The sequence below is a fragment of the Rhyacophila brunnea genome, unplaced genomic scaffold (assembly GCF_057557595.1).
Source record: "Rhyacophila brunnea isolate RB1 unplaced genomic scaffold, BYU_Rbru_1.0 scaffold_3, whole genome shotgun sequence".
Taxonomy (NCBI): Eukaryota; Metazoa; Arthropoda; class Insecta; order Trichoptera; family Rhyacophilidae; genus Rhyacophila; species Rhyacophila brunnea.
The window spans coordinates 6,996,094-7,140,272 of record NW_028232965.1 but is presented as its reverse complement, the minus strand read 5'-3'; the positions used below and the strand labels follow the sequence as shown (position 1 = coordinate 7,140,272).

At 32.0% G+C, this 144,179-nt stretch overlaps 1 protein-coding gene across 1 annotated transcript; it reads right to left on the bottom strand.

Annotated features, from left to right (window-relative positions):
• Positions 1 to 59,831: 59,831 nt before the first annotated feature.
• lin-28 (protein lin-28 homolog) lies at positions 59,832 to 134,397 on the bottom strand. The gene is made up of 5 exons (XM_085952462.1): positions 134,301 to 134,397; positions 68,025 to 68,149; positions 65,917 to 66,089; positions 62,710 to 62,830; positions 59,832 to 59,939 (listed from the first exon to the last, which is right to left on the bottom strand). Exons 1-5 carry the CDS (start codon positions 134,395 to 134,397, stop codon positions 59,832 to 59,834), a joined length of 624 nt encoding a protein of 207 aa, XP_085808588.1.
• Between the last annotated feature and the right edge of the window lie 9,782 nt (positions 134,398 to 144,179).

The following is a 144,179-nucleotide window of genomic DNA, read 5'->3' as shown; positions in this document are numbered from 1 at the left end:
GGAATCGACTCCCATGCACTGATAAAATCATAAAGAAACTGGTTGATTAGGTTATTTTACAGAAAACGTCTATCAGTCCTTGCGATGCAACCAATACTGTTACATATTTAAATACTATTTATTGATCATCATCATTTCTGTCAATTTGCGAATCTTGGCTTCCTCCAAAAACTTTCTAGACGATCTAGCGCTGACAATTTTAAGTTATTGTAGCCGAGCGCCCTTAATCCCCCCCCCCCCCCCGAAAGAAATAAAGCATTGCCGCCAATAATAAGGCTGTTATTAATATAATATGAATGCACTATCGAGAAATGGAATGCATTTTGTTTTGCAAATAATTATTTTCACTGCAAAAATGCTGATCATGACCAGCACTCTTCTGCAGATAACCAGACTTCATATGGATCAAGTTAATATAGGTATATGCCACAGTTTCCAACGATGGTAGTTGTTGAGTGAACTTAGCATCCACATGGGTATGAGACAGGGCTGCATTCAACCAACTCAGAGTTACATGGTTATCTCCTCTGCATTATATGAGAACCAAATGCTGGTCATTCATCGCGTGCGTGCTGCATATATTCCTATATGAATTTCTGTCTAGTAAAGGCTCAAGGTTATCGATTTTAGAATGTTGAAAATTGTTGTGTACACTGGTACAACCGCAATATAAAAATCTGAACAGACTCATCAATCCTTGATGACGAATGTGATCATGCAGAAGCTATTCATGTGTTGGGAAAATGATGCTGCCCTATTTATAGTGGTCTTGTCTTGTAACGCGAGTAGTGCTGTACGGACATTAGACCTCGGGAAATGACAAGATTTTTTTGTAATAGGTAGACATTCTGACTTCAAACGCTCATTGAAAAATAAAATGTGCATTTGCCAGACTCACAATATTATAAGCCAACGCCATAGTAGACGTTAAGAATTACTAGATAAAAAAATGAGATATTACCGCTCAATGGGGCAATACTAAAAATATGAATTTGTAGCAAAACCTCACCCTTCTTTATATATTATTAGTATGATCAACTATGGCATGTTATTACTCGGTTGGTAGAGCGCTTATCTCTAAAACAATATGATTAGCTTTGATCCTACGTTTATCAAACATTTGATGTTGTTTTTCAATGTATGTTTGATCCAGAGCAAGGAAACAGTCAGCCAAGAATGGCTAATAAACAATTCTCGTCCTGTAATTATAACCATTTTATGAAAGCTCATATTGTTATGATCAGCTTAGCAGTAAAAAATATAATTATTTTTGATTGTCATAGATAATTTGGAATATAAAATATAATGTCTATAGAAGCGGAGGAATTGTAAATTGATAAATTTAATATACTTTCACCATTTCCAGTCAAAAGCTTAAAGTTTTAATATACCTACTTTAATTTGCTCAATTATTAAAAAAATATAAATAAATATGTCTTCCTATTTAAAATGTTTTATAAATATTAGGTACTTTAAATACTAAATAATTCACCTTAAAATACAATATTTATTTATCTCTAATGTAAAGTCATAAAACGGGTGATATAGAAGAACAATATTATTAATTTAACATTAAACATGCGCAGATGCGATTTATCCTAGTACGCAGAAATTAGGCGGGAAACTGTGATTATTATTATGATTGCTATTGTGGACTGCATAAAAAATAATGCATCGCCTTCTCTCGCTCAGCGCCCTATCGATTACGTCTATAATTTTTTGCCAAAACTGTATTACATTATGCTTATAGTATTACATTAAATGTATTAATACAAGTACTGTTAAAGATAATATAAATATAAAGTACATACTCGTATTTGAGAAAATAATTACTGATAAAAGACACATTAATTCGAGCTTTTAGTTACCTTCTAAAAAGTCACTAATAATTAATTAACTAAATTTTTATACATGCATTATCAACATTTGTAGGTACTCTATAAGAAATATATGAACATAGTTTAAAGCAAATTAGTCTAATAATAACCAAAGTACACACTCAGTTACTATGTAATATTCATTTACACCTGACTTTGTAACAGAGGTAAGAAAATAGAAAATTCTCCACCGTGGTGGATGGAATGAAACTTGGGAAAAGAATCACAGAACTCTCCAAGTAGTAATGTTACTTGAGATCTGCACCTTAACTATCTCTCTCTTTCTTCCTGTTCGGGTTGTATTCTTCGTTTATCGGAGATAAATTTTCCTTTGCAATTCTTTTACGTAACGTAATTTGAAATACTAGCTAAAAGTTTAGAGCCAATTTTATTGCAAGCATTTCTAGCAACACAATAATTTTACCATTGGTGTCCTGGAAATATAATGCAAATGGAAAATGCACAATTTCTATGATCTAAATTATTTTTATTAATTATTATGAGTACGGTAATGTATATGATGTGTATGTATTTGTTTAGATACAATCTTATAACGCTAATACAAATACCTCCTAACCGTAAACCTAATTAAATTAAATTGTACAGGAAGAAAAAAACATTTTCTCTTATACTTAATGCTTGGGTGATACTTTCGGTAGCATTTTTTTTTTAAATATTTAGATAGATGATAAATTTATGATCTGTTAATCAGAAAATATTAAAAACACTATCACATAAAAATGCAAGTTAGATATAGGCAGTTTACAATCGATAAATCTCGTGATTTTTAAAATTTTTTTTAAATACAAACAAAAAATAACGGGAATTTTAATGACTGCACTCTAGTAGACTGTGGTATAGGCGCGCACACAGATGTTTGTGGGAGGTCCTTTTAAAAAAATGTCCACAATATTTTTTATCAATTTTTAAGGGGGCGGGGTTAACAAAATCAATCAGGTGCCACTGACTTGACTGAAAAAAATAGTGTTTCGCATATGTCATCCGCATTGCCTAGTTTTTTAGAGACGCCACATCGTAATATTAAAGTAAACATTGGACGCCCCAGATAATTGCACCAATTCATGAGTGTCATAGTTTTTTAAGTGGTCATTGGTCTTGCGTGTTGTAGAATGCTTATAGAAGTGGGGCGAACCCGCTGAGAAAGCTGTTTTATAGTCTCATCATTCATCTGGGTCACGATCTTCAGTCATGAGATCCAGACTAAGAAGAAGGACAGCTAGTATGCGATTTACCTAAATAATTTGTATTTTTTCTGTTTATAGGGGATCCAGCCCCGTAACCTTCCCCCCCTCGTTGTGTACGCGCCGCGACTACTGTGGAATTGTGTAGGTATATTTTAAACGTTTTTAGAATATATTCAGGAATTCTTTGAAAACAAATATCTTGTTCTAAAACAGTGATATTAGTAGTATTTTTTGCAAAAAACATAATATACTTCTCTGAAATAATCAATAAAAGCCATTTGTTTTAATCATTTTATATTTAGTATTTAACTATTATAATGTACCTACTTAACTATTTCGTATAAACGACAGCTTTATTATTATTTTGATTATTTTTTTTTTAATTGCACTACATTCCGATAGTATTGATTTTTTCATAGTGAAAGGCGTAAATATGTAATAAAAAATAAAATAAAATAGTTAAATGTAAATATAACTACTTATTATTAGTTAGCCAATATTGATGATATATATATTTATTCATATTTCATAGGTATGCTTAATAAAATATGACTGTTTTACAACATTACGCAGTGTTTGTATGCATTATAATATTATGAATACTATTTTTAGCGAATCAAAAGCTTTGCTTTCTTCCATGGTACGCCCTTGAGCATATTTGACCTGAAAGCAAAGGCTAATGAAAAACGGATACAATTAGGCTAAAGCAATTTTCACATAAAGCCGCGGAGCCGTTCAACTTGGTGGAATTTAAAAAGTCGTGACACACCTCGTTTTGCCGTGGCTAAGGTAGAGAAAAACCTTTAAAAGCACATTACCGGGAAGGTAAGTAACCAGTGATAACATGACTATGATACGCATAGTAATTTAGACACAATACAAAACAGTGATTACTAAATAAAAAATATATAAGAAAAGAAAATACAGTACGTAAATACTTAAAAAAAAATACTTTAAAAAACGAATTAAACTCTGTGTACTGTTTCTTATTTATTTGTTTTGGGTTTGAATAAAACATACATTAAAAAATAAAATATATTTTTCTCTAGAAATCCAATTCGAACCCGAACAGATTGTGTTGGAAACCGGTGGTTTCATCAATTACGATGACTATTAATTTTGATCAGAAATATAAACTGTGTACCACAATGCTCACGTACGATTATTCATAGAGAATTTAGATTGTGGATTTATATAAATGATATCTATGAGTATTGTGTGATTTGATAGCCATTAGCTCAACGTATATTTTGTGGGCATATTAAACTCATCAACCATGGGAAAACAAATGAAACATAGGAAGGCATAGAATAATATATTAGTGAAAAATCGATGGAATTGGAAAACAAATACCTCTAATCGGATATGAAAAGCTGATAATATATAATTCCAATAATTAAAATTTCGTGATAACTACCTGTATCCAAACTGAAAAGAATACACGATTATCATCTGCTAAGAATGTCTTTCCTATTAACTTATATGTAATAAGTATATAATATTGTTAGTAAAGTAAAATATTATCATGTTTGCTTTAAATCAGAGCATATGGATCTCCAATTAATAGTTAATTAAAAGGATTAACATTAATAATTTTAATAAAACACATTTTTTTGTACTGAAACCACTTTTTTATATTTAAATATATATACATGCATTACTACCATGAATTGACAGTCAATACAATTAAAGAAAGTAATATTAATAATTTCTTTAATTGTGTTAACTGTCAATTCCTGGTAGAAATACATCGTATTAATAATTAAATTTAATATATTTATTATTATATATACCGGTTTTATCCGCATCAAACAGGCATTTTCAACTGATGTAAAATAAAAATTGTGTTTTATTAAAATTATTAATAGTACCTAATATTAATAGTTTTTTTAATCTTGTTAACATTATCATTAGTCATTTCATAAAGCTCTTTATCACATTTTAAAAAAAACAACGTGTATTTTTTCCGAACCCGTGGCACCCATCAACTACGTCACTGCAATGCTTCATGTAATGGAATTTTTTTTTTAAATTAAAACAAAAATTGATAGTGATCACTATTTAATTACATAAAGAAGAAAACGAAAATGTAGAATGAAACAGACAGCCATCTCAAAAGCCAATATGTAATTTTCATCCAGTTAATGACATTTGAACTCATACATATGTTTGTAAGCACAACCTACTAACGTTTGCTCTACTTGGGCTACACAAATAGTCTTAAGCCTATGTTGACGTTTTTATCTATGATATAATTTAATTCATTTTTTTACCGAACAAAAACTCATCATTTCAGAGATAATAATAATAAGATGCATAATTACTTTAGAATACCTCGGAAACATAAATATTAAAAACACAATTATAAAATATTTGAACCAAATGGATCTTGAACCCATAACCGTCGCAATTCTGACACAGTCGTTTTATGATAGTTGTGGTTTCAAGTTTCAATCGGTAATTTTTTTTTGATAATAATATGTATGTTTCTTTCAAATTTCCGATAACTAGCACATAGAACTTTAAATCTTTTGATTGTGAAAAATTAGTTTAATTTTTTAAAAAGGTAATGTATAACCTAAAATAATATTTTAACGCAGTACTAATTATAATACAACTTCGAACAATAACCAGGTTTTATTATTTCTTAAATACTGTGCTGGTTACCGAACATTACCCATAGAAACAATTTAGACTTTTTATTTTACAAAAACTATTTTATTTATTTTGTATACTCCGGGTTCTCAACATAACATCTGGACTGAGCTAGTCACCAGAACCCCGGATGTGTCAAGTGGCGCCCAGAATATATTATAAGTACAACTCATAATAAATTGCATATGTTTTTAATTAAGTAGGTATCTACCGTCTTGAAAATTAAATCTGAAGGAAAAATAACAATTATTATCAATCAGACGATTGCCGGAATAGTATAATTGGCAACGTGCACGCCTGTCACCCCGTTAATATTTCTAGAGTTAAATTTAAATCGCTGCTGATATTTTATTTTTCGGTTTTCGAATCAAAATCTAACGAAAATTTTAGATATATTGCTACCTACTTGTAATTTTGTTCGTATTTCATTAATATTATAATACTAAGTGATAACGAAATCTTTTATATCCAAGGTCACTATGAAGCCGTAGTAGCTTGTTCAATGAATTATGTGTATGGAAATGAAACTATTCAGTAGTGTCGATCAATTACGAAAAAAATGTCGGTCATTCCCAGCTGTTAGCCTCGTGAATATGAACTTCCTGTCCGTGAATAATTGACTAGAACGTTAATTGCATTCTGAAAAATTAAACCAGACATATGGTGTGGCCGCGATAATATGATATTACATAAGAGATGACGTAATTAATTACCTGCAAAATAATGTAATACTTTATAGAAAAGGACAAAGAGTTTGTGTAATATTTTTGTACTGCCTACAACAAGTTTTGAAGATTTCAGTTAGTTTTGTTGAATAAATCAGGGTAAACGCTACCAATGGTAAACCATGGTAGCCATATTAGCATGCCTTATTAACATTCAAGGAACAACACGGTGACCTGTTTTGGCAATGATTATAGAGTTATGATCTTTTCTATATTGATTATTATAGTATAAATGTATAATAATTGTAGTATTTTTTTGGGGTAGATGAAGGTGGAACGAATTACATCGGTACAAGGATGAAAATAGTATTTTAATAAACTTGGGAACATGGTAATTATTATCGTGAGGTAACGATGTACTAGTGACTTCAATATGATCAAGATATTACTATGTCGAGTGAAGGACTCGTGACGTGACAATAGTAGTCCGTCTCATGACGGACCCGATGAGTTGAGTGAGGATTCGTAGGTTTTCCTTGTTATTTATAGTAACGCAGTACATTAGAATAGATATCTGTCGTCGTTACCAATCAAAATAAACACTACTAATCTAGTTATGATTGAGAAAACGCTGTCAATTATCATTGCTCTAATGAATGTTTTGTTTTAACAACAAAACCTACATTTTAAAGCGTGTCATTCGTTCAATGCAGAGTAGTATTATTGCTACATAAAAAATAATTATTAAACAAGAACATTTTATGTAAAATCCTTCACAAATATAGTTTTTTTGTATGTTTGGCGAAAATTATAGTATTTTACATTTTTCGAGGAATCAAAATTATAATATTGTACTATGCTTATAATAGGTGCGTATATGAACACTCTATTTGGATTTTTTATGTTCATTTAAATATTCAAAAAATCAGTAGTCCTTTGTGCAAAAAAACTTATTTTACGCTTATGTTATGCTGACGCAAAACTAAGTTCAGCCCTGGAAAATAGGTCTCAGAGTAAAAAATTGTGTAGGTAATATTTTCTCGGTCTGCTGCAAAACTATAAGAGCAATGCATGCGTTGCATAGTTAGTTGCATAATAAGAGGCACTGGATTAAGAGAAATTACGAAACCCTGTGTTTTACCCCCTTTTTAAGGAAGGTTGCATTATGGGTCATGTTGGAATATTTATATTACGTTACAACTGATTCGATTGTATACACAAAAATATACATCGTCGGAAAATTTTCACTTACGAAATATAAGAGGATTATTATTCGTATTGGTATATTTTATATGTATTGGTTATCACTATCAAAAAAGTTAAAAAAAAAAAAAAAAACATTGGTATGGAGAAGTTAAGCTTGAACCACCTGGCTTTTTCTAAATGTTGATGCAATTTATTGTATTAATGTGATGAAGGCATATATTCGTTGGCGGATTTTGGGAAAATAAATATAATAAAAAGCAACGTGTTAGCGAAGAATGTTATGGGAAAAAAGTAACAAGGACATACCATCTAGCCTCTCATCATAGCCAAGGCGAAGAAGCGATCTTGGACCAGGCTTATATACATACTATGGATACATCAAGAGAGTCAATCTTTCAGCGTGCTGGAAGTTAGCTAAATACCACGTAAAATACGGCTGAGCTATGAAGTACTGGCATATCCTGGGAAGACTGGCGATCACACAAATTTTCTAAGATGTCGCGAGATGTCCATATATACTCTGACTGATAAAACATATGAAATTGACTCAGTCACAGTATTTGAACCCGCGACTCATGAAACAAGTAGCGAGTGCTTAATCCCTATGTAAAACCGTACTTCCTTATTGTTACTTCATGTAAATTACATTTCGCCGTATCACAATTCACCGTGATCTGTGGTATCGAAAAGCGATGGCCGTATAGTATTGGCAACAAAAAATGACCCGTCGTTATTGGAATATTTGAGATAGTAATGCTCCAATGTTATTAGATTCAATAGAAATATGAATTTGATTTTGATTATTATCAAAACGCTGCCACTTGATACGGATGACCATCTACTTGCTAACCTACTTCTGGATCATTCAGAATTTTATATTAATATATACAATATGATTTATATATAATTTACTTACATACCTATTTTTATTTGTTTTCCCTTTTATTCCAGTGATTTTTATTACTTATTTTTAAATTGTTTTATTAAGAATTGAATTTGATCTCAATACCTACTATACCGTCATCTATTTCCGATAAAATAGCTAAAGGGCAACTGCATACGTACACATTTTCCGGACACGATTTCTTATTGATCGTTGGTGTAAAATATATTACATATTTTGTAGTTTGTAAAAATACTAGCACCTGAAAATACTAACACCTTGTTTACTTAAAAAAAAAATCGAAAATGTTTTTTTGACATGTGTGAATAATTGAAAAAAATGTGTGCCTAATCTGACCCAAAAAAAACTCTTCATAATATTATAATACAAAGCGTGCCCAGCTCCAGGTTTCTCTATCGCAAAATGTACATAATATTTTTTTCTGTTTTCACTTAAATTAACATTCATTATATTTCCATGGTAAGCATATTATGACATTATTATAACAATTTTTTTTCAAGTTAACTTTATATTTAACGATAGTTAAGTCAACAAGTTAGTTTTATTAATACTAGTTTATGCAGGTACATTCTGATTGATTAAAACGTAAAATTCACTTTCCAAAATATATATGTAATCCAAAAAATCATAAGTAATTGAATCTTTATGACAAACGGCCCAACGGCAAACACGCGCGTCAATATCATTTTACTCCCTATTTTAATTATAGTTTGTCAATTTATGGCTACGGCTGTATGTTGTAACTTAACCACTGGGGAATGACAAAAGAAATGGCGTATTTCAAAAAAACACTACCTTATTCTTAGGTCAATAATTATTATAAAGCAATCATTATTCGTAAGATGTTTATCACACTTGATTGGTCAAAGACATATCTTATAATAAGTATATTTAGAATCATCTTCAAATGTGTTAATCTTGCCGATTTTTTGAATAATAAAATGCCTAATTCTTGTCAAATTTGGGATCACAGAGATTATCAATATATTTTTTTATCGTGAATATTTTACAAAAATTATCTCGTAATAAATTATACTAATGGTTTTATAAATGCGTTTAAAAATTAATAAATGTAAAAAATCTTAAGGGGGGACATGCTCGTCGAAGGTCAAAATTGAGTTTTTATTGTATTTTCAAACCATGATCCTGGACACTCCTTAAACGTTGTAGATAATCTATTTATATAATTTTAAAGCCTTATTATCCTTTATAGTTATTTTAAATATTTGATGACTGCATGAAGTATTTTTGTTACATAAAATAGTATTCTTTTAAACCTCTCGCTCTAATGTTTTAAAATATAGTCATATTTCGGTACAGAACTGTGCAGTGGTGTTAGGATTTTTTACATTTATTAATTTTTAAACGCATTTATAAAACCATTAGTATAATTTATTACGAGATAATTTTTGTAAAATATTCACGATAAAAAATTATTTTGATAATCTCTGTGATCCCAAATTTGACAAGAATTAGGCATTTTATTATTCAAAAAATCGGCAAGATTAACACATTTGAAGATGATTCTAAAGATACTTATTATAAGCTATGTCTTTGACCATCCAAGTGTGATAAAAATCTTATGAATAATGATTGCTTTATAATAATTATTGACCTAAGAATAAGGTAGTGTTTTTTTGAAATACGCCATTTCTTTTGTCATTCCCTAGTAGTTAAGCTACAACATACGGCCGTAGCCATAAAATGACAAACTATAATTAAAGTAGGGAGTAAAATGATGTTAACGCGCGTGTTTGAACATGTACCTAACCGATTTTTTTTAAATTTTTTTTTAAACGGTACATGTTCAAACACGCGCGTTAACATAATTTTACTCCCTACTTCAATTATAGTTTGTCAATTTATGGCTACGGCCGTATGTTGTAGCCTAACTACTGGGGAATGACAAAAGAAATGGCGTATTTCAAAAAAACACTACCTTATTATTAGGTCAATAATTATTATAAAGCAATCATTATTCATAAGATGTTTATCACACTTGAATGGTCAAAGACATAGCTTATAATAAATATCTTAAGAATCAGCTTGAAATGTGTTAATCTTGCCGATTTTTTGAATAATAAAATGCCTAATTCTTGTCAAATTCGGGATCACAGAGATTATCAATATAATTTTTTATCGTGAATATTTTACAAAAATTATCTCGTAATAAATTATGCTAATGGTTTTATAAATGCGTTTAAAAATTAATACATGTAAAAAATTTTAACACCACTGCACAGTTATGTACCGAAATATGACTATATTCTAAAACATTAGAGCGAGAGGTTTAAAAGAATACTATTTTATGTAACAAAAATACTTTATGCAGTCATCAAATGTTTAAAATAACTATAAAGGATAATAAGGCTTCAAAATTATATAAATAGATTATCTACAACGTTTAAGGAGTGTCCAGGATCATGGTTTGAAAATACAATAAAAACTCAATTTTGACCTTCGACGAGCATGTCCCCCCTTAACACCACTGCACAGTTATGTACCGAAATATGACTATATTCTAAAACATTAGAGCGAGAGGTTTAAAAGAATACTATTTTATGTAACAAAAATACTTTATGCAGTCATCAAATGTTTAAAATAACTATAAAGGATAATAAGGCTTCAAAATTATATAAATAGATTATCTACAACGTTTAAGGAGTGTCCTGGATCATGGTTTGAAAATACAATAAAAACTCAATTTTGACCTACGACGAGCATGTCCCCCCTTAAAGATTCTACGGATAAGGTATGTACGCATAGTGGGAGAATTAGTATGATGAAGTCTATGAACGATAGATCCTACCACTGAGCAAAAAACATAAGTGAAACGGCAAATAATTTTCAACACTATGTGGAACGAAATTTTGACCGCGTTGCCATTCGGAGAGGGATAGTCGACCTGTTCGCATGTCAATTTCTTTTGTGCTGGAGTCGGATGAATATATTCTTAAATCGTGTAAAGATGACTAAAAAACGTTCCGCATGTAGTTTAAAAAGAAAACATGTCAATGAATATACTATTATTATTACGAATATAATACGTTAAAGTGCCCACCACCACCCGTCATATATGCACAACCGTGGATATGCACGGCCGCTTTCCATGACGCTTTAAACGTGTCTGAAAGAAGTGATTTTAAGTGCTCATTCCATCCCGAGACGGAGCCACACGGGACTGATGCTGCAACCATGCACCGTAGTGCTTAAAGAAGAAAGTTAAGAAAGAAAATGTTTGTTTTTGGACTAGCTCTGCTGTCCGCTGACGTTAAGCGCTTTGTATACCCTCATACTGAGTGTCACGAATTGTAATGGATGAGTCTACAGAAGAGTCGGGACTATCCCGCTCCCCATACGACGCTGCAAATTTCTCAAATGCCGCAAAGTTGGCCTCGGTTGCTACCAGATCTCCATGACTAATTGGGCCCGTGTGAGGACGACCCTGGCAAACAGCTCCGCTCGTTCGAATTCCATAAGCGGGCAATCCCAGAGGATGTGTTCAACATCTTGGTGGTCATGCCCGCAGGTACAAACCGGCCCATCTACTATCAAGCCAAACTCGTGGAGTCTGGCGGCGAAGTTGCCATGGCCGGTGAGGAACTGGCTAATCCAGTGCGAAGGTTGGAGTCTTCTAGTTTGGTGCCTGCAGAATACGTCTGGAAAAAAACGGTAAGTGCGCCGCCCCTTGGGGGAGGCGGTCCACCTCGCCTGCCATGCCGCAAATGCGGTCTAAACATAACATAAAAAGGACACATGTTAAATTTTTATGACAAATTATATTTCGTTCGGCTCGCGTCATTTACACTCGCGATCCGCAATCCGCGCATCGCCTAGTCACGATCTTTTTAGACCATGCCTCAGCTGAGGTATAGCCTTAATATACGCTCCTTGATCCAGTGTACCCAATGGCTTGAACGAATAGCCATTGGTCGTGTTTTTTTTTTACTTTTTAGGTTTACATATTAGGACTCAATATAATCTCACAATTATTTATAACTATTCAAAATATTATTAATTGAAAAGCTTGATAAAAGCCCTTGTATATTGTGGTGTTCTGTTGTGACAGTATTTATAGAATTCTATCAAAAATCAATTTTGTCATACAACTACAGGTGCTATCAGTAAGTCAATATGGAAACATATTGATACCCCTTGGTTGTGTTAGCATTTACGCCCCTCTTCTACTTAACTTCTCAGTTCTAAGTACTAGTATAGCGCCCGCAACGGGTGATTAGTATAATGTCCGCTTTTGATACCGTGAATTCGAATTCCGTGATTGGCAAATTGGTCACTATGTGATCCAAAACATAAACGTAATAGATTGAAAAATGTCTAAAAACCATACGAACGATACAACAGTTATATACATAATAATAATTATGCAGCATACATACTTTGAAAATAAATCAAAAGAAATTTTGACGCCGCTTAGAAATTAAAGTTTAAAATCAAATTGGAAATTAAAATAAATTGGTAAAGCATATTGCGGGTTCGTGTCCCGCCTGTCACCTATGTTTTGTTCAAGATTTTTTCTAATATATGTTGTTTCTAATTTATTTTTGTTTAATAAAGAATTTTTTATTTTTTAATCTTGTAAACTATTCGTTCAATAAGTAATAATGTAATTTGAGATTTAAGATATTCCGACAAACTTTAATAATGTCTATTATTCAGTGCACAATTAAAAGTAGGTGATTTTTTTTCAGTTCAGTTTTAGTGCACACATTAAAGACATTTTTCTTTCTCACCCGTTTTGATTATTTGAAATGTTCAATTGCAGAAAAATATACACTCTAAAAATAATATCGTTTATATAATATATAGTTTTTAAAAACCTCAGAAACTGACATAGAAAATTAACAGAGAAAGGGGTGGGCCAAATTTCTCCTAAATAATATATTTTTATAATAATAATTTTATAATATAATAGCGCATCTATTAGGGTCTCGTTTTTGCCTCTACTGAAAAATGAAGGTTGGGTGCATTGAGTGGTTAAGTTTTATGTTTATAAAAACAAATTAATTTCAAGAAATCATATAACATAGTATGTAACGAGAATCAAAATTAATAGGTTGATAAAAAGTCATTTTATTTTTAGATAATGTGAAGTCAATTTTCCAAGTTTCTCGAGCTTCAAGTATAATTCGAATAATATGTACAACAGAGTCATAGGTCATAGTCCATACAACTGCTGGAAGGGTGTTTCTCAATTAAGTAGCTTGTTTCACTGCTTTTTGTAAACAATGTATAGAAACGGGGGGTGGGTATTTTTCAGCGCTTAGAATATCAAACAATGCACATTGTACGGTGGATATACGCTACACATTTTATATTGTACAACACACAATGAACCTTCGAGAGAAAATGCCTTCAAAATATATTTAAGATTTTTTTAAATAACTATCACCTAGGTACTATATAATTATTTAAAAATAGAACTTTTAAACTATACATAATCTTGAAAATCCTTTGAAACATACCTACTATAAAAATATAGAAAAAAAGTTGGGCCGAGCTTGATTCGAACATCTTTTATGCATGAGTCAGGGATGGATCAGTAACTTCACGGCTAAGTCTTGCTTGTGCACCACTGGGCTAAGAGCACTCGTCTGGGCAGTAAAAGATTTAAATTCAAATCCCACTCGTTCTAATTTTTTAGGATGTATGTTTCCGAGGCTTTTTTAATTTTGTATTTTTAATAATAGATAGTAATCTAACATTTTTTTAAATCTGGTCTAAAAATATATTAAATAATGATATTAATTCAATTTTATTGTTAATAATTAATTAATTCAAATAATTCAATAAAACGAAATTTTGTTTTTACTAATTGATTTTCAAATGCAAATAATACGTTAATTACAAAATTAATTAAAAGGGCCCGTAAGCATTGAATTTTATTTACAATAAAAGCTTTAGAAACGTATGTATGTATTAAAAGTCAAAAATCTCTTGGAGCGAGTGGTATTTCAACACACGTCTTTCGCTTGCTGGATGAGGGGTCTTACCACTAAGCAACCGACTCCATTACTAAACTCGAGAAGCTTACCAAATAATTATTACGCTCTTTGAAGTATTGTCGACGTCCATCATTACGAATACTTCACCACAATACTGTATATCAAATTGATTGCGCACTTTCTATTAGCTATTAGTTTTTATTTATTAAATACTGAATATTCACGACCTTTATATATTACTTGGTGCAAGATTTTTTCAAGAGATAGTTCTTATATGTTTCTGAAACTTTTTCAAATTATGTATGTGCATAATACACCACTCTGTCTAGATGGGTTGGTATGGTTTTTTTCTATCTGAGTTTTCCTTTCCATATTCAAAGGTGTCTTGCTTCAACGCGCAGAAGTTACGTCTTGCACCCTTATATATTAACTAGGTAAAAAATATGCTCCGTTCTCTGTGGATGCCGTATGGATGAGATTTGATTAGTTGGCTATCTTTGATAGTGGTATCTCTAGTCTAGATCTTTCAAAGTATATATATTGACATCAGACATCAGTATACCCCATTGAGGTGATAAACAACCTTTTTCACCACAGATGAAATTATTAATCAGAATTTAAATACAGCTCTCTTCCATTTGTCATAGCCTATGCTTTGGTTTCAAACACACCTTGAAAAAAAACATGTGAATTTTTCAGACTCGGGCTTCGAACCCGAGACCTTCGACTTTATAAGCTGACACTTTACCACTTAGCCATCGAAGGAGCTAAACTGAAATTTCCAAAATGAAAAATGTTTTTTCTACGAAACCTACTTTCAAAAGTTGTATAATTCTATTTCCTTCTTTTGTATGTCGCTTCTAAAAATGTGACACTCTTAATCGATGAATGACTATAACGACTGAACGACACTGCTAATTAATTATTCAGGAGTGGCATGATTTTAATATTTATTATACATCGGCTTGGTGAACATTGCACATTGTATTCAAACTCTTTGATATTTACGTACCTACATTTTCAAACACTTAATAATATTGAACATACATAACTTGAAAATACCTCAGATACCCACTGGAAAAAATCATATTTGAAAAAAATACGAAACTAGACGGGATTTGAACCCATATAACTACTGGCATCGCGCCAACTGTGCATTGACCAATTATGCTACGAGCCTCCTATCTAATTACGACAATTTAAACTAGTAGGTCATACATAAAATGCTTATCAAATTGTTTTCTTATTGACTATCGGTTTTTTTTTATTGCATCAAGGAATATTAATTAATTACCTTAGTTACTAACCGACGCCCGACTCTCGCCAAATATTTTAGTTATAACGTCTACTTGAACTTGTTAACAATTTTTAATAAACCATTTCTTTATTTAACGAATAATTCACAAGAATTTGAGAATGTAACATCCCATAAATCAACATACATTTCTATGTATGTTCGTTATGTATGTTCAATATATGGAATGTTACATTCTCAAAATCTTGTTAATTATCATTCGTTGAATAAATATATGGTTTATTATACTTAATAATATGTTTTTATACAAATATCCAAGTGTTTTTATTCTCCGACGCGGACGGAAAACATTATTCAAATAGAGATAGATATTCTTGATCTTAACTAGAATTGAAATTATTTAAATATAAACAAAAAATTGGCAGTATTTAAAGGAGTAACTTCTAAACAAAACTATAATGGTATAAGTCAAGTAATAGATTAGTACCAAGCAGATAGGATAATATTGGTAAGTATCTATACTAAATCAACCATTCTAATCGCACTTTGAGCGGGATGCAAGCGCCGAGTTGCGATTGCATCGTTACCTTTGACCGTTGACTCGAGTTCCCAAAACATCGGTGCGGTCAAACCGGCTGACATTTGGCAGTAGGGCGTGGCACGCGGCAAAATTCGCAACCCCCGCCGAACAAGTTTCGCCCGAGATGTGTACACAAGAGCGGGACAATCTCCGGGAGAGACTTATTAATGCTCGTGGCGGGGGGATAGGGAGGAATCTCACGTGTTCGGGAATATAAATTTCTCATTTCGAAATCGGAACGGAATTTTTCACACTTTTCATTCTTGCGAATTTGTTATAAACGCGGAAGTGTGAACACTGAAAGTATTGTTTTTCTCGAAATTCGCAGTAGAACTTTTAAAAACTATTTTCGAATAGTAAGTGAAGATACTAGTACATAATAATAATATACATAGGTAATGTTTACTGCCAAACGAATATGTTAACAAATATGGTAACTGGTATTATTTAAAATTAATCAAAATACGTACCTCGTACTAATTCAATTAAATTTAATAATAATCAGGATTAAAATAAGGATGGGAAATATTTTCACATTATAAATCGGCAAGTTAGCTGTAACCTAAAGACCGTATTCAAGGAAATTCAATTAAATGCGCTTATAATCTAAAAGTACCTACAACGTCCTCACTTAGAAAATGAAAAGATTGAAATCATGCAATTGATTGTCTGTATTAATAAAAATGTTTATACGAGGTTTTCTCATAACTAATGACACTGAAATCATAATATTACGCGTTCATTGCATGCTAATAATTTTGACGTAATAAGATTGTTTCATGAAAAATATTTTTTAATTAAACTTACTTAAATGACTTTTTTGAAATTTAATCTTATTAAAATTGTCACCATAGCCGAAAAAATATATGTTACACTAATAGTTGGCTAATTATTATTAAAAAAAAACTCCAGTGCATTAATTATGGGTTTGAAATCTACAAATAATAAAGTTTTTTTGTATGATATAAAAATAATAAGTCTATTATCGTGTATAAATTATTCAAAGAACACATCCTGTTGATCATATTGGGGTTATTTTTTGTTTAATGTCATTGGTTCGATTATTGACATACATATTATATTTACATGTAGCCATAATACATGCATTCACATTTTTCTATACAAAGTCATTAAAATATTGAATATTCTGGAATCTATTAATATGTTTATTCATTGAATGAATGAATGCCGTTTGCAGTCATAATTACATTAGACTGAAGGTATGTAGCCCAATCATGGTTTATATATAGATAATATGATATAAACATACATAATATATAGATATGAATGAATTAAATCAATATGCTCTTTCCTCTTGGGACTTATCGTATGGTTTCGTACAGTACAGTATCGTATCGTACAGTTTGAGCTAAGTGCAATTTTGACATGCTAAGTGAATACTATAGATTCTATAGATTTGGTCGATTTGGAACATCGTTCGGTGATAAAATGTTTCACCAAGGAAAATTCTAAAGAGATCCATGAACAAATAGCAGTAATTTATGCGAGACTTAAGTATAGTACAATAAAGTCCATCGAATACCCTTACATTGAACAAACCGTGTAAATAATATCAGAAAAATTGAGTAAGAAACTAGAAGGTTTAATTTTGGCAGACAGCCAACTAAAGGTTTCTCGAATATCTAAAAAAAAAAACAGATAAATTTTGTAAAAAAAAATATATAAAATATTAGACATGTCTAAGGTCAATGTGAGATAGGTCCCACAGATACTGATATCATTTCAAAACGATTCCGTGCACCAATACTACCAGGTAAACTTGCATGTGTTTGGTAAGAACTGTCATGTTTCGTCATCTTTGGTAACTGAATATAAGACATGGGTACATCATATAGAATTTGAGTACAAAAAATGTAGTAGAAAAACAACACTTCTTTCTCAATTCACAAAAAGTTCAAAGTAGAAAAATCCGCCGCCGAAATAATAGTAATATTGGACTCTAGAGTTCAAAACACACAAGATAATCATAACAGGAGAAAGCTATACTAGCAAGGAGAAAATGCGTGGAAACCTCACGGTAAGCGAAACGATTCACGCACGATACGATGATGTAAGTTCCTGCAGCTAAATAAACCAATCTTACAGTCATACTCTGGCTCTCTCTAATTATGTCCTGTTTCATGGATTTATGTCCAGTTAATATTTTTTTTAATCAATTGGTATTTATAGTATCTTATAAGATTATTTTGAAATGAGGTTAACGTTAAAGTGAATAGTTGGAAGAATAACCATTTCAAAAATAAAATTAAAAAAATATTTTGATTCATTACTATTTTCTAACTGAGCTAAGTTAAAATACGTATAGTACATATTTTTTTCAAGTGCCATATCCGTGACCGGATGTCGGTGATGATGGTTATCAATAATTGAATTGATTGAAATATTATCAGTGATATCCCAAAATAAAGTGTTGCCTTTAGAATAATTATTAAAATGTCACTCTCTTTAGTTTAAAATTATACAATTACAATTAGTATAAAATTCAACATCCAATGTATTATAATTCTCTTATCATTGATTTTAGATTGGAAAACTGCAATAAAAATATTTAAACTTCTAACACGGATAATCATGTTTTAATTTGCTCCACCGGATATCACTGGTCATTACTAGGGATTGCAATACCGGTATTCAATTATTTGTCGATATCGAAATACCGGTTTCAAAAATCAAAAATACCGGTATTTGTATTGTTTTCGAAAATAAATTTAATATTATTTTTTCATTACAAATACTACTTATTTAATTATATTATACTACATTAAATTTAGTGTATAAGATTAATGCTGCCAATACGAAAATATATTGCCTGAAACGAACAAAAGTTAAACAATAATAAAACAAATTCCCTCAAATATTCGCGATGAATTAACATATTTCGAAAAGAAAACATTCATGCCAAATATTTCCTATTATGCTAAAACTATTGATCCAACGTTGACAGTGCATCCAATAAAGTTGAATTTGAGAGAGATTTTCTTGTGAAAATATTATGATCTATATAATATTATATTTATAAAGGTCAACATAATAAATGTAGGTAAGTGGGTACCCTAGGTTGCTATAAAATATTATTTTAAATATATTTTAATATGTACCTAACTAAAATTATTGAGGTATATCTTTTTCTATAATATGTTACCGGTAGTCAGTAAGAAATACCGAAATACCTGTATTGATATAGAATATAGATATTCATCCGGTACTGGAATCCCTAGTCATCATCATTATCCCGATAAAAATACTTTATCGTTATAAATTTTGTTTGACGGTTATCACAGTTATTTGTTATCATATTATGTTGTCGAGTGGTCACCTCTTCATCTTTTCTCGACGTCTCGATCTTGTCGCAGAGGCCGACGACGGTCAAAAATATAATATGAATATTCTTGCAGTTTCTTGATGTTGCAAAGAAATATTTCTCTTGTAATTTCCATTAGTAAAATAAAATTCTCAGTACATAACATATTTACGTTAACTACATGTTAATATTATTAACGCCTAGTAGTGTCAAAATGTTACCCTGTAAATCAACACATAATATAATATAATCTCGAAACTACACCACTCATATTATCCATGATAGATACATACTATGTACCTATCATATATCATAATACTATTATGAGTGATGTAGTTGCGAGATAATATTATTATATTATAGTATGTGTCTATCATTTTTGTTAATACATGTATAATTTATTATCGATTTCTTTTCAAATCGTGTTTCTAATCTGAATCCATAATACGATAAATTCAAGTTCGATTCCCGCCCAACACGATTTTGTAATAATTATGTTTCTGAGGTGTTTCCAAATTATGTAATTTATTATACGTTGAATAAAAAATATTTTATTAAATTATTAATTAATACATCAGCGATTTCGCTAGCTACGTACTTATATTAATTTATGTATTATATAATTAGCTAAATATTGATTGACGGATAGTAGTTATTGCTTTTAAAATCCGGCAAGCAGCATTATAATATATATTATTTATTTTTCATAAACTCTATATGGAGTGGTGTGGAGTTTGGGTCATGTTTCTATTATTATAAATTATTATTTAAATCATCAGCTCATAACTTTGGTAATAATATGAATAGAGCATTAAATTTAATAATGCTATTCAAAATCCATGAAATCATGATACGAATATAGAACACATTTTATATTTGTACACATATAAATTTTATTGTAAGACAAAATTTGAGTTTAGTTTTCAATGGAAAAAATATTTTCAACTATATAATGAAAATTTAATTTACCGGATTCATTGGTAAATTTATTAAATTTTATGGTGAGATATCATTAATACATACTTGATATATTATCTAAATAAATCGGTCATTCGTTTATATTAATAAGCTATTTCTTATTCAATGAATAATAATATACAATATTTAAACATTTTTATTTATTTTTTAATTTCAAAAATATATAATTTGGAACACTTCAGAATTGCACATGGATTATGGGTTCAAGTTCCATTCTTAATTTTTATTTTGTATGTATGTTTCTGCGAGATCCATATTATGTATAATGTTTACTAATTAATTATAAAAAAAAAATCAAAAAAATACAGACAAAATTTTGCTAATACGAGATTAATATTTTCCAATTCGAAAAGTCGATATTATCCTAAATACATTATTCAGCTCCTCAATGAAGCAGTGTTAAGCATATTATGTTTCCAATCGGCATTTAACGGGTTCGAATCCCGTTATTGTTTTATATGAATAGGTGTGTGTCAAATGTGTTAAACAATTGACTTACAACCAATCCTTTCAAAATAAAGTATTTTTGTAATTATCTTCACACTGAAGACACAATGTTTTTTTGCAAAAAAACCTTATAATAGTATCAATATTTACGTAGATATTAAGTTATTTTAATTGTAAATAATTTTGTTAATATAGAAATGTTATTAAAGTAGATCATTCTCAATGAAAAAATCCAAAATATTCTTAAAAATTTAAAGCATCTATAAATTTAATAGGCAATTAATATAAACAAAACATTGTCGAGAAAAAACATTGAGAAAGACTCCGCAGAAAGTGTCAGCTCGAGTTTGTTTATTAAAACCATTCATATTAAATACCCAAACGGCCGTAAAAAACAAGCGCGGGAAGAAAAAATAATACGAAACCTGTGGGACATTTCAGATAATTTACGAGACTATATCTAATCTCCGTAAAATAAAGATCTTCATAATCTCTTTTAAAGAAATTCCTGCACAAATCGTTAGAAAGTGTTTGGGAGATTCGCTAGGAGTGCTGCGGTAGACGCGCGGGCAGCGCCAGCGGAGAAAAACTCAACTACATTTCGGTCCCGGGAAAGCGGTTCTGCCGACGTGAGCGCCAGAGAGGGACGGGACATCTAAGACGAGACGAGTGGGAGTGGGAGGGAGACAGGGTGGGAGAGGGTGGTGCATCGCGCAAGAAGGGGCGTTGCAGCTGTTCGATATTTGAATTCGAAATTATTTTCGGCGCAGAGGAATTGGGACAGACACACAGCCGGCATGCCGCCATATAAACAAGAGATGAAAAATGACAGCTCGTTATATCCACCAATTTGACATTAATTTTTTTTCTTGTACATTATTATGATTTTGGGCATCATTAGAATGCCAAATTTTGATAATATTATTCATTTACACTGCGATAAAATTATATATTAATACGAGTATTATTAGTATAAAAAAGTTATAAAAATGCATTTAGTTTAACTATACTGATTCTTATAACATATTTCCTAGTATAACAAATTACACCTATAAATATAAATAACTTTATAAAACATGTGATTTACCTATACATAACGTAATCTTAATATATCTTAATATGATAACATAAATTATTAAAATCAATAATATATCGATAAAGGAATTATTCATTTTCACCCCTACCACTATTAATCAAAAATAATCCGTTTTTCAAAAAATATTTGTTTTCGGTTAGGTACATGTTCAATCGTGTTAACGCGCGTTAACATGATCTTACCCTCTACTTCATTTATCGTTTGTCAATTTATGGCTACGGCCGTATGTTGTAGCTTAACCACTGGGAAATGCCAATAGAAATGACGTAGTTAAAAAAAATATTACCTTATTCTTAGGTCAATAATTATTATAAAGCAAACATTATTTGTAGGATGTTTATCACATTTAAATGGTCAAAGACATAGCTTATGATCAATATCTTTAGAATTATCTTCAAATGTGTTAATCGTGCCCATTTTTTTAATAATGAAATGCCTAATTCTTGTCAAATTTGGGATCAAAAAGATTATAAAATATATTTTATCATAAATATGTCACTATATAATGTTAACATTAATTTTACTGATGGTTTTGTAAATGCGCTTAAAAATTAATAAATGTAAAAAATCTTAACACCACTGCACATGGACATACTGAAATATGACTATATTCTAAAACATTAGAGCGAGAGGTTTAAAAGAATACTATTTTATGTAATAAAAATACTTTATGCAGCCATCAAATATTTAAAATAAATATAATGGATAATAAGGCTTCAAAATTATATAAATATATTATCTACAACGTTTAAGGAATATCCAGGGTTATGCTTTGAAAATACCATATAAGCTCTATTTTGACCTGCGCTGAGCATGTGGGCCGTTGTGAATTCTTTTTTTTTGTTCACATACTGCATCCATAAGTAAATCAATATTCATAAATGGTTACATCGATAGATTAAATTGATTACTTAATATAAATAGCAATTAAACCACTTAATGATTCCAATAACGAAAAGTTTTTTTTCGGTTTATTTAAATTTTATACTTATAATATAAGAAAGGAGTGCAAGCAAGAATTGTAGAGGATCATTAAAATATAATATCCGTTGCATTCGCTTGAGGTGGCGATCCTTATCGATGATAATAACCGCAAGAGAGAAAAATGTGCGATTTTTTTCTTAATTTTTCATTCGCTGTTTTACAACTCGGTGGGTAAAAGATTGAAATTAATTTTATTCCACGCTCGGCAATTTTTCATACAGCGATGAATATCTCAACGTGCTATCTTACCATTAGTGCACGGCTTGGCTTACGCTTTTGGCAACACCAGCGTTATTATCTGCTCTACCTACTATCTGCCTTAAAACGTTGCATTAAATCTGCGCCTTTTGACCTATAACTAACTCTTCCTCCTTGCCCTAAAATGCATTCCGTGCAAAAGAGAGACAATTGATCACCAAAACATTTTTTGAATAACCTACTAATTCTATATTACCAATGGTTACTATCTGCTTATAATCTTTGAATATTATATTGACTATATATATAAATAATTACAAGATAAAAAGAACTTTTTATATACAACGTTTTTAAATTTTCTTTTGAATCATATAAACTTGACTTGCTAGCTTAAACGATAAAAAAAATTGTAACTGATTAATAACGCATAACGTCGATGAAACTAGAAAATTGTGTAACTCCGTTTTAATCGAAAACTGACTTTGAATGCCATCTAGTGGCCGTTGATAATATCTCTCCATCTTGCAAATTTTGTAATTCCAGAAAAATTGTAACATTGTTAAATCATGGAGGATTTCACTCCAAAACCATATATTTGTATAGGAAACCATAATGTTTTTTGTCTCTCCTGTAAAGTAGTGTTTTTGGAGTTACACAATTTTCTAGTTTCAATGACAAAAGGACTGCTATTTTTATACAATTCTAAATATCCCATAATTACAAGATAAAAAGAACTTTTTATATACAACGTTTTTAAATTTTCTGTTGAACCATATAAACTTACTTGACTAGCTTAAACAATCAAAAAAAATTGTACTTGATAGATATAATACTGAAATGTCATTTTGACATTCTTATTGATTTCCATAGTTCCACACGTATATATTATTAATTTAGTTGCTAGGACCCCAGACCCTAGCAACCAATAATAGTGGATTGGATTACAGATTTCTTCCGAAATAACTTTTCATACAAAATTAACTTAAAATGAATTAAATTCTACTGAAAGATGGCTAAAAGTATTTTAAAAATGCATTGGCATCGTGTTCTGATATATTCTAAAAGTTTCAAATGTCTAGCTAGTCGGGAAGTTAGTTAAAAAACGATTGCAAGATTTGTACCAGAGAAACAACCACCGAACAAATAAGAATACGAGCTAAGAAAAGCGTTGTAATAATAAAATAGAGAAAGATAAAATAAAAAAGTGCGGCATCTTTATAAAACCTACAATCTATTATTATATAATAGTATATACACCATGGCCTTGGGACCCGGGCTCAAACGGGACCCGGCGTGACCAGATAAATGATATAAACACACGTCTTAATTTTGCTCTAACAGTAAAAAAAAGTCGCCTGTGGTGCTTTTTTACTTTGGGGTTACTACCTTTTTAAATTATATGATTGTGCGGTGCAATTTTTGGTTGAAGTGTGTTGATACTCGACAACTCCATAATTCGATGTGTTAAAATCTCTAAAAAAATATACTGAATATTATTTGACCATTTGGAAAACGCCACTGTAGAGTGTCAAATTGCCTTTAACCTTAGCGATAGGTAGGGGAACCGCTTCAGGATGTACACACACTAATCCTTCTGTGATATTTGTAATCCGATGTATTATTTTGGTTGTGGTAATCATTTAAACTAAAGAATCCAAGTTTAATTTTGAATAGAGCTCAAAATATGACATAAGGTAAAAAAATATCAATAAAGTTGTCCGTTTACAGGGAGGCTAGAGCCATGATAGCGGTGGAAATCAACTGAAAATCAGTCGGCCACTAGCTGTTAAAATAACGGCCATCTCCATCGTGCCTATCCCGAATTGATTTTCAAAATGTAACTAACCGATTTTACCACTGTGATTTAATTCCTCCGTCTGCCCTTTGCCGACGTAATGTATATAAATGTAACAAAAAATGTATTCATAGTATTTAAAACACAATGTAAACTCGTTTGTTTGAAGCACAATTATTTTTGTAGTGTGATTTTGGATTCGGGACGTTTGTAACCGATAACTTTTCGATTATAATTCAAAAAATACCCAGTACTTTATTCAAACTATATACTCGTATTTATATTCAGTCATTAGCTTTGAGCCATTTGGTCAAGCTTTATTATGGAAATTGCCCATATTACAAATAAATTATTCTTCATGATATAATGTTAAGCAACCATTTCTCTAAGCTCAAACAATCGGCTCGAAAGTTTTGTTCTTTATTAAATGTGTTTTTTATTAATATTTTTTTTACTATTTAGATTGTGATTTTTATTAATGTATTATCATAAATAAATTGCTATTTCCTAGTTTTTACTAATTTAATAAAGAATATTATCTATCACTTGGCATTCATGACACATAGTATACATTATTTAATACAACTCGTATTTTTCTTATATGGTAAGATATGTTAGTATACCGTCGCTATAGGATTTGTTTCCCGAATAGACCAAATGTCAATTTTTCAGGAGACGAAAAACAAATTTCATTGTCTTATATTGAAATATCAGTAGATGTATCAATCATTCTTTCTACACTGTATGATTGCAACATCATCTAAGAATAGATTCCAAGAATAATATACTGGTATAAATCAGTAAATGCACAGAAAATGCGTTTTATTTACAAGTACTCGTTGTGGATATTCGGGAAATTTTTAGCGCTCTCTCAGAATAATGGATATTCGGGACAAAACATGGACGTTCGGGACTTAAGACCGTAGCGTATTGCTGCACGGCCCACGGATTACTGAGTGGTTAAAAAGAACGCACCTCAAATGTTATATTTATTTACACGATAATTGGTAATGATTACTTTTACTATTTAAATACCTAATGATCGTAATAACCCAAGTTCGTAGGTAATAATAACATGCGGCATTCGCTTTTTTCGGTTTTTTTCGTAATAAGTAATAAAATAGTTTTTAATAATCTTTTTTTTTTATTCAACCAATAATTCACAAGATTTAAGAATGTACCATTCTAATTATTGAACATACATAATTTTGAAAATCACTTCTGAGAAAATATATTAAAACCAATAGAAAAAATCTTTTTGAAAAAAGTAAGACACCCGGCAGGAATCGTCCCTGCATCTCCTGGGTTTACGACCAAGTCCACGAATTATCCACTATGCTACGAGGTGACATACTTATGACGACAAACTTTAACTATTGGCCTGTTAATACCTGCTCATCAGTATTCTTCAAAATCATGCGACTATTGGCGATCGGTTTTTGTTTATTAAATAAAAGTAGGTATCTACTACTTCAATTACTAACCGACGTCACGGATTTCTCCAATATTTTATGATGGTACTTACTCGTACTTGCTAACAATTTTATATTAATTCTTTTTCAAAAAAAAAAAAAAAAACTATGTATATATATCTGTATATTATTATACCTATATATTTCTATAATTAACAATTAAACTTATTACAAACCACCAAATAAATATTATATATTTACTATTGGAATGACAACACAAAATAATAGCATCTATAAATTAATTACCATTGGCTGCTAATATTAGGTAGGTACCAATATCCTAAGTATATAATATTCACCAAATAAATAGTTACTAACATACATATTAAATTAAATTAACTATCAGCGCATTCAAAAATAAATCATAGCATCGCCTTTATTTTCATAGAAATACCTAGATTAAAAGTAAAATAAAGACAAACAATGTTTGATTAATAATAATTTGAAATAATAATTATTTTTTACGTCATAGTAGTTGCCGGGTCATACTGTAGAATTCATATAACCGTTGGGATTTTGTGTCATTTATCAAAACAAAATGCAGTTATTTAGGTTAAAATACTCACTTCCATAACTTTACTATAAGTTCAGGGCAAACTGGTGATGTATCAGCTATAAACGATCTCTTCAAATTAGATGAATTCACTATTAAAACAATAGTAACTTTAAAAACAATATCAATAAGACGAAATTTGAAAGAGGATTCCAGACGGCCGAAAAATATGAAAGTGGGCGTGATTGTTTTAGAGCTAGACAGCGTGAATGTGGGAGCGAGATGCACGGCGTCAGCGCGGTTTGATTGGCTAAAAGTCATATTCGGGAAATAAAAACTCAGCCAGAGATTTATTTCGACCGAAATTAACTTGGATATTCAAGTACGAATAGTTGGACATTCGGGAGAACAACACGGAGTAATTGTAACTTAACATGGCGTATTCGGGTTTTTCAAAAAAATATCTCTGTTCCTAGATAAAAAAATATTTTTTTTATAAATGATTTCGGTAGAGTTCGATAAAAGAAATTGAACTGCATTAAAATGTCGATTTCGACAAAAATGGATATTCGGGAAACAAATCCTATAGCGACGATACTGGAATCATTCTATGGGTATCATATTGGGTATCATATGTATGGCAAAAACGCTTCCCAGTTGAATTATTTGCTAAAATGTCTGTTTCACTGCTAGTGATTTTCGCACCCAAAGTCTCACTGTAAAATGTTTCCAGCATTATATAGTAGTACCTAGTGATCAACTGGAAAAGGATAGTAAAGGACTGGGCAGAGTGGAGGATACTATTTGAGATGGCCAAAGTCTAATCGGAACTTTAATGTCGATTATACGTAACAAAATTTACAGTTTTAGTTATGTAATTTTTATAATCTGGAAATGCCAATTGCCGAATCTCTTAAATGTATTGAAAAAAAAAATATTTTATTTAAGTAAATGGCACGTGTCATTATTGTCATGAAACGCGGGAAATGGGAGGACTTCATTGGGTAAAACATGTCTCAAGGAGTCACCAAACCAACTTAAATATTCCTCTCCTTATAAGAAAATAGAGGTTAGGGATACCTAAACTATGGTGTTTGAATGGTGTGGAAACAGTCACAGCTTACTAAATGAAAGGAGCTTGTCGTATATAGACCATGTCCGATCCTAATAAGATCATATGTGACCAGAGTGGAGGTTTGTATTAACAGATTTTTATTTTACTAGAAATGGATTGCAGCCACATGCTCAACCTAGTAGGTCCATACTCATACACAAATTGAAAAACGATATGTGTACTTGCCAGACCCAGGATTAGAACCTGGGACCCACGACGCTATTGGACGACGCTTAAGCCGCGCGGCCGTCGTGGGTGCTCGTAGATAGAGCGAGGTAAAAAAGGTTTCGGATATAATCAAGACAAATATTATTGTAGTGTAAAATTATACATGACAAATACCCACAGCAATATGAGAAAAATATAACGAGATTTTCCCTAAAATGAGTCAAAAAATAATAGCTTGGCCAAAACCCCAGAGTTTTGGTATCGAAAGGTATTACCAGGAATTTGGCGTGGAGGTATATTAATACCCTTTACTCGACTCATACACATATCGAGAGCGTCATTCGAAAAGCTTTCCCAAATGTCGTCACGCTCGATTGCGCAAGCGGAAACTTGGATATTACAGCGTTATTATGTGCGTTAATGGAGTTTTGAAATAGCTTAAATGACAGGTGCTACTACCCCAGGATGGCAAAACTTACTTAAAGTATGTGCTAAGAAGATTCTTTCTAGGTCACCCAATACATGTTCAACATTATTTTCATCATTTAACATCAAATTGATTTAACTACTATACTTCTTGAACATACATAATTTTGAAAACACTTCTGAGAAAATATATTATAACGAATAGAAAAAATCTCCCCGCAGGAATAGAACCTTTATCTCTCAGGTATCACGCCCACGTACATTGACCACAATGCTAACAGAGCCATACTTAATTACGACACATTTTAACTAATTGTTTTTATTACTCACTGACGCGCTTTCTATAATTAGTCAATTTTAATAATTGTTCAATAATTAGAATGTTACATTCTTAAATCTTGTGGATTGAATTGAATAAAAAAATAGCTAATTAAAAAATACTATACTTCTGTTATAAAATAATTAAACTTAACTCAGTATAAAATTAAGTGATTATGCAATATAATAGTGCCTGTATACGTGCATGGATTTACTATCTCGATAATAACTATTTACATGTAAAAGTGTTGACTGTCTCGTCAATCTCATTCTTCAAGAGTAAGCGAGATGCGATGTTGTAATTGTATGGTGCTATTTAACAGGGCGTGAAAATCGTCAAAATGAGTCTCTGCGCGGTGTATTTTGCTTTTTTCCAACAAGTTCGCCATTATCATTCTACTGCGTAGGCGCAGATCTAAAAAAGCCAAACTGCCGCATGAAATATTATAATACAATAAAATCAAAAACTAGTTGAAAACAAAAGAATCCACACATGTAAATAAATAGGTAACTTGATTTCTCTGTAATCTCTTTAATTTAAAGTTATCGTTTTTAAATTTCTGAATTCAGAATCAAAACCATATATTATATTACCCTCATATCACAAAAGTTTCCTATATTGTTTTAGACACGTTTATTAAACGTTGTTACCCCCAGTCCATAAACGCATCAAGACGTGCCCTAGTTTGACCCTACCATCATCAAATAAGTAAATCATTTACGAATTACGGTTTGCCCAATGCCACTTTAATCACCTTAATTCATAAACAATCGCAAATTCATTACCCAACTATCTATTCAATCAATTAATTTTACCACGAGAGTGATAGTACTAGCGAGGATCGCGCTAGTACGCCTGTTTTATCAATAATAAAGGTCAGTGCCTGGAATCCATGTATAACCTCTCCCACCACAGCATCGAAATCATACCTTTCCTACTACAGTCTACTAAAACGCACCGCCATAAAAATAGCTACCAAATGTTGATTATTAAACTTTTTATTCTTTGATTAATTCACAAGTTTTACGAATGTAACATTCATTAATGAATATGCATACATAATTCATAATTGTAGAGCATATTGGTTGCAATCCAATGGATGCCAATTCAAATGTCGCCCGGCACCAATATTTATTCAAAATGTATTTGAATAAATTGAATTATGTAAATTTAACATAGATTTATATTACTATAGAAATAAAATAAAAAACACAAAATTTATAATATGTTATTACTAACCAAATATATTTCAATTTTCATAATAAATGAAAAATGTGTTTGAAAAATTTTCTGTTTTTATTATTATTATTGATATTCATTAATATTTTCGGTTGGACTGGTGAATGCAAATCATAAAGTATTTTATCATAATATTATAAAAGCATCAAACTGATCATTTTATACCTACAATGATTTCACATTACTGAGTCAATTAAGTACATAATGGCTCAAATGTATGGCATTAGAAAGCTTTGAAGTTTGATGACGTGCATATCAAAAAGCTAATACTATTACCTGGGCAGGTATGATTGATTGAGCCTTATTATATACTAATATAACCTCAAGCATTAAATCGAAAATGACATACTGTCAACTATTGTAATCATTACTTTTCTATATGATATTGAAGAGTTCCGCCTGCGGCGCTATATCACCACCCGCATTATTTCCATGGCATTGGATTTAATTCATAAACGATCAGGTGAATAATCGTAGGTTTATGAAAAGGAAAAAATATACTCATAAAAACCCCTTCTTTACTATGTTCTGCATAAAGGCTTTGGTTTAATATGTGAGCTATTCAAATACAAACTCAATGCTCTCCTGTAAGCATTTTATTCTATTCAATGTGTATTGAAAAACGAAATAAATGTTCAACCCAGTTTCATCAATAATTATTAAATATTATAAAGCTTTATTATAAGTTAGCAAGGATTTCTAAATTAAAACGAATTTCATTTATAATTAAATTGCAAGCTTAATACTTTTATTATAATTAATAAGATAATCGCGTAAACTGCCTGTAAAGTCGCCCAGTGTAATCATCGAATAAGCTAATAAGCAGGTTGTAAATACTCTACCGAGAAAAGTTGAAAGCCGGTCAACTTTACACGCTACACGCCGGCGTGTGGGCCTACTGCGTCTGCGCAGTAGAGCGCAGTACCAACCTCCCTGTAAAAAAACGAACTACGTTCTGTCAAAATAGTCACTGGCTTGTGGCTTCTCAGCGAATGGAAAGTTTTGTGTGTAATCATCAAATCGCAGTAGCTGAATCGCCCGCTTTTAAATTCGCCAATAAACAGCTCGTAAAGAAGCTCAATGTAATTGAGGCTTTAGCCGATCACAGCGATATATAAAAACCCCTTTTCCACAAAGCTTACTTTATATTAGGTCAAAAATATAGAATGCTAAAAGATTGGATTTAATCGATAGATACAATTATAAAAAAATAACCATGTTTAAGATACATTTTAAGTGTAAAACAATTCTAACCATAACGATAATTTTTCTTTACTCATTGCATCAGTGTCGACAACGTGTATCATGTATATTTTAATTGTGAATTTATCAAAAAAAAAAACAAAATTTAATATAATATTTAGTCGACACTTACTACATGCACACAGAAATCTATGACGATGACGTATTAATGATGCATGGTCAATGGCAGCGACTACAGAAAACTCTGAATAATAACGGAATATTTAAATGGTTGCCATTAATTATCTCGGAAATCTCGACATCTATGTTTTGTTCTTTTTTTATTTACTGACAAGAAGGAATCTTGCCCCGTCGTATTTGGAGCTGTTGACCGCCTTTAACCTCAAATTAATACAATTTATTGTCGCATGTATACCGGATTTCAAATTTCCCGGTAAACGGAAAATATGCAAAAATCAATTGACAGTTTAAACCACAGAATCTCAAACTTATTTCCACCACCACCCACTTTGAGATTTAAAAAAATCTAGTGCCCCCATATACCATCTGTTGCGTATCTTAAAAACAGTTATTTCAAATATAATTTTTAAACATGCATTATTATATGGATATGATAGATAGGGTGTGACCCATATCTTAATTCTGAGATCAAAGAATGTTTCAATGAGAGGAAATAACAGTAATACTCAATCATATTTAGAAGTATTTTTATTAACATTAAAAAAAGGCTTTGAATTTTAAACTTATCTAATGTGAAGGATGAATCTGATGCATTTCGACAAGTTTGTTAATATCAGGCTCAAATTCACTTAAAAACAGCCGTAAGTAACTTGCAGCCAATTTCTCTTTTTAGTTAGCAACGTTGCTACAGCACTAAATCCACGTTCACAGAAATACGACGATGGGAATGCTATCAGAAATCATTGACCAACCGACCATAACCCAGGGTACAGTTGAGAGATTTTCGCATCTCAAGTGGTGTCGTGTCTAGATTCCGTCGGATTTTTATAGATATAATATGTCTTCCATCGCCTCTCTAGATTTCCTTAACGCCCCCTTATTTTTTTTAGCCTTCTATTGCCCCCCCTGAAAGCCTTCAGCGCCCACAAGGGGGCGTTATCGCCCACTTTGAGAAAGACTGGTTTAAACAGAAATATTACGATAATACAAATTGCCCGAGTGAAGTTAATACAAATTACGCAAATAAAATTACATCGTTGTCATCTAAAATACAGTTACGATTATCCAGCGGGCGTAGACCCAGATTTCACCGTAGCGATTCGATCGTAGAGGTCGTAGAGCTATGAAATCTGATGTAATATGTACAGCTAGCCACCTCGCGCTAGTAGCTGTTAGCATGTTAACAATTTTGTTCCCGGGTGCATTCAGCTGGGGATGTGTGGGTGTTTGTTGGCATGTGATATTGAGATTAACGTCACACATTTCATCAAATGTGTTTACGTAGTTTGCTATTTGTTTTATGTATGTACACATTTTCCGAGTTATTAATTTTGTTAATCACTTTAATGGCATTGTTAAGATATTTTATTAATTAAAATAAAATACATCTAAGTTAATTATTTTTTTTGACCATGTCCGACCCTAAAGGATCATATGGATCTCCACAGAGTGGAGGTTTGTATTAACAGATTTTTGTTTTTACGAGAAATGGATATTTCTCAACCTAATCAGAGTCATACTCTGACTCCAACACACAAATTTAAAAACAATATGTGTATTTTCCACACCCAGGATTCGAACATGGGACCCATGACATTATAAGCCGACGCGTTGTTAAAGTTAATGGCCCCACCAAACCACCTTCACCCCACATCACACCCGGTCTTAATCAGGTGTACCACGGGAGCCTACTTTTGGATGTGAAGCATTTTTTATGACTGGTTATGTCTTAGGAGCAGTTATCCAAGACTGAGGTCGCCATGAACTCAAATGTGCTTTGACTGAATTTATATGACTTTAACTTAAGAGTACCCATGGGGAAAAGGAACATAAAATATACAAAATTCCCGAGCAATCTAAGTGAATAGATTTTCTCGTTGGCAATATGACGCCGCAATTTTTCTAAATGTAATAACATTGGTATTTGTGGCGACCAGGTCGGACGGTCCGATGGGTCCGACAGTTTGTTGAATCGACGTGAGAAACTCTTTCTTTTCAGCCACTTGGAGATGTTGAACGGGTAACAAGACCAAGCTCATAAAGCCTGCCAACAAAAACCACCATTTCCAATCAATTATTAACTAGTATAATGATCCGGAGTCAAACCGATTGGCCATTTTATATTTGTAAAAAACATAAATGTGTCCCTGAAATAATAAATAATACTAAAGTACGTAACTCGTATAAATTATTCATAGTTATTCGGTTAGGTTTCGACTAATTAGATGGAAACTATTAATCATATTATGATTAGAAACGAAACCGGCGATTTCACAAAATATATGCTGAATATTTTTTCTTCAGATGGATGGGACAAAGATTGGTTTGCTCGAGAACGGTGGATTATGTGCTTTTTAATAAATTTTTCACTCGATTGCGCAAACAACCAATTTTTGTAAAAAGACTACCTTTTCCCTATAGAAGCTCACATACTCCGTATTACAGTCTAAAATGATAATTTACACATACTTATATAGCTCATTTGACGTCATTATATTTAACATATTATACCTAACAGTCAATTTTAGCTAATTTTTTAAATTATTTCCGGTGATTTTTAAAATGCTGACTGAGCTAGTGGGGCAGGTTTCAACTAACACTTTTCAATAACATATTATCGCCACGCTGTACTTACTTGTGATATCCCCTACGGATCAAGGGTGGATATTCCCTTGGCCGGCTTCACTGAATATGCGTATTTGGATCGTTGTTTTATTACCAGGTAACAAACAAAAATTGCTGGCTACCAATCCTCAAAAAACGTATCTTGAGATATATATTTGTTGTGATTGCCTTATTTTTCGAATCGTTACAATACTAATTTAGTATCTAAGGTTTATTTTTCGTGGGGAGATTGATTATTTGTTATGTATTTTATATATTGGTTGTACTTAATTGAAATAATAAAATAGTTTAATAGAATATATGACGTCATCATTTTATTATTAATTAGTATTTTTTTGTTCTTAGTATTTAAATATAATACACGTTTGCTGTAACAGTCGTTGATTTTGGATTGAACGTAGTTTTTATGTCTGTACTTATTATTTATTTTTAAATTGTGATGTGTCGATTTCTGTAAATAAAAAAACACCCGAAACATTAATAATGAACATGGATATCAAAATAATGACAGTGTAATGAAGAAATTTAAGTAAAAAAGCACAGATGAAATGGCAATATGGTAGGTAATAATAACATGTTTACATAGAATAGTAATAAACTATGATGTCGACCTCTAGTATTATAACATAAATATAATTATGAATCGGTCAAAAGTCTCCTAGGCATGCATAATCGAGTAATTATTATTTGATGTTTTATAGTATAAAGGGATTTCAGCCCCTTTGATGGATAGTAATAAATAATGTATGAGACTTGAAGCGAGATGATTTCTTCGTTTTCTAAGCGATCGAAGCTAATCAAAAGAAACATCTTCGGATACAATGAGCGATCTAAGTTCTAGACATTTTCTACCACTGCCAATGGTTGACTTACCGCCACAAAAGAACGACGCCCAAAATAACTTGTCGCCTAACTCACAATTAACCACGACATCTATTTTTAAAACCAATTAACGTACAAATAAATAATTCTATCATATACAGGTGTATTAGAACTGTCAAAGTTTGCTATTTTGATTTAAATCATGTTTTTATTAAGTGCTACGCTGGCTTATTAACAAATAAATTATTCATGTTAATTTTATTTTAACATTACATTTCAACACTTTTTACGTCGTTCGACTCACAAAATGTATTATTTATGTGCAAATACTATCTTTAAAAGTTGTATAATGTAGCAAAATCTATTTAATTAAAAAAAATTAAACAGTATTACTGCTATATTTTAAATTAAGCTGACACATTCGAAATGATTTTAATCAAGATATATAATGTATTATACAGAAAATAATTACGAATTTTTCAAAAATATTCCAGTGTCATCAAAATCTACATAAGAATATTTCTAAAACAACAGATTTTTTGCATTATTATAACTTTCGATTTTAAATGAAAATAATATTTTCCATATTAAAAAAAGTATTATAATTATTATGGAATGTTTTTTTGTTCTATTTATCAAGCTTACATTATTGTTTCATATGCGTAATAGAAAATGGTGTAATCAAAAAATATTCAACATTTATGTATGTAGAAACTAGTTTGAAAAGTTTTTGAATATTGTATAATAAAATTGAGTTTCATAATTAATTGAAAAGTTTCATAAAGTCATTTGATAAAGACTTTTTATGATATTGAAACTATTGAGTAGTAGCAGTTTTGAATTCATTATGAACACTTTCAAACTTCTCGCCGACAGTGTATGCACATACATAATAAACACCCACACATACACACGTCGTTATAAAAAAAACTAATTTACTTTTAAATTATTTTTTTATATTTTTCTGATGAATAACTACGAGAGAATCGACATATACATTATATTGTGCGTTACAAAATTTCGACGAGATTTGTATCGCTTCCATAAACCCTTCACTTTTGACAGTCCACCGACCAAATTCACAGGTCATCATTTGACATAGTGGCGGTCATTTTTATAGACAAGCGACACGATAACTTTTTCATTAGAGGGCAACCTTCAAGGTAGGTGTTTATGACGCTAGTTAGGCAACTGTGTGACAGATGAACGAATCAGATAAAAACGGAAGAGCAACGGTCCCGCTCGACTCGCTACACGGAACTGATGTGAAAAGAGGGCGCGGAGGGGCTTTCCTCAAACGTAGATTTCATACGCCTGAAACCTTTACGTCCAAACCAAAAAACAACCCGTCTATACTACCCACAATACCACTTAACGCGATCGAATTCAACAATAAAACGATCTGAACTGAAACTTGAAACGGTATTACGTGTGCTCGCCGCGAGTTGTACAACTCGACTGGTTGAGTTTTTTCCTGATAAGCGGTAGTTTTTGCCCTGAAGAGTGGGAGGGAGCTGGGGGATGACGAAGGCTTACTCGCCCGAAGTAGGGAGAGGGATGGAGTGCGGGAGGCTATGTAAAGCCAGCGATCGCGGCCCAGTTGGGCTCCTGACGTCGGGAAATGGGAATGTGATCTTACTTCTCACTATTTTCTTTCGCATTTTATGGACGTTCTCGCACCAGATCACACATAAGGAGGATACATTATATGCTTCGTCTGTCTTTTCCCACGAGGTGTTTCTCTATGCGTTTTATAACATTTAAAAGGTTATAAGGAAACACACACAGTTAATTCTATACATATATTATACAGTTTATGCTATTATAATCCCGGAAAGAATTTTCAATTACGGGATTCCCATTTTTTAAACCCAGTAATTCTGGAATTATTAGACAAAATAAGTTTAAAAAAATATATATATTAGATATTAACAATATGAATAATGACATTTATGTATTGGCGTTTAATTAGTAACAACGTTTTTCAATATTGCGTATTTCAGATAATATAATACCGTTACCAGATTAATGGACAAATTCTACTACATATCGATATTCTAGTTCTATAGGGAAACAACAATCAAAATGTCAAGGTTTTGAGTTTCTAATAGCATTCGATATAGAAACATTTTTTTCTTTATAATAAACTGTAAAATATCATTGAGCAATGTTTAGTTCATTTGTACTAAATAAAAAATAAGCACGTTTAATTCAAAAATCAAGGCTTTAACATTGAATTGAGAATTTACTTAACTTAGTACAAGGTATTTTCAGTTATTTCCCTATATAACTAAGGTACCGAATTATTATATACAATTTTTATTTATAAACCAACTACATTCTTACAATAATTACACTGTTTGTCAAAAAATCGTTGAAAAACTAATCCCGAAATCACAGGATTAAAATATTGTTAATTCCAGATTTTCTTCTTTATATACGATTTACTTACGATTAATTTCCAATACAAAAATTCATACAATTTGCTTTGGATAGATAATTTTTCTAGTTATTTGATAATAATAATCATATTCTTCATATTCATAACTCTTCATATTCTTAACTTTTCATATCTGAATGTAACAAGCTGTAATGAATAGAACGGCGAAAGATAATCAAAATCAAGACTAGTTTAATATTACATTCTCAAGTGATGATGGAATATGGAAAAATCAGTCGAGATATCATAAATTATCTTGTTGGACTCTTGGGTACCAACGTTATTGAAATGAATACATCCTGAAAGGTACTGGTCAATTTTCTCTCTAAAATTGTATTGCATGTTTGTGTAAAAATCTGTGTGTGAACTGCACTTTTCTCATAAATTATTAGTTGAATGTGTCATATCCGTTATTTGAGATAATTTTGGCTATATTTTCCTATAGAACCTCGTATACCGGAAATTTTTCCTTCAATCAGCATTTCTCGGGATGTCGTATCGTATAGGCAAAGTATGCCAACTTTCTAGTTTTAGATTATTATTTTGTTCTCCCTTTTTTCATCCTTGATATCAGTTCGATATTCGTAACTTTGTCATTCTAGCTAATACGGAATATTTTTGAGCATTATTTTGTAAGTATCCACACCACGGTGGTTCTATGTGTCAACTAGAGTCCAATATAATAAGTAAGCATATATTATAATGAAACGCATTCTCGCAAGGGTACTTTATTTGCTTCACAGGTTTAGTTATGTATATTTATATTTTCATACTAAAAACAGACTAATTGGTTTAAGTTTTGTGCTGTTCTATTTGAGTCAATTTACGTCCCGCGTTTCGCCGTTTGGCATCTTCAAGCACTAATGGTAAATGCACGCTGACACAGAATATAGTTAATTCTCATTTGTATATCAAATTAATAAATTAAAAATCGTGGAAATACTATGTATTGTAAGTATAGAATCTTAAGTGTTGTAAATTTTGAAGTGATTAAAAATGTCGTATGTCAAGCCTATTAAAATGCGATTCCTCATAAACAATGGAACTTGGATATACATTAACTATTGGTGACTGTGGAATAGTGCCTGAAGATGCCAAAAGGTGAGACCCGGATCGCAAAAATGATGTAAATAAAATAGTATTAAACTTAAATCAATTAGAATTTAAATTCAAATAAGTTCTCTATTTTTTTTCAAAAAAATAGCCATTCAGCTATAGTCAATTTTTTATAGCATGTCACTTGCCGAAACCAATGTTCTATCTCTGGTTCATGAAGACAACATAGATAATAAAATACTATAGGTTCCTTTAATTAATGTAGAACTTATTTTTTTGTCCATAAAATATTATAAGTAGGTAGGTATATAATATTCTGTAGAGGGAAAGAGACAATGATGTTCGTGTTCACGAAGTGACTACCTTAGTGACTTAAATGGCTAACAGCCTTTTCTCGTAAATATCACTGGCGAAGGGTGGAGGTAGGCTATTAAGATCCGCCATAAATAGTGCACACTAAACTTTATCAAGCATACGTATTTGTTTTCATTTAAATAATACTACAATAATTTACAGGATAGTGTTGGTTAGTTTTTTAAATTCAATTAAACCTGCGAAACCAAGCCATGATAGACAATAGTCATAAAATACTCAACTATCTATAAAATAACTAAAATTATGCAATTAAATCACATATAACTTTGAATATTCTATAGATAGAATAATATGTTTTTTTTCTATTATAGTTTGGTTTAGGCAGGGCTTAATGAATTTTAAAAAATAACCAACAATATGTGTAATATGTTTCCCTAATCCAACGAAAACAAATAAATATGAAAAGTGTGCACAATTCTGTCGTATCGGCCAAAATATACAAAAATATTATGGTTTGGTTTACGCAGGGCTTAATTGATTTGTATAAACCAACCAATAATATCTATAAATTATAGTCTTAGTTCAATAAAAACAAATTTTAATGTTCACTTTTTATGGCGGATCTTAACAGCCTACCTTCACCTTTCGCTCCAGGTATATGTAGTAAAATAATATTAATATCATAAATAATTGAATAATATTGTATAAAGTATACGTTAATTATTGTGAAGATCAAACAAAAAGCGTTTTATAAAACTGTCATTAAAAAAATGTCACGCTTTCAGAAAGAAAATGTTGGAAGTGCCGAATTTCGTTTCATTACAAATTACACCGGAGACGTCACGTAAGGCCGTGTTTACGCTGTAACGCGTCAAAGTTAAGCGTCACGAATATGATTAGTGAGCACGTTAATGACTGACTTTTACTACACGTGCTTATCGGAATCTCTTAATACACCACACTCTACGGAAATACGCGACCGAGTGAATTATTATTGAGTAATTATTTTAAATTGTGTTTTACATTTTCCTTTCAATTTTCCGACAAAAGCTCGTACATTATAATGCTTTTAAAAGTAAGTTTTTTTTTCAATCTACAATAAATTTTCGTTTTATAAAATGTATCTTTCGTTTGGTATTCACGGCATATTATAAAAGTATATAATAGAGCACGTGTATCGCTTACATAGACATTAATAATAAAATTATCATGAATTACCATGAAGTTAACGCTAGATTTATTGGCGGCTCTCATGGTGCAGTGCGTAAGGCACTGGCCTTCCATCCGGGAACTCCGGGGTCGATTCCCAGTGAGGTCAAAAAATATTTACATAATCTTATATGTAAATTCCTCAAGCCTGGGAGTTTTGTCACTGTAATTGGGCTTCAGGGCCTTTTGTGGTGTTTAACAAAGAAATAAAAAAAATGTATAATTGAGATATTGATGTTGATATTGAGTTATTGTGTTCATTGAGTTATTGATGACATGTTTCAGTCTACAAACCGATCTTTCGAATAATCTATCGAATGAATATGATTAACAAAGTCCACGATAGATGATTCTGATGATTGGTGTGTAGCCCAAAATAACTATCAATATCATCAACTTAAAAAATGTAGAAACTAAAAAGAATACGCTAAACCTGCTATGCAAATTTTGCATAACCCGCTTTGGTTATTTTTAAAACAACCTCTTTACATTTCCTTGAAAATTTAACAAGATAATAATTACGGAAGAAGCAACAGGATAATTTTAAACCAACGGCACTCCATTTCAACTTCATACAAATAAGAAGAACAAATAATTTGGATAGTTCGATGAACCAAAGAAACATTTTTATTTATTTTGTGAACCTGATTCTAAATCACCACACCAGAGCTAGTCGAAGAATCTAGGTTATCACAAGTTTTGTTTTTTTTTTTGATCGGTAGAAACAATGGATTTTTCGGTTTTGATTATAACCTGAAAAACCTGCAAGGCACAGAAAAAGTAAGAAACCCCTGGCCTAAATATACCTAAATTTGTTAATTTATATTAAATGCCCAACTAAAAAATAATAGGGGGTGGTATTTTATGTATTGATAAGGGTGACACATTGTCTAGAGACGTCACTGATTGTAGATATTAACCATAGTACGGACCCGTATGAAACTATTCTTGATTTGCGAGACACATAATTGACATACCTAGTAGAAATTATCAAGACATAATATAATTATGCTATAATTGAGAATTTAAATGAATATAATTAACCTAGGATATAATATTATTTTATTATGAATTTGGTATTGTGTATAATATTATATTTTAAGTAATTTGCAGTAACCACTGTGACATACCACAAAGCGCTTATTTCTACTTACCTTCATAATATTCCATTCGAAATTCTCTATAAAAGTTCGTACATATACTATGCAGCATCGAAAAAATTGCGACATTTGATATACATAACGGTAATCAAATATATTGTTTTAATTTGCGTAGACAGGCGGACGTATATCGTATATCCACACGTAAGTAATAAAAAACAGTTCGCGAAATACTCGATTATTTATACGTTCACTTATGGTTAACCGAAACAATTAAAATCATCCATCAATCCACTTTTAATTTCAATTGGTATCATTTTATAATAATTCTTAACTGCGTGTACAAATCTTTTTTAGTGTATTTCTGCCTAAGTTTGTTTTTGTATATATGCCTACAAAACAACACAGCAAATTGAAATTCTATATAATGATAGATCTTAGAACAGATTAGGTTAACCGTTAACCTATAATAGCGACTTAAAAAAATATCAGAATACCTCAAATTTGTATAATATTTTCTGTTATACAAAATATTAGCATGTTTCGCAATCTTGCCATTCTGTCAGAATTGATATGTGTATCCCATTTAACACTTTATTTTTCAGGGTGTAAAGTTAACCATCTATTTATTCGTGAAGCCGAATAGGATACCAATAACTGAGTTTTAAATCGCTTTAGGTATTGATATAGGTATTGATATAGGTATTCCAATTCCATAAGAGATAGTTTTAATAGGTGGACTAAGTTTTATAAATTCTTGAAGTAGGATTTGATGCCCATGATGGCCGTGCGGTTACCATGTCGGCTTATAATGTTGAGGATCCCGCGTTAAAATCCCAGGTCTGGCACAATTTACTTATTCTTTTTCAATGTATGTTAGGACTCAGAGTATGGACCTAACACATTGAGCAAGTGGCTAACATACGTTTCTCGTAAAAAGTAAAAATCTGTTGATACAACCTCCACTCTTTGGAGGTTCATAATATGGTTGAAAATGGTAGATATAAAAAGTCGTATATCGCTCATATAGGCTCATTTGTTATAGGTACCTCATTATAATTTGCGTATATCATCTTTTGTAGTGCCTACGTATTATGTTTTTTTAATTTATTTTTGACTAGTAAATGTATTTTAGCACACATTTTAATTAATGATAATGTTATCTTCACATTTTTTCGAGTTATTTTCATTTATATGTCATATTTATTTAAACATAGTAATGTTTTTTTTTAATTTCTAATGTACATTGATATATTTTATTGTGTAAGTATCTGACTGTAAACACTATTTTTATTTCATTTTACTCACATACTTATGGCGCTATGTTAAGCTATAAAATTTTCCTTCATTGAATACATAAAAAATATTAATAATACATACATAATTTGAAAACACATCAAATATATACCTACAATAGTGTCGTATTTTTTTCAGATAGTCTTATATCTGAGTTGTTTTAAAATTATGTATATTCAATAAAGAATGTTACATTCTCAAATTTTGTGAATTATTCGTTGAACAAAAAAAATAGTTCACATTTTATCATAATAATGATATATCTACTTGATCAATAAATGCATAGCGTCGTTCAATAATTTAGATTAATTATAAATAATTTTATGGTCGGTCACATATTATTTTGACGTAATGATTCGCTTCTCGTTGTCAGCAAGTTAGTTTTGATATATTATTTTCATACCGCCTGCTCTGATTTCATAGTGTACCTACTGGAAGAAAATGGGTGTAACCAGCGTACGAGAGAGATGACCCAATCTAAACTAGGTTGATACACCGACGCAGTGTTGCCAACTGTCTACATATCCTTTTTTAAATGTTTAAAAAACCGCCAAAAACCGAATCATGGTTTTTGAATATCGATCAATATGGAAGTTTACAAAGTTTAGTTCATTGTATCGACACCTTCTTTTATAGGTTTTTAAGCAACAAGAAAGCTAATATCACAATAATCACAGTATACCTACTTCATGTAAAAATATTAAAATTGTACATAATAGACTGTAGTTATTTGTGTTCTTATACCTACATTAAATTTTTTAGATTCAATATTTTTTTAATACAAGCGAAAGCGATTTCTAAGCGAAACTTATATATCTATAACTATATTATAATATAAAAACAACCTCTTCCTGCGTCTCCTTTCCCACAAACGAGCACTTTGACCAACCATGCGAGAAAAAGCATCATGAAAAAAATATAGATGCAATGCCAATTAGACTTTTTTTATTTGATTTGGTTTCAAGTAAAACAGCTGTTGATATTACTGAATAGGTACTTAATTAAATAGGAGTTTAATGGTGTAATATATATATATATATATATATATATATATATATATATATATATATATATCGTTCACAGTTTCTTTTCATACCTCGAGGTCTATCTATTTCATTTTAAAATCTCTATAAGTCTATATCTATATCTCTTATTAAATGTTAATTAAACAAGGGTAGGGCGATAATATGAAATTGGCAACATTGATACCGAGTCGTCACTGTATGAGACACTACCTATAATAATATAGAGTGGAGGTAAGCATGTATATATATGTGAAAGTCACCACTGTAGTCGATATTCCTGTAAGTCAGTGAATTCGGCGTGTAATGGTGTGTGAGAGAATGTTTTAGTATTGGAGGAGTAAAGTAACTTATTTCTTTCAGATAAAACAGCTGGGTAAGCACACAGGAAAATCCTTCCTGTGCATTGTTTTTGGTATTGGAAAACTACGCGTTATTTTCTAAAGAAAATTACAGAGCATCAAAAAGCATCATCAGAAACTCCAGCTGCCGTTATTTACTGCCACATGAAGGCCTACTCTGGCATTATGTGTTGTTGTTTTTTTGTGATCCTCTCTGCCTCCAGATTGGCATCATCAATGACATGTTAAGTTAATCGCTTTGGGAGAGCAAACAATATAATTACTGACTGCAGATGATCCTGATGTATTACATAATATGTATATATCAGGGAAATATAGATAACACATCGAGGATAGCAGAGTTCATCATTATCACCAGCCGGAGTTGATTTACTGTTGGATGAACGCCTCCCTCCACCCTTCTTGGTCCTTAGTTTTTCAATGACACGTACGTCGTGTCGTGCATTCACATAAATTTATGATTTCGTCGATCCGGCGGAATTTTTGTGCGTCTCTGTGGTAGTTCCCCTTGGGTACCACTGTCCACTCGCTGGGTAACATTCCCACCATATCACCATTTCAACTGTGACCTCTGTCATATTGCGTATCTACTCTTGTCTACCTCCACATCCACTCGTTTTTATGTGGTCTTTCTGCGTTATGCCTAACATTCACTTTTCCATACTACGTTGTGCAACACGTAATTTTTTCATTTATTTTACATTAAAGCTGTATTTAAACATCCTGAATAATACACCTATACAATGATGCAACAGCTAGCTTGAAAATTCATAAGTCGTCGTGCAGGTTTCCTATAATTAGCAAAGGTGTGTCCGAGAAAATACGATCAGGCTTTTTTTTACCGAAATTAAATTTTCTTGACTGATTCCATTCAGTTTTTTAAATTCGAGTTGCAGCTGACAGCTTAGCGAAGTTTCAATTTCTCCAGAATCTCGTTGATGATTTTTTGAGAAATGAGAATTCTCGAAATTTCAGAATACCTACTAATTTCTGGACATTCGAAATTGGGGTTTTCTGATTATTTCTCAGGAATTTTCGAGACGAGATTTCTCGATCACAACCTTTAGCATCAACACATTGATTGGCATGCACGACAATGTGCGTAATTCCTGTTACGAATTATTGTATTATGATCGAGCTGTGATGAGTAGAGAACTTCTTTTTCGCAAACTCTCACGGATTCACTGACACTGCTCGCGAGCTTCCGGTTGGGCATTAATCACTGTGCTAGGCAAATGTGGTGTCATCGGCGTATGTTGAGAAAACTGTGAAAATGTGACAATCAGAAGCATTTGAATGGGATTCCAACCCTCGACGATGAAGAATACGACGCAGAAAGCATCTTGTAATTTACACCATCTATATTTCGTGCTGCTCACTATGCCTGCACTATGTGTGAACGAATAATGATTACATTCTCGTTCATAAGGAGAAAACAGGTTTTCTTTGAAAACTTCATTTTTATAGGATATCTTCTTTCCATGGGGTATGACTTGCGAAAAATTTAGTAACATGAAAATTCACTTATGCTTTGAGCTGAAAGCGCCCTGAAGTTTTCTGAAACTTTTAAAAATGCATCTTCGATAAAGCACATAATAAAATTATGGTATTACATCGATTTTCTTTTTAAAGTAAATTTTACTATTCACAGCCTATTATTTTCTTAAAGATATAAAGGTTTTTGTGTCAAATTATCAAGCAAAGAATTTTTTTTTTTTTTTTTTTTTTTTCGACCATGTCCGATCCTGATAGGATCATATGGGCCTCCACAGAGTGGAGGTTTGTATTGACAGATTTTGTTTTTTACGAGAAATGGATGTCAGCCACTTGCTCAACCTATTAGGTCCATACCCTGACACACACAAATTGAAAAACAATTTTTGTACTTGCCAGACCCAGGATTCGAACCTGGGACCCACGGCTTTGTAGTCCAACGCTTATGCCGCGCGGCCACCGTGGGCAAGAAATAGTATCATCAAAAGGGTTATATGTAAATTGTACATAAAACATTCCACCGTGGCACAGTTCGCCGTGAGCTTTCTTATCGGAAAGGGATGACCGTATAGTATACGGTCTCCAATTTATTAGATTCAATATGAATATTAATTCAATTTTCATAGGCATCATAATTTTGGCAAAATTCATGAATTCAAGAATGAAAACCTAACCTAACCAAACCTACAAATAATCCAGTATATCGCCTATTTCCAAAATTTGTTTGCTTCTGGCTTCATGTAAAGTGTACACCGACAAGAACCATGTTTTATTTAGACATGAATTTTATACTATCCAAAGAGGTTGGACGGTCTTTAATATACGGCGAACTGTATACATACAAGTTTCCAGACACGCTTCAAAAGAGGCCAGTGTGCCTAAAGTTTGGTGTTAAGGTAAATGAATGTGTGTCACCAGTAATCACGTATGATTGTAAAACATGGACTAACAAAAAATACGAGTAGCGCAACGTGGTATAAAAAAATGCAAATTGGGCATAATGCCAAAAGATCATAAAGGAAACCAAATGATTAGGAGACAAGCAAGAGTACGCAATGGGATAGAGGTCACTAAGCTATGGGTATTTAATGGCAATGGATAGAATAAGTCGCTTGGTAAGTGAATAACCGATGGAAAAATGCAATCATACAGTGATAGCCAACGCAGTAAAAATTCTGATGAGAACTAGGAACCGAAGTGTTCACGGTGCTAGATCAGGCATTCATCCCTTTCTTATTATTTTTCCAGGGATAATTTGCAGTTTTAAATAAGATTATTATTAGTTTCATCATAATATATTTCTGGGGGTCAGAAGCAGATGGCGGTAAGTCCACTTTTTTCGAAAATCATGTTTTGGTGCCAATTTTTAAATGAGACTAAAATCTACGAGAAGCAGATTGCAACAAGTCCAAAAATGTTGTACTTTTATAAATAAGTCATAAATCTGTGCAGTAAGTCCTCTACCCTGTAGAAGCAGAATGCAGCAGAGTGACTTATCACATTGCACTTCTAAATTGTGACAATCATATCGACTACAATATATGAAAAATGTTGGACTTACTTCATTGTGCTATTCAAGTCTTTCATTTGGCTGGCAACATTTTCAGTAGCAGAGTGAAGTAAGTCCACTTCTTATTTCGCATTTAATCAGCGCAAAATCCAACATGTACGAAAAAGCAAGAGCATCAAGCATCTAGGATACATTATAAACGTCATAATAAATTAATTTAATAAAATTAGCTATTAAATTAATACACAAGTTTTACGAATGTAGCATTCTTTCTTAAATATGCATACTTTTAAACAAACTTAGACCTAGATTCTTCGACTAGCTCTGGTGTGATGATTTAGAATCAGGTTCACAAAATAAATAAAAGTGTTCTTTTGGTTCATCGAACTATCCAAATTATTTGTTCTTTTTATTGGTAGAAAGTTGAAATGGAGTGCTGCTGGTTTAAAATTATCTTGTTGCTTAATTCCGTATTTATTAATATTATTTACTATTATTACTCTTTTAATTATCTTGTTAAATTACACACTCAAAAAAAGGGCCGCTTATTGGAGCGCCGCTGATTTAAATTTATTTTATTGCTTCATTTCGTAATAATTAATATCATTTAATATTACTATTTTAATTATCTTGTTACACACTCAAAAAAGCGCCACCTATTAGATCGTCGCTGGTTTGAAATTATTTTATTGCTTCATCCGTAATTATAATATTATATACTATTACTATTTTAATTATCTTGTTAAATTACACACTTCGCTTGTTAGAGCGCCGCTGGTTTAATATGAACCCTTGATACCGAAATGAATATAATCATAATAATAATTATTTACCAACTCAACATTCACAAAATTTATTTATTTATTGATATATAATTTTACTCATAAATAATACTTAAATAAATATAGCCTCGAATCTTGATACGCAATCAATACCATGAAAAATAAATATACACTCCAATATAAATAAAGTTTTATGAATAACGTTAGGAAAGTTAACAGAAACAAATTTGAATCCGACTAACACAACGATAAATATTTCAAAGTATTACGCAACCCGAATGCAATATAAATTATAAAAATTATGTGTTACATCGCGGCCGGTCACACGCGAAAAATACACTCTGATCTGTTTTCCTAAACGCGCCAAAAGAAGTATAACATCAAAAAAAAACTTAAAAAAACAATATATTCACCTGCATAGGTTGTATGAGTGCCTAGACATTTTCCAGTGCCTTTATAAGAATGTGAGGAGAATATTCTAAAAGTAAATAGTATCATGATACCTACTTTTGTATTTCATAAACCATCTACTAATAGTCTATGATCTACTACCTATACTCTATAGGGATTTTATACATTCGCCCAGTCGCGCACCCAGGGTTTAATATTGGGGGGGGCCAAGGAGGAGAATGTAAATTAGTCCCATAGGATCTTTTTCTTCTTCACAGCCTAACTTCTCATTTATCGGTCTTTTGTCTATTGCACTCGGTGTACCAATACCATGGTCCCCACATCCTGAAACGGGCCATCAGGGTACGATATTTGGCGGGCCCCCTACCTACCGCTAAGATTAAAGGCAGTGTGAAACACTACATTAACGTTCTTCAAATTGTGTTTCAGTTCAAATTAAGGGTACTTATACAGTGAATTATTGGCGATTTTTAATACATCTACTTTAATAATGGAGCTGTCGAGTATCGACACTAAATAATCAAAAAATGCACAATTATATAAGTACCTAATTGAAAATGTTCATGGCCATGAAGTATAATAGCTCCGCAGGCGACTTTTTTTACTATTAAAGCTAATTTATGATGTGTGTTTATCTCACTTATCTGGTCAACCCGACACGCCGGGCCCCCCACAGCCTGGGCCCCTAGGCTAGAGCTCTATCAGCCCTCCCCAGCCATGACCTATACCACTCCGGAATTCCGGTGGACACTGAGAATTTTTTGACAGATCTATTAAGGATTGTGTTTCTAAAAAAACCTGACATTAGTGTTTCGAAATTTTTGTGTTAGAAATTAAAATCTAAGAAATTTTTCTAAAAAGGGTGCTGGAGGGTTATTACAAATCATTTTTTTGCCGTGTCTTTATTTGTCTAAGCCCAAAGGTATAGTAAAGGTATTGGCTTTCAATTTCAATGTTTAAAATCATTCTGATAATTTTCATTTTTGGGGGGTGCCAGTCTTATGTGACAGCCTAATATATTTTTTTCAAAATATGCGATATGAATATTATTTTAAGCTAAGTGAAAATTCTAGAAGACATTGACATTTTTTCAAAAACAATCTACCTGCAGGGTTCTATGAGAGCCTAATACATTTTTTTTTAAATAGGCAAATCAAAAATAGGTGAAATTTGTAGAAGGAATTGTCATTTTTCATACACAATCTACCTGCAGGGTCTTATGTGACAGCCTAATATATTTTTTTCAAAATATGCGATATGAATATTATTTTAAGCTAAGTGAAAATTCTAGAAGACATTGACATTTTTTCAAAAACAATCTACCTGCAGGGTTCTATGAGAGCCTAATACATTTTTTTTTAAATAGGCAAATCAAAAATAGGTGAAAATTGTAGAAGGAATTGTCATTTTTCATACACAATCTACCTGCAGGGTCTTATGTGACAGCCTAATATATTTTTTTCAAAATATGCGATATGAATATTATTTTAAGCTAAGTGAAAATTCTAGAAGACATTGACATTTTTTCAAAAACAATCTACCTGCAGGGTTCTATGAGAGCCTAACACATTTTTTTTTAATTTCCAATATCGATATTATTTTAAGCTTAGTAATAAATAGGTGAAAATTGTAGAAGGCATTACCATTTCTCATAAACAATCTACCTGCAGGGGTTTATGAGGGCTAATACATTTTTTTTTTAATTTGCAATATCGATATTATTTTAAGCTTAGTAATAAATAGGTGAAAATTGTAGAAGGCATTACCATTTTTCATAAACAATCTACCTGCAGGGGTTTATGAGGGCTAATACATTTTTTTTTAAATTTGAAATATCGATATTATTTTAAGCTTAGTAATAAATAGGTGAAAATTGTAGAAGGCATTGCCATTTTTCATAAACAATCTACCTGCAGGGGTCTATGAGAGCCTAATACATTTTTTTCAAAATATGCAATGTCGACATTATTTTAAGCTTAGTAATAAATAGGTGAAAATTCTATTTTTAAATATGTATGCAATATATTTTAAGCTTAGTATTAAAAATGTGAAAATTTTAGAAGGCATGAACCAGGATAATTTTTGAATAATAATAAAAAACTATTTTCATTAATAATTTGATTATAAATACCAATATACACCTACCTGCAATGGTTTTATGATTGCCAAATACATTTTTCATTGTATATATTACTATTATAAGAATGACGTGAATGTTCGAAAAGTGGATTGATTGCATCATGATACTTTTGTATTTAACAAACCATCTACCTTACGTCCTTCTATAATCCAGATGCGCTGCACATAAAAAAAGAGGTGCTGAAATGGGCCAAAATTATTTGCCCTTGTTTTTCACGCATGCTCCATTTTATTATGATGAAGTTTTGACATGACATAATTTGGAGATTCATATTTAGATCCTCATTTCAATATTGATATTACATTTTCAAAATTAGTCGTCAAGTAATTATTGATAAATTAATCTTTGATATTATTTTTTTTTTTAATATTTTTAGATACATTTTCATTCATAAAATGTAAACTGCAAGCTTTCTAATCTGGCGCTAGATGGCTCTAGTAGGCAAAAGCATTTGCCTTAAATTTAGTTTATTGGACTACAAACATAGAACAAGTGAATAAGATAGAAATATAAAAGCCATCACAATGGACCAAAATTTTGAAGCATGGTACTTTATGATCGTCAGGTCAAACACAAGTTCAACAAAGCGCACCGACTGTGTTCAAGCATTGAATGTGCGTTACATTTAAGTGACTCACTATAGTGAATAATATTATTATGATACTTACGTAGCTATTGAAAATAATATATTCTTTGCGCGTGTTTAAGTTTATCTATATTTTTTTCCACGCTCGAGATCTGTCGATAGCCTGTTATACCACACTTAGTAGCGTAAGCCAGTTCACATTAATTTTGTGTTCACTGACGTCCCTGACTATGAATATATTTATTCATTATCTCTATCTTAGTATTTTTTCAACGAAGTATTATAGTTTTGTCGATAAGAATTGGATTAAAAAAAATATTTATGTTATTACCCCAGTCGCACATTAAAAATCGTCTCGACTGGGATAATAGTCATACATCAAAACTGAGCGCAACATGCGACTTTCTTATCTGTGTATAGACAAGGCCGTGCGAGGACAGTGACGTCACCAGGCTAGCCAAAATGAATGATGAAATGCGACATTTCGGGATTATACCTGCGCTGCATGTCGGGTGAAAATAGCTACATGCATGGAGGCACGGCATGTGGAGGATGTTTTTGTTCAAACTAAAATGTTTTATTCCAGCAATGTGCGAAGGTCCATAAGACAACGTGTTTTTTGTGAATAACGATGACGTCACATCGACATATTAGAGACATTGCAGACGAGACGAATTTAGATGTGAGAGCCGGCTTACATCGATCATTGGAAATTAATGAAACTATTAATTATGTAAATGACATATCTACTATTATTATTTGTATATTATTCTATTTCTGTTGGCGGGAATAAAGGAAAAATAATATAACTATTTGTTTGATTGATTTATTTTTTATTTATAAAATGAATATTTTTTTGAACATAGATTGTTGTACATGTGTTACAATTACAAAACATTACAAACTGTTTAAAAAAAGACAATTATTGATAAATATTTAATAAACACATAAAATCATATTTCATTATCAAAAATTTCAGTAAGTAAAATATCTATACAATATAACAGAATCTATGTTTTTATTAATATATTCTGTCACCACTTATATATCAGTTTTACATATAAAATAATTACCTATTTAAAAGGAAAATCAGTCAAGTGTACTTAGTTACAGTTAGAAAATAAAAAATTGTACTTGTAAAATAAAATTATAAAAAACAATGCATAATTATGTGATTTTCATGTCAATAATTTATAGGCAATAATTTGTGACTAATCATATTTGACAAGTAGATGGGGTTGGATGTATCTATAAATTTTCCATATAATAATATGTATAAGTAAGTTATTGGTAGACTATTGTGTCACTATTTAATTATGTGGTATTATCATTAAGTACTTGATAAATTTGAGTGGGTAATTAAATTTAAATGTTAAAAGTTACTTTATACCACATAATTCTATGTAACATATAAAAAGGAAGATTAGTCTAAAAACACTACTTAACAGGAAAGCTAAAAGACGAATGAGTTTTGAACCACTTTGTATGGGGACTTGGAAGAATAGAGGATTGAAAAGGACAATGCTTGATCTGAACTGTAACACCATTCGACTGCTTAATCTGCAAACCGGCTAACTCCATTTGGGCAAATTGTTCTGGAAGGAGAAAAGACTTAATAATTTAACTATTGAGCGGAATTTAACGATTCCAAAAATACACTTGGAATTTTTTTTTACAAATAAACTGCAATATGAATTAAGAAACTATTTTAGATTCCTTTTATATAAAGAAAATTTATATAAAGAGAGGAACTGTTGCATTAGTGATATTGGATATTTCGAGGGCTTAGTGTCAAACAACACTATCTACAAAAGTGCAACTTTACAGGAGAGCCAAAAATCGTTATTTTAGATTCTTGTAACTCAACAAGGGAAATGTTTATTTAAAACCTAATGTTAATATTTTATAATTTATTATGTATTGTACATTTATCTTGCTTATGATGATGTTAAAATTTATAGGGATAGTTTTAAAAAAATATGAAAACAAGGGTAACTTATGTAGTTAGCGTTAAACTTTACTGACGATTTAATAAGAAATTAGAAAAGATTGACATAACGTTGTTTGACTATCATGTAAAATAACGTTATCTCAAAAAAAAAAAAAACACTTTTTTGTAGATAGCGTTATCTGACTTCAAGCACTCGATTTGGCACCTGCATTTGGCTGTTTTGTGTAAAGAACCATAACGCATTTATTTATATGTTTAGAAGTTTGAAATTTTGTGTGAGCATAGAAAACATGCTTCATAACAAAATGCCATCAAAATTTCATTTTTGGTCAAAAGTGCAGTTGGCTGGTTTGGAGATTAAGCAGTCGTATTGTAAGAAAGATTGTAGAGATTGACCAAGTATATCCTAATAATATGTTGCCAAACTTTTACAGCATATCGTCACCGTTCAGGCAAAAGTCACCAACCCTGAAAATGGCAGTTTTGAGTTGAGTATGTCACCCGAAGCGTAAAATTATGTTCTTTAAGATGCAAAACTCACCTCGGTACATTAGTTAGTAAAATTTTGCTTAAATCCGAATTATTTGTTTTTCACTAAATGACTTTCGATAAAATCTTAACAAGCAAAAGTCATTATAGGTGAATAGACATTATTGACTCTATAAAAAAAATATCCTTCGTTATAAATATACAAGCAAAAGTCACTATACTATGGATGGTGAGTTTTACTGATGCTTCTTTTGGCTAACATTGTTCAGATTATTAACAAGCAAAAGTCACCGAACCATAATTTGAGCTACCTTGCCTCCTTTAAAACCTTCCAGATGTTTTAATTAGCATCAAAAAGTAAAAGTACCTTAAAGAAATTATTAAGAAGACATGAGAAAATAATTTAATGTAGATAAAACCTTAAAAACATTAAAATCTGATTTTTCCTGCATTTTCAAACTTTCAAATTGCGATATCTCAAAACTATGTTTTTAGGGTTGGTGACTTTTGCCTGAACGGTGACGATATTATCATTTGCTGAAACAAAATGTCCCATCTCTCGCTTACGACGAGAGCATTATAAATAATGAAATAATATAGTTTCCTATTTTTACGTCCATAAAATGTTACGTCGAACAATCCATGGAGAGAAAGTGGCGTTCATATTGATGTTTGCGAAGTGACAAGAAATTTTGTGGGTACTATGGTAATTATTATTAACTTATCATCATTGATAATTTTTCACCAAACACAGGTTGGACCACGGATTCTACCATCGACACCATTCTGCGGCACTCGCAAAAGTATTAACATGTTGTTTTTTCAATGTGTGTTTGATCTAGAGCGAGAACCCAACAGATTGAGTAATTAGCTAACAATCATTCTCGGTTTTTAAAAATCCATTGATTCAACCTCCACTCTGCGGAAAGTGCAGTTAAATATTAAAATCATCTTAATAGGTTATAAATATATTCACATTATTTAAAAAAACAAATCAATCATTTTATTATCATTATTATAGTGTAGTTGCCATCCTTTTAACTACATGTTTTTTTGAAATACACTTTTCGATTTTGTTTTCCATACAAAATCTTTAAAAAAAGTATTAAAATTTAAATCAATATGTTTGTACATTGATAAAGTTGGGTCGTAAAAACTACTTAGATATGATAAAACCATTTATGAAAACTCTACATATTACATTAGTTTTATTTTTATAACAAGACCAGATAGATAAAATTTCAAAAGACCACCAGATTAATGTTGAAATACGTAAAAATAAATAAATAAAAAATTTTAGAAATAAAATTCATATTGTACATACATAGTTAAAATAACAAATTTCATTTGTTACGTTATACTGAAGATTGCAAAATGCATTTTTAAACTAGGCAATATATTTACTTACATAATATTGTACAAGGTGTTTAAAATGAAGTTGACATTATATTATAATATTGATATTATAATACAATAAGAATGATTTTTAAATCAATTAAAATCTTACTATTACTGTCACAATAGTAGGCTCATAGTCGAGGGTGGCAATTTTAGCAGGATTTAACCACTAACCACAGTCGCCTTTATACAAGTTACGGACTCATATTGTTTGTATAGGACATTCAAGCACAACTTTGCTATGTAGAATACGTACGACTTACCACGGCAACCATTAGGCTACTGCCCACCAATCTCAGCATGCACATGTGAATAAACCACAGTGTCATCGCCGAGATGCGGAGTTATGAACATTTGGATTAAACATACATACATGACCTTATAGAATCCACTAATGGTTATAAGTGGCATAAATTACACCGAAGTTAGCTATTACATGAAATAATTTATGTAAATGAAAGAAAATATGTAAAAAAGTTCTTAGGATCGCCCGCAGCCCATTACGATGGCTAGACACAACTAAAAATCGCAGGATATTGCAGTCATTAGGAACATTTCAGATGTGGTTCGGACATGAGGATATTATGCAGGGAATGCTGTGGTGTTGCACGCCTATCAATCTGCAGCACAATCAAAAGAATGGCACGGCTACGGGATATTGATTACCTATGGTCGCGCGGTTCAGTCGCAGCTTTTTTGAATTTTTGCCTGAGAAATTAATGGTACGTAACATTTTCGTATCTCCCAGCAAAATATACCTAGGTCCAAGCTGTCCCAGGAATGTTCACCTATACTACAGCTTCTGGCAATTTGTCATAGTAGGCGTTGGGGGCCCTAAAACAACCTATATACTTTATTTATACTACGAGGGTGGGTCAATAAGTCCTTAGAAAAGCCGACAGGTGGCGCGACTAGTACTGTAAGCGGTTTGTTTTCATGCAGCGGCACTACCGATTCAGTATGCTGCGAAGTTTCAATCAGATTGGTCGGGTTGTTGTGTGTTTCTCGTACATTTAAAAAAAAAATTTGCTTGTTTACAAAAATGGAGAAAATTGAGTTTAGAGCTGTTATTAAACATTTTAATATAAAAGGGTTAACAGCAAAGGAAATAAAAATCGAGTTGGATTTAGTTCACGGCATATCTGCTCCTTCACTTGCAACTATTTATAACTGGTTAAATGAATTTAAACGTGGTCGTACATCAACAAAGGATGAACCACGCTCAGGACGTCCTGTAGAGGTGACTACACCAGAAATGATCAATAAAATCCACGATATGGTGTTAAGTGACCGAAGATTAAAGTTGAGTGAGATAATTGAGGTTACAGGGATCTCAAAAGGTAGCGTCATTTCTATTTTACATGACAAATTGGGCATGAAAAAAATTTCTGCAAGATGGGTGCCGCGTTTGCTCACAGTCGACAATAAACGCAATAAGGTGGTGGCCTCTAAAGCCATGTTGTCGCTCATGCAACGCAATCCGGATGAATTTTTTCGTCGCTTTGTGACTGTAGATGAAACATGGATACACCACTATACTCCCGAGACGAAAGAACAGTCAAAGCAGTGGATTGCGAAAGGCGAACCATGTCCAAAGAAGGCGAAAACCGTAAAATCAGCTGGTAAGGTTATGGCTACTGTATTTTGGGATGCACGTGGAATTATTTTCGTTGACTATTTGGAAAAAGGAAAAACAATAACAGGAGATTATTATGCATCTTTATTGGACCAGCTAAAAAACAAAATTGAAGAAAAACGGCCTCATTTAAACAGGAAAAAAATCCTCTTTCATCAGGACAATGCCCGTGTTCACACATGTTTACGATCAATGGCTAAAATTGAAGAATTGAAGTTCGAATTGGTCGACCACCCACCGTATTCGCCAGATTTAGCCCCCAGTAACTTTTTCCTTTTCCCAAACTTAAAAAAATGGCTAAGCGGACAACGTTTTTTTTCAAATGAAGAAGTCATCGATCGGACAAATGCTTATTTTGAGGACCTTCCGAAAACTTATTTTTCTGACGGTTTAAAAAAAATTGAGAAACGTCTAACCAAGTGTATTGAGCTCCAAGGAGATTATGTTGAGAAATAAAAAAAAAATACAAAAATAAAAACTGTTTTAATGCTTTTTTCTAAGGAATTATTGACCCACCCTCGTATGTTAACTATTGGAATCACCTTGCAATAAATGTAAAGACAATATAAACCTTATTATTTCTATGTATATTTTTGATCTACAAAATAAAAATAAGAACCAAATTATTAATTATTACATTAAGTATAATTTTTGAAAACACAATCCTAACAATGAAATAAAAGAGATGTCTTTTATTTGTATTTAAGTATGCATTAATTAATTTACTGAATCGAGTCGAGTTGTATCGCTAATAATGAAAACAATGTTTGTTGTATACCCTCCTTTAAAACAATTTGTGTTATCATGGCAACTACGAATGAAATATAGCATGGCAACTTAATTATATTCTACATAATAGTTTTAAAGAAAAAACGGGTAATTCCCTTAATTTTTTATAGTTGAATGCGTTTTCAGTCTCGTACTTTAGCTAATTAATGTAAAAACTAGATATTTTTATTCCAAACACATGTTAACTTAAACATTGATTCCAAAATGTCATTTAAAAATAGATTTATCATGACTTACATATCATAATCTTTTTTGTCTATAAAATATAAACAATAAATTATGAAAATAAAACTATTTTCGACTTACAAATTAAATGAACACATATTTTGGTATTATGAGGTAGTCGATAATATTTGAACTTTGTTTTCTCAGCCAAAAGTTGTATATCCTGAAGGAATTCACCTTTTGACTATTCTTCCTGTCATGCGTAATATCTGTATGCAAAATTAAAAGCGAGATAAGTCAACATCACTAAATTTCAAAAGTGCCACAAGAAGACGGTGTTTTAGACAAATTCATACATGAACTTTTACGTATCTGTGTGAAATTTACGAATGCAGGTGTTTTTTTATTTTACTTGTCACCTTATTCATTAGTTAATTTGGCATATTTTTGGATTCTTATGACTTATCCATCTTTTCCTTTCACACACATACATTATGTAAATAATATGGTCTTTACATATTAAAATGTATGAAACATGCAAACACTCATTGAGAGAAATGTCACTATTCAACTGGTATTGATTGTAACAAAAAATGGATTTTATTATATTAAGAAATCCTAAGTAAGTATAGGTAGTTATTGTGGTCACAGATTGGCTCTTAATATTTCTTCATTATTTCAATGTCTAGTTTTAAACATCACTATATTAGTTAATTTGGTAATGATAACACTTATCTGCAAGAAACAAAACTTTGATTGGATTACAATAGCGGGTAAACTGAAATATATTTAAAAAGTGTAAAAAAAAATACATGATTACCACAACAAATCGCAAGACAAACCATTTTTCTTATTGTGAAAATAGTAATAATGTATCCCTTGTATGGTGATAACTCTGTTAATTTTTGGCATAAGACATTGACATCAAAGACATTGTATTAAATAAATAAAAATAGCATAATATGAATACGTGTATTAATTAAGGCTTTAAGTACCAAAAAGTAGTATTGCCTGTAGTTACAAAATACCGAGTCATTGCAGTAAAATTTCATGAAGCAGACCTTTTGAAAAATGTGGTTTTACAGTGTGAAGCAATCACGGCAGCTTCTATAATTTTAGGTATTAAGAACTCGCAAGTGTCAACACACCATCGTCAGCCATTTTATATTGAATGAGGTTGAACACTGTAGTTCTATTTACACAATTATAAATAAAACAGGCCAACGGACGTACAATGTCGACAGGTTTATATATTTTGCTGTATTTTTTTGACTTGCTTGAGGCACTTATACCATAGTTGAAGTTATTAGCGTTAGTATGTAGAACACTTTTCTATAAAAATGTCAGTTTTTTTGTTTTTGGTACTTAGCGCCTTAATTAAAACACGTATTTAATTATGTATGTAGTATTTATTCCACATAATTCAATAATAATCAGCACCGATTTCATTTGCTTCAATAGGACATTGTTAACTGAAATAAAATATACATTCTTAGTGCTCTTTATATTTCATAGGTACTAAAAAATTTTAAGATAAAATTTAATTATTGTTGATATGATTTTGTGTGACATTTCTCTCGTATTATTCTATTGAACGATGCCTGAAAAATTCATTGATCTCGAATCGTTGATGGATTTATAGGAATGTCAAATAAATTAAAATAAGTATGTTTATTTTTTGGCATTCGACACATAATATTAATTCTCAAAAAATCCTAATAATTATTACTACTATTTGTACTTTCGAGGAAATGATATGAACATCTTACCTATTCAAATAAATATGAATGATGATAAAAAAAATAGTAAAATACTTTCACAATAATTAATATGAGGTACTCGGTTGTATATAAAATATTTAATTCCTATAGAAATACTTCTGTAACAATTACCTACAAGATTCATAAAACCGGCTTTTATTGTTCTTTGCTAAATTCTTCGATGAGATATTCTATGTAACCAAATTCCACATAAAATGACAAAGATATGTGTGCACCTACTGTCAATCAAAATTTTAACAATACCTATAGCGTATTTATAGAATTTAACTATCTACCAACTGTTTCATGGAAGCGTGTTGAATTTTGACACGAAATTTTAAAAGACTATACCTTTAAAAGACCATCATCGGTAGGTATTAAGTAAAATAATATTTTACATACAATATCCACATTCGTATTATTAAAAATTGCTTTTGATACATTTTTAGTAAATTTTTGAATGTTTCTTTGATAGTAAAATATAATCTTAGAGTTACAGAATTGTGGCAGACACAAATTAATATAAGTATTACATTTAATTGAAAGATAATTAATTATTACAATATAAAAAGAAAATTACAGATAACTAGTCAATATAAACCCTGGTTAAAATATTTGCAATGACATATTCGTGCTCGGACCCGAAAAGAACACAAAGTCATACATTTTTAGCCAACAGCGCACACCAGACTAATTATTACTCGAAATCGATGGTAAAAGAAATATGCCTCATACACCCTGCGGTGAGTCAGAAACACTGTCTACAGACTGGTCTCCATTTTGTCCTGACACTGATTGGTTTCCACTTTGTTCACTCGGAGCTTTTTTACGTTCCACCTGAAAATAAACAAGTATTATTACTACAATTGGAAATTCATTCGCCAAGACAAAAAAACAAATAAATTCTAAAATAAGATCAAATGGACCACGTCATACATGTAATGATCAGATGACAGTCACGAACAACGTTCCTTTTAACCAGTCATATGCCTTCAACGAGTTTTCTCGCTCTATTAGGCCATGATCGACAGACCGCACAATTTCGGGAGTTATCTCGTCTGACTTTAAACTCAAATTACTAGCCACTGTCGATTGATTTGCATAATCTAAAAAATTAAAAACACAGTGACATCTGTTTGAATAATTATGTAATACAAAGCTACAACTTATCGATTAAAAGCTTCTTTTTTTTTAAGGCAAAGATAAACTTACAATTTATTATTGTAAAAAAAAATCTGTATTTGTTACATATCGTCGTTTCCATTGCAAAATTGAATATCTGCAAAATCTCAAGTTTTCAGGGGAGCATAAAAACAGTTTACAAAATGTATGGCACTTGAATCAATTCAAAAAAGGTTTTCATAATTTAATCGATAATGCAATTTTTGTAAATTGTGTTATTTTGCATGTGTGTAAAGGTGATTTTTGCGGTTTTAATTATACAAAAATGTCAAAAACACATATTTTGCAGATATACAATTTTGCAATGGAAACGACGATATTTATGTCCACAGTTACGTTATTATTACAACATATTTTATGGTCATATTTATTATTTAAATTTACTTTATTAAGTTTTCTATGTTTTGACAGAGATTTTTGACTAATTCATAGTTTTAATATTTTTTATATTTATTTTAAAAAACATTGATTTTTATAAAAATGTAAATGTGTATAACGAGTTAACTCGTCAAAGCATGTATGTGGCGTCAGACTATGGACAAGTTAAATCGTGTGTTCTTGTAAAAGTCATACCGTCTAAATAAACTGTTAGTGTATATTTTATAAACAACAATGTATCATTGTAGTATGAAAATATTCATGATAAACTCGAGAAACATGATTTGGTAAGTTTTCACAAATATTTATCGTTCCGTTCCTATTTCATATATTTTATTCCAAAAATAGCTGGCCCACAAGTTTCACCTAATAAAAATTTTAACACTTTAAAAAGGTTAACACTCATTCACTGCGGACCTGTTAATTACTAATAGCAACGATAATAACGCAATAGTTGCGTTGGACGCACGTAATGAGTTAAGAGATTTTTGAATTTAGTAACATTTCATTAGTTCTGTTATACATTATAATTTTAATATTTTGTGGAAATTTTGCTTCATCCACAATGCAGTCCAATATTGAAATATCGACTCACATTGTAGTATTGACACAATCACTGCTGACCTGTTAATTGATATTTAATTACCATATTTAAATATCATGTTAATTATATCTAATGGCCAGGTAATGCAAACGCGCCAGTCGCGTTGTAAGCACTAAATGAGTTAAAATTCAACATTTCAAAATGTGGGTTTATCGGAGAATCCATACAATTATTATACTTTAGTGAATATAGATAGTTACCTATTCAGCTAGGACCAAAACATAGATGTAAAATTCCGGATTGAACAGGCAAGAAATGTGCTCACCAAGAAAACATTTGCAAGTTTTCACAGCCACATTGAATAAGACGGAGATTAAAACAATAAAAAATAATAGTTAACCTATGCTTAGAAGAAAAGGTTTATATTATCTCACTATAGACTGTGAATATTGCTATCTGCAGTCAACTTAAATCATGTGAATGTAAAATGTAATATTACCGAAAATTAATGTGTCACAGCATGAAATTTCTTGATTTAGATGGTTTTTTATTATGATGGTGATTAGACAATCATTATTAATGTATTTTAAACTATCTTGCTTTAATCAGATTCCCATAAATATGGTAAATATTGTAATTGTTTTGTTTTAACATACTATTTTCTTAATAAACAAACATTTTATTATTTTTCTCACAACCCTTATTTTATATTGTGAAGAACCCTGTTTTATCCATTTTTCAAAGCATTCAGAAGAAATCTTTGAGCTTTCACAAACAGATGTCTCTTTCCAAAATTACTAAGCAATTTTATACAAACCATGTAATGACTAAAATTTTAATATCAATGGTGTTTATATTTTATTATGTTACAATAATTATTGTTAAAACTACAATAATTATTTATATGTTAAAAAGTGCACTAATTTTTCTAGTGCATGATTATCACTGAATTTTTGATACTGGTAATTTGGTTATTAATTTTGGTAAAATTAGTACCAACGTTACTGTACATAATATACATTAACAAATTCCACGTGTGTTTAATTAACTAACTTCTGACATAATGATAGGTACATCTATTTTCAAATACCGATGAGTCCACATTTCAATATTATTTGTGGTAAAGATGTTTTGGGTTGGCTTTCGTTTTATTCTTTCACTATATTGTATTTTCTAATTAAAACAATATACCTAACTTTATTAGCTGATAAACCCATTATTGCAATAAATATAAGCAAAATAAAATTGGACATTTCCGCATAATAATATCAGTTTTTGTCAATAAGTTTATAAATATTTTTGGTGGGTTTTGGAAATCACAGGTTGCTATTCTATTTATCAGATTGTACAGGAAAAATTCTCATATTGAAACTATTTTTCTGAGTAAAGGTGATATACAGTATTGAGTATTCGCTACTGGTATAAGTGTAATTATGTCACTGACATGTTAGAATAAGCTTATGTACATTCTAAATAGAAAATATGAACATCAAATAAATTAACCTTTGACGGGCAATCAGCAATAAGATGGTCTTCACTTTTGCAGTTATGACATCTCTTTGGCTGTGGACCCATAACACATTTGGCTGCTATGTGATTCGCAAACTCTCCGCAATTATAGCATCTGAAATCATTAATAAATCATTTGCATCAATTCATCGGTTAAGGGACCAAGGTGTCTACAAGAATTATATTGTTTTCATTTAAAGTAGTAACTACGAAATAGTAACAAAGTGAAATTAGAGTGATATTATCTCTTTTATCCTTGCTAATATGATAGAACATTTTCTCTTTCTCATTCTATCGCATTGCAACTTTAACAAAAAAAAAACCATTATACCTATGTTAGTAAATCCATTCATTAACAATATAGTAGGTATTTAACTTTAATTTAAAATATTGTGTGTACTTTAAAAAATTAATATATATTTTTTAATAACTATATAACACCAATATTCAATTATTTATTGGTTATTTCCAACCAATGACATATTAAATGGACAACTCACTTCATACCGGCGCGCACGAGAAATTGTGCATGAAAGTCATTCACAGATGTATAGGTAGATGTCACGTGACCATATGACGTATCCATTTCCATTATGCGATACAAGCTTCAAGAATTTATAGTAATATAACCTTTATTGTAATGGCGTATTAGTGTCATGACTCATTGCGCTAGAAACAGATTCTCGGTTACTTACGACTTCTCGGAGATTAGACGCAAGTGAGCCCAGCGCATCACAGGCGACTGTCCAATGGTTTCTGTCATTCAATTGCATTGAATAAACATTATCTTAAAATGGCATTTTATAAATAATAAATAATACTAACACATGAAAAGTGATATCCCATCTTTCTTGGAGTGTTAAGTAGATTTTTTTTACAATTTTTAACTAGGCACATTGGCATTTTGTAACACAATAATAACGGCGGAGTCGAAACCTGACAGTCAGAAATTTTGTATGGGCAGACCCAGCGGTGTCGCCAGACCGCTTGCAAGCAGAATGTTCATTTGAGCGTAGGATACCGATATTAAAATATGAATTTCGCCATCCGGCAGACCCGACACAAAGTGAGTGTCATTTTATTTTCTAGATGCTTCGTCCATATTAATGTCATTGTTTCCAACCAATCTCTTTGGTTATTTCAAATATTTATAGTATAATAAGGTAAATTAAGTTGCCATAAAAGAATTCGTTATTCCGTTGCCAAGGCGACCAGTTTGTCTATTTTCTCTGTCAAATAAATTCTAGAATATTACGAGTACCAATAGGTAGATCACCTTTTCCCTTCAATCTTTTTACTAGTACGTCAGTCGTTTTATCTCAATATGTGGTACCAGTTTCACTTATTTTACTTAGTTTACAAATGGTACATTATGATGCATTATTGTATCAGTAACATTAAATACAAATTAAACCAAGGTATTTCTTTTCGAGTATCACATTTTATTCAATTGCTGAAAAGCCAAATCTGAGTTATACCGCGTCGACAGACAAGCAGGCTAGATTGATCTTCGCATCGGTAATGCGTTGGGCATCTGATTAAACATAAAACATAGCTTAACATCGTCTGTCATAGTTTGTTTCGGGTTTGCCATACATGTGCCTAGGCTCTTGGTTAGCTGTTTGATTATCTTCTAGCAAATTCATCTCATACCCCAGAAGACCTGAATGGGGCTTCATAATATTTTCCACTTGTATTAATTATGTAAGCTTGTGGAACAGTGTGGATCTAACCTGTAATTGGTAATGTGACTTGGGAGTGCAATAGCTATATTATTTTAATCTTATTTCTTTGGATATTGTTATATAGTAGAACCTTCATTATTCGGACCTCAATTATCCGGATATCGAATATCCAGATCTCTAAATGATCATTAATTTTCATGATTGATAAGAAAAGTGCATGATTTTTAAAAATATATAAAAAAAATACTATTACTGCTCTCATATTCATGCAAAATTAAAATGTCTGGTTACTATTCAAGGAGTGTATATATTACCCATTTTTTTAAAGAAGAATAATATTTAATTTTATTCATTGGATGTTTTCTATACAATAAGTAATGTATAAATTCTGCAATTTGTTTACGTTTTATTAAAGCAGTGATTCTCAAACAGGTTCCGTGGAATCCTGGGGCTGCAGAAACTTATGCCTGGGGTACCCGTGAAAATTCATAAAAGTTTGCGAAAAAAGATACAATTAGAAACCTTTTTGATTACCAGACGTAAAATGTTCAACGTGACGTTTTTTTATAATAGACGTGTGCAGGTTATGCACTGCTTGTGTACGGCACATAACACAACTTTTGAGAAAGGATTCTATGAAAATCACAATTTATTCGCATGCGGAACTAATAGACCCAGTTCCTGTGAATGTAAATATTAAAATTTTAAATAATAATTATGTATCCAAGATAGCTGCAAAAAAATAATAACAATGTAGTCTGTAGGTCACAAATTTACATAAAATTTTACACTAAAAACGGTAAGGGTTGGAATTTTGAGTCTGTTAAAGGTAAGCTCCAAGGTCCACTATATTCAAGCCACAGTACGAAACTGTGACTTTCAATCATAGTGCTAGTCATTACTTATACTTGTAGTTTAACACGGTAAACTGATTGCAGAAAAAATTATGATTATATCATATTGAAAAAAAAATGGAATGTAATACATTAATTAATTTGAACAAAACGTGCAATCAAAAATCTTCATTTACTGTAAACATGAACATATTTATACATAAAACGCCGGCCAAACGGCAGCGACTTGTCTGCGCCTGCCTCTCTTCGGTTTCGGTCGCGAACGTTTTGAAACTGAGAGATTCCAGTCTTGCTGTCAGCGAGCCGCCATTGAAATACATTAGCAGATACTGGCTGGAATTATAGTGTCAGTCGCGTCTTTTTTGAGTATTCTCGTGAGCGGAAGGCCTTTAGCTTGTAGTAAAGCATGAGCTTGTAGCTCGAAGTTAAGCAATAGCTAGCACTACCATCGGAAATCGCAATTTACTGCCACCCCTGACTTAAGACGACTTTAGTCACCAATTCGTCCAGGCATGTCACTGCCTACTGATTTACACATCTCATAGGGGTTCTCCAGGATTTTACATAACGCCTCAAGGGTTCTGCCAATCAAAAAATGTTGGGATTTGCCGTAATAGCGTTTGGCTTTTTTAATATTTGCCTGTTTTGATATAATGTTTTACCTGATTCTTCTGAAGCGCTTCTTTGAAGTAGGTCTACGATGAGAGCCATGGCAGTCGACAGCTGATGGTCCGCTCACCCGAGTGGCTTCCAAGCCCTTGTCTGACGCTTTGCATTCAAATTCTACCATCTCTTCATCGCCTAGTGATCGGAATCCTGGCATCTGGATAACGCTCTGAAATAATTTTATTTTTGTTTTTTTATCAAATTTGTCTGTTGCCAATTCTTAGTAAATAAAAAGGATAGAATGTTCCTTTCAATTAATTACTCCTCATATTGTAAATACTCTACAGATAATATACATGCTACATAATTTTGGAAAACCTCCGAAATATCCTTAAAAAATCTTCAAACTGCGTGGGATTCAAATACACATATTTAACTTTCCGGATCTTAGCCAATCCAAGCTTCTTCCAAGAGCCTTCTTGTGAATAACTATGTTATCTAAGGCTTTTAAATTTGATCAATAAGTAATGGTTACCATTTTTGTAATTTAAAATAGGTTTATTAATTTCTTTTAAATATTTAATTTTATATAAAAAAATACGTTTATATTATTTTTAACACTATAACAGGTCATGAGGCTCAATGACAGTAGTGTAGTGAAACGGTAACGTAGTAGTAGAAGTAAAACAATCAAACCGTATCCTACACACTGGCTTCGAAGGCCATGAAATTAATAACTTGATGTATGGACCAACCCATGTCCCCTTCTTGTGAATAACTTGTTGTCTAGGGTCTTTTAAATTAAAGTCAATAAATGGTTACCATTTTTGTAATTTAAAATAGGTTAAGTATTTACTTAATTTTTTTTTAAATATTTAATTTTAATTTTTAATTTTATTTAAAAAAAAATACATATATATTCTTATTAACACTAACAGGTCATGCGGCTCAATGACAGTAGTGTAGTGAAACAGTAACGTAGTAGTAGAAGTAAAACAATCAAACAGTGTGTTACGCACTAGACTACGAGGGCCATGACATTAATAAGTTGATGTATAGAAAGCGTCAGGAGTAATTCAAACTTTGGTTTAGACGCCCTTGTGCTTGCTGTTATATTTTAATTTAAAAATATATATATATTTAAAAGGCTGAATAGGTGTATAATTAGTCAGAATCATTTACATGAGTACCTATAAGCTTAATTGGTTAGGTAATCCAGAAATAGAAATTTCGTGTATTAAAATCTCAATCGGTCTGAATTGTATACTGATTTTTTTTCTAAGAAACTTTTTTTCAAAGCAATGCATTTTCAATAAAATCATTCGGTACAAGTCAGTTATGGGGAAGCCAGGCGGGAACCGCGCTAATTTATCGTCATAGCCGATTTTGGCATAATTCAAGAATGAAAACCTAACCTAACATAACTTAACCTAACCTAAACTAACCCAACCTAACAAATAATCCAGTATATCGGCCAATTACAAAAATGTGTTTGCCGCTGGCTTCCCCATAACCGATTTGTACCAATTATTCATCACAAATTCATTATTCTTGTGTATTTTCAGTCTTGAACAAAATAGAATATTTTTTTACTATTGCCAGATCGCATCTTAGCGGATAATTTTAGTCTGAAATGTTTGATGTCATGTTGTGATTGTCTTGAATCTGTAATTTATAAAGATCACTACTATATTATGTAAATAAATACATTAATTTGCATTTTAATAAAACTACAAAGACAATATCAATTCATGTAAGTTTCAAATAAATCTAAGAGAAAGATACTCCTACGCCCTATACTGTGTCACTGATAAGTGATAACATAAATCACAATCGTAAGTGACATAGGTACCTACTCTTAAATAAAATACGGACTGAGATTATCAATAAAAACGTATTATTATCCAACAATATATTTATCAAATGAGAATAATTGTATTGAGTAGTATAATAGTATTTATTATAGGTACAATATACTAATTTAAATTTTGTTATTTAAATTTAAACACAATGTCAGGTGCAATCCTTAAAACAAAATACAATTTACAACTGAAATAACCTAATAGAAATAAAATAGTGTAATAATAATTATTGATACGTAATATAGATCTAGTAAAAAAAGCTCATTCTCATTTAATTTTAGGATCTATATATAAAATGTTACCTGGTGAACAAAGACGTCCTGGCCTCCATCATCAGGCGTGATGAAGCCCCAGCCTTTGGCAACGTTAAACCACTTGCACCTTCCAGTCCTCGATCCTCCAACATTGCTACTGCCAGCCGGAGAACCTGGAAATAAAATGGACGCATTATAAATAATGTAAGTACATTTCAACTATGGTTTGATACTTTGATAATGACAGACAAAATGCCTTCTCGTATTTTAGAAATTTATTTCTGAAGTATTATATTTTTTTTGAGTAATTATGCTTCATAACTTCGCACTCCGGCTTTAGGATGAAAATGGTGTAATATTTTCTACAAATATTTTTTTTACATATATTATCTGTCTATTTATTTATTACAACACATATTAATACAAGTAAATATCATTTGATATAATTTTATCAGGCAAAGAGGCGTATCAGTAGGTATAATAAAACGTTATAAAACGTACTTACTCTAATACTGTATGTTTTAAAAATATGGATAACAGTAAATAAAATTAGTTCTATTATTCTGAAAGCGATATTCTTGGTCCCTCACAGGGAACACAACATTTTGTAGTCCCTGGTCCCCTAAATAGCCTGAAATCCAGACTTGAAACAGTGACGTTGCAAAGGTGATATTACGAGCCAAATAAATATTATAAGGCACAAAAGGCTTCTCGTTTGATCGCAAGAATACAATCAGAGCGTTGGAGCGGTGCTCGAAGCAGGAGCACGGAACACTGGAGCAATGGGATTTTACCCGAAGCAGGAGCGGAGCCGGAGCACCGAAAATTTGTAGTGCTCCACTGGTCCGGATGTTTTTTTTATTATTAAATTTTCATCCTAAAATTCAATGAAAATAGTATATTTTGACACTGCAACACTGGAATTATTTGAAATATGGCAACACTGCCGAGTGATAAATAAGCTCACTTTTTTGACAGAAGAGGCAAATAAAGAGAGACGATTTGTCGGAAAATTCGTTTAATAGCATTAATAATGAAAATGACGATAATTTTAAAACTAGATATTTTTTTATTTTTTTAACATTTTTGTATAAGTACATATACTTATTAAAACTTTTTACCCGGAGCGGAGCAAACCCCGGAGCGAAGCCGGAGCAAGTATTAGGTCCCGGAGCGGAGCTGGAGTGGAGCAACTCAAAAAAGGGTCTGCTCCAACGCTCTGGATACAATGACCATTTACCTACTTATTTAAAAATATTTAAGTTATCAAAACGCCTATAATAAATGAGTGGACAAATAATATAGGCTTATGGAGCCGTGGGGCGATGGTAAGAATCTCGTGTCTGACAAATGTGTTTTAGATCCAGAGCTTGGTTGAGAAGTAGAGCAAAATGGCGTATTTTCTACGGGTATTCGCGTAAAAAATGAACCTCTTAAGGAGGCGGTCAAGATTCTAAATTGGATTCTATAAAATGGGGGGATACTTATAAGACGTAGAACTTACTTTAGCGACAAGTGCGTTAACAATTAAATGGTTAATTTAAACAAAAAACCAGCTCTTGTGTTCCACGAACTGTGTCATTAAATTAAACATGGGTCTCGGTTAACCAACGTTGACTACTCTTATTAATTTTACTTTAGAAGCAATAAATTTGCTGGTAGTATAACGCTTTCAAACCGTTAACTTATTTTGTTGTTCGTGCATTTTTTAAATAATATTATCATGCTTACAAAATTTCTCGTCATCTAGTCTATTAATTGCTCTACACCTTTTCATTGTGTCATTATAGTACCTACAACTACCCCTATCATAAAACAAACCGCTTAGATGTCTGATTCGACTTTTTAGACAATTTACAGTTTGAATCTTGATCTGTTCTGTGTTTAAAACTGAAATTTATATTTATTGTTGATACTAATACACAATAAAATTGAATTTGATGTAGGTACATATATTTATAATAATCTCTTGGTCGTTCCCTCAGGATAACTTACAAAAATATGGAGAACACTAATGTTTGCACAAGCGTCATTTTCGTGGCAATCGAAATTCCCGGATCCTTCCAATAAGTAATAAAACGTGTCATCATATTTTTCGCAATCTGTGTGCGTCTTTTAATGTTTGCTTCACATCCGCCTTTTCCACTAATGATCGATCCCAGATATACAAAGTTTCTAGGTTTTTGAGGATACTTGCTGCTAGTAGAATGTTAGCTTGATTGATAACCATTAACTTGGTCTTATTCATATTCATAAGGAGGCCGTATTTGCGACTTTCTTCCTCTACCTGGTGTAGCAACTCTGCGAGTTCTCTTTCATCAGCAGCGATTAGCGTGGAATCATCTGCGAATCTTACCTATTTTCTAGACACCAATTGTTATTCCGTCATGACATTCTGATGGAAAAACTCCAACTTATTGGATTGTCGGATCGATTTTTGAAGCTATTCGGGAGTTATTTTAGGAACCGTCAACAACGGCCTTTATCAGTCACAGACCTTTTACACATTTTCTAGTGTTCCCCAGGGCTCAAACTTAGGGCCGTTGCTGTTCACGATTTTTATAAATGACATAGCATTGGTAATAAAAAATGCTATGTTTTTGTTGTTCGCTGATGACTTGAAACTCTTTTTGGAAGTTGTCACCTTGGACGATTGTCGTCAGCTCCAACTTGATATATATAATGTATTAAATTGGAACAGGCGTAACAAACTAGAATTCAATATTGATAAATGCAATCTTTTATCGTTTACCAGAGCCTCAAAAGTGTTGTTTTTCCAATACTCGATGCATGGCAGAGTTCTGTCACGAATATCATCTGTAAGGGATCTTGGCATTACGTTTGAGAGTAAACTGACATTTATTAGCCATATAGTTACCATTTGTAACAAAGCGCTTAAAATGTTGGGCTTCGTCATGCGTACTTCCCGGCTCTTTTCAGATGTTACGGTATTAAAACTTTTATTTAATTCTTTAGTTCGAAGCAGACTTGCGAGTGGGTCTATTGTTTGGGCACCGCACCAGTTGAAGTATGGCCTTATGGTGGAGAGGGTACAGAAGAAATTCTTGAGACTCCTTTACTTGAGGTTGTATGGATACTATCCGTGGCTTTATCCGACTGACTTTCTCTTAGGCATGCTTACATACTGCAGTCTGCAATTTAGAAGAGATCTTTATTTAGCTACGTATTTTTTTCGACTTATACAAGGTATAAATGAGAACTCTGCCATTCTGGGCAGTGTTGACCTGTGTGTCCCTGATAACTATCTTAGAAATAGAGACCATCAGTTGTTTATTCTCCCAAGGTGCAGAACCAACCTGCCACTGGTAATGCCAATTGGGAGAGTGATAACTATGTTCAACGAAATTGCTTCGGGTGTTAATATATTCCACCTACGTGAGAATGAGTTTAGGTGGATGTTGTTTTATAAATTCTTAAAATAGGGTCTGCTTAACTCATCCGGTGTACTTCCTTGTACCTATCTAATTCATCTACTGATATATCTCTTTTTTATGTAATACTGTTATATTTATATATCTTTGTTTCTAAATGTCATGTTGTGAACGTCTTAAACTTATAATTTGTAATGTCCACAATATGTTAAAAAAATAAATGAAATGAAATGCCAATAATGATCTAGGGCTCTCCGCATTATTATAGTGATAAATGATACATCTCTCCACATGCACACATGTATAAAAATAATAGTTTTTAAAAAATAAAAATCTTAAATAAGTAATAGGTACGTAAGAAACACGGAATTCGCATGTTATCTCAACTAGTTACTGATGTAAAATTAAATACTCACAAGTATTAATTTTATTTAGTTAACTTATTATCTTCTGCAATCGATACATAAGTCTGATACACGATAGAGGACGACCGGTACGATATTATATTATCCATACAGATCTACAGAGTCAAAAGGCTTTCAATATATGACTGTACCAGCCTACTATAATGATTTCCTGGGTTGTTTGCATTATTATTGTGGAGGTTTTACGACTAGCCAACTAGCCAAGAGAGCTTGTATCTACCATCATGCACAGAAAAGCTACATACTTTGGCCATATCTTCCGTAATGAGAAATAATATGATTTACTCCACCATATAAGACAGGAAGCATTAGTGGCGTGGACAGAAGGGCATTCTCTTTGCTACGCAACGTTCGAAAGTGACTCAGCATCGAAGGCGTTGGTGAATTGATAGGACTGGCCCAGGATAGGGAGATGCTAGGTACTGCAATCTGGTCACTAATTTTCGATAGAAGATAGTTATAGAGAATTTCATCACGTTTACAGTACTTATATTTTGACAAGTCCATAATATATTATGAATAATAATTTTATTGTCGAACTTGGTTATTACGAGAAAGATGGGACCGACTGAATTTGCTCGTTATAAGCGTTACTCAGGTATTTTTAAATGAGCGATCACATGACAAAAAAGTCGCAATTCAAACAAAAATACACAATTAGAATTTTTCCCCGAAACAAATATGACATGCATAAACTACAAAAGAAGTTGTTTATTGTAATGAACGCTGGTAGGTACGAGTACCTACTGACTTTACAAACCTTGAATTTTTACATGCAATTTCAACCATATGCGTGGATACTTTTTCAATATTGCCTGCGAAAACACCAATTAGGTAGGTACTTAGACACTTAACTAGTGTCCTAAATGTAATCCGATCCCGGCGGCATCATGTCCGGTTGGATTTTATTGCTTAGGGTCGAAATGATTTTAAACGATCGACTCGTTTTAGCAACAGTTTTAGGAAAATTTTAAGGATATCTTAGCTCGGTATACCCAATAATCCGCTCGTTATAAAAATGAATAAATGTATGGAGAAAATCATAAACTAAAATGTCTTGTTTCCTCGTTACATCCGATATCTCGCGATATCCGTGCTCGTAATAACCGAGTTCGACTTCGGATATCAAGTATGTATATTATAAAAAACATAATAATTATTATCGTATTCATATTTTTTGTTAAATTAATATGCAACAAACCATGCATTAAAAAGGGAACTGTAAAACGAATGGTATGTCAACTTAAATACGTTAACAAAATTTCTACACAGGTGGGTCGTTAGGAACTCTAAGGCCCGTTTCAGACGGGACATCGGTGTCGCACTCGATATAATATAGGAGGCCTTTGTATTCGAATAAAGGGGCCTTCGTATTATGTTTATGAACGCCCCAGAGCTAATGAGTCAACGCGTGTCGGGTACACTTTTCCGTCGGCCGCTACATTTTCAAGCCACCGATACACTTGTTTTTATTACCGCAGCCAGTTTTATGTTCTAATTTATAACTCGAAATTGTGCGTTGACTCATTAGCTCTCGGGCGTTTATAAACATAATACAAAGACCCCTTTATTCGTATACAAATGCCTCCTTATTATATACGAGCGTGACACCGGTGTGTCTGAAACGGGCCTAAGGGTACGTTACGTACGTTACGTATGTACATACGATACGTACAAGTAAATTAATACTTCTATACCTACGCACATTAACACAATCGTCTTTTTAATATACAATTTATGCTACAAAACACGCATACTGTATGATTATGAACACACATTTTGGCTTGAATATATTTTAATAACTTTATACATATTAATATTATATAATTAGGAATAATTATTAATTAATTATACACTTCGTTACTCTTATAACAATTGTTTATGATACTTTAAATTAAAATATGTACCGTGATAATTACCTGGAAAAAAATAATAGCACGGTTAGGCAAAGCCTGTCATGGTCTCTCACTCAGGCAATGAGCAATAAAGTAGAGGCTTTTGAGATGGCTTTCCAGGAGAATCTTCAAGATACTCTAGGTATCATAAAAAACTGTATCTACTCCAAAAGATGCTCTTAAAACAGCTATAAATCTGGTATATAATGAGGAAAGCAAACTCAATTTGATTACCACATAATGCAAGACGAAAATACATTATTTATAATATTTTACATGATAAGATAAAGGTTATAAAATTAGGGAGAGAACACAATATACATATTGGGCGAAGAAGCTATTGCAGTAGTAAATTGTGTATTGAATATGAAAGGCAACAGAAAAAGACATAAGTAAAATAGAATACTGTACCAAAAGGGAAATAAGAATGAAAAAATATGGTCCATTGTGGGAAGCTCCCAACCAATTTAAATAATTTACCCTTATAACTTAATATAATTTTATTAATTATAATTATAATCTAACTCCAACACAATGAATAAATTATGCTGTAAGACAATTTATCGTAATTTGAGACTACAATGAAATAATATCAATAATAATAAATTGTATTCAATGTTTTTAGAGGACCCCCAATAGCTGGATATTGGTACTTATGTGAATCTAAAAATTAAAGTCAATGATGGTTTATTATATAAAAAGACCACACAAGTCTGATGTCACGACAAATGAATCTTTAATGCAAAATTACTTGCAACTCATTTATAATAATTAGTCATATTAACCATTTCCAGCTTTATTTTTATATTAGTATTATGCTATATCTCTATAGAAGAAGATTCTCTTCAAGATCTTTTGTTTCATTGATGGTCACTGAATGCAAAAGCAAAGTATTCTACTGGAGATACAATAGATAAAATTTAAGTACTTAATTTATTGCAACGAACGGGTGATACAAATACTAGTTTTTTTTTTTTTATATACCTTGGGATATATAACTTATATGATAAGTCCGGTATAAAATTCTTTCAGAGTCTCTTGCAATTCGCAAGGTGAACGGTATTTTTAAGTAGTCACATTCCAATCAAAAATTCCTCCTTGTTGTGATAGTAATGCAAGAGCAGTGCGACCTATACACGTGTGCACGTGTGGAAGTTCTCACACTCTCGCATATACGTTGAGTGTGTTTGTTGCGTTCAACACGTGGCCACCGAGTGAGGAATGGGCCTCGGCTTCCTACACTCGGCATTGTACACGTGAAGGCTTACAACGAAAATCATTCGCTCAGTTACTACTCAAAAAAAACTCAATATGGCAGTGGATACCAACTGCACTTCAGAATTAAATTATTTATAATAACCGCAGGCGCACACTACGATCTTCAAATATCGATAGTGTTAATTCATTTACAATAAAAGTGAAATAAACAATTTTATGTAATGAGTTTTAAAAATTGTTTTACAATAGAGTAAAGATAAAGCATTTCGCTCAGATGGTGATACTTGATTTATCGATTATAATAAATCTTTATATGTATGTGGTGAATATCAAGTGATAGACCCGTTTTGTAAATTATCATGAAACCATGACCAAATATCACTGAATCTCTTGAAATCATAATATAGATTATAGAGTATAGACTATTTCATGACTTTCTTTCTGTATTATACGTAAAATTGTATCAAGCTGTCGACTTAAAAACATTTTTTTTATAGTTCCATTCGGCGTACCAATTAAACGATTTTAAAATTAAATTCTACCGGGTAAATAAATAACTACAGTTTGAGGAGATAGGAGAGCGGATCAAGCAGCATCTGAGAGTGAAGACACGACGTCGGCCTGGCTCGACCACGTGCTGCGGGTGCCTCAAGAGAATTTCAACCTGGCTTGCCTGTTCTTCAAGCCAACCGGAAGCCGCTAAATACCATTCATAGAGTGTAATATACTATATAATATGGCGGAGCTACGAGATGTTGACATGACCTGGGGAGATACAAGAAGACTGACGCGCGACAAGGATTCTAGAAAGCGCCGTGTGGTGTTCATATTATGCTCTAACTGTGGAGCGGACATGGTTGAAGAAGAATAATATATTTTAATATAAGTACTAAATTAACTAATTCTGTTGGTGATAGTTTGATACAAAAATTCAACTGACTATCTGAAATTAAGAAAAGAAGAATGAAACATAAGTTCCATAAATTCAAATTCTGTAAATAAATGTTCATATACCGACTACGGTTTACACTTTACAGAGATAATTCAGGTCATTAAAACCAAAATAAAGTTATACAAAACCCTCATCAGGCCCACATTGACCTACGTGACGGAATTTTAGAGTCAAAATCAATAAAAAAAATGAAAGGAAACTCGACATATGAAAGGAAGATACGGAGAAGAGTCTTAGTAACTGTTTACGAAGAAGATGACACGTGACGAGAAAGGTACAACCACGAACAACACGTATTAGGTATACGATGATCATCCCTTCATCTCACTCGTTGGGCTGGACGGTGGATGAAAGATACCAACAACCAAAGGAGCTGACCAAAAGGGAAAGAACGGGAGACCTATAATACTTCATTGGTTATATTTTATAGAGAGAAATACAGCATTTATCAGGCTAAGGCAGTGGAGGAAACTTTTGCCAGACATGGTGTTAGTACCGATTATGAATGATTGAATTAATTATCATAATTGTTAGATTCGTGTAATATTCGTTCGATTCGTTATAATACGAACCTAGGGATTGGAATACCAAATTTCCGTTACCGCTTCCGCAATGCCGTTTTTCGGTATCTATTACAATTTGAATGCCGGTATTCGTTAAAAACGTGTCAAGATAATTCGTTCACGGCACCTTAATTATTCTTTTCTCACTACAGTCAATTTTCCACAGTAAATGAATTAAAATTCCATCAAGAAACGACAGCCTTTTAGCTCTTGTCAACTTCCATGAAGAGTTTTTCCGCCCAAAATAAATACGTGGTGGATTTTAATCGTGTGATTCAATCATTTATAATTTTAAGATATATTATTTTTAATTTATCTGCATTCTTAATACCGGTATTTCGGTATCGATGAATAGCGGAATCCAGGTTATTTATATACATATATGCCTGGAAATTTCGTAATAATTAAAATATAACAAAATATATTGACAATAGAAAATCATTTCAAAAAATATACTATTATAACTCGTTTTAGCTTTCTCTTTTCTAATGTATTCGAGGTTCGAGCTTATTACCTACCGTACAATCACTCGCATTATTAATTGCATAAACAACGAATTTACGAAAAGCTCTATAAAGCTTTATCGAGCTTTTTGATACAATTATTAAAAATAACACTTATTTAATTTACAAGTATAAAATTATCAATGATATGTTATGTATCGTCAATAAATAAATAATATCTGTATTTTTAAAAACAAAGCTAAAATATATTGTATCTCATTATTTTATTACTTATAGTAAAAAATAGTCGGCTTCGGGCTGATGATAAAGTCCTACTTTTCAAATGTAAACTAAATTTTGTTGTAAAACAAAATATTTAAAACTGTAGTTATTTAAAGAAAAATGCTAAACAAACCGCACGTAGTAAGTATACGTATTTTAAATAACTTACCTAGGTACTGGATAAAATGTTATATACATATATATATATATATATATATATATGAATCTAAGTAAACTATTAAAAAATTGATGTTTGTAAATTGCTTAAAACCTCTGAATAAAATAAAATAACAATACGGATATGCACAGACTATTGAAAATCTTTACACATTGTTCAATGAAACCGGTATAAATTTGTTGAATAAAATTCGTTGTTTGTTTCATATCAAGTCGATCTTGGATCTCGAAGGTAGAGGCAACGTTTTTGTATCAATACGGGATATAGTAGACACGACCGGATTAGTTAAACTTACAGGATTAAACAAAGTGCTAAAGCCATCGCAACTTGCGTAACAGTAAAATCATATTTATAATATATTGATTACATATAAATAAAAATGATATCCAGTTAAATACATTTTATTTAAATGCCATTTTATGAAAATTGAATACTTATACCATTTTTTCTATCCGCTGTCAACAAAATTAGATTCTCGGGACCCATGGTGGCTGAGATCGGTCGTCGCTTTAACTGATAAAACGGGCGAGTGTCGCTTAACTGAGAACCTGAGACAGCGATTAAGCACAGAAATCACTATTTTTGGTACTCTAGGTATTTAGGGGACTGGAAGTGATATCTTATATATACTAAAGAACACCTAAAATATTTAGCTTTTTATAAATATTATTTTATCTATGTTATCATCTATGTTTTTTACTTTAATAAATAAAAATCTAAATGAACAAAAAATCAATATTATTAAACGCATAAGCAATATAATTTTTATTAATGTCAATAATACATTAAAACTATGAATTATTATAAATCCTACTCCACGCATTTGAGAGAATTTATCAAACCATGTAGGTACCTATACTTAAGGCGATGTCTTTACCTACCAGAGAGACCTAGCGGAAAAATACGAAGATTGCAATTTCGACAGTATCATGAGTAACAATAAGATGGGGTCCAATTCAACAAATTCACATTTTATTACATTTTTTACAATAACTGTAAGTTTATCTTTGACTTAATAAAAAAATATTTTTCTTTCAAAAGTTTTCAGATACATATTTATTAATAAAATTGAAATTGTAAATTCTCAAAAAATGTCTCAAATTGCAAGCTTCGTATTTTTCCGCTAGGTGCCTCTGGTAGGTAAATACATCGCCTTAAATGATGAATTTTACCATAAAACATAATATAATATAATATTAAACTGTAACTTTTCAACGAACGCTATTTGTATAAGTTTTTGAAGTTATACGTCTTTAGGCGCGTTTGGAAAATCAGATCAGAGTGTATTTTTGGCGTGTGACATGTAACACATAATTTATTTTTTCACGCAAATATAAACGCAGTCGATTTGATTCGAACCACCGATTGTTCGGTTATCAGCCGAACGCACTGCCTTTACGCCACAGTATGATACTCCTATCGTGACGATTATACAGTATAATATTATAGTTTAGAATTGTTCCGTTGCCTAGGCAGTGAATTTATTATTGTCGTCCATTTGCAATTCCTTACGTAAACAAACTATTAAACGTCATAGTGGCGTGGCAGTTGTTACTTAAAAATAAAAAAACGATAAATAATTATATAATTTAGTAATATAAGTTAAAGTATATAGAAATAAACCAATGGCGTTCAAATAAGCGGTCCTTTTTCTTGAATGTGTAATTTAACAAGATAATTAAGAGCTAGTCGAAGAATCTAGGTTATCACAAGTTTTGTTTTTGTTTGAAGTATAACTTCTAACGCGCGTACATATTATATATTATATTATACGTTTATTTATTTTTCTTATATTTTTTATAAGAATACCTATTATAGAATAATTAATAAGAATAATTAGTTAAGTATATATTTATTTGCATGTTCAGTAATTCTGTCACTAGATGATCTCAGTAGCACACTCCACTATAACAACATTAATTAATTACTATTGCGGTATTGTATAATTCCAATGGTTCTAACCCTCGAAAAGATCGCTCATATTGTTGCGAGTATCCATTGTCGGACCATATTTGATTCAAAAGAAAGAGATACTTTTACAAAGCATGTTCGGCCCAATTATAACAATCGTAAAAGCAGTGTTTTCTATCTCATATATTATTAAAGGAATTTATATCACAAACATGAAATATTTCAGTTCCTGTAACCAACGATAAAATAAAATTTTAATTACTGTTTTTATATTAGGTAGCTACATGTATTACATTTTTCTCCGAGAGTCGTCGAGATGCTTTTAGGGTATTTTTAAGCTCACATTAGAACAATAGCTTTTTTTACAAATTCAATAAATGAAGAATTAAATATTCAATTTAGGTATCTAAATATTGTTTTAAAAGTAAAAAAGTTTTTCTCATTATTCTTCATTTCAATTTTCTCTCTTGTTTATAAAAAAAACCCCACTGGTGATCGTGGAACCTGATAAATACTGGGCTGTAGAGTTCAGGAATCACGAATAAATGAACACCTACCGCTCGATTTCCCGGATATCAATATTCCGAGAATGACAATGTCAGAATTTCGTTAGTTTTCATATGATGTCCATCTGAAATATCCAATTTTTGTAAACGAAAGAATTACAACCTGAAGAAAATGGGTTAATAAGCTTTGGAAACATCTGTATGCGATTTTTTAAAAAGTGTTATTTGACTCATTCATTTTCTCATTATTTATGTGAAAATTTTATATTTAAAAAAAGTCCTTTGTGGATCGTTTGTGAATATACGTAAATGACTAAATGAAGAGATTGGTTATTCAGAAATTCCGGTCTATCCCTAATAATTTTATACGGACCCTATGGCGCCGCAAACTTGGAAAATATAATATTTATTGGTAGACAACGATGCTTAAGGGGGGACATGCTCAACGTAGGTCAAAATGGAGCTTTTGTTCTATTTTCAAAGCATGATCCTGGACATACCTTAAACGTTGTAGATAATCTATTTATATAATTTTGAAGCCTTATTATCCTTTATATTTATTTTATACATTTGATGACTGCATAAAGTATTTTTATTACATAAAATAGTATTCTTTTAAACCTCTCACTCGAATGTTTTAGAATATAGTCATATTTCAGTACATAACTGTGCAGTGGTGTTAAGATTTTTTACCGTTTTACCGTAACGTTTAAGGTATATCCAGGATCATGCTTTGAAAATAGAAAAAAAGCTACATTTTGACCCACGCTGAGCACGTCCGCCCTTAAAAAAAAGATGCCTCCGATTAAAATAAATGCCCAAATTTTTTAAACTTTTATCATTAAATATCACTTTCATCAATATCAAAGTCATACAATGGCAATAAACGTCAGTAGATATATTATTTATGTACTTTCATCTGTAATATTGTTATCAGAATTACGTGAACAATCTTCAGACTCAGTTTTCTATTTTTATAAATTTGATTTTGATTAAGGGTCGTTAATTTTCCTTTAAAATATCATATTCTGTGACATCGAGTGGCTACCGCACCAACTCACCCCTCACGAGTTAACCGACCCTCGCTGCTTCAGAAGTTCGTCACGATTGCTAAACAGCGATTGTAAGACACTGTCGATTATAAGATGTATCCCAGATTCAGAGACAATACGAAATTAAAAGAACACGCGTCTTATAATCGATGCGATACGGTATTATTGAAACAGAAAAAATAAAATCCTGTATAATATTTATCATTAAACAATATATATTGTCGTAATTAAGTATGGTATCTTTAGCACAGTGGTATATGTGCATGGGCGCGAAACCCGAGAGATGCAGTTCGATCCCGCGGGGTGTCTTGCTTTTTTCAAAAAGATTTTTTTTCTATTGGTTATAATAATATTTCCTCAGAAATATTTTCAAAATTATGTAAGTTCAATAAGTAGAATGTTGCATCCTTAAATGTGGTGAATTATTCGTTGAATAAAAAAGTTTTTAATTAAAAATTATTAGCAAGTTCAAGTAAGCTACAATACTAAAATATCTTGGGAGTGATCAGTGACGTCGGTTAGTACCTAATTAAAGTAATATCTACTTTGATTTAAAATACAAAAGCCGATAGCCAAAAGTAGCTCAATTTGGAAACCGCTTCAGAGAGTATTATAAGAACCATTATTTAAAATTTGTCATAATTAAGTATGGTACCTTTAGCATAGTGGTCTATGTGTGTGGGCGTGACACCCGAGAGATGCAAGTTCGATTCCTGCGGGTGTCTTACTTTTTTTTTAATTTTTTCAATTTGGTTAAGAAGTATAATATATATTTTATTTTCTCAGAAGTGTTTTCAAAATTATGTATATTCAATATATATGGCAAATATGAAATATATAACTATTTCGCTCACCATCTTGAAAAATATACGTGTACGTGAATCTAGCACTGAAATATTGTCGCTAGAAATATAATATAAACCCTCTTGATAATGGCCTCTGCAACGAGCCTGAAACGTCGACGAAAGAAGAAGGAAGTACCTACACGCGGTGGAAACCCAAGAATCTATTACGTTGAAAAACAACGTCTCAAACATTATAGACTGTCATTATAATAGTTTACACACAATTTCGTGATTAATAATTATGTTTTTCTACGAGAACGTATTCAAAAATCATACTTACATATCAAAGTGCAAGTAACAAAAGCAAAAAAAAATGTGCTTAATGAGTCCAAGTAAATTTAAATTATGTGGCACACTTGTCTATTTCTAACTTAAGAAATACAGTTTCTTTCAATAAGAAAATCGACATCACTATACTTAACCATGTAAATATATAATGTATTCTTTTCTTTTTTCTTTCGACCATGTGCGATCCTAATAGGATCATATGGGCCTCCACATGGTGGAGGTTTGTATAATGTATTATTGATAGTATATACGCTATAAGTATCCCATATTAGAAAATTATTTCCATGAAGGTTTGACAGCGAATAAAACATCTGGTAACTGTAATTGAATAGGATAAAGTTAATAGAAAACATTACTTGTTTGAGAGGATAGCTGGCATCTCCAGAAGGAGGGCACGTCCGGTCAAAGAAAACGTCTGGTAACCCTATTTACAACATATTTTCAACTCTTTTCTGTGCACTGTAAATAACACGACAAATATCTCGTCGGCTCTTTCTTGCTCGAACAAGTAAGCGTAGGTTTGTCTCGCTTTCCCTTCAGTATGCACGCTCGTGTTAGGAATTTAGGTTATTGTGTTTGTTTCGACATGACATAACATCGCATTCCGAGCTGCATTTTGTTGTTCCTTCTGTTCCGTGGCGGCCATCTTGCCTTTTTGAACATTCACACGTGGAATAGAATGTCGTCCTCCTATTTTTGTTTTCGTGGCGGGAAAATTAGTACCACCACACACACGAGCGCTGTCTGGCGAGAAAATAAACAATAATTATATTATTTGTGTGAAAACAACTGTATCCGTATCATTCCCCCAATATTTTTTGTTCAATAGGAGTTGATACAAAAATAACCACATCTTTAAATATAATATCCATTGATATGGATTACCAAGAAGTTGTAGACCTAGAAGAGAAATTCTTTAAATTCACTGCGAATGAAAACTAAGGTAATCATGCACTTCCCAATCTATTCAAGTGAAAGTATTTCTCTTATGGTATCATCGGAGTCAAGAGTTAATTTATACCACAGGTGCACACAAAATTGTCTGTTTCATCAGTTAGCCGTTAACGACTGTTTTAGAGATATTATCAAACTAATAAAAAAAAATCAGGCAGACATTGATTCACAAAAAATATATTTCAGACTTGCATGATGTCGTTATTTATATTATATATTTTATTTTCTCACAGCTTTCACCCAAATTTACTAAACTACTTACTTATTAAGTAACTTAAAATATAAAACTGATTCATCGAAACACCACTATAATGGAGTTCTACCACGAAATTGCTAGTTCAATAATTATTATTAGTAGATTATTTTAGATGGTTTCTATTATTGATGAAATGAAGAAATCTTCAAATGTATATTTATTAGAATGCCATAGAATGCTGATTCAGTAAAGTTATTTGTCCAGTACGTAACAGAAGTAACCTGCCATTGACAATGTCAATCGCGAGGGAAATAAATTATGTGGAACCAAATCACTTTTTAACTAAATCACTGTTTATAAAATCTACTTTAAATGATTATTTCTAAATGCGCTATTGTATATCTTAAATTTGTTTTATTTGTGTCTATGTAGAGTTGCCACTTCAAAATTCTGCACTCCGACCCTAGGATGACAATGTAATATATTATTCTAAAAACATTTTTTTTACATATTATATTACTTTCTATTTATTTATTACTACATTTTACATATATTACTACAAGTGAATACCATTTGATTTAATTTTATGAGGGGTACTCAGATAAAGAGGCATATCAATGTAGTAAAAAGTGCAAAAAAAGTGCAACGCTATAAAGCGTATATCTACTTAACCATAATCATTTTGGTATATGTTTTTCTTATTTTTTTTTTCATATGTTGCAGAAGCTTAAAGCTTATGGTTTGTAATATTTCCTTCGGGTAAATAAATTCATTTGCATTTAAATGATTAGTACTTTATATTATGGTTGCTCAAAGCTCTCGCTTATATTGTGATAAATGCATCTTTGTTCCCTTTCAGTTTGAAGATATTTTCGAATAATAGGTATCTGATATGAGGCTGATCAAAATTCGTGTTTGAATTAATTATTTTTTAGTGAATAATATTATCTAATATAAAATTAAATTAATATATTGTCAAACCGTTTTTTTACTCCTAAGTATATGAAACATCTTTGGTGCATACTCTGTATAATTAAGAATTAAAGTTTAGGTACATGTACATTGTATATTATACATAAGACAGAAGTTTATGAAAGTTGTGTGTTGATTACGATAGCCTGGCATCTCATATGTTTCATCTAATGAGGACCGTCGCAGAAGTTTAATAATGAATGACATTATTACGAAACCCAGACGACATCGGAAAATATATCCAAAGCAATTTAACGTATTATTTATTTCATTACGAGACATAATTAACAGTTTTAGTGTCGTAATACGTTTGTCGACGAAGTAAACACTTTTACTGCGCAGTTAGTTTATTCTACGTCACGTGTTTGTGAAACCAACAAAAAATAAGTAAACAATATTTGAATAAATTGTTTCATTCATCGCGTAGTAAACAATACGAAAATTGTTTCAAGGAATTTCCTCGAAAAAAAGATGCCTTTTTGCAACACCGCTTGGACGTGAAGCAGTGAATTTCTCCCACTCTTTCCCGGCTTGCATTATAATATTATCTCAATTACGTAATTTTGAGTTAAATAATTTGTTGTCATATAATTATATTTATTTGTTTATTTCTAGTACTTTCCTACATTTACATAACAATAATAATAAGCCGTATTTTTTCTGTGTAAAATACTTTTTAAACTACGTAGGTATTTCATCTTTCCACCAAGAAATAAAAGAAAATAAAAATACTAACAATAAATAATTACAAGATAAAAAGAACTTTTTATATACTTATATAATATTATAATATAATATTAAATTTTTGTTAAATCATATAAACTTGACTTGACTTGACTAGCTTAAACGATCAAAAAAAATGTATTTGATAGAAATAATACTGAAATGTCACTTTGACATCCATATTGATTTCCATAGTAACGCACGTATATATTAATAATTAAGTTGCTAGGACCCCAGACCCCTTAGCAACCAATAATGGTATCGAAATAACTTTTCATACAAAACAGAATTAACTGAAAATGAATTTAATTCTACTTAAAGATGAATAAAAGTATTAAAAAATGCATTGGCATCGTGTTCTGATATATTATAAAAGTTTCAAATGTCTAGCTAGTCGGGAAGTTAGTTAAAAATCGATTTCAAGATTTGTACCGGATAAACAACCACCGGACAAATAAGAATACGACCTAATAAAAACGTTGTAAAACGGAATGTTTGTTCGTCTGACTGTTAGGGTATAACTAATTGATCAATTTGGAGGAATTCTGAAGATTTTTTCCGAAGATCAATGCTAAGCAAGAGTGCATACAGACGATAGCCCAGTTCAACCAGTGTTTAACCAATGAATTTTTCCAGTACTAACGTATGGGTATTAAACATGAACCTTAAAATACAATAGGCTCATAGTAAAGCGACGCGGTATGAAGAGGTGCATCTTAAAAAAATCTGTGATAGTTTAGTTATAAGTTATAAGTTTCCAGCGAAAACTAAAAAAAAAATTATCGACTTTAAAGATGATATCGAAAAATAGTAATTTCACATTTTATTGCACTGCGAAACGATCGTTTGTATTAATTTTTGTATAAAATTTGTAATTTGTTTTTTAATTGCCGATTACAATAGACTTAACTCGATTTAGTAAACATTATTACTATCACATAAATGTTTTTTATTTATATGTATCGTTTATTTCAGACTCAAAAACATATAAATTTATATTCTCAGGGCCTTGCTAAGCCTACATCCGCCTCTGCGATCATATATTACCTAAAGCTTATTATTAATTAAAACACGTACTGTCAATACCGCGTACCGTTTATAAAATGGGTACCTTTTACTGAGCATCTGGTTAAACCATCAGTTTAAATGGAAAATCTAGATTCTTGGAAGATATCATTAATGCGGTAGCAACCGGATTCAACTAAAAGTTTACTGAAAAAAATATTTTTCTTGAAGTCAGTCAACTTTACATTGTAAATATCATCACAAAAAAAATCATCAACCCAAATAATCGTATATTAGATTACCTAAATAATTTTGTTGAGGCATAAATTATTTACTAGCAGTTCTATACGAAATTATATTTGTATAATTAATATACGAGATACTATTTCTATTAATTATTATTTTATTACAAGAAATATATTTTTCAGTATTAGATACTCACCTACATAAATTTTACCATCAAAGCTTCAAAGGTTATCTTATCATATCATAGATTTTCATTCATACCACCCAGGGATTGCAATACCGCATGAAAATATTAATACCGGTTGTTCGGTATTGCATATTGAATACCCGTATCAATGCGGCGTTCGTTAGCAATATTTATCAGGATAATTTTTTCACGACATCCTATTTTTTTATCAGTGCCGTTAACTCCATACATAAACCAAAATCGAAATGATTTTTTTTATTTCTTACCAAATTCCATCCAAAAACAAAGTTGAGAGGTTTTCGGCCATAATAAATCTTATTAATATCGAAAATACCGGTATTTTAGATTTTTTAAATCGATATTTCGGTATCAACGAATAGCGGGTTAATGGTTTTCAGAATTATGGTATTGCATTTAATATTTCAACCAATGAGATATTAAAATTTGTTATTGTTTTTTCTAACAATTAATATTATCAAACACTGACTTTGACACGCCTGATTGTAACAAAATAATATTTTCTATGATTTACTAGTAAGTAGTACGTACAATATTTTTTTAATTGATATTATTACTCAGATAATTATAAATAAAATCTATGGATCTAAAATATAATATAATGTTAGAATAAACCTTGATGATTTTCCATAAATTTTCCAGTACATAGCAAAATAACCTTCTTAATTTTATTCATGTTGTGATATACCCTAATGGAGGCTAGTCACCATCACGACTAGAGTTGGGCTTCGCGAATTTCCCGACAGGAATTCTCGAGAAATTTTCGAGATTTTCCATCCCGAATCTCGAGAATTGAAATTTTGAACATTTCGGGAAATTCCGGATCTCGAGAATCTTTTCTCGGGATTTGGGATTTCTTTATTATCACATATTAATTGAAAAAACGATTTTCTATATGGAAAAAGTTGACGGAAAAAAACAAAACGTTCAAAGACTGATCGGGGCATTTAACACAATAACCCATAGCTTACGGGCCGCACAAAATTGTGTTTTTGCTAATTACTTTTCAAATGCAAATTGACACGTTTATTACAAAATTAATTAAAATGGCCCGTAAGCATTGTAATGTTTTGAATTATTTTTGCTTTCCTACTTCTATTTTGTTTGTAAAATATTTTTTTTAAATAAAATCATGACACATAATTATAGAACAGCTGATGCAGTTATATGAAAAATTCAAATAATAATTTATTTTAAATATCAAGTGTTTTTTTTAACACGTAGAGCAGTTGGTAAACCCGAGGGGTGAGTAACCTTCTTACAATGAACTCCCAAATTTAGAAGTCAGGAAATGTCTTTTCAGAACAACTAATATTGGGGAGAATGGTTTCTGTGGATATCCTCTTACACATGATAATAATACACAGACATATTACATTTTCTATTTTACGGGATGAATGTGGACATTCAGAATCATAAAATAAACCACGCAGGTAAAAATAAAGTACGTACCTATGTCTTACCTGTTACTAATGGTATAGTACATTTTTAATTCATTCTTTAACTATACAATTATGAATGCATTACTGTTACTATTAATTTAAATTTTGAAGCGTGGATAATGTCATAAGAACGGCTAAACTGGCTCCTTTTGGGGAAGATTTTGGAATCAATCAGGAAGGGTGGGTCTGAAGAACAATTCACAATAAAAACCTGTACAACATGTGAAATGGGCACATGCGACAGAATGGAACAATAAGATAAAAATTCGAAAGCCAGTCGCACATAAACCAAGTTGACGACAGTTTCAGTTTATGAATTAATCAGGGGCAGAGCATTAAATTCGAAAAATACAAAACATTCTCAAATATTACCAATATTAAATGCGTGTAATGTGTAATGGATATCATGATACAGACCAAAATATTGAAAATAACATTTCTTTATTTCTCTATATTCATACAGCCATACCCAGAAGAAAACGCACTTCCCTTATTTTTGTGTTCCTTGGCACTGGCTCTCATTAAAGTTCGGGGACCCAAGTGGACAGGACTAAAACATGCCCATCGAATGCCAAACACACGGGAACCACGACTCCGCTGGATCAATAAAACTAAGAGATGTGTAGGAGTTTTTTTTGGCATGGAGAACTTGGATTCTGGAGACAGTAAAATGAAAGAGTATAATTGAGGACGCCAAATCTGAGAAGAAGATAAGATACTGTTTTAATAAATTGTATTAAATAAATTATTCGACCAGTGGATAACCGTTTGATAAACGTTTCAGTACAATTACGTGGTGGTAAAATTTCAATTAAAAAAGCAAAAGTGCTAAAATACACAATATTATAAAGTTTCAATTATGAACTTTTAAAAGCTCTAGGAAGCTGCAAAGATTTCACCTTCATATGTGCTACAAAGGTTATCCGCACAGAACAACACAAACATGGACCCCTACAAACCATCCGTATCGCACAACACTCGATACGAATCGAACGTAACAAAGGTTTTTTACACCTCGGAATGTCTCAGGAGAGGATACCAAAGACTGAGGTCGCTGCACACTCAATTGTGCTTTAACTGAGTTTACACAGACTTTCTAATGAAAATTGCCCATGAGAAAGAGTAGCATGGTGAGCCAGCAACAAAATAAACGATTCTAATTAATAAATATATTGTACTAAAAACAAAGTTTAAAAAAAAAAAGTACATACAAAACTATGTGACGAGATCTTCACGTCCGCAATAAGACGATTTATAAACGCAGTAAAATTGGGCTTTTTGGCGACCAGGTCGGACGCCCCGATGCACCCATCAACTGGTTGGACTGACTTGAGCATCCCTTTCGGAGCACAATCTCGGACATTCCTATAGGATGTAGTTTGCATCCTGTAGTTCTCCGCCATATAAACATGTTTGTCAGATGACACAAGTCCAAGACAGCACAGAACAAATTAATAAGATAAAACTACAAATGCCAATTGCTATAGACCATGACATTGACGGCTTTGATTTATGACTTAATGTGGGGTAATAAATATAATCCCCCTGAATATCATCAATTATTATCAATATTTAAAATGCGTTGTGCTTGCGTGAAAAACTTTAAGGCTATACTTCAGCTGGGGCACGGTCTAAAACGATCTTGACTACGCGACGCGAGGATTATGCAAATGACGCGTGCAGAACAAAACAAAACAATAATTTGTCATAAAAAGTCAACATGCGCCCATTTAATGTTATGGTTATTGTTCTATTACTAATAATAATAATATATTCATTGACATGTTTTCTTTTTCAAGTAAATGGGTAACGTTTTTTAGTCATCTTAAGAATTAATTCCCCCGTCGCCATCACAAAACAAATTGACGCGTTCACAGCTCGACTTTCGCTCTCCGATTGCCAGCCAGTCCGAAATTTCGTCGCACCTATAGTTGAAATTTATTTGCCGTTTCACTGAAGTACCATCTTAATGCATATTGTGACACTGAAGTAAATATTGAAAATATAATATTTTTTTTCAGTTTATCGCGAAGTTCTCTACACTCGAGAATCGTACCTTTGTACAATTCTACCCAGAGGGTAATGCACTTCCCATTATTTTTGTGTTCCCTAGCTATCCGTGTATATGTGAAGGGCACCTGCCTCGGTTAGCTGGATGTAGTAACGACTAATTTATCATGGTATCCGTAATCTAATTGCTGCGGGATCGAGTACAGCTCTGAATCATTATTTTTCTAAAATGTATGTTTGAGGTTTTTCAAATTATGGATTTTGGATAATTTAGAACCATTGATTTACTCATAGACACTGCATCTGATGACTAAAATAGCCTTCGTTAACGACCTAACTAATCTACTTAATATACATCTGGGTTCTCATTATTACAAAAATGTGGTTGAAAAACTAACTCCGCCTGCATTGTAATAAGGGTCGTCATTGGAAATCTGCGTTCGTATCTTTACAGCATTATTGTTTTATTCTGCTATAGCATCGGGTAAGAAGCCATATATTGTTTTATAAAAAAAATATTGTCTGTAAAATCGAATTGACCCAAGTTACGCCTTTTTGCAGCTTAATGTACCTACTATGCATATTCACCGGTCGCAAATCAAACAATTAGAATTTAAATTATAATTCCAGTCCTCAACCCTCAGTCGATGGTAAATATTAATTGAATGTAGTTAGAAAAATTAACTTCACCTATATTACAAGAATGGTTGTAAATTCGAGTTTATGTCACTTTAAAATTGAGATTTTATATGGAACAAATAAATAATAGCGTAAGTATACTTGGTTCCATGACAAAACAGAACATGATAAAACATAACAGTGACAAAACAGAACAACGATAAATATAACTTTGACCTTTCAGGAAAAATATAAATTTAATATTGAAATTGTCCTATCTCTATTATGTGATAGATTTTTAATAGCACAGATTTTCAATACGCCATTATAAATCAAATTATATACCTAACTTCTGCATTCCTAATAGCTCCTCAAATAAACGGGACTTTGCCGGCAAGCTTAGGATATCTCATCTTAATCAATATAATATGTTCAAAATGATTGGGTGACTAGGTACAACGAAATAATAGCCTGACCTAACCTAACCTAACCTAAATAGATTCCACAAAAATTAATGTTTAATTTTTCCCCTGGCTGTTCTGTTTTGTCATGTTTTGTTTTGTCCGGTTACCATTTAAAATATAGGCAAGGCAAGACGTTGGCTTTACCTTAAAATATGTATTCTCATCTTCCATCATAATAATATGCAGTTAATTAAAACATACATTCAATAGCACAATATATCAGTTTATTTATGATATTATGTACCTATCCCATATATGGTTGTAGTCGTTAAACAGCCTATTATAAAATAATTAATAACGCGATGTTCCTTCTTAGTAACCCAATCGAATAGATTGATGTATGGTGGACACCCTTCCTTTCTGTGAGACGCATGTCAATCTGTCAATCGGAAGTTTTGACAGATGGACGAATATGGTGGTCATCTCAGTTGTCATGATGCACTTTATCGGCGCCAATTAAGAACCGCTATATAGGTACAATTCTTTAAAGTATTGGATACTTTATCAATCCTGATTTATACACTCGATCATTTAATATACGTGTAGTACCTACTACTAGCGTTTCCATATCTAGCATTTTTAAATAAGCATCTAGTTTGCATCTGGCACATGGCGTAAAAACTAGCATTTTTTGACAACGCAAACAGCAGAGTTAGTTGTTATTTCTCACAAAATAATTATGAAAATTTTCTTGAAAATCAACATGTTGGCATTGCACATATTTCATCTTAACAATAAATTAACAATGTAACATAAAGTGCCAGTTATATAAGAATATGTAGCGTTTTTTTCTGCCAATTAGCGTATATTTTTGTTAATGGCAGTTGGTAATACTGCTTACTACCGGCGAAAATGTAGTGCCACCTCCCAATTAATGTTCCTATATTAATACATTTTAATAATAATTATCAATATAAACGGTATATAAACCTTAATCACCTCAAAGTACGCTCATGTGATGTAGGTATAACGATTTGAAGAAACTGAAAGGTATCTTCACGAATTCTACTATACTATACAGTTGTATTATAATTTGAAAGCTTTAGCTTTGGTACAAGGGCAAGTCATAATAGTTTCGTGTTCGAAATGATCAATGTATGTAGAAATGAGTAAAATGATACTATTATATTATTCATAAAAAATCATGATTTATGTTTTAATTTCGCAATATCTGTACATTTAATAAAACTAACGAATCATCTAAAATTATATTCAAATGATTGCGAGTTTTTGAAATATGCAAGCAAGGCTAATAGTTTCAAAGCCCACAATCTTAATTTTCTACTTTTTTGTATGTTACTTGATTCTGCCTCTGTAAGTAGGTACTTTTCAGTTGTAAGTGTATTCATAAAATATCAAATCCATCTACGTTAGATAATCGAATATAATTAAACCGGAGGTTTATATTCTTGAGCCGCCATTTTTTTAAATAATACCTACCTTAATTGTAAGGACATTTAATTTCGCTATTTATAATTAATTATTAAAGCCCTAAATGTGCTTGGCGGTTTTTTGCAATTGTTACAAAATGGTGGAATATGGAGGTTGGTACCGAGTACCGACTTTAAAAACAACAGGCTCAATTAATTGTGAAATTTGCTTGAAATGAATCTATAACGATTTTCAACAACTTAGTTATTTTTATGTGGGTATTCTTCTCGTCACAGAGAATTGAGACTTTCGAAGTGTGGCTGTAGGTATCTACACGCACCCTCAGTATTTATTTGACTGGCCGGGTGACAAATGTTGATGCTATCAATCGACTGGGAAAGGACCGGGAAGTTCTGCGTAGTATAAAAACCAGAAAACTACAGTACCTAGGCCACATTAAGGCTCGATGACATTGAGCGAGTTTACAAGCAAAAAGCTGGCGAATTTACTATCTGCTAGTAAACTCGCCCATTGTAATCATCTAACTAGCTAAGTAGTAGATTGTAAACAATCTACGAGAAATGTTGAAAACCGGGCTACTTTACTCGCTACTCGATGGCGTGTGGGCTTGTCAGCTAGTAAACTAGCCGTGTGTCATCATAGTTGCTAGTGAACTAGCTGCGAGTACGAGCAAATTAAAGAAACAACATATGGTTTCAACTCGCTAGCTTATTGGCTACTGAGCGAGTGGAAAGTTTTGTATGTCGTCATCACTATTGCACTGGCTGACTCGTTCGCTTTTAAACTCGCCGGCTAGCAGGTTGTAAACTCGCTCAATGTGATTAATGCTTTATGAGAAGACAAAAATACCTTCCCTAACTTGTCATCCGAGGAACGATGATCGGTAAACGCAGCAGAGGACGACGCCGCATTTCGTGGCTGAAGAACCTCCATCATTGGTACAAGTGCATTTCCGAAGTGTTATGGGTAGTTGACAATAAATCAAAGATCATCCAGATGGTCTGACCTCAATTATGGGGATGGCACAATAAGAAGAAGATTCTTCTGGTCGCTACATGATGTACGAGATAGAAATATTATTAGAAGTAGTTCTGTAGCTTATTGGTATACTATTTGAGTTAACTATTATTGTATGACGGTTATCGTAACCATTATCAAAACTATTAATAATAAATACATACAGTTACAAATCAATGGATCCGCCATTTTTTTTAAACTACTAGCCCTCGTTTACAATATTATTATTATTATGTAAAATATCCTTCCCATAATATAGTAAATATCATTTCTGTTAAGTAGTTATTTATCCCAATAATTCTAATATAACCGATACGACAAGAAGTATTGAAAAGAGTGGCCAGGTAGTTGTCAGTTGTACCGCTCAGATTTGAATATTTATTAGATCTATTTAAAGCTCGTCGACCCCTTTCTTCCTTTATACTCTGTGAGAATTCTTTCCGGCTGCATACAAGAACGTCGAAAACTTACTGCAAGGCGAATGCATTTTTGGGAAGTACCTACCTACGTATATAACGAATTCAGTTTACCCTTTCTTTGCTTACATACATATTATAATATGATCTATTTCAGGGATCGTAAGACTATTTTACAATTTGAGTTACATAATATTATTGTACTTAATTAAATACAATAAATGATGTGTATATTTCTAAAAAACCGTGTCCATATAAGTATAGCTAAAAATTAACCAAAAATACATCGGAACATAATATTATTTATGCGTAATAATATAATGATCGTTTATAACTTTCAAAACCAGTACGGAAAATATATAAAAACTAGAAATTGATTAAGTACTTACATCAAATTATACAAATAAATGTCGATAGGTTTTATTTTAATGTATAAGTATTTATTGCAAATAATGGTTTATTGTTTCATTTTAAAATTAAGTACAAAACATTTGAACAAAATGTAATTAGGTCAAAACCAACCACCTTCTCTTGAAACACTATAAACTATAAGCAATGACCGTTTACAATCTACATCAAATATTTAATTGTGAACGATGTGGTAAAAGATTACACAACTTCTTAAAATATCAGAAAAAAATAACTTAACCCTCATTCAAATAGCTTCAGAAACCGTAAACTAAAATTAATAAATACTTTTTATAGGTCAAAATTATATTTTGGTTAAAATTTTAACTATATTAATGGTGCTAACTGTCTCATTGGAAAATTTTAATTGGAATTAAACACAGTTATACATGGTGCTTAATAATGTAATACATAATAATATGTTGATAAAGTCGATGTAAACAAACAAAAATATTATTTTATGATAGTCTTTAAAGTATTTTAATAGTGATTATATTATTATAGTATGTTGTATTTTAGTTCATACTGTCAAATTAGTATTTTAGGTACCTGTGCACTTTTTAAAATTTGAATAACGATCTTCCAAATTAATGAAAGCTTTTGTTAAACAGGTAAATTAAAACTCACCGGATATTATTTATGAGACATAACAGAGTATGGATCATTCTCTCAGAATTATTAAACTTTAGCACTATAGAATCTGCGCATCTATTCTATACGCAATGCCGCTATCTGCAGATATCGAGGGGTAGTTTACCATATTAATGTATTGCGGTATTAAAATTTTGAGAATAAGTTAGCCGTCTAAACTGTCTATCTCGCTCTAAAAGTTAACACAGCCAAGAGAGGGGCTGTTAAAACATACCACTGTTGACAATTCAGATGGTTAACTTATTGTAACAATTAACCGCCTCAATACATAAATAATAAACTACCCTCGATGCCCGCTGATAGCAGCCTTGTGAATAGAATAGATGCGCTGGTGCCTAATATAAAAGTTCTGATATTTTGTGAACATTTTCTTAAACCTTCGAAGTACCCACCATCGAGCCCGTAAACCAAACGTTTTGAACACATATTCAGGTGTAGGTTTTTTTTACTGACAAAAAACACTCACCCTATGAAAGTACCCATAAGCTTATTATATATATATATATATGTAAACTATACGATATCTAGTAAGTACTAGTTTAGCAATGCAATAAATAAAAAAAATCCCAGTCTTATTATTTATGTTATGATGAATAAATGGAACAGTAATGATCAAATAATTGTTATCGAATATTACATGAAGAGTAACACACTTTCTACAGGCATGTAGGTATTATAATTATCTCTGAGCTTTAAAATTGAACGTGCATCAGCTAGGAGGAATGGAAGAATATAACACCAGCAATGTTCCAAAAATAAACTGAACTTCAGAATTTGGGGGAAATTTATTTATAATTAACTTAAGGTTAATAATACTGTATTTAATTTAATTTATAAAATTTATAATACCTACAACATAAATACAAAGACTCAAAGGTGAAATAATACAAAACTACAAATCCGGGTGCACGGACACTGGGGATTTTAGACATAAATAATGAAATTTTGACAACAAAAATTTTTACTTTCTGTTACCGATATAATTTTAAAACACAAACAAAAATATAATGCGTACAAGAAATTCAACATCTAATAGAACTTCCTGATTGATCGTTGGTTTATTTATGCACATTTTTCTGATTCCGCATCTTGCCATTTAAATATAATTATGTTAATCTATAGAATATTGATTTAACCTCTACTTAATATTAAAAAGGTGTATGTCGGAACTGTAACCAATTTAGAGTGGCAAAAACACTAACCAAGCGACTAATAATGCGTTTAATAAGATTTCTTGTTTTTCCAATTTTTTACATAATCATGAACCCAAAACTTGAAGGATGAAGGTGAAAAAGACATGAAAGTCATTTCAAATGTGCTGCTGGAAGCGGATGCTGAGAGATACTAAGCCGACTTTCACATCCAAACTCACCGCGTCTGCTCTATAGATCAAACCTTCTAGAAACGTCGTTCCGATGTTGCATATGAAGATCGCGCACATCTACCTAGCGACAGTCGCGCATAACCTCTCAAAACGTATATCAAGAAAACAGCTAGTGCTGCTTGCAAATCGCATGCGTCTCGGACTGCGAGTCGAAGACGCCAGAACGCATACGCACACCTACGAATTGCTCATTCCAATACCGGCTTACCGGTCGCCGTTTCATTCCGAAAGGTTACGCGCGACTGTCGCTAGGAGATGTGCGTGGTCTTCATAATATTATGCACCATCGGAACGACGTTCCTAGAAGGTTTGATTTATGGCTGTGTGGCAGACGAGGTGAGTTGACATGTGAGAGCCGGCTAAGATAGAGACCTGACAGATATTTCTCGGTTTTTCTGCGCCGAACTCTCCAATGTTTGGTATTATAGCCCGCAGGGAGGATGACAGCAGCTGGAAAGATCCGTGGTATGCATTTGCTTAAGTCGAAGGTAGGATAGGAAGATAAAGAGCTCCTTTAAGATGAACGCACCGAATCAAAAATGCCATGAGTTTTCCAGACTAGGTCCTGCGCGTCGCTGAATATTGAGGAGTTTAGTCAACCCACGGAAAAGTCTGTTTAGTTAAAAAAATATTATTTGTTTTTACAGGGTTCCGGCAGAGGAGTTGGGCGGTAGAAAATCAATAATAAAATATTAATTATGAACGGACTGTAATAATTAATTGTATTAATTATTAATACCGTCCAACCCTTCTGTCGATCGCTGCATTAACTAATTTTTAATGCCTCACCTGCGGATGTTTTTCCATTTCCTTCTTGTTCGCTTCGCATTTTCTATATTTTTCTTCTTTATCAGGTACATCACTCACAAAAATCATTCCCTCGCACTTACACGATCGTTTAGTGGCGGCATTATCATTTTCTTAGCATCTGTCCAAAAAAATCCGATTATAAAATGATGATAAATTCTCAGAAAAATATTAAATGTTATTTATTTGTTTTGGGGTCAGTGAGATTGATGGCGCGGAGGTTTCTTATCAAATGTTCACATCGCAATGTGGATTCGGCCCTTTAGAGATTAAATAAACATAAAAACACTATTTTATGTGAACAGTGCCTTATCTGACAGTTGAGTAATTAAGGAACGATACAAAATATTATAAATTGTCGAATTACTGGGAAATGCTCGGTTCGATTACACAATTATAAACGAAATCAAACGTCGTCAGCAGAACGAGTTAAATGTTAAATAATAATAACCAATAAATTAAAAGTGCATATGCAGGTAACCAAATTGAGTAAAACAACTTCAAGTTAAATTATAAAGGGGCCTTGTTTTCAAATTATCCATTTGTACTATTGCATCAAATATACATGGATTATGTTTATTTATCTTTTATGTTTTCTGTGTTAAGTATTTGAATGCCACGCAAAAACATTGAAATTAAATATAAGAACATTGTTAATAAGAACATACCTACTAAACAAGTTTTTGTGAACAAACATTCTAGAATCAAAGAGGTAATCCAATAGGTATTAGGAATAAAATGCTTATAACTTTTCGTATGAAGCTGGTATAGGGTCAAATCATATTATGGTGAAACACATTTTTTTACTCATGTCACTTGTAACCCCTATAATTGGACGAAACTTCTTAGTTCCTCATAGGTACCTACATAGATTTAATACGTAAATTGTCGTAAATTATGTAAAATGTAAAGTGCTTAATTATGGTTTTTTTAAATACAATTCTAATACAATACACAATATAGCAATATTATAATAAGTATATTATGCTTAATAATGATTCCAAATAAGGTATTATATTTTTTTTTAAATTATAACATGTGGTTTAATGAAATGACTTTAGAATATTAATATTATGTTATATGTTGAGAGCTCCCGCGATGGCCAAGTAATGTCAACTTTAAATAAATTTACATGTTGTTTTTTAATGTGTGTATGTATCCAGAGCATGAGCCAACGACTATTTTTTATTGAAATAATATGTAACCTACATATTATATCAGATGATATAATATGTAGGTACGAATTAACTAAGTTTAGTGAACGCCACTGAATATATTTAGTATTTACTTATATTGTTGTCTTATAATGCTGAAGTGAATATTGCATTGAAAATTATTAATTGATAGAGGAAGTGCTTGATTTTCACACGCTATTGTGAATCATGAATAGGGTTGCACTGTTAATGATTATCACGAGTGTTTATCACAATATAAGGCAAAATGTAAACATAATTCAATAACATGTTGTCCCATTAAGGCAATAATAACAATGGAAGACGATAATACAATTATTAATGTCGTGATACAAAGATCACCAAATTATCGAATCACTGTGACGCATAGAAAACGCCAAGTCACCGCGAAAATTTACCCGGAAATTTTTGACATTCCCTACGACCAGTTTACAACCGGACCACGTGTTCTGATTTTTAGCGCGAATCTCAGGCGACCGCCAAACTTGAATGAATCACATTATTATAATACCCGCCAGAGTCAGTGAGTCGAATCGTTTTATTTTTTACTACGAACCCTGTATATAAAACTCACGTGTGAATGAGTGAAAACGCCTTCAAACACAACGTCAAGGAAATAAAAAAATGACGCTACACGCAGACAAAATTTACTCGAATATAATCAACGTAAAAAGGTTATACAATAAAAATAAATTGGTTTGATTATTCACTAGTTCCTACGTTGTACTGGCGATAAATTGTTAATATTTTAGTATTATTTATCGATTAAATTGTTGTTAAAATGACGCCGGAGAAACGAACGCGACCAAACTATTCGGCACCTTCGCGTCAACTAAACATAAAACAAACTTGCCTCAAGTCCAAAAAGTTTTATCTAGGAATGCGAGCCTATTATTTGTGAGTCAGTGACTCTCAAAATATTTATTAATGAATCATGTTTTTCTCGTTTTTCGTGGAATGGGTAGTCATTTATTAGTAATTTCCGATAACCTCTTAATAAAGAAATTATCAATTTAATTTAAAACATCTTTATTTATTTATTTTAACATAACATTGATTCGACAATGTGCCACTAAAATTAAAAGTACAAAGTACTATAATATTCTAAAGATTATCTCTCTAACATTGGTGCGACTGATTACAAGAATATTAAAAAAAGACGTACATGTTAAAATTGTATATTATAATATATATTTATCATTTTTGCATGATCACGTGTGAAATTCTTTTAGTTTTAGATTACGTTGGTTGAATAATTATTATGAACTATTAAACCTATGTGGTACACGTAATACATACCCTATCATAGTGTCGGGCATATTTGTGTTACTTTTAATTACCTCAGTTTTTCAATGCATAATTATTATATTAAATCAATAAACAAAATATATAATTAATTGATTTAAGTGTTCTATTACCTACTCCATTTGAATCATTTTTATCGACCCGGGTTTAGCCCATTCGGCATTTTCAAGCAATATTCTATGTTAAGTGGTAAATTGTTTTATCGAACTTAAATACCTCTAATGCCTGAGTAAATAATATTTACTTACGAATGATACCTTTGTAGGATATTTTAATATGCTTATTAATTATCTATATTATCAGTAAGTAACTATAAACTATTCAAACAGAATAATACAAAAGTTTAATAGATTATAATTTACGTTCAAATTCCATGAAGTACGTTCAGATGATATTATTATTTATATTCAAAATATTCTCATTATTTAAATTATTCAAGAAAAAGAAATTCGTTAAATCTTATAATAACAGTACCTAATGTATTTAAAGAAAATACACACTCGCATAAGCAAAATAATAATCAGTGTAATATACAATCGGTCAATACCAATAGTCGAGGACTGTTAATATTTGTGGTCACAATCCTTAGCAATGACATCAAACTAGTTAACAATCAATGGATTTTGCATAACATCAAGTGGAAAATTATTATTAAATTGTAGTTGTAGTAAGAAACCTTTATTTCCATTGTAATGCTTCAATATCTAAGTGAAACATTCTTTTAAAATACACTTGACAGAAGTAGACTTAGGGTCGGTTATAATAAAACTACCGATTAATAGGCTTATAAAATGTGTCACTTGGTATTCACCACATTATACAATTTTTTTTCGACACTTTATATAACGATATCAATTATCAGTATTAAAATTTATGTCTAAGTTGATGTGTGTAATGTTATTATCATTGTCAGTACTGTTTGGTGGGGTAGAAAATAAGTCACGTAGAGTAGAATCATAGAGGCATTAAATAAAAGTAGAATTTACAAAATTAACCTAATTTCATTGATCACGTAATGCTTACTTAAAGTAGATACTCCTTATCGTGCCATCTCCTAACGGAGGTCGGTCACCATCAGGTCGATCTTTACTCTATCATCTGCTACCCTGAACGGTTCAGTTACAAATCATTAAAAGTTCCCACCTCCTCTGCTCAATTATATTTTATAAATTTAGATGAATTACCCACCGAGTAAACATTGAAGCTTACGTTGAAACGTCAAGCTTTAATGTGAATAGATTGGAACGAGCTTTCAAATGTGTATTGTGTTTATAGATAAAACGTAATATGTACATGATTTTATTAAAATATTCATTATACCTATATGTTAATTTATAATACTATATATATACGATAATTGTAAATTTGAAAATATCAACGATTTAGTTGTAAACCAAAATCATTTTAAGATATCTGATTCTGACTATTTTCGTTTTCTTTTTTCCCCCAAATTCTGTATGCGATTATATCAAGTTTGAGGAGCGCGGCAATGTCGTTTCTCTAGCATAGGGCACTGCGCTCTACGAAACTCGGTTTGGCCCTTCTACTGTACAACAGGCACCGTGTCAGCCCAATGCACACTCTTCATCAGTGCCACGCCACTCATTTTAACCACAAGGCAAAAGTTTTAAATATGTATCTACGTATTTTTAACTATTTAAGCGCAATATGCATAGTAATCGTTCTGTTGGAAGCTATTATACAGATAGTTCATCATAGTATTCCCCTACTCTTTGCAACAATGCCCAAAAAGCATCTGGATCTCACAATTGACAATGTCTTCTATAAAGATAGACAAATCATAATAAAGTTTGTAGTAGAGAAATAAAATTACGTTTTTACAATAAATGGTACAAGTCTGGTTACTGGAAGCCAGGCAGGAACAGCGGCAATTTTCATAGCCGATTTCGGCAAAATTCATGAAATAATCCTGTATAATATTAGTTATTTTCAAAATTTGTTTGCCGCTGGCATCCACGAAGTAGACAAGAACCCAAGCAAGTGATAATAAACTCTAGGAAATATACATAGTTTTTCCAACAATATTACATTAAATTTCTAATAAAAACAAGCATTAGGAAATTAAGTTGCTTCATCTTCATAATTAGTGAATATTATAAAATAAATATATTAACATGATTGTGAGTATTGTGACCAAGACTAAAAATACGATTTCATTATTAAAGTTCAACGAAGGGCTGCAATATATTATATACGTTAATACTAGTCAAACCACATACTATAGTCAACTATAATGCTAATGTCATAGCTGTGTCCATAATTTTGATTGCACTGCTTATCCCACCTAGGTGAGTCCCAAAAACCAGACGATTTTTTCTTCTCTAAGCACCATAGTGAAGATTTTGAATAACGATGGAAAATTTTATATATTATGTTTTATTCTAAAAATTAAAAAAAAAAAGTGAAATTTAAAAAATCTACCCAATATTATTCAAATATCTATCTGTAAAATATATCCGTAGGTACGGTAAAACAATTATTAGCTGTATTGCTAAGTATACTTGGCACAAATTAGCTTATTCGATATGGGTATTCGAAGCCTTATTTGAAATGTGGGTAAAATATGCTATTTACTATGAGTTGGGTAAGCCAAGAATTATCTGTACATTCTCTATATCGTTTTTATGGTAGATTTTGACGATATAAAAAAACTGTCGTCTTAGAGAATATTATCTCTGTGATGGGTGGTAATTGGTAGTTACACAATTTTTAATGTTTGATATAAAATGAAAAAATATACTTTTTGAACCGCTATATTTATTCTGACGACCCCCCCCCCCCCCCGTTCAATTCAAATGTAAAGTAGTGAAGGGTTTGGGTAGGCTGTTAAGATCCGCATAGTGCACATTAAACTTTGTTAGTCATACGTATTTGTTTTTATTGAACTAAGACTACAATAATTTACAGCTGATTGTTGGTTAGTTTTAAAAAAATCAATTAAACCCTGCCTAAAATAACCTATAATAGTTTTAATATACTTTGGGCGATACGACAAAATTGTACATACCTTTTCAATCAAACTTATTTGTTTTCGTTGGATTTAGAATACATATTACAATTATTGTTGGTTCTTTTTTTAATTCATTAAGCCCTGCCTAAACCAAACTATAACAGATTAAAAATAATATTATATTTTTTGACTATTATCTATTAAAGCTTGGTATTTGCAGGGTTTAATTGAATTTTAAAAACTAGCCAACATCGTCTGTAAATTGTAGTCTTATTTTAATGAAAACAAATACGTATGACTGACAAAGTTTAGTGTGCACTATTTATGGCTGATCCTAACAGCCTACCTTCACCCTTCGCCACTGTCTGTTATACATATGAACGATTGGAGTCTTATGAAATTGTATTACTTGGACAACTTGGTGGATGACAAATTGAGCGAATATCTATGGTGTGGCACATAGGAAAATGTTTCAGATGTGTACCCCATGATTTAAGCTGTAGTGGCATTTTGAAAGACATTGAAACTTTTTTAACCCCCCGAAAAAGTACACCACTCATCTTCAACGTCGGAAAGAGTCGAGTAGTGTTACCAGACTGCGCTGGCCGACTATTAATACCCGCCCATCCTCACTTTTCAGCCGACAACTGTTTTTTTTTGTCAGCTCAAAAAATACTTTAAATGCACCACACTAACGACTAGCGAGTGCACACTGTATATATATATAATATTCCAACGCCAAACGCATTACACATAAAATACTACTATGAACACACACCTTTCTATAATACTACGCCCGCTTGATTGGAATGCTGATTAGAAATTATTTCACATAAAGTGATAATATTATATTCCCAATTTACCACCAAAATTGGTAGGTACAGATTTATGCTAACCCACGATACGAAGTGTTTGTATCATTGCAACATTTGTTACAGATTAATTCGTCACTGTACAGGCCAAGTAGCGTAACCCTCAAGTATCGAATTGTTCAGGAAGTGATTATTACTTTATATAATACCTTTTTATTATTTTATTACAAATTGAGTGGCTAACTCTGTACGTACCATGTGGCTTACGTTTAGAGAGGCTTAAAAATAGTTTTGAATAATTATTTTGCTATGAAATATTTTTTTTGGGATTTATGATACTTGTGCCAGTCGTGTAAGAGTATGCAATAAGTCCATTACCCTCAAAATGTCACTTTGGTGAAAAATGAGGGTTACGGTAATTGGCCTGTACAGTGACGAATTAATACTCGTCTGTTGCACCCATTGGTTGCACCACGAAACCATACAAAGGGTTTTGAATCGTTTTTAAGTGATAATATATTATTTACTAATGATTTACTATAAAATAGTTCAAACACGGCCAAAATGCATGATGATAGACTACGCACTTCATGTAGATACCTACAAGTAATAATGTCTCTTGTTCATTCAATTTAAGTTACAATAAATTAAACTAAACTAAACAATTTTTTTTTTAAATTACAAATAAATATTTTTTTTTATTTTCACAGAAATAATTTATGTGGGAATAAGTCAGTAGATAGACACCGACTTAATAAATAATTAATAACCATTGTATAGATTTTTCTATGGATTCAGGCATAATTCAATTGTTATTATAATTTGTAAGAAGATATTATTTTCACAATTAAATAAAAAAATATTCTCGCAAAATTTTTAAATTATTCTCTTTTCAGAATTTTTATAAATATTTAATATCCTTTATAACTTGAAAGCGTGCTAATTGTCAAAGAATAGACACAATTATTATTATTCCTAGGCTAACGGAAGAAAAATCCTGTTTCGTTTACAATATTACACGTAGAGGTGAGAATGTTATTTTAAAACCACAAAATTATTGAGTCTGAAGTAAAAACGGAAATTTCACATATAATCAAGTATTTCATTCATTCATATGTATTTAATAATGATTAAACATAATTCACTATAAGCCATGACGATTTACCTTTTCTTTATAATTATAATGACGACATTAAATTCCTTAAATTACTCTAAAATAACGATAGATTTTTTATTATATACCTACACATTTTCCATTGCCATTCCACGTTAACATTAAACAAGATCAAAAACCAAATACTGAAAAATAATTGACTATTTCACAATATTAAAAGTTTCTTACAGTTTTATTTTCATAGTAAAATATTATCAATCTTACCATAGTAGATTTTTGGGTTTCCACCATGTGTCCTTCTTCCTTCTTTACTCGACGTTTCGGGCTCGTTGCAGAGGCCATTATCAAGAGATATGTTTTATGATGGAAAGGTAGTGTAACTAAGTGAATGTAAATATTGCTCTAAGAATGTCAAAATGAATCCGATTAGCTAAGAGCAAACGTTACTCAGAGTAATCTGTCAATCGTTACGACGACTTTTGACATTCTTAGAGCAATGTTTACATTCCCATACCTACACTACATTTTCATCATAAAACATATCATCTTTTGATAATGGCCTCTGCAACAAGCCCGAAACGTCGAGTAAAGAAGGAAGAAGGACACACGGTGGAAACCGAAAAATCTACTACGATAAAAAAAACAATCGTGAAAGCCTCAAACATTATATTATCAGTCTTATTTTTATTTATTTTTTATTGAATAAAACATTGTTTTTTCTATTCTACTAATTTGTCACCTACCACTTCATAAAGTATGTCATATGTTTTTTTAAGTTAGTTTGTTTATATGTGATGAATACCCAAGGGATAGATACATTTAATAAATATCCAAGAAGTACGAAAACTTTTCTTGAAGAGTGATTATCTCTCCGATAAATTTAAAAGCTCTAAGAGAGCTTTTAAAGACATTTAAGACAAATAGTGGATTAAAACATATTTTTCTATAAATTTCTCGTTGACAAGATGTTTTCTCTGATTGCATTGGTTTCAATATTGGATATGGCTAAAGTGGCTACGTCGCAAAAATGCCATCTCTTAGCGCTATCTCGCATTATAACCAAGAATTGGTGTCTATTGTCAGTTTTTTTGTATTCTCCTAGGTGAGGTCAGCATTCCGTAGCTCAGCCGAATACGATATGGATAATATTTAACGACATAATTTGGTTGGCCTGAAGAAAAAACAAGCTAGATTGAGATTCTCTTGGGGCACCCGTACTACGTCGCGGAGCCAATTCCAACGTCGCATCTTCATTAAGATTGGACGAGAAGCTGCAAAGTCCATCGTTTCTTATCTACTCATCACTGTCATGGTCATACCACCATCACATACCCATAACATACATAATTTCTTTGATAATTAAGTAAATTTCAAATAGATTATGTAAAGATTTCGGCAAGAAATATAATTTATATAATTCGTAAAGCCTGATTTAATAAAGTTATTCTGCTTGTATAAACACCGGTAGAAATAAATCTTAATGATTAAAAAATATTTTCATAAGTATTTGAATAATTCACGCAATATTTGGTTACAACTCGATTTCTTTGTATAAGATGACGTGCATTATCCATTTTCTATGACAAAAAGCTTAAAAGGGAAGTGATCAAAAATAGTTCACATGATTTTTGAGAACCTCCCCTCTCCACCGGAGCATATTGCATTCACTTTACTTTGGGGAAGACGAAGTTATATCTAGTTTTAATTTACCCAACCCCAGTGACGGAGAGAGTTTCTATGATTGTAATACAATATATTAATAATAATTTTCATTACCTTTTCTACTTCTTATTACCGCTGGTTAACAGTGAAAATATATTTTATTAAATTAGTTGTATGAGTAACTTTTTACAAAATAATATACATATATAAATAAATGCATTAACTTGGAAAAGCTTCATTAACATACCAGGTAGTCTGTTCGAATGCAACCCATGGGTTGAAAAACAATCTACGATAAGCTTTCTGCGTTGTTTCCAGCATAGTATGACTGCTAGATTACTATGAATATATGAATAACAAAAAAAACCATTCAAAATTCAAATTACTTAATATAAAGCAGTTAGTTCAATAAATGTGTCTTCAAATATTATTTTATATGTATATGCATACAAAGTAACATAACAGTGTAGAATTTAGATTTTAGAATGACTTTTCAAAATATGCATCGCTGGTGCAGTTCAAAATCAAATAATTCTAGATAATCTTAGTTTAATGCGCTGATGCATGGTCGCAATAAAATTATATTATATTGCATTTTTCCACCAGTTTTTGCTTTTAAAACCGCATCTACGCTACGAGTACCTATATGAGTTTATCAACTGGTTACAAATACAATTTTAAGAGTAGGCATGTCATGCGTTACTTACCGAAAGAAATAATGCAATGTACAACTCTTGCGAGAATACCCCGTATTTTCGCAAGCATTATATAAAATTATATAAAAGAATTTTAAATATCTTTACTTTAATACCGTTCAATATAGCAAAATGATAAATTCTCTGATTGGGTTTGAGCAGGGTGGCACTTTGCCTAGGTATGCCACTTGGTAACTGTATTTTATTTGATTCCTAGATTTGAGAAACTGCGTGTTAAACAACATGCTGGTTGCTCGCCCATCCCATGAGTTGGTATTAAAATTCTTCATACACTAAGTGACTAAGGGCACCATGGAACGAAAATGTTCTAAAACCAGTGGAATGATCCATCTAACTTAATACTTTAGCAATAAATGGTTTTATAATTAATCAATTTAACTGATAGCTATTCATATGTGTTACATTTACAGCTAAATCACTTTTTTTTAATCTGTGAATCTTAGAATGATACATAGATATTACCAAAGTTTCATGATTATGGATGATGTATTATTTACTGTGAATCAATCTTTTAGTGTCCACGGTGAAGCAGAAATTAGCACACTGCGCGTGTGATCTGCAGGTTACAGGCTGGAATCCTGTGGACTAAATAAAATTCTCATTGTTAAGCTAATTGCTTGCAACCATGTTTTTGTAAACATACGATCTTGTGTTTGAACACAAATAACGATGATTTACCATTGGAGTAAGTATAAATAGGTGTTCAATCAAAAATCATTTCAGAGAAGCTCAATTTGGTTATAGACAAGATCCCCCATACCTGTAGTGCATTATTTTTTTATCTCCTCCACTGCTGTTGCACAACCCGTCCCGGGACCAAACACACCTTTCAAGGTTTGTCGGTTAGCTCTAAGAATATATCCAGGGGTCGACAAAAAATATTTATTCAAAATAAAAATATTTACGTGAAGCAACATAATGTCTAATAAAATTTTCAGATATTTTACGATAATAAGAGAAAGGCCGTCAAAAATAATTTATAGCAATAAGTATTTGATAGTAATAAGCTAGATCTATTTTTCAGAAAGTGGATCATCGCTGGATAAATCCAAGGTGCACCAAATACAAAGTGAAAATATAAAATTACCAATGTGTAAGCCTCATCCAACATGGAATCGACTTAAATAAGTCAATAATTTTAACACTTCAAAGATTAATATACAAACATGCCACATTATCGTAAAAATGACAGAAAACAGGGTTGAAGAGGCGTGGAGCGAGTGAAAACGATACTACAGGCTTGATATAAATAAAGTCAATCTTAGGAACAGTAACATCAACCATGCCTAATTTATGTAAATCAGAATAGATCCAATCGGCTCATGTTCGTGGTTAAATAATTTTACTTCACCCTATTACATTATAAAATCAGAACAGAGGACAGACAGGCACATTTCAAATTCAAATTCGTATTAATTTATTTTATATATAATTAACGTGGCAAATTACAAAACAACCAACAAACATTGGCAAAAACAACCATAAAAAATAATATGAGTAAAAACTGATGAACGAAGTACAACCCATCTTAAAGACACCCTCACGTAAATAGAATATATCAATATCCAAAACGATTTGATTAAACAGATTTATTGCTCTTCCGATTGGCATTACTAATGGTAGGTTAGTTCTGTACCTCAGGAGAATAAACAACGGATGCTCCCGATTTATAAAATAAATATCAGGGACACACAAAGCAATACTACCTACTAATAATGACACAGTTCCAATTTACACCGCGTATAAATTGGGAAAAATATGTGACTAAATATACCTACATCTCTTCCGAACTTTGAGTTACAGTATGCAAGCATACCTAAGACGGATAATATCCGTACACAAACATAGACCCATCCAAACCAACCCGCCCCGCACCACACTCGGTCTTAATCGAGCGTATCAAGAGGCTCTACGTTTGAATGTGAAGCATCAGCAGTTTTTTACGCCTAGGAATGTGTCAGGAGCAGATGCCCAAGACTACAGCTTAAAGTAAAGGTGTCTCAAAAATGTCTTCTGAACTCTCTCCACCACAAGGCCGTACATCTCTTACGGCCCATCCACTCTTAAGCCTGCTTCTAACTAACGAATGGTTATACCACTACCATCAATCCATCACTCCATCACCATCACCGCATTCCTGTACTCGTAGATCACCTCTGTAGCATCGCTCACGAGCTCAGTATGTGTAATATGATTGTACAACTATACCTATAAGATTCAGCGAAGACATTATATTCTTAAAGCTAAAAAGTTACATAATATCGAACATCGTTAACAATAATTTTTATTGCTTAAAAAGCTTAAACTAATCCAAATATTATAATTATGTATTTAAGATTTAAAATAAAAAGTAAATATAGTATACGTCTGTGACGATTATAATTTAATAGTTGAAGTTACATAGTAAAATAGAAAATATAAAGGTTTTGTCTTCCTGATGTTGTGCACCCCCCTATTTCTTATTTGGGGTTACTATTCTATAGCGTGATATCCTTTTTACCTGTAGAAAACCCCGCTGGCATTTTTGTCAAATAAACTAAAAATGCATATAACAGCTACACTCTTAATAATTAGACAAAGCTGTTTGACCGAGATGCATAAATAAAGTCGCGGTTTTTGTTGTTCATAGTAATTTTTTAATCTTCCTATTTACAATAGCAAATTAATTTACCAAAAGAAAAACATAAACATACATTGCACATAACGCCCGTAATTGGTGAAATAGATAATTAACTGTTTATATTAAATACAAGAATAAAACAGCGGAATGATTCAATTTCCTTTACACAGTTTACAGTGTAGTATATATTATATGACGCATTGTACTGCTAATGCAGGGGCCTTCACCTTGAATGGGTGAAATAAGAAGATGATATTATGTATTGTTCAATCATGTATTATTCTCCCCCGGATCAGAGTGAAATGAATGGTTTATAATTAATTCTCTTACGAACAATTGTTTTTTAAATTACTTTTTTGGCAAAAACGTTTACTCGTCTTCCAAATGAATCCTGCTATGGTTTCCGTATAAAAATCGCTAGCGCAAGTTCCAGTTTAGCTTAAATGCAATTTTATATGTAAAAAAAGCACTGTCTCATTAAAGTGTTTGTATGAAAATTAGCTTTTTTTTTGTTTACATATATTTAATCTTCATCTCTGAAGAAAGGGGGTTTTTCCGACATCTTTGGAGTTTAATGATAGTTTTGAATAGTACCTATCATTTTTAATATATTGTATTTTATTGGGTATTGTGAACTTGTAATAAAATATGTATATGATACCATATTATGGCAGTAATTTGGATCTTTTAAATTACATATATTTTCTAAACGTATATTATAATAATATTATGTCGCGGACATGTCGTTAGTCTAGACCAGCGATGGCAAATACGTGGCACGCGTGCCCAATTTGGCACGCTATAAGTTTTCGACGGCACATGTATTTTTTTAAATATTGAATCATGTACATTCAAAGACTAGAAATATGTTGCAGAATTTATTAATTTGCAAATCAGCCTGATATAAAAAGTCTCGCAAATAACATGAAACATAAATCCTCAAACAAAAATTAATGTGTTATTAATTAATGTTTTTATATTTCCTTATTTTCTTTCATTTTATGTGTATCATTTTTAATATATTCAATAAACAATATAGTTTTTTTTTTTTTTTTTTAATAATAACCATACCCTTGCTTTTTCGTACAAGGTGGTTGGGTGGGTAAGTTGCATTGATGTGGGGCTAATTAGGTGCCTCCATTTATATCTTTAATTTTCTTTATGGCCAGGATTAAATATTTTGTGTAGTGTTCTTGTGTTGTTCCATTGCTTAGTGCTTCGTGAGGCTTTTGTAGGTCAATTTCGTGATTATGTTGTCTACATCGAGTCCTGAGAGTCCATCGCTCCCTTTCTAGTATAGGGCAGTCGTTGATGATATGCCACACAGTTTGAGATGTGTTGCCGTCACATGGACAACAGTCGTCATCCCTCAATTTAAATCTTTTTAGATAAGCTCGCCCCGATCCGTGGCCTGTTATATCTGTGTGAGTTCATGTGATATTTTTAAGTTCCTGGCAAGAGTGATGGCACAGTTTATGTTTGGAATAAATTTCTGCGTTATTGATCCTGTGGCGGATGTTGTGTATCTGTGGTTCCATAGCTCTATGGTATCTTCGTTTAGTTTTTGTTTTGCGTAACTCAGAGGGAAGTGTGTATAGGTTAAAGGTCTTTTGTCTGTTGTGGCTTGTTTAGCGTATTTATCAGCTTCCTCGTTTTCGGCTATCCCTGTGTGACTTCTTATCCAGAAGAATCTGGGGTTTGTTCCTATCATTCGAAGCTGTGTTGACAGTGTTAAAATGTCTCTTACAAGTGGGTGTGTCGATGATGGGTTTTGGAGAGCTACCAGACTGGATTGGCTATCTGAGAATATGTTTACATAGTCGTGTCTGTGGAACTTTAATCTTTAGTTACCAACTAGTTTAGTAACAATATAGTTACCAATGTACCTAATATTTTTTTTTTATATTCAATAAATATGATTTAGATTATATCATGTGTACACCTGAAAAGGAATCCAAGGAAGGAAAAAAATTCTATTTGCCATCCCTGATCTAGACTCTAGAGCAGTGGTTCTCATGTGCGGCCACCAACATCATTTTCAGAATTTAATTTAATTAACTGGGCTAACGTTAAATATGTGTTATTGGAAATGAGTCATGACCAAGTACTTAAAAACCATTTTAATAATACCACGGTTGAAAAATTTTGGTCGAAGTTATACTTTAACCAAGAATCAAGTTAATTCAAAGAAATGGCAATAATTGCTTTGTATTGCTATTGTCGATTTTTCCTACTACTGTATACTGTGAAAGATCATTCAGTGTAATGCACTTCATAAAAAAACAACTATCGAAGCCAGTTTACAGATGTAAACTTAGAAGCAGCCATGCGGCTCGCATTGGAAAAAAAGAGTATTGAGGAATTTCCATTTGCATTATTTTTATATAAATAGATATGTACTAAAATTTTCAAATTTCTTTAATTAAATGGACTTGTCTATAAATAAATCGATCCGTTTTATTAGTAAATAAAATTTAGCTTTAATTATTTCAATCACAACAAAAAGTTAAATTTGGTGCGGCCACCAGACGTTTCCATAGAACTGTCAATGTCAATTGTGCGGCCACAGTTAAATTTCACTTGAGAACCACTGCTCTAGAGTCTAGTTTCTGGATAGACAACCGCTGGAATAATGTAGTCATATAGTGATATCTAAGAGGAACTGAATAACGATTCGGTCGCCATAAGCATAAACCCAGCTGGATACATGAACTTACCATTGCGTAAGTAGCAGTGAATAACTAGGGAGCGAAAAGACTGCACGGTGCTAGGAAAACCTTCATGCAGCAGTAAATCTACGCTGGTTGATAATGATAATATACAAAAGACAAAGTTTGCCCGGAATTCAAATTTCTGGAACGGCCATGCTTTAGAATTCTAGGTAGAGCTTTGAAATGTTTACTAAAGTTTCCTTGGCTAAAACGCATATCAACGCACGTATTTTGAAAGATTTGTGTGATTTAATTCATTCAAATTTTTCTTGCATTATTAAAATTTTAATTCACTTAAGTTTATATTTCTTTATTAATTGGTAACCTTGGTAACAATACAACACAATAATTAATTGTCTGACAATATTATTCGACGTCAAAAATATTACGATTTGAATTCATAATTCAATGATATCCTCGTTTTTACAATCAAGAAATAATTGATGCGCAAACTCTAATTTAGAGATATTATAGCGGCGATAATTAATACAATATATTTTTTTAATATCGACAAATTTAAAAAAAATCTATCATACATCGAAAATTCAATTTACCAATCCACAAATCTATTAGGTGTTTGTTAAAATCTCATTTCATGCTCAGTTTATTTATCGTCACATCGGAAACATGTTGTTGGTTTCCAGCTATCAATATTTTGGTCGCTGTACAACGGTATCTTTATCACCAAAGGTGCATTTCCGGTCTGAACTCAGATAAAAATGTTTCAACTTTACTGATATTTTTTTTAGTCGCAATTGGGGTGCGATAAAAAAGAAATCTGTAATCGCAGTCGTAGCTTATAAAAATACGAAAGAGATGTCGGTGACTGATTGTTTTTTTTTTTTTTTTTTGATAATATTATTTATTAATTAGCTATTTTTTTTAATGGTGGTTAGTTTCTATTATATATTAATTTTATTTACCTACTATACTTACTTTCTTAGAATAAAGCCACCGAAAACTTGGTTTGTGATCTCTGATCATCATTTATTTACCTTACATTAATCAAATTTTTCCAACATAATGATGTAAAAAATATTTATTTAATTAATGTATTTATTTTTCACGTGACTGTGGATCGTGACCAGAACAGTTGTGATCAAATTGAGATGCATTTCACGTCACTGTCACGGCGACAAATTTAGTCTATGGTTTCGTCATTTTGCAGAATATTTTGAACGATCACCACCTCTCTAAATTCAATTATAGAGAGTGCCAACTATAATGTATTAGTATATTGAATTATTACTAATTATTCATGCGAATTTCAATTAATTTTAACAGTTTCTACGTAATATGCGTACGTTAAAATAACTTGCAATTTTATATCCATATATAATATTTTGAACAGAATCCAACCTGCAGACCATAGATAATCGACAATGTTCTTATAGAAGATAGGTACATAGTGCCAACCACTAAAAACAAAAAACGTGATTTTGACATGATTCGAAAAAGTGTAGACATCTAGAAAATGATAAAAACGTTCAAAACGTCATGAGGTGTCGATGCAGTGCGGTTCAACGTGAGGTGACCTCATTGTTGTTTTGGTGATTTAGGCAGATTTTTCCAACTGAAAATGTTCGTTTAAAAGTTTTAAATGTGCTACGGGATGGGATCATCAGTCATTTTAAACACCAATAAAAACAACATAACATACTTTTTTCCCATAGCGGCGCCGCTTACTGTGACGTCACGTGATAGTCCGCGACATGCACCATAATATATTTCGCGCTTTAGTACCCACATTTTTTTTAAAGTTTAGGTTCCAGTGGAAATATTGAATGGCGTTAAGTATGTAGAGATATCTACCTAGTTGCGTGAATATTTTATTTAAAAAAGAAAACTCTAAACGTAGTTTCCTATGCTATATTTCCAAGATATGTAATAACTTTCTACATTATGAGTGAATGATGGCCGAAGGTAATAGAAGTATTTAACCCCCCGAATCCCCGTATTTCTAGAAGTTTCTGTCAAGGGCTTTCGAGATTTGGAATCAAAAATTTATTTATGATTACATTTATAGTTTTAACCATCACTATTCTACAGCACTGCATAATTTTTCATCAATCTACTTTTTACTATGTCTTTGCTTTGATGAGGATAATATTATAATACTTACGCCAATAATACTTTCCACATGATCACCATCGTATCGGGGAATTGGTACTTACTAAAATATTTTTATAATGGAAAATAGCCGAAACTATCCGGTCGATTTACAAATGACAGAAAAAAATTTAAATCGAGCATAGTTTCATTCATCCGGGAATTAAAAAAATAATTTGCATTAATTATTTAAAAACAAAGATTGTTCCACTTAAATTTAACTGAAATCAATACTCGATAATAATTATTTTGTTTACCTACTAATTTAGTTACCTTTTAATGATTTTGAATGAATTGAAATTATATTAAAAAATATGCAAAAATGTACGTACAGGTACAATTCAAAATGACGGAATGTATGTAAGTATATTAGTAATTAGGTAGGTATCTAAATATGAATGAAAATTTACTCAACTCTGATTTGAAATTTTGGCGACCCTTGCCGGACGATCACTTTAATATAACCAAGTCAGTATCGATCATCTCTTTCCTCATTCTCCTCCACCCCCTAACCCCTCCCCTAACCATTTTCCATTTTTCCTCCACGCAGCTTCCTCCACTCCGCATAAACCAATTCCCCCCTCCCCTAGGTTTTCTTTTCTACACCGTCATATCTTGGCCTCCCTCTTTAAAAAGTGGTTTGAAATGCGAACGTCCTTTTAATTCGATGATTTTTTTTATATATTTACTTTATAGCTACAATGAATAGACAATCTCTCAGAAGATTTTTTTTTTTAAATAGTGGTTTTTTTAAAAATGGAATGGAATATAACAACTTTATAGAGCAGAATAATATATCAATTAAATGGTCGTAAAAAAAAATATGTAGTATTGTTTTTCGTAGCCAATTTCTTTTGCAAAGAAAATAAAATGAACTTGCAGAATTTTATTTTAATTAATAGATAATATTTAAGTATTTTATAGTAAGTTTTGAAAAACATTAATTATTGTGGTAAGTGCCAATAAATTATTATGAGAAATACTAATATGACAGTAAATAAAGCCTACGAATGTTTTATTTTTCTATAAAATATATCTATGTCTTATTTTACAGATATTTTCCTATCATGTTTTGTAATATTTGATTTCCATACTGGCCATACATAAATAATAGCAACCCGACTTTAGCGCGCGGGACTCTAGCGCACCGATGTTGGCGCGTCGGCATTAGCGCTCCGGGATTAGCGCGCAATACAAACCCGACTTCAGCGCGTGGGACCTTAACGCGCCGACAGTAGCGCGCAAAATAATATTATTTTGTATTGTTGAGTGCTCATTTAAAGAAATTTACCTACCTAAGATAACTTTTGATCCAAAATTACATCTTATTTAAAATTAATTGGTACTTTTACAAACCTATCCATGAACATTTTATCAGTTGTATCAAATTATGGAGTTCTTTCAGATCTTTTGAGAAGACGACAATGTCATTCATAAGGCATAGATGACTTAGATAATTATTATTCACCATTAATGAGAATAGAAGAGTTGTCAGAACACATTTTCGAGAGGAGTCGTAAAAAGTCGTTTGAATGAGATTGTGCGGGTTGTTTGTCACCTATGGGATCCACAGGGAGGGGGGCTGACAGGGCTCTAGCCTGAGGACGTGGGCATAGAGGAGCGTGGCGGGTCGATCATCTATGTGAGATTAACACACATCACAAATTTACTCTAACGGTAGAAAAAAGTCGCTACTTTACTTCAAAGCTATTGAATATTTTAAATATGTGGCAGTGCGTTGCAATTTATTTGATGTGATGTAATTTAGGCAACACTACTGTAGGATATCACACTGCCCTTAACCTTAGCGATAGGTAGGTGGGCCCGCCAAAAATTCTGGCCTGGGGGCCCGCTTCAAGATTTGGAGGCCATGTTGTGATCTCATAAAGAAAATGATCACTTATGAATATTTCTTCGCGCTCATTCTTTCACACAAACCATATACCTAGGTACTACAATCATTTTCCAATATTATAATATTCTATACTATGTTTTTTGTATTAATTATCTGAATAACTTTATACTTCTTATTCACAAAGGTTCACGGTAGGACCGCGATTCTCGACTTAACATATTCTGAATATTTTCTCTCTTCCCCCATAGCAGATTTTGGCCCTTTTCCACCCCACCCTACCCATACTGTTGCATGAAACATGTATTATATATAACCTTTTCCCTTTCCTGATAGGTGCGCTGTGGCCCAGTCTCCCCAATTTTACTCACGAATAAAAGTGTTTCGAGTTTCGAGGGGAGGCCGGGGCACGGCGGGCAGGGAGGCAATGCGAAAAGATTTTGGCGATGTTTGCCCAGAGGGTGAGAGGGTGATGGTTTTATTAAATTTTGTTACACGTTTCCAATATTTATGTAGCGTTTTCGGAGCTGGTGTTTTTGCGCTGGGTTTTTGAAGACTGGTGATATTTCATTGTTTATTTTATTTATATGCTGGCATATAGTAAATAATATAATATATATCACAAATACTATACAATGTAAATCTTTACGATACTTCATATCGATAACTTCATTTAATGTATTTTTGAAAATATTCCTGAATCTGATACATAATTTGTAAGCAAAAATAAATGGAGAATATTTCTTAACATTGAAAAAATATGTTAACATTATTTTACCATAGTATTATCATCATAAAAAAACCAAAATCTGTTAATACAAACCTCCACTCTGTTGAGGCCCATATGATCATATTAGAATCGGAAAATAAAAATAAATAAATAATTATCTTTTGAGAAGACGACAATGTCATTCATAAGGCATAGATGACTTAGATAATTATTATTCACCATTAATGAGAATAGAAGAGTTGTCAGAACACATTTTCGAGAGGAGTCGTAAAAAGTCGTTTGAATGAGATTGTGCGGGTTGCTTGTCACCTATGGGATCCACAGGGAGGGGGGCTGACAGGGCTCTAGCCTGAGGACGTGGGCATAGAGGAGCGTGGCGGGTCGATCATCTATGTGAGATTAACACACATCACAAATTTACTCTAACGGTAGAAAAAAGTCGCTACTTTACTTCAAAGCTATTGAATATTTTAAATATGTGGCAGTGCGTTGCAATTTATTTGATGTGATGTAATTTAGGCAACACTACTGTAGGATATCACACTGCCCTTAACCTTAGCGATAGGTAGGTGGGCCCGCCAAAAATTCTGGCCTGGGGGCCCGCTTCAAGATTTGGAGGCCATGTTGTGATCTCATAAAGAAAATGATCACTTATGAATATTTCTTCGCGCTCATTCTTTCACACAAACCATATACCTAGGTACTACAATCATTTTCCAATATTATAATATTCTATACTATGTTTTTTGTATTAATTATCTGAATAACTTTATACTTCTTATTCACAAAGGTTCACGGTAGGACCGCGATTCTCGACTTAACATATTCTGAATATTTTCTCTCTTCCCCCATAGCAGATTTTGGCCCTTTTCCACCCCACCCTACCCATACTGTTGCATGAAACATGTATTATATATAACCTTTTCCCTTTCCTGATAGGTGCGCTGTGGCCCAGTCTCCCCAATTTTACTCACGAATAAAAGTGTTTCGAGTTTCGAGGGGAGGCCGGGGCACGGCGGGCAGGGAGGCAATGCGAAAAGATTTTGGCGATGTTTGCCCAGAGGGTGAGAGGGTGATGGTTTTATTAAATTTTGTTACACGTTTCCAATATTTATGTAGCGTTTTCGGAGCTGGTGTTTTTGCGCTGGGTTTTTGAAGACTGGTGATATTTCATTGCTTATTTTATTTATATGCTGGCATATAGTAAATAATATAATATATATCACAAATACTATACAATGTAAATCTTTACGATACTTCATATCGATAACTTCATTTAATGTATTTTTGAAAATATTCCTGAATCTGATACATAATTTGTAAGCAAAAATAAATGGAGAATATTTCTTAACATTGAAAAAATATGTTAACATTATTTTACCATAGTATTATCATCATAAAAAAACCAAAATCTGTTAATACAAACCTCCACTCTGTTGAGGCCCATATGATCATATTAGAATCGGAAAATAAAAATAAATAAATAATTATCATCTCAGCCACTTCCAATTTACTGCTGGATGATGGCGTTTCCTTACTGAGACCACGATTACTGGTTCTTTGTGTTTCATTGCCACGTATTTTCACTAAAATGAAATATTAATTTCATCAATTCATCGTGGTCATTTTCACTTATTAAATTTTGAAATATATTTCGTGTACCACTGGATGATGAGATTTCTCTAGCGACATGACCTGTCCATCTCCACTTCAAGGCTTTAGACTGCATTGTTTACTTTCTTACCCATTTATTTATTCTTCGGTCACTTTTGAGTCTTATGCCCAACATGCATCTCGCCAGTTCGTGGTGTGTTACTTTTAAATATAAATACATAAATTACAATACAATACTGGCAGATATGCGGAAAAATTTAATGCCAAAACACATATAAAAAAATATTGTAACTTATTGTTTCGGGCAAAAAAAATAGTAAATAGTATTTAAATAATTACAAGATAAAAAGAACTTTTTATGTACAACGTTTTTAAATTTTCTGTTGAATCATATAAACTTGACTTAACTAGCTTAAACGATCAAAAAATTGATAGAAATACTGAATAAAGAAATGTCATTTCATATGGATTTTCATAGTAACGCACGTATATATTATTTAATAATTAAGTTGCTAGGACCCCCTAGCAACCAGTAATAGTATCGAAATAACTTTTCATACAAAAAAGAATTAACTAAAAATTAATTCAATTCTACTTAAAGATGGCTAAAAGTATTAAAAAATGCATTGGCATCGTGTTCTGATATATTCTAAAAGTTTCAAATGTCTATCTAGTCGGGAAGTTAGTTAAAAATCGATTGCAAGATTTGTACCGGACAAATAAGAATACGACCTAAGAAAAACGTTGTAAAATATTTAAGTGTGTCGCTAATGTTTTTAAAGTTGTGTTTACTTTATATTATTGTAGTTCTTATTTAATTATTTGCACTTTTTGTAAAAAAAACTATTTTGAAAATAGTGATGTAATTTTATATCGATCATGAAAATTTTTGTTTTCTTTCGTTATTGTATTATAATGATTAAAATTAATGATTCGATTTTCGATTTTCATCAATAATATTGGATGAAGTGGGTGACAATTATTTTTTCCAAATAAAACTCAAATTTTAACTGCATATTTTTTCGTTTTTAGTGCATATTTTAATAATTTTAGTGCATATGTGCATGCATATAATAATGTTTTTTATTACTTATAAATCCGCTCTCTAGTCATTATAAAGAGATGAAAGAGAAAAAATCAAGACAGAGACAATCGCGCAACTGAAACCCGACATTAAATTTGCATGAATCCGATGGTCGCCACAATAAGAAATTTGAGAATAACAAATACATGTACAAATCACAGTACCTATATTTGATTTTTTGCCTGTGAAATACTATAATAAGTACCTAATAAATTTCTAATATATTTACAAGAAAATGGCACTTACTATCTTTCATCTTTCATTCGATTGAATGTAAAGAAGTAATAATAGGGTAACACACCGTTGATACGTAATATATACTACATAATGACTTATTTAGTTTTTAATATTATTAAGTCTTAAGGATAAATTAAATATAGACCAACCAATGTCTGTCTGAGGCGAAACACTTAAATTCTTTGGCCACGTGAGTCGGAAAAGGGACAACGAACGGTAACGGTTAAAGCATGGTCCCCACAAGGTAGGGCTGGCAGGGCTCTAGCCTGGGGGCCTGGCGTGACGGGTTGACATCGACGGCGTCGTATAAGTGAGATAAACACACATCGCAAATAATGTATACTAATATTAACAAAAAAATAATAACGCAATTTTATTTTGGGAAATGTGGTTGTGCGATGCATTTTTTTATAATTCTCCATAATTCAAGTGCATGCAACACAAAATGCAGAGTTGATGGGAGCACTGAGTTATTTAAAGAATAACAAATCGGCAGGAAACGATAATATTCCATCGGAGCTTCTCAAGCATGGAGGAGAAACCTTTCTTAGTGCCATGCTTGAGCTGCTGCAACAAATATGGGAGGAAGAAAAGATCCCTGAAGAATGGAAAGAATCACTGGTCTGTCCTATCTTCAAGAAAGGGGACAAACTCAACTGTGCAAACTACCGTGGCATCTCTCTTCTTCCTACTGCATACAAAGTTCTGTCAAACATTATTCTCGAAAGAATTCTACCATATGCCGAAAACATTCTTGGTGACTACCAATGCGGCTTTAGACGAAACCGCAGTACTACCGATCAAATCTTTACACTGCGCCAAATCTTTGAAAAGAAATGGGAATACGCCCAAGATGTACACTGTCTCTTTGTAGATTTTAAAACCGCATATGACTCTATTGATAGAGAAGCTCTCTGGAATATATTGAAAGAATTTGAAATACCGTCAAAACTTATAAATATAATAAAAGTATGCATGGACGGATCCAGAAGTAGAATTCATATGCAAGGTAGTATATCAGAATCTTTTGAGGTGACAGCAGGACTAAAACAAGGCGACTCCCTATCACCAATGCTGTTCAACTTAGCTTTAGAGAAAGCCGTTAGAGAAGCTCTGAAAGCAGAAGGTGGAGTTACCCTGAATGGGTCCCATAAAATATTGGGCTACGCAGATGATTTGGTGGTGCTCGGAGAATCTGAAGAAGAAGTCAGAGATATTTTCACTCCTCTGGACAGGAGGACACAGCGAAAAGGTTGAACCTACGAGTAAATGTGGGAAAGACCAAGTATTTGAAAATGACAAGAGGCATTGAACCCTCTGGGAACATTGGAATAAGAAACTCCTCGTTCGAGAGAACCTCTCTCTTCAAGTACTTGGGCTCCAACATTACCTCTAAAAATGAAATGTCCCTAGAGCTCTCTGACCGACTGAGAAGTGGAAATGCAGCGTACTTCGCGCTGAGTCGTCTGTTCAGGTCCAAAATGCTGTCCATCAAAACGAAATTCCGGGTGTATAACGTGGTCATCAAGCCAATCGTCATGTATGGATGTGAAACGTGGGGTTTAACAGAAAAACAAGAAAAGGCGCTCCAAGTGTTTGAAAACAGAATCCTCCGGAGAATACTTGGACCCGTCAATGAGAACCACCGGTGGCGCATCCGCACAAACGCTGAGCTCTTCGACCGATACCAACCTAGAATCACTAATATTCTGAGGTCAAGAAGGTTCAGATGGGCGGGCCACGTTGTACGATCTGAAAGATCTAGAACTCTCTATAGGATTTACAAAGGCACACCAGCTGGCACTCGACCTCTTGGCCGCCCTCGACGGAGGTGGGCGGACAACATTCAAAGGGATGCGGAAAGGCTGGGGATAGTCAACTGGGAAGAGAGAGCGCTGGACAGAGATGCCTGGAGAAACGTTGTGCAGTCGGCCATGGACCTGAACGGCCCCTAGCGCCAGTTTAATAATAATAAATGCAACACAAAAACTCGCTAGAATACGCTGAATACCATTAATCTCATCTCGAACATCATATAGAAAACACTACTATAGAGCGTCTTGTTGCTCTTAACCTCAGTGATAGGTAGGGGGGCGCTTCAGGATGTGGGGGGCATGGTTACAGAGTAGTCATGTTTGGCAGCGTAAAGGGTAAAAGTGGAAAAAACACCCACAGTGCACCGGTAAAATGTGACAATGTAAATTGGCATCGGCAATTCAATGAAGCACATAGGTAACGTAGGTTAATTGTAATTAAAATAGAAACTGGTAATGAAGAAGAAACTGAAGTAAGTTTTAACTTTCTCATTACCAATGCTTGAATGGCCCTTGCAGTATAATACGTAAGACACGTTGTGGGTTCGATTACCGGTGAGTGATGTTTTGAAAACCTGGATGTTTCTGTGATGTGTTTTAACTACTGCCAGCAATAGCTCTCATGACAGGTAGTAGTGTTTAAAAAACCTTACATTCCTAAAAAATTAAGGCGATTGATTAATAAGTTATATATAACTTGAGTGGGTGCTACCATATATACAATACTATTGAGCTATTTATTTTTTTTTTAAATAAAAAATACCATATACGTAAATTGTGGCGTGAATTGTGGTGTCAATAAATTATAAATCCCCTCTCTAATTCTGCAAGCCTTCACGATCACGATTTAGTCTCATTTGAAATATTACTCACTGTCCAGTGTCCGTAGGTACGGATAGGGGACTCTCGGTGGTTGAATTCCCTTTTTTCCGAATACTGGGTACAAATCTTTTATGCTTATGCATCAGCATAAATAACTTTCTTTAAAAAAAAAAATTGATTGATGTTTCCATAAATAGTACAAAAAACGTCTGGATAGAAAAAGGGAGAAAAAATCAGCTATAAACAATTGGTTTTCAACCTTTTATAATAGCCAATTAACCTGCACCTCACTCCCTACAATATTGGTAAATAAATGTGTTTTAATGGGAGAAGAAAAAACTGTACTAAAAACTATAAAATAAATAAATAAATTTGGATTATCATTCATCACTTTATTATTTACTTTTTACACTGGTTTTGCTTCTTTTAAATTAACAAACATTATATTTTTTTGAAATTGAGTTTCAATTTTCATATATTTTATAGTTTCTTTTTTTGTATTAACTGTCAATACATGGTGGAACTGCATTGTATTATTGATTAATTTAATAATTTTATAGTTTACTGTTAACTATTTGTGGACAGCGTGTAAAACATCACCCATGGGAAGGAAACCCGTACGATAAAGGGAATAAAAGTCAGAACATAACAATTTTAAGCCAAACGTAACCTTGATTCATTGAAACTATCCTAGATGTAATAAAGTAAAGTTATTTATTTGCCGATGGTTATTTGCCAATAAAACTGTATTGGTATCCGTATCGAATTAACATGGTTTTGGTACTTTTATTAAATTCTAATTCTATCAAAATTATTAATTATTTGATATAAACTTGAAACAAATTACCATTCAATACCAAATAATAGCAAATGGCCAACGAAAGTATTGGCACACTAATAATTTCATATTATTATATAACATCGTTTTTCTATGTAGGTCCCTTTTATATATTTACATGTTACTCAATTTTCTTATATCATAATTATTTAAATTAATAATATTCCTTGAAAATATCTGTATGTTAGCGCATTGAAAGATGACAGTCTGTTTTGGAGTTTTGTTAAAATGTGTGTATGACTATTGCTACCGATTTTTGAAAGCAATCATGTAATATTAGAAATAACGACAGTCCATTGTTAAAAAAATACTTGTAACATTCGCAATACCTACTACTTTAAGACACTTTTTATCTCAGCGCAGCCCTGGATCATATTTCAGACTCTGCACATTTATTGGATTAATTGTGCAAATTATGATATTGTGTTGAAATGGAAGCGGTTTAGACAAATGCAGGCAGTAATAGTCTGAAGTTTGTTAATCATTTGCCTAAGTATCCTTTCTTTCGGCTTCAATTTCATATATTTAGACTATTATACCAAAAGGAACAGAGGGCGAATATCGATGAGGTGGAGTTGCCAAATAAAATAATTTGAAAAATGACCGACAGGGTTCACCACAAGGCTTGGATAGGATAAGGAAAAGTATTAATAGCTGACCCAGAATCGCACACTACTAATTCCAAAGTGATCAAAAATCTCAACCGTGAGGATTACGGTGATAAGAGGGACATAATATATGTATAAGGTATTTGTACTATTATATATTATATTTAAATCAAAACGAGAAATTGGCGACAAATCAAGGCTCGCGAAAGTTTCCGCAGTTACCGCGTAAGTTGAAAAAATCCTCCGCTTTCTTCGTCCCTCCGGGCGTTCACCCTTCCCACCCTCCCCGACCTGTCTTGCCAACCCTCTGCCCTCCGCTAACTCGATTTTAGTTTCCCGCTTTGCTGGCAATGGAGGGCTGGAGGAGCGGGGTGTCTGTGAGGTTTTAAGGGTGGCGAGCCGTGATTGGCTGCCACTCCCCGCGTGTGGACCGCGAGTGAGGGTGCAGGGGTGTTTTTGATACGCACTATGAGGTAGTACCTACATGCAGAAGCGTAACTACTCAAAGACGCCCTGCGGATTTTACATTTAAGCAATCACAATTACAGTCAAATCAATATCAAATTTAATAAAGAAAAATTTTACTTTGCACCTTAATCTCCAACTAACATACCTCGTCATTCTTTATTTATTATACTTACATCAAAAGTAGACAATGGATGCAGAAGTATTTTGAGAATAAAAGAATCATGAAAGAATGATATTATACATTAATTCTTCTGGAAACTTAGTAAGCATTTTGAATCAATACTTTATACATTTTCCATTGTATATATATCTACCTGAGATGTTTTGATATATATGATCTATTATAGTAATATACAACTACCACGGTCTGTATTGGTGTTAAAAGCTTTATTTCAGCTCCACATCAGAATTATTGCCATTCTATCCTTCTTCGATATTTAATATTATAGTTATGCATATGATGCCACAGAATAAGTAGTGGAACTTAATTGTCAGTGCACTAAGTGTGCATTTATTTGGAATCTAAGTTAGTATAATTCTTTCAGTACGTCGACTCACTCTATATAATTAGGCATATTTAGAAACCCTATATATTATGACCCGCTCAAAAAACTATTCTGCTTATAGAATGCATTGTAATTACCAGGTCATTATACTTTTTATAAACTTTCATGTCGATTATCGATATATCAAAATAAACTTTGGGAAAATAACGCACTTGCAATAATATGAGGTAAGACACTGGTTGAGAAGCGCGCCTAAAAATTAAACAATAGTACAAACCAGTAATATTTTTTCATTGTGTATGCCTACCTGTATTGTTTTCAAATAATGAATGTATCTTATTTTTAAATGTCTTACAGATTATCACTTCCACAAGATGCAATTCTGTTTGAAAGCTTTTTTGGTAGTAGATTATGTGGAGGAGATAAAAGGTCGTAGTTGCTTGTAGGTTTCGGGGAGGGCGTTTATTTGTCACTAAATATTACACATATACAATATAACATATAGATGATAAAGATGACAACTTGATATTATAATCGCGGGCAATGATGTACTAGTGAGATCGATGTAATCAAGAGATTGATTATATTAATGAACTGAGATAATTAAATATGTGAGTGAATCACTCGTGACAATAGTAGTGCGTCGCGTGACGGTGAGTTGAGTAAAGATGCATGCATTATCCTTCAAATTTATACAAATATTACAAGATATATTGACGCAATTAACAAATCAAAACACTATGATTAAGGAAATGCTGACAAATATCATCGCTCTATTGTTTTGTTTTGACAACAAAACATACATAAGTATTAAAGTGTGTCACTCATGTGATGCTGATTAGTATGATTGCTACACTTTTATGCTATATTAAAATCAGCCTAATGGTTTTGGTCAATTTTCCTTCGTAAAAGTGTCTTCGCATAAATTAATATAGCTGATACTAAGTAAATATCCTTATTCTTCAGGTAGACATTACTAAAACACCGAATAATCATTAAAACGTTTAAACACGCATGTAGAACGAACGACAGGAGATTAAAAATCTCATTCTTCATGTTCACGAAAGAAAACTCTTTATTGAATCCCATAGGATTATTCAGTGATCCTTCTTTGTTGTTACGCCACTAACACCCAACAGCAATGGACGTTACTAGCGTGTTGGTGTAAGTGTGAGTGACATCAAATGAATGATTTATGTGATGCCAAATTGTTCGATGCACTAAAAACAGACTGTGTGGTCAACTCTTCATTTAAAATAGAAACAACTTATCTTTGGTTGTATTTACTTTTTTAACCGAAAATAATATTCAATTATGTGCAGACATACCAAAATAAATATATTAACTGTAAATATATTGACAATATTAAAGCTCAGAAAAATTTAATTTATTAATATTATTTTTAAATATATGTCTTCAAAACAGTCGATGATCATCATTTATCAGGCCTTTACGGACCAGAGCTACTGCACTGGCGAAGGATGGAGGCTATTAAAATCCGACATAAATATTGCACATTAAACTTTGTCAGTCATCCGTCTTTGTTTTTATTGAACTAAGACTACAATGTACAGATGGCGTTGGTTAGTTTTTTAAAAATTCAATTAAACACTGCGAAAACCAATCCATAATAGATAATAGTAAAAGCGATCTGTAAATTGTAGACTTAGTTCAATGAAAACAAATACCCATGATTGACAAGTTTATTGTGGACTATTTATGTCGGTTCTTAACAGCCAACCTCCACCCTTTGCCACTAAGATCTAGTACTCTACAACCACTAAGGGCTCGTCGAAATGAGATAAATAACACATACTAATTATGTGAGGAAATTATTTCTTTATTTTTAACACTATTCCTCATTTATAAAGCAAAATCGTTTTCATCTTGCGACAGTACCACAAAGATTGTATAATAAAATTGCTCTTGGTTTTATAATAATATAAATTTGGCAAAAGTAGGTAAACACCAAAAATTTAAATAACAATAATTAATAAACAGTCCGGTGCTCGAATTTAGAACTAAGCTCATCACAGCATAAAAAGTATTGAATAGGTACCTATATCAATGTTAGCATGTGGCGCCCTCACTCAGCGGACAACTTGTACTGGTGGATCTATAGTGTTCGTTATTTCTTTCAATAGTATGTTCACAAAGACACAACATTGCATCAAATAATAATATATTTTGTATTATAATATAATTATATTTAAATATTATTTTAGAATTTAAAATATGCATACATGGGACTAGGGAATCCAATCCCGAGCCAAATTTCTGGTCCCGGGATTTCTGGATTACAATTTGACAATCGCGGGATCCCGGAACTGGTCCCGGGATTGGCATTTTTTTCCATTGCAATATAATTTTTTTATATTTACAAATAACGTTATTTAGGACCTTTATTGTTAATATTGTATACATTCAATCTTGAAAATATATAAGTTTAATGGAGTAAATAATATTTTAATATAAATAATAATGTGAATTTAATATGAGATTGCTGTTTCTGATTATAAATACTTAATGAATGGGTTAGCGAGATTTAAAATAGTAAAGCAAATCATGGTGTACTTATGGCTTTTCCGCTGCATAAATTTAATTAGTCAGCCAAATATGAAACTTCCATAAAACGTATGAGGTAATTACTTTGTTAAAAGTGTGAAGCATTGTTTTTTTCCAATTTTTCTCATTTTTATTAATATATGTGAAAAAATAAAATGAATCGGCAACTTACACATGGGTATAAATCAAACTTCATTCAAACTCAGTTTATTTCTAATGTAGTTATTTGTTATTAAAAGTATTATTTCTGTTATATTTTCGTTTTTATTTTATTTTCCATAAAAATTGATAAAAAATCAATCCCGAAAGTTTCGGGATTATGTTTATCAATCCCGGGATTCATAGGTATCGAAAATAGCTCGGGATCCCGGGATTGGAATCCCTACATGCGACTACATGAAAACAGGGCGAGGGATACAAAGTTGATGAAGATTATATTGTGAACATTTGTTGATTGGTATTTGCTATCAAAACTCTGAAAACCGTCAAAACAAAAAACTTGATATAGACGTTTTATATCCATGATCATAATCATATTGATTAATTACAAAAATGAAATAAAAATGCAGTGTCTATCACCTCACCGTTCTATAAATTATTGCCTAAAAAAATAATAGGGGAGAGCTTCGCTATTATTTAGTGTTTATTATTATGAGAATAAAAAATCGTTTCCTGTCGCAACAGGTATTTGGGCATTTTCGCCAAAGTTTGTACATTGCGTTTTTGGCATGTCCCATGACTTTGATTGATTTTTTCATAGTTATTATATTATAAAATGTTGGAAAGTTATGTACTTTTAACATGCAAATTTATTAATTTACTCTATTCAATCAGTTAAATACAACTATCTGACCTGTATATATTTTTAATTGATTATTTAGATCGAAAGGTAGTGCGTTTTTACCATGTCCCACCCATAAATTCAAATAAACAAAGTCTAATTTCGTCATTAATTTTGAGTGTGTAAAATTAAATTCGTAGTGTTTTCAACAGCTTACATTATATATTTTTGGAAAATATATAGTTTTTTCGTAAATTTGTACCAATATTGAAAAAAAATCACGTTTAAAGTGTGTCCCAGGATATTTGAAAAAGTGGAACTCCACATTCCGTTACCACGATTTTAGCATGAAGGCGAAAAATTTTCACTATAAATATGTTTTTTTTAATGTAGCAACATTTTTGTATAACACTGATCGCCATGTACACTTTAAATTGTTGGTGTGTGTCGGTATCGCTATCGGAACAGGTTGCTTTCTGGGTTGGTCATTTAAGAAGTTCCACTACTGTTACCACGATTTATAAGGTAAGAAAACACATATTTCTATTTCACATACTACACATATTGAGCTTATCTTTCATACTACAGATATAATAAAACATATCGCAGGTTTAACAATAAAACTAAGCTAAATTTTGGCTTCAAACACTTCTGAAACAGAATCCGTTACTTCCATTCCGAAACTATATTGGTGGTAACGTATATGTGGAATGTAAAAGTAACGAAATGGCATGCATAAAGTTGGGTTTACAGTGTGTGTTTAGTTCTTCATAGATTATAAAAATTTTATTTTGTCTGTTCGTATGAAAAACAAAAATATTTTCATTAAAAAATATAGAAAATAACCTGACTATAATATAATAATATAATAAAGATTAAAAAAGTATGTGATATATCTGAATACGCAAAAATAGCGCACATAAAAGTATGGAGATAAAAAAAAACAACAGAAGGAAAAGAAAAAACACCAGACTGAAATAATTGCGAGACAGGCACTGGCTCTGTCATACTCTTTCTGTTATACGCCACCAAAATTTTAAAACTTCTCCATACATTTTAGGCATAGAAATTTATAAAAATGTATGAAAAAGTATTTTTTTGTCACGTTTAACAGAAATGTGTACTCGATTAGATTTAATACCTAGAACTGTAGGTATTCACGAAATGTCAGAAAAGTACGTCTTGATTACAATCAACCTGTATAGCTACATTTTATGTTGATGAATACAATTAAATTTCAAGACAACATACAGTCGAACTTGGTTATTACGAGGAAGATGGGACCGACTGAATTTGCTTGTTATAAGCGTTACTCGTTATATCAGAGAATAGGTATTTTTAAATGAGCATGTCACATTACACAAAAAGTCGAAAATAAAAAATTTGGAAACCATCGTAAAAATCCCCGAAACGAGCATGGCATTCATAAACTACAAAAGAAGTTGTTTATTGTAATTAACGCTGGTAGGTACCTACGGACTTCACAAACCTTGGATTTTTCAACCATATGCGTGGATACTTTTTTATTATTGTCGGTGAAACACCAATAAGGTAGGTACTTAGACACTTTACTAGTGTCATAAACGTAATCCGACCCCGGCGGCATCCTGTCCAATCGGATTTTATTGCTTAGGGTCGAAATGTTTTAAAACGGTCGACACATTAACAGTATTTTAGCTCGGTATATCCGATAAGTTGCTCGTTATAACAGTGAAAAAATTAAATGTATGGCGAAAATCATAAACCAATTGTCAACAAATGTTTCGTTATTACATCCGAGATCTCGCTATGTCCGAGATCGTAATAACCGAGTTTGACTATAATTATTTTCGTAAAAGTTATATACTCCGTGCCGCGCTAGGAACTCGCGTCTGAATCCCTTGCTGATTTTTTTTTCATATATTGTTAATTTGCTTAAAAATATTTTTTATCTGAGTTACAAATAATATAAATGCCAAATAAAGTTATGGTAATGTATAGTGTGTCAAAATTATTACCTACCTTATTTTACAAGTATTGTGAAATTTATTATAAAATATATCTATTTTAGTGATTAAGTTTGATTTGTTTTGTTATTTTGACGCACGTTGAATATTTATCTGTCTATCAAAAAATTCAAATAAATTTCATAAAACAAAAATTTGTTTTTATGGTAACATGTAACTTAAGCTTTACAAATTACACTCCGTTACCATTTCGTTCCATTCCGAAAATGTCCCCAAAAAAGTTGAACGTTAACTATTTTTCATTTGATTATTAAATAACGAAACTTATTTATTTTTCCAATAAAATTTAGTAAAAGTGATTATTGTCTTTAAAAAAATAGCAGAACGAACATTGATTGGTTTTTTCAAATACTAAAGGAAAAATGCTCTGCCATTATAGACATAGGGTAACGGAGGGGAACGAAATGTGCCCAAGAATTAAAATTCAATAATATTTTTTGACTATTTGTAGTTTTATTTTGAAGTGTATGGTTTTTTTAATCTAATAGAGCTCTTTTAAGTGATAAAAAGTGTTTCATTCATGTTTTAAAAGCTAAGTTTCGTAGTCACGGAACGGAAACTTATTATGCCCAATTTCATAATAAAAATGATATAAATATTGTATTAATCAATATTTTGCTGAAAAATTGCTATCACCAATTCAGTAATAGAACAAGGAATCTGCTAGCTATATAAAAATGGTTAATTTGAGTGAAAAAATAATATTACCCAAATTTCAAACATGTACAAACTTTGGCGAAAATGCCCATTTGACTGTTTAATATTTATTTTTTACCTCAGTCACGCGCGGTGCAACAAAAATGCGTTTTTTATTACCTTACCTGTAGAGTGTCCCGGGCCCACAGGTAGGTATATTTCGTAGGCAATACCGATGGAGCTCAGCGGCAGCTCGGGTTAAGTATCTCTTAAAAAATGTGAATTTAGGGTAAAGTCACGCTTTCCTGAGCACAGAATTGTACAATAGAACTATGTGAATTTATTCATTGGAAATAATTACAAATTAAGTTGTAAATAATGTACGATATATTATATATATTTACTCTTTCCCCTAAAATGAATTCTTACTTTTTAAATTTGTCACTTTTGTTTACTTGAGTTTTTTTCCTAATCTGAAGTGTACATTCAATGAGGCATAGGTACTCACTTCAACCACATAACAGATTAATGGGTAACACACACCTTGGATGTTTATTAGGTATGTTAGTTTATCTTTATATTCTTGCATCTACTATGAAGCAACATAAGTATGGTCTGAAATCCCACCATCGTGGTAAACTTTTACAAACTTCAAACTTCCATAACCCTATATCAAAACGTTCAGTGGCATTGGTACAGATCCTAGCTCTGATTAATTTCGATAGATAGGTTTATTGCATTTAATTTCTTCGAGTAAACTGATGAGTTTGGACTATTTGGACCAGAAGTTGACTTTTACATATTTGGCGTATACAGATTGATGCACGTGCGCTTGTATTATTTGCTCGTATTTTATGTTAGGTTTGGAGGCCCTAGTATGAACTGCTTGTGCGATAAACAGTCATTGATTATTCAAAATAAAGAAATATGTATGCTTATAAAACAGGTTTTTTTTACAATTTAATTTTAATGTTTCGAATTGTGAAAATTGCGCGCTTGTTTATAACTATGAACCTTTCTGGCGTAGCAAACACATCCTGCGTTTTAAAGCTACATACCGACTTACCTTTTCACCGTAATCACCACGATATGATTCTTTGATACTATAAACAAAATCGTTCAAATTCTGGCAACTCGGAGAGAGAAAAATCAAACATTTTTTGAAATCCAATGAGCCTGGTCTGCGGACTTATAATTCGCAGATTTGGAAAAAAGTCCGAAGACTGAAAATCGTCTGACTTGCGTGCCAGTAGAGCATGTGCATAAGGGTGGTCAATCTACAGTCTTAAGTGTAGTGTCTAAGACTTTACTTACACTATCGTTACATGCATTGTTATAATTTACATATTTGGCAAGCATTGCTTCTCGAAATTCCAATATGTCTTAGTTAAGTATATTTATATATATATCTACCAATGTCGCAAATATTTGGATTCAATCCTCAATCTAATTTAAATCAATACTAATTAATCGTACTTACAATAATTCAAAGTCCAAGTAAACAACTTATTTAGAAATAATCAGCAAGATCAGTATATGAAAGTGCCTGCAGGAAACCCGCAATCACACAGTGAATCAACTGCAGCAGATAATGATAATTTCGTATTTAATAAAATTTCAATCAGCCAAATTGACATCTTCAAATAAAATATCTACGTATCAAGCCACCTAACTTTATTTATTACCTCTGGGTAGGTACTAATAAAATTCGACCGTTTCTAATTAAAAATAGCTAGTTTTTATTTTCATCAACCCTAGACTGTGAAAAATTAACGGGAAGTCATTCAGACTCGTTAAACACATGCCAACTTTGCCCACTGACAACATAAGCTTAGCTTATAAAAGAGGAAATGGAAGATAACAGTCGCCGCTATTTTCAATTGGATCGTTTTCAAGTTTAGAAACCGGAAGCGGTCTTTCTTTTGGCGCCTGACTACTATTTATTTAGGTACCGTTTTATTCTAAGAATACTCAAATTTTGATTATTTATAAGTATATTAGTATCATACGAGTATTATCTATTGATATGTAGCGACTTCATTTTTGATCTATAAGTGTATATAATTTTATTACTTAAATAAATTTCTATCCCATGTTCAATGGAAAACAAAAAGATATAGAATGGCAACATTTTGATTCACAGAAAATTGACCGCAGGCAAAATACAATGTTTATCATCTTAAATTTAATTCCAGGATTTGTTTTACCATTTTTGTGTCCTGTATGTAGCTGCATTAATCAGCAATGAATGAAAAGAGAAATCAACTGATCTATCTCATTCAATTGGTTGCAATCTAGAAGCATTCTAAATCCTAAACTCTAAAATAACCACTTAAATGCGAATGATTTGTGATAAACACTGTGATCAATAAATAATTAAGTACAAAAATATAATTTTATTATTGCTTTACAATGTCATAACATAATGATTACTATTATTCTCAATATCGCATTATTTGGGATATTTTTTTAAGAATCTTTGGAATAATCTGTTTGCACATACAATATTCAGCGTGGTCACGTTTGCGGGGGTGATCAACTTATTTGTTATTTTGATCGGATCTTCACATAAAGAAATAGTTACGAGGTACCTATCACAATTATCTCATTCGAAAAAAAAACTTTAAAAAAATTAAGATTTACTAAAAATATATAAGTAGGTATTTATTTAAAAAATTGTAACTTACAACTTAAAGTTTATAATTCTTGTCTATCTAGTGGAAACCAGCGAGAAAGAAATTTTGAAAATAACCGATATATCTACTGGATTACTTGTTAGGTTAGGTTATCATTTTTGAATTCATGAATTTTGCCGAAATCGGCTATGAAAATTGCCGCTGTTCCCACCTGGCTTCCAGTAAACAGACTTGTACCAATTTTATTGATGGAAAGTTTTAATTTGTATCATAGAATCATTTATTTATAGCAGGGTATGCATACCAGCAAAGACTATTTTGTCTTGAAAAAGTCGATTTTCATAAGTAGGTTCCTACAAAATAATGAAGATCTAAAATCAAAATTAAATACATTCACCGCCTTCTTTAGTTGAGTCGGCAATGATACATTACATATTATATTATATTTGCATATTTTCACCGACTAGCTTTTAAGATTAGATTAGAAGCTTTATATTTTCATTTCTTTGCATTATTTTCCCGTGTGGAAAAAATAGGGAAGTTTTCGCGTGAATTATATAAAACTATTTTTATACTATTAATATGCACCCTCGGTGGCCGCGCGGCATAAGCGTTGGACTACAAAGCCGTGGGTCCCAGGTTCGAATCCTGGGTCTGGCAAGTACAAAAATTGTTTTTCAATTTGTGTGTGTCAGGGTATGGACCTAATAGGTTGAGCAAGTGGCTGACATCCATTTCTCGTAAAAAAAACAAAATCTGTCAATACAAACCTCCACTCTGTGGAGGCCCATATGATCCTATCAGGATCGGACATGGTCGAAAAAAAAAAAAAAAAAAAAACTATATTAATGAATAATCTTTATTTGAATTTTACATCAAAGTTCTCTCATAACGTTTAACTTCTACGACGTTTTGTGTTAAAATTACGGCCGCGATCGACCTGTTGACCATAGCTGTCATATTGTAATAGAATATATTGTATACAATTTTAAATATAAGTACATATATAATAATCTTCTTGGACTTTTTTTCCTAAGTTTGAAAAAAAACTTACCGTTCGTCTCTTTCGTGATGTGTGTGGTGGCGTGGACGACATCATTAACCGTCGAATCCGACCCGCTGTTTTCTTCCTGCGTCATGTGACCGGCCATCCTGCAACCTACACATTAAAAATTCATAATTTCAATTCTCAATTTCGCGAACATAATCTATTTTCATGCAGACAACAGGTGGAGATCAGGTCACAGCTGCTTTTCGGTTATCGTTGTAACTTAACCGTTAGACTATTCCTATTATAATGACCCGTTTATTTTCAAACATAAGGAAAATAGTCCCCAAAAACAACGTGCAATTAAGTGAGTCATGTTTCGGAACCATACATACAGTCTTCACTGTTTAGTTTATTTTGAAAGTATCATATTGTTATAAAAATTACAACTCATAATAGGTAACTAGAAAATATATAAGGTGCCAGTGGTGTAGTACTAAATGTACCTAATTGTGCCAAGTCACAGTTTTTAAACATACTAATCCCCCTGTTCCCATTTTTCACTTTTTATAAAATGTTTCATGTTTTATACAGAAAATTTACATACATACAATACAGCAGTTACAACGATTAGGTTTATCGATAAATAAATTAAATCGACAGAATGCTATCTATAGATCAATATACATATTTTTCCATAATTGCTTAGGAACTGACTAATCAATTCTCTTGCATTTTTACGCACAGTTTACCTATTCTCGCGAATAGTAGGTAATCCAAGATCTAATATTAACATGTCAGAAAATAACATTATATTATTTAGAAGCATACCTATTTGTAATTGAATAATTGGAAAAAGATGATATGAGGATGGAGAAAGTTTTTCGAAGACCCCAAGACCGAATGATGATGGCATTTTCTTGCCATTTTTAAATTTTACTGATTCGTTGAATGTTTTTATGTGTATGGAGCGTCATAAAATGGTATACTTATCAATAAGTTTAGTTGTTGTTATACGTATGTTTATTATTACTTTTAAGTAACTTAAACATGTATGTAAGCCTTCATATTATTAATGATTATAGTTTTCTGTAAAAACTCAAGTTTCAACACAAAGTTTTATACTAAATCCACGAGACTTTGTCGTGTAATGTAAACGCATGTTTACAAATATTTCAAATGTATATATTTTTAATTAATAAAAGTAGAACAAAATATTTCTCACTTATTCAAGTAAAATTTTTCAGAATTTCAACAGATTTTTCAAATTGTGAATATAATAATATAAAAGCCTCCACTAGGAAAAAATGTTTGGTAAATTACCTGTTATTCATATATCAATATATTCCTCGGTAGCACAGATATCACGGTGTATAAAATTTAATTTTTATTTACTATTTTATTTATTTATTTTCAGTTTAGATTTACACGATTTATCTAAAAATATGACTCTTTTTGGTCTTTATGGTACAAACGCACATGACGTGAAGAATGTTTACTTTAAAACTACCATCTAATTATTAGAACAATACAAGTAGTACAATTAATTCCCGGGCGCACAGCGACGTTTCTTTGATCACAGTTTATTACAGTGGTATATTCTTATAAAGTATATTGTTTTATTATGAATATAATTTTGAATCGAATAAAACTCGAAATATTTTGGTAACGAAATCTTGGAATGATATTTTGGCGTCGCTCGCCTTGCGGTACGGTGATGTACTAACTCAAAATAGTGGACCCACTTTGATATCCGAAGGGTAGGTGATGTCATCCCTTTCGTGCGCGTGGCCGTAGTGTATCTTTGTCTTTTTTTGACGCGGGGGTGCAAATAGTGAGGGTAAGTTGAAATGACCCCTCCCGGGCTTCACTGCGAAGGACGGCCATCAACGAATGCATTGGCGTAGGCAGAGAGAACTATAATAAGTAGTCTATATTTAAATTATGTTTTTCTTTAAATACAACAAAAATAATAATTATATAAAAAGTCTGTTATTCCTCATAACGTTTGGTGGGCCGCGACGAGTGATATTGAAAATGTAAATAATATATTCTGTTGTTCGAGTATGTGCATACCATTTTTCAATATTACTTGATTATTTTTGGTATTTACAGAAAACACTAAAATATTGGGAAGTGCGTTACCTTCTGGGTGTGGCAATAAGATTGCACTATTCAAGTGCGGATAAATATGGGATAAAGTAAAACACCTGTTAAAGTATATAATATTTTCAATATCTAAAATACATTAAAGTTTGTCACATAAACGAAACGCGCATTCAATATTGGTAGATATTATTTGAAGATATCTGTGCGGACTTATTGCGTTTTATGGCCTGGTCATCGTTAAATCATAAAGTGAATCTAGCCTCAGATGGCGACTGGACTTATATATTATTAATCCAACAAGGCGAGACACTAACGACCCAAGCAAATGATGAACGAGACAAAAAATGATAATTTTACTTTATCTGAGTAATTTATATTGACAGATTTTTAGGGCTATAAATCCATCCTCGGAACGGTTAACTACAACCGTTCTGAAAAGTGTGTGTGTGACATTGTTTTTCAATATTACGATAGCAAGGTAGGTACCGAAAAATTTTTATTTCACCGCTCTAAGTAAAGCAATACAATCTCCCATTGTCACTTCGGAAGTGAACTGACTTATCGCTTTCCTCGCATTTTATATCCAGCTAACTGGGTATGATTATACCTATTTCGTTAAGTTAAAAATAACAGTGAATATTTTTTCACGTGATCCAAAATTATATTCGCACATTCAGTAGATACCCTGCATCACCAAGCATTAATTTTCGAAAGTCACCACACGGTTTCCTTGAGTCACACGATACCGAAAAGTAGCATCATGAACCCTTAAACAGGCAGTAATCTATTCTGACCTAGTATAGTTCATACATTCCAACAAATTCAATTCGGATATTAAGATCTCTTTTCAAAGTACCATTTCATGTAAATTTAAACCTCCATTTAAATGAAGCTGTTGACAATGTCTACGTTTTTTCTGTCGCTGTACTGTGTTGACTGGATAAACGTGTTATTGCATATAAAATTGATTTTCTTCATAATACGTTATTGCACATGTCGATGCGCTCCTTCGTAAATAATAATAATATATAAATTACCGAAGAATATTTTCTCAATAAAAAATAACATACGACATATTATAATATTAACACAATGAATTATTTTTCATAAAAATATCGTAATATACCTACCTACCAGTTGTATGTATTGATAGGTAGGGGTTTACGTAGGGTGTTGATTTATACTTTTCACTTATTAAAAACACTGATTCAGGGGCATTAAGTATATTTCGCTTGACAAGTAACAATTAATTACTAACATTTGTAAACGCACGCTTTGGCGCGAAAAAGGTAGCAAATTGTATTTTTAGAGGCAACGTTCAAGGCTCAAGGGTAGATTACCGACTGACCGTACTACCTACTCTCGACCCTTCGTCCGCCCAGAAACAAATAACGGTAACTTTCTTTTTCTTTGTTTCGCTGTGCATCCTGGTCTAGCCTTTACTCATGTACAATTACAATAATATCATTATATTCCCAACTCTGTCAATTGGAAGATTTTTGATGAGGGATTTAGGCATTATGATATTTATTTGGTATCAGTATGTACCTACGTATGTTAGAAATCTCAAATGAGAATCGTGTATTACGGACGATATTATTATTGTAAATTTTATATAATATAAATAATATGTCACGCTTTATCTGAAAAATTGTACGTATACAGTTGGCTGTAACACAGTTCACCATATGATGTTGTGTAGAAAACCGATGGCCTAATAGTATTGAGATCAAAATCATGTTTAAATAAAATATCTAATAAAACCATCGGAATACAGGGGAAATACAAAAGGTGCATAGATAAGAAAATTAGAAATAAAATCATATCTCATATAATCCTACCTATTTATATAAAATTCTGAATGCTTCAAAAGTAGGTTACTAAGTAAGTGCTATCATGATAATAATAACGTAATAATATTTGATACCGATCAGCCCCCCATCACGTGAGTGAAAGGGTGACTTTGTACCTGGCTCGGTCACGTGCTGCGGATGCCAGAAGAGAACTTTAACCTGATTTGCTTGTTCTTCAAGCCAACTGGATTCCGGCATCCAGGAAGACCGATAAAGACCATCTATAAAGTGTACACGGTAGAGCTACAGGATGCTGGTATAACTTAGAATAACGCAAGAAGACCGGTGAGCGACAGGGATTCTTGGAAGCGCCATGTGGTGTCAATATGCTCTGCTGTGGGGATGCCATGGCTGAAGAAGAAGAATATCAAATCGAATCTAATATAATTGGAACAATACTGTCTGTAATGTTCCACGAACAACGCGTCATTTTTTATCTGAATGCTATACAGCCATCTCTATCCAGTATGATAGCTCATGTAATACGTACAATTCACTTGCATGTATATTATAATACTATGCATTTAATGAAAACGTGGAGTTGTCTTTAATAAAATATGCACCGCCACTGAAGTAAGGAGAAAAAACTCGTATCTACCTGCTCGAGAAAGTTGTAGCTGTAACATAACTGCATCATTCTCTAATTCTCTATTCCTTTCCTTCAATAATGATTCTAAATTCTAAAAAAAATAGAATTATTTTGAATTTGACTGTCCTATAACTCGTATATATAAGAGAATCTTTCTCCTAAGACTTAAATAAAAATAATAGAATCGTTATTACATACCTATTGATATGCGATATTTTTAATAGAAAATATTGGTTTTTGTCTGTTTAGTTTAATAGGTAATTACTTAGTAGTGGAAACCAGGCGGAAACAGTGGCAATTTTCATAGCCGATTTCGGCAAAATTCATGAATTCCATAATGATAACCTAACCTAACCTAACCCAACAAATAATAATCCAGTATATCAGCTATTGTCAAAATTTGTTTGCCGCTTCCTAGGGATTGCGTTAAATAATAACCCAGGGAACACAAAAATGTGTGAAGTGGGTTTCCTTCTGAGTGTGGCTGTAAGGAGATATAATTCTCGAGGACGGAGAAATATAAAATAAACATTCACGTGTTAGAGAATATCATCTTCATTGGTTAGGTACGCCAGTATCATAACAATTCTGCATCAAAGGTTTTCACGTAGGATACGTCGCAAATGAAACGCGCATTGAATATTGGCCATATTTGATGACACTAGCCGCGCTTTGTGTTTCTTGCATTTTATGGCCTGATCGTAATAAAATAATAAACTGAATCTGGCTTTAAAACATTGGTCCATAGCGACTGGGTTCCACATTTCTATCTAATTTATCTGTCCTGTGTTCATACTTATAAGTACGATTGACTACACTACAGGTAAGCAATCAATGGTTGTCTCCGTCATGACGGGTCATCAATTGTCGCTCACAAAAGTTAGCAAAGGCAACACTACTTTCTTTAACTTGTAGAATCTATTTTTAAATGCATTTTAGTGATTTAGAATATGATTTTAAAAAGAAATTGTTACATGCTGCGCATATCGCCACATTTTCGACATTTCGACACCCATTTCACGATATTATTGTCTTGGCTGAAGTCAATCATAGTTATATCAGTTTATTGATGGTTTACAATTTACATGTTCGGTTTTTGAAACTGGATCTGTGCTGTATTATACTTTGCCGGCTTTAGCAATTTATTTTTCGAGACCCTGCATTCGCCGGGTGAGACAGTTTGATGTCCTGAATTTGTTTTTCTGCTTTTCACAGTTAAATGCTCATACATGACGTGTTGTCTGTAATTCTTAGGTACTCTTATCATTATGGGATGCAGTTAATTATTATCATTATCACAAATTGGTGTAATCGAGGTCTTTCAGAGCAAACACGGGGCGGGGCTTTGAACAACCGGAATTTTTGAGGTCCAACTTCCCAAATTCAAAACAGTGAAGAATTAAATATAAACGAACAAAAGTTTTTCATAGTTTCACAACAGAAAAATTAGTGATTAATTCAGAACAATTGAAAGTACCTACTAGGTGCAATCTCGCCAGCCTTGAGACATTGTTCATCGTAGAAAAATATGTTAATCTTTTCCTTCTACACTCAATAATTAATACTTTGCGTTAATTCTTTCTTTCGACCATGTCCAATCCTAATAGGATCATATGGGCCTCCACAGAATAGAGGTTTGTATTGACAGATTTTTTTTTTTTACGAGAAATGGATGTCAGCCACTTGCTCAACCTATTAGGTCCATACCCTGACACACACAAATTGAAAAACAATATATGTACTTGCCAGACTCAGGATTCGAACCTGGGACCCACGGCGTTATAGTCGAACGCTTAAGCCGCGCGGCCACCGTGGGCGTTAATAGATTATTGTAAAACAATGAGATTGTTATATGCATTACGAATAATAGAAACTATTATTTTTTTGTAACAGGGCTAAAATTTAAAACCGAAAATCGTGAAACCTGCGACAATCTGTCCCTTCCTGCCCACCATCTGATGTGACCTGAGAATCAACGATTTCAAACCTACATAGTGATTACAATTTTTTATTTCAATCAAAGTGTAGATAAAATAATAGGTAACGAAGGTATTAAGACATAGGTACTTACTCATAATGTGAGGAAGTGTGTAAAATAGTAGTTGAGTAAGTACTTGATAACAATGAAATCCATCAATCCATCTATGTACAATGATATTATTATATAGGCAAGTTCGCGTGTGCCTGAAAAATGATGCACGTGCCACATTGGCAGGATTCAGGGGGATTTTTTTATGAAGCTTTGATTACATATCCAATTCAGAGGGAAATGAAACCTCCCATCCACACACATATTTATTATTTTATTTTTAGGGGACTATTTGGGAGAGGGAAAGATGTTTTCAATATTTTTGTCATTGTGCAGATACCATTTTGTGTTCATCATTCAGTGCTGTATTTGAATAAATTTCATTCAGTTTAAATTAGTAATCAAATTATTATTATTATTATAAAATGTTTTATCAGACGTCATCAAATTAAATTAAGTAGGTACGTACGTAATATTGCAATAACCTTCATTTTATTGTCTCTCTTTTTTCTCGGTCGTTCCCTCGTGATTGAGTATCGTGACCATGGCTCCCACAAGGGGGGGCTGACAGGGCTCTAGCCTGGGGGCCCGGGCTTATAAGGGGCCCGGCGTGGTGGGTCGACCAGTTAAATGAAAAAAACACACCACAAATATTCTCGAATAGTAAAAATGTCGCCCGCGGCGCTATTTTCCTTAATGGCTATTAACATTTAAAAAGTTGTGGCTGTGTGGTTTCTTGGCTTACAAAATGGCTATTTATCCAATATGGCAAAGGGTTGCATGTTAGGTACTTGGCTACCACAAAAATCGCTAAAAATACATGGAATACCCTAAATCCGCGAAAACCACTTGGGGAACACTACTGTAGAAAATCACACTGCCCTCAATTTTAACCTTAAGCTTAAGCGATAGGTAGGGGGGCCCACCATAGATCCTGGCTTGGGGGCCCGCTTCAGTATGTGGGGGACATGATCGTGACTATCCTGAAATACAGTCATCTTTTGAGCAACTAAGACTCTCCACCCCTCACAGTCATCTGCTTCTCAGATTCAGAGTAAAGGCTGCCCCAGTACACTCCAAGAAATACGAAACATTCGACGCCAACACCACATTTCAAAAGCACTAATTGCCTTCCGCTACCTTGCCCATACGGTTCTTGACTCGACACCATACACAAAAATGGACACTAATGTTTGCAAAAGCATCTTTTTTGGTGGCAATTTAATTTTCTCGAGCTTTCCATATAATGGTAGAACGTATCATTGTTTTTTTGTTTCCTTATATGTCTACTTATTGTACAGCCCGCCAGATCAATGGATCCCTGAATGCTTAGACTAGAATACGTTTATAAAGAGAATGTGCCAAATCATGTGGATGGATTGTAGAGCTTCACTAGATAAGGGTAAATAAAAAAAAACATAATACCTTCACCTTGCCGAGGCGTCTGAGCAATAATGAGTTAAATTAAAGTTGATATACCTATAGATTAGGATTAGGTTACACAATGAGAAATGTCCTCATGCGGAGAAGCAATTCGCAGCTTTACAACAAATGTGAAGATCAGGACATTGCCATTGACATTGACACAGAGTAGAGAATTTAACTTGCAGATGTACTTGGGAACATCGAAAAGCTCAAATTAATGTGCCCTGATATAGAAAAAGACAGAAGAGCTTTTTTAAGTGAATAAGAGAGAGCGCTTTAATAACAGACCCTTGCTTAGAGGAGAAGATGAGATATGATAGTGAGTTGAATTCAAAGCTTCGCTATAACTATATTAAAAAACTCGTTAGATGTAATAAATATAACCAGTGGAGTTGATAATAACATAATAATAAGTAGGTACCTAAGCTTTTTTCGAGAAAAAAAATATTCGTGAAATTAGTGACTGGTTTTATTATGAATATTATAATATGAGTCAGGCGAATGAATATTGGCAGCAGCTTTACATACAATTATTGTGATTAAATCGGCCTCTACTCTGGTCAATTCAATTGCCAGCAGCTGTCAATCATGAGACTGAGATGGACGCACCCCCTGAAAAGCTTTGCACGCTCGCCAGCACAAAGTATTTCAACCAAAACTATTATCTGGTAATTTTTGCAAAAACATTAAATTTATACTTACGTACAAAATGTACGCGTATTGATTTATTTATAATTTTTGTATAATATATCGTAAAGCTTTCATGATTGACAGTTCATGAAATTTTAATAATAGTATGGAATGTAATAAAACTTTGAATTATGAAGTTTGAAATTATCTTCCATATTGGATTTTTTTATTATAATATTTTAAAACAACACTAGACATTTTAATCCTAATGAAAGTCTATGTGTAAAGCTTATTTTTGATGAAGTATTTCAATAAGCTCAAATTAAATATATGCCTATCTCTGACCTACTTATACAATAAAAAAGAGCGCAAAAATCAAAATTATTTGTAATAATCAATGTAATGACCTAAACCTAAACTTTCTGGTTATGAATGATATTCATAACCATAAAGATTAGGTGAGTAGATACATACTGATAGTAATGTTACTACAGTTATTAAAATGCTTTATTTTATTACGTTAACATTGTAGAAATTGTAAAAAATACGAATATGGACGAAGAAGAATAAGAAAAATTCAACCACATTCCGGTGATTATTGTGTCGGACTTCTCTTGGGTTGCATCTCGCAGTTGTGTAAAATTAACATGTTGTTTTTTTCATCTACGACACGGACCCAGGAAATTGAGAGTATGTTAACAAGAGGAACAACCAACGCTCATAAAATAATGTGTACAGATATTATGTTCCATACACCATACTCTGATTTTCCATTTACTATGCTTACACCTTTACAAAAATATTGTGGCGACAATTTATAACCAGGGCCGCATTTTTATTTGAAGGTGTCCTAAATGAATCCATTTTGCACCCCATCCAAAGAAACCTTTGTTTCAAGTTTAGTTTTTTTTTCAGCAAAAACACTTTTGTTGGCCAATAGTGTGGCGGTAAATATATAAATATAGGTTTGTGACAATGTGGAAAAAGATGTTTCGGCTTGCTAATTCCAAACGATTCGAAGATTTGAAAAGATACCTACTTAGAATTGGACTCTCACCTTCTATAAGTTTACACATTTTCATAATGTATAACTTTTCGAAGTTAACTTGAATTAACTATTTACACAATTATATAAACCTTTCCACTAAATCAATATATTATAGATTTTCAAGATATAGAGTTATAAAAGTATCGCAGTGACGACTGATTTACTTGTCTCTAAAGTTTTGTTTATGATTTTTTTTTAATTAATTGTTTTTCGGGCCTCAAACTCCCACTATCTATCGTAAACTATCGTAAATTCAACACTG

Excerpts from the sequence above, each read along its gene's own strand:
- lin-28 (XM_085952462.1), bottom strand. The coding sequence starts at position 134,397 with ATGGCCGGTCACATGACGCAGGAAGAAAACAGCGGGTCGGATTCGACG. Across the intron at positions 66,090-68,024 it reads AGGACGTCTTTGTTCACCAG|AGCGTTATCCAGATGCCAGG; the intron begins GTAACATTTTAT and ends AAATTATTTCAG. Across the intron at positions 62,831-65,916 it reads AAGCGCTTCAGAAGAATCAG|ATGCTATAATTGCGGAGAGT; the intron begins GTAAAACATTAT and ends TAATGATTTCAG.